Source organism: Eubalaena glacialis, chromosome 13, assembly GCF_028564815.1.
Source record: "Eubalaena glacialis isolate mEubGla1 chromosome 13, mEubGla1.1.hap2.+ XY, whole genome shotgun sequence".
NCBI classification, from domain to species: domain Eukaryota; kingdom Metazoa; phylum Chordata; class Mammalia; order Artiodactyla; family Balaenidae; genus Eubalaena; species Eubalaena glacialis.
The window spans coordinates 41,198,768-41,342,946 of NC_083728.1; the positions used below are offsets into that span (position 1 = coordinate 41,198,768).

The following is a 144,179-nucleotide window of genomic DNA, read 5'->3' on the forward strand; positions in this document are numbered from 1 at the left end:
AGGTTAGCCTTGAGTGATTCAATGTGAGAGGGGACCACACAAGAGCATGACTATTAGGAGACAAGGATCAGTGGACCATCTTAGAGGCTGGCTACCACACTCAGCCAGCAGTGAGTGTTTCTTGGTAAATTGTAAGGATTGAGAAAAGGAAGCAGAGAACAGATTTTCCCAAGAGGAATTTAGTCACACTGTTTCCAGAGCCTGAGCATAGAGTTACCCAGTGGTCTCCAAAAGAAGGTTCATATCTCATTTGTTCCTTGATCTTTCCGCCAATATTCAAGATGCTGGAACTCTTCCTGCTTACTAGCTTTCCCCACACAAAACATATTTAACACATAAGTGAAGGAAACTTTAGAAATTTAGACCTTCAATGGTTCTGAACCTTAATCACAAAATAGAATGATCTGGAGATCTTGAAAGAAAGAAAGAAAAAGAGAGAAAGAAAGAGAGAAAGAGAGAAAGAAAGAAAGAAAGAAAGAAAGAAAGAAAGAAAGAAAGAAAGAAAGAAAGAAAGAAAGAAAGAAAGAAAGAAAGAAAGAAAGAAAGAAAGAAAGAGAAAGAAAGAAAGAAAGAAAGAAAGAAAGAAAGAAAGAAAGAAAGAAAGAAAGAAAGAAAGAAAGAAAGAAAGAAAGAAAGAAAGAAAAAGAAAGAAAGAAAGAGAAAGAACGGAAGGAAGGAAGAAAGGAAGGAAGAAAGGAAGCAAGGAAGGAAGGAAGGAAGAAAGGAGGGAGGGAGGGAGGAAAGAAGGAAGGAAGGAAACAAAAACTGATACCTAGGTCCCACTAGAGATTCTAATGTTATTGGTCTGGGTGCAGTCCCCAAAGCAGACATTCTTATAGCTTCCCAGTGATTCTAGCATGCAGCAAAAGTTGAAAACCACCAAATAGAGGAAGATCCTTCTGAATGTTCTCTCTCATGATGTCTCTCCTCCCTTAATCTCTCCATCCTGCTCTCACAACCATTATTTTAAAACTCAGGCTCCTTGTTTCTCAACCCAATCCCTGAAAAGAACTCACCTCTTCCCACAAAAGTTGGGAGAATGTCTTAGTCCCTTTCAGGGTCTGCTTCATGCCATTAAACCCAAGATGATGGCCCTTACACACCCCTAAAGGGTAGGAATGGGCTCTAGTCTCAGGACCAGGGGAGGAAGGAGAATGTGTGAATCCACTTCCAGCTCTTGACTGTGGATGCCTGCCATTGATTTCCTCACTAATTACCTAAGATGAAAGCACACGTTGTCAAAGGGAAAATTAGTATTTACCAGAAACAACACAGTCTAATCGACCATGAAAAAACTAGTTCCTTCTATGAACGTGACCTTGATTCTGCTGCTTGTGAAAATAAATAATTAATTAACCTCAGCACGATGGTGTTAATGGCACATCTGACCCCTTCAAGATGTGGCTTATGTTACAAAAGCCTCCACGATAGTAGAGAAGGACTCCGGTGCTACCAGTGCTACCATGATGATTTTAGTCTCTCTGTCTCTCCTCCTATAGGAAGGAGAGGCATGTCTCACTTTACCACATCATCAAGCAAACTCCATATGTTTACCTCCATAGATAGTTACAGGGGAAAAAAGCAGCTCTATATCTCAGCAAGTCTGAAATTTTAGCATGCATATGAATTACCTGGGGATCTTGTTAAACTGCAATTCTGAATCTATGTGGGGACTGAAATTCTGCACTTACTTCTAACAAGTTCCTAGGAGATGTGGATGTTGACAGTTTACGGCCACATAATGAGTATCAGGGATGTAGATATTACAGAAAAATAAGAGTAATGACTGCAAAGCATTTTCATCTCTCCCTTTGATCTCATGCTTCTCTGAAGGACTAAAATAGTTTTCTCTCACGTTTATTTTTTATGGGCATATTCTATAATATTCAGAGAATTCTATTATTCTTATATTTTCAATTTCATCTGCTTTTGTTATGGAAAAAAGTCTTCTAAACATCTTGCATTATACGATTATAGATCATTTTGTGAAAGAAGAACTGATAGGAAACAAATTTGTATCATATAAAACTTACTCTGTTTCTAACAAGCATCACTATACTTATTGCTGCAGTTACCCATACCAACCACAAGTCCTTTCTCTTTACTCTTCAAGAAGGAAAAAAAAGTCCCACAAAATATAATTAAATCTACTTTACCACCCAGACTAAATATTGCACAAATATGTGTTCTCTTAGAATTGTTATCATAAAACACACAGGACATAATACTTACAATACCAAAATGACTCATGCCCGGTGGTATTGTGGTTACATGTTAGTCGGAAGTTCATTGAGCTGTAATTTTTTTTTTTCTATTTTTACTTTATCCTATTAGCCAATCTACTATTCAGGTCTTTAGGGGGAAAAAATATATTTATTGGAAACATAGTACTTCTTAACTTTGGGAGAAAAAAATCTCTATGTAGTCTAATTAGCTATGGTCACTTAGAAGAATTATCCTCATTGTTCTACTATTTCTTTGACAAATGAACCCTTGGCCATTCCGATGTGTTATCTTCAATGATAAAGTTGATTAAAAGGTCTTCTTCACCTTCTATAAAATAATGCCAGTTCAAGGTTAAAATTACTAACATGCTTCGAATAGTCATTTCCCTGGGTTAATAACAAGAGAGTGAATAAGATTATGGCTCCCTTTTGTCTTTAATAATTATAGAGAAAATGTCCACTGTAAAAAGAAAGAATAAAATATTGAAAACAACTCAAAGGACAAAGAATGTGTCTTTGTAATCCTGGCTACTCACTACAATCAAGCTCAGTTTTTAAAAATCTTACTTTTATCACAAAATTCTTTTAACTGTATAAAGGGTACTAAGTATGACTCAGTATCAAATGAATTCTACTGTTATTGAAACTATTATTTTAGCCTTACTCCAACCTCTTTCCAATGAATATTTCTTTAATTGATTCACATTTGGGCACAAAGAGAAAATTTACCCCCAAATAGCTATAAAGGTAGTTTGGTGTATATTATATCATTCTGGAAGTAAAAAAGAATGTTTACTTGCATCCATGGTATCAACCAGTCTAATTATACAGTATTTCTGAACTCTGCCTAGGCCAGAAAGAATAAATGCACAAGATGACATTGCAACTTGGAAGCCCAACATTCACAATAGCTGACTCCTTCAGAGGAGTCATCCTCACCACAATCTTTACCTTGGAAACTACATCTGAAGTGGCTGGATCAATCCCTTCAAACAGCATTTGTTGAAATCTTAGTCTAACTCCATGGTAACCATAGCAATGTTTATTTCGTTACTAACTTTCATAATGAACATAAAGAACTTTGGGCATACATATTTGGCAGCAATAATAAAATTGTCTAACTCTGGTGACTGTTGTTCTGTCGGCTCCTGGGAGACCACAGTGAAATATAAAGACCAAGTAACTATGTCCTCGATTAGACTCCATAATTAAACTACTCTACAATCACATCATTTCCATTTACTTAGAATTTAGAAGATGTGCATTCCTGTCCTGCTTCATTACTGACCAATTGTTTGAATAAGACAGTCAATCTAACTGAGGATTACCTTGTTTATCTATAAAACAAGAAGTGGTTTATTAAGATATCTCTGAAGTGCCGTTCATCAATAACAATACAAATTATTAGTCTAATTCTATTCTATAAGTGAAACAAGAAGTTGACCTAAACACTGAAGCTTCTCGGAAAATTTCAGCCACTAAATCTAAATCACTATTTAAGCACCTGGCTACCCATCCCAGACAAAGGAGTATACTATAGCCTACAAAAGTAGCAGACTGATAATAAGCCAACAAATATTCACTGAAAAGCCACTAGAGACAAAGTGCTAAGTAAAGCTGATTAGTATTGGAGCCTTATTGAGAACCAACTATGGGGCAAGTGGGTGGTGGTCTTCCCTGTACCTGGGAATATAATTAAAGCAAAGCCCTCAAGTAACAATCAAAATAGAGATAGTCAGAGTCCTCTTAAAGAGGTAGAAGAGCCCTCCATCTGGATAGTAACCAGATGGACAGTGTTAGCATACTTGAAAAAGAAATGTGTCTGAACAGCATGGGTCAGCCTTAGAAGTTCAAACGTATAACCTTGAGAAACTGTCTCTAGGACAATTCAGATCTACAAGCACCCTTTAAGAGGTTTTCAAGAGAAACAACAAGTACCTACTGTATAGCATGGAGAACTATATACAATATCTTATAATAACCTATAATCAAAAAGAATCTGAAAAAGAAGAGATATACACATATATAGAGAGATACAACTGAATCACTTTCCTGTACATCTGAAACTAACACAACATTGCAAATCAACTATACTTCAATAAAAAGAGTATACTATAAAATTAGTAGTGTTTGCCTTACTTAAAAAAAAAAAAAAGAGAGGTCCTCAAGAATAGAAGAGATATAACTCTCGGGCTAAGTTGTAACCAGCATTTAGTTCTTCCAACTACTTCCTCTTTCACTATAGCCATGTCCACTAAACTACCTTTTGACTTCTTCCCACATATCTGTCACTGTTAGACATGAAAAATTTGGTCCCAGAATGAAGGTAATATGTTTTTCTGACTGGGATTGAAAACTCCTGCTGTATTGATAAACCCCATTTTCTGAGCTTCTTAAAACATTGGCGGGAGGAGGGGGGCACCTATAACGCATTCCTTAGGCTAACGACAGACTTTCCCAAGGAACACCACCCACCACAACCAGGTTTCTTTCCCCTCAGACTTTACTGCATGGATTCTTTCTCTCTGTCCTCCTTATTCTTATCCTCTTCCTTCTCCTCCAACAAAGATAATGGACGGACGTGGGTCTGAGTTTTAAGAATGGTTGAGATTAGACAGAGGTTAGGAGAGGGAATTTCAAAGAGAGGAGTGATCAAATTGGGTTGGGGGATTAAGTCCACCAGTCTAGCCAGTTTAAAGAGGAACAGTAATGCCAGGTAAGATGAGACTAGAAACTGAAGCTGGATCCAGATCAGGAAGATTTCCGAAAGGCATTAAGACATCTGGTCCTATGGAGTTGACTATGAGAGTTTTCAGGGTTCCTTGAAAGATAGTAACATAAATAAAAGTTGAATATTAAGAAGGTTGTACATGCTATATATATAATCATACATGAAGTAGTCACACTATAAACTATATTTAACAAGAAAGTATATGGTTGGTACTTTGAACTTCAAAGATCACACATTTATCATCAGTACATGGAGGTAAGACCCTTGGAGGGAAATGACTAACTCACAAAGAGACAACTGGTGAGGAGGAGTGTGGACCTGTCCATGAGTAATGGAAGGAGGAAGGAAAAGAAAGAATGGAGATGTCTCTAATTCATCTGCTACCTTTCCTCAGGGTAGAGTTCACCTTCCAAATGACCAGCAAATCAACACTGGCAGCCGCACAGCCACCAGAGAATATTCAAGAAACTACTGGGACTAGAGGACTTTGAAACACATGCATCTGGGTTTCAGTGTTATTCCAAAGAAATGTCTGTAGCCTGCCCCCCCCCACACCTCCCTCTATGAGGAATGGTAAGTAGGGTGACACACTGCAAGAAGGGACAACTGGAAACACCAGCTGAATCATACCATCTGGTGGGGAATTTTCTGCTATCATGGAACATGAGAGATGCTTAATAATCATTCCAGCTTCCAAAAGTAGCTTTTTTTTTTTTTTTTTACAGGAAGGTACAATAGCCTCAGAATTCCTGTTTAGAGAGAAGTGTGTCTGTGAGAGTGTGAAACAAAGGAAACTTGTGTGAGCATATGTGTGTGTGTTCAAAGCAGAGAATGAACACACAATCACCTAGCTTTCTGGTGTGATGAATTCTCCTGAGTTGAATGTTTCGGTGATGCAGTTTGGCACTGGAGCCTTTTTCTGAGTTGAGACTCCCTCCCTCTCTTTTTGCTTCAGCTCAGTGTTTTGCTTGAATCTGAGTCATAAGCTCCTTAAGCTGGCAGGAAGTGGATAGTCGGGCTGGCAGCTCCCTCTCCCCCAAAGAGAGGGAGTGTCTTGGCTGACACCTAAGCAACCTTTTTCATCCCAGACTCAGTAATAGAACCAATGAACATTAGCAGAACAGAAGGCTGGGCTACACTCACAGAGTAGTAGAAAAGAGAAAGCATCCTGGAGAAATCCATTAGCTCAAGCTATGGTTTTAAAAAAGAATAGTTTATGGAATTACCTCAATCGCTCACCAAGCCCTTTGAATATTTTGTTTATTCCCCCAAGCTGGTCTGTGGAGACTCTAACCAGGCCCTGACCTGACCCCACAGGTCTTTCTTCTCCATCAAGCTCCTCATTGACTCTTCCACCAGAAATCTCCATCCTTCCTTCTATTTCTCCTAAACCACAGCTAAGCTCACACTCTCAGGGTTGGTCCTCACTCATGGACAAAGCAATAAGTTGTAATCTGAAGGAATCAAGGAAAGGCCTATTTCCTGCTTAATTCTACTGGAATTCCCTCTTTACTGAGTGAGGAAGAATATGAATGGGGTCAGAGAGGGAAGAAACATGGAGACAGCATCAGTCATCATTGACACCGCTGACTCCAATGCATTGTCAAAGTAGCTCCAGCAGGGATCAAGGGCATGAGCACAGAGGGAATCAGATTTGGGGGAAGCAGAAAAACTGGGAAGAAAAGTTTGGAATAAGAAGGTTGTCCAATGATTACTATAATGTGGGTGACCCTGTGTGCTGGAATTCAGAAGAAGGGAGGGTAGTGGTCTGAACACCTGGGTGGAGAAAACCTGCCAAAAGAGCTTCAGGGTGTTGAAAAGTAATGGCAGAATGTTGGAAACAAACTTTACCACCTTTATAGCTTTTCCTTCAATCAGCATGATTGCTTCAGTTTAGGACTGAGCCTTAGCAGGCTTTCTGCCTGTAGACCCCAACAGAAAATGTCTGTCTTGACCCACAGAGTTCCAACATTCCATGTGCCCCTTTCCCAACTCCCTCTGTGTCCCTCAAAACCTCCCACCATCATTTGTCTTTCTCTGACTTCCATTCACCTCATCTTCAGCCTCCTCAAACCTTACTTCTGACATGTGGCAAGACTCCCAGACCCAGGCCTCTGGCCTGTTCCTACCTGATGTTCCTCTGTTTCTTCCTGTCTGCACCATTGCCTGATGCCTTCTGATTGCTCAGACCAGAGCTCCGCACTCAGCTGTCAGTCACGTACTTTGACCTCCAGAAGGCAGTCTTCTACCATCCAACTTAAGGAAAGAAAAACAAAACAGAAAAACAACAACAAAAATCTCTAAAATATTTGAAATAGGTTCTGTTTGGAAAGTTAAAACTGGTGAATGCTGAGTGTGTAAAATATCTCCCACTGTCCTAGAGAGAACTTTGTAAAGCAGCTATATTTCCTATATTACAAATATATGCAATTTTGTTATGAATTGGGCTCTTTCTTTTCAGACACTAGCTCTCTGTTTATTTCAGATATGAGTAGCTACACAGCTGCTCGTCAGCTCAATATTTGCAGCATATTAGTTATGAGAGATAACTGAATTATGAACATAAATAATGTCTTCATACTGCCCCACCTGTATGTGTAAAGGGTCTTGGAAAATAACCTCCATACCTAGTAGAAAATGACTTTCAGGACCAAATTTTCCTAGAAGAGGGCACACTCATGACCAATGGGCTCAAGTAAGTTCATTTTTCCCTTTCCAGTTGGTTCCAATGAGATGTGCCCTTCAGTCTTTCCCTCTGTCCATTCTGAACATCTGAATGCCAACCTTCCTGCAGACAGATCTACCCTAGAGTAACAAACCAAACAAAAGAACTCATGGTTCAGTATGTGAGCATTATAGACCTTATCTGACAGCTTTGGTTTAGGAATCTAAAGGGGTGGAAGCAATCAATCACGCAGCAAACAACTTATTAAGAAAATTTGGAAATAAGGAAATAGAAGATAGTTCAAGAAAACTTCATTCATTCAGAGAGTTGTGAAGTATGACTTACAGAAGAAAGAGATAGATGAGACCCTCCTGAGACTCTAGATTCTTATAATTCTGCCTCCGAGATGGGTCACGTGAAGCAGAATTAAATATTTTCTAAAGTCCCATAATTATGGGAACTATGACATAGTCCCAATTAAACCGTGAGGACTCAATGTTTTCTGAAGTCCTATAATACACTATTCTATGTTATCTCTCTGAATTCAGGCTAAGAAAATAGTCAAATGGACACAGTTCATGCAAAAATAAGAACTCTCAAATAACCTGAATTCTTTATTTGCATTTTTTAAAATTCCTTGAAGAAGACAGTCTCCAGTAATATTTTAAGAAAAGAACTCATTTTCTGCTCTCATCCACTGACTTAAATGGAGGCCACCAAGGCACTTTCTTCAAAAGAGCAAGAGCATATTCCCCTCTGAACCTCCGTACATTCAATCCCTCTTCCCCCGTTCACTGCTTCATCATGTTAATATAATAGTTGATTGATTGATTTTTGCTAATCCTTTCCCTCCTCCTCTCAGCATTCAGGTCCTGGTCCTCCTGTCACGCTCTGGTCCTCCATCACAAATGCCAGAAGGACTGTTCAGACCCTCCTAAGACGGCAGAACTGAAGGAGCCAGAGTCCTGTTCAGCACGCATGTGAGAGACCGAACGTGACTTAGCGGAATGGTTCTTATCCATTACATGATGGCTTATGTGTGCTCTTAAGTAGATATCAGATGAAGCACATATAGTGCATGCCAAAGCCTCTTCCAGATAGAAGTCCTAAACGTTGATGAATTACTGTGACCAGTTGTACATCGAAGCAGACTATAGAACATTTGATGAAAATTAATTCACTAGAGCTATATGTATCAGTGTGTGTGTTTCTCATGCATATATATTCCTTTCCCCTCCAGTACTATGTCCTTTTAATACCTTGACTTTCTGCTCTGTCTCCCCTAGTCCGATTATCTACCAAGCTCTTCCTGGGTTCTCCCTCCATGCCTCTTTCAAGGCAGTAAACTTGGGACAATCACAGTACTCACCACACTTGTTTTCTGTCTCTCAGGTATCACTGTCCTGCATTGCCTGATGACTAATGTCTTAAAAACTCATCTTTTCATATTTTTGGTCTTATTCTTGTTGTTATTATTTCAGTAAACAGGCAAATAAAATTATTCCCTTTTAGCCAGAAGGAGAGGTCCCACCAGCTATAAATTAAACAGAAACTCAGACTGCATTTGGTGAATTAAATTACTAAAGATCCACAGCTTCAGACTCATAATGTCTCTTCTGCCACAAAAACCAGATCTCAAAAAAGATCCAGTATACCTCATTATGCTTTGTACTTTCAAAACACTGTACGATCTCTCTCAGGGTATTTTAGGTTCCCTAGGGCTGCTATAACAAGTTATCATAAACATGATGTCTTAGAAGAACAGAAATTTTTTCTCTCACAGTTCTGGAGGCTAGAATTTCAAAATCAAGGTGTCAATTTGTAATTATCTTGAGAGCTAAAATACAGTCACATTTTATTTTAACTCACAGTACCTAGCTTTGTACTTTGCTCCTAAAATAAGCTCTATAGTGTTTATATAAAGTTTAATTTAATTGTAATGGCCAAAAGGCTTTTTTATGATGGTAATTTTAGGCACTGGTCTTAAATGTAAGGATTCCTAAAAATAGTGCCAGCTATGCAATTCCAATATACTTATAAGTGACACCTGGCTCAGGAACAAACAGTATTTTTTCCACTTGCGCAGAAGTTACTAAAATGTCAAAGTGGAAAAATTTCACTATTTTATATTCCACAGAGAAAGAAAAAAATGCCCTGTATAAAACTATCCTCTAATGCTAAGTAGTATCAATTATACAACTCTGACTTCATAGCTAATTAAAATGTGAAAGATATATGTCTTAGAATCAAATATATACAGTGTGAGTGTGTGATTTATATGTGAGTAAATGTAAACAAACTTATGTTCAAGAGATTCTTCATGGTAGCGGTCTTGCAAATTACCATTTAACTTGTCCAGAAAACTTCCCCAGCTACCTACACTTTGAGATTTGCCCATTTCCTAACTCCTCTGCACCCACACACCCAGCCACATTACAGCTCACTTGCTTAATGTAGTTTGACCAATCAGATTTGAAATTTAAAACAGAAGTATCAGAGGCTGAGAATCTTTGTAGCCAAGTCACATTAACAGCAATCCTCTGACATATGGTGCTGGGAAGTCTCGTAACCTTCCTTTAGTCTACCCTTTCCAAAGATTTAGGGGTTTAATCCTGCTTCAGTTCCGCAAAATACCCCAGCATCCTTCCAGTAAATTCTTTTTTGTGGCTTAACTCAACTGGAATTTATTTTTGTGGCCTGAAACCAAAAGAACCTTAACTAATGCAATACCCTAAGTACATTTTTGGAAAGATATACAAGAAATTAACACTAATTATCTCTGAAAAATGAATGGGAGTGAGGATCCTGAAGGTACAGAGGGGAACTTCCATTATCACCTTATGACACTGTACAATTGAATGTTGTGTCATTCTGGTTTGCTTTAGTTGGATTTAGGACGTTCATTTTCACACGATGAGCATGTGTTACTTGCAGACTTTTTTTCAACTAGATTTCTTTTCTTTCCTTTCTTTTTTAATTGTCATATTTGAAAAGGAATAATAAAAGAGTGTTCTAATTTTTCATGGCTTACTTTTATCCCTATTCTATTGGAGCCCCTCACTTCAGGGATGTACAAACTGAGCCCGGGATAGGTATGACCCAGTCAACCATTTCACAGCAATTAGAACCAGGAGGTTAGGGAATTCCCTGGTTGTCCAGTGGTTAGGACTCTGTGCTTCCACTGCAGGGTGCCCGGGTTCCATCCCTGGTTGGGGAACTGAGATCCAGCAAGCCCTGGCCACAAAACAAACAAACAAACAAAGAAACCCAGGATGTTATTGTTTCAGACTTGCCCAGAGTTATTCTTATCTTGTCATAGGGTGAATAACGATTTTATTTTTGGAAGTGGTCAATATTAATTGATCAAACATCTTCCTGTTAAGCTGCTTTAAGTTCTTTCCTTCTACTTAATACTCCAAATTGACTCAGATTGAGATTCCTTCTGGTTAATAATCTCTTTTAAAATGAACATCAAGCTTAGATGGGTTGGTTATTGATCATTTCACACTTAAATGTGAATTGTCTTAATCAGGTTAAATTTATCAAGACATTTGGGTAAAATCACTTTCACTGAATTCGCTGGGAGTTCTGATGGGACTGTGATAAATTTAGAACATTGGAAGTTACATAAGGATCCTCTTCTTGCTCCCTCCTCCATCTTCCCTCACTACTACTGCTTTTTAAAAGAAATTAATATTGTCAGAAAAATCTCACCCCCTAGAGAGGAAATTACCATGAGTCAATGCAAATGGACCAAATTAGCCATCTGTGGAAATAACCCATCCTGGGAGGTGACCTGTAAATGCTTGTTGGTGGGAGTGAAGGGATTCCAGTCCTGAGATGGATCAGGAAACCCAGACTGGTGTGTGATAATTATAAAGCAGAAGACAGCAGTTGCATTTTACCTTGCTTAGGATGATGTCATGGTGCTTTCGCAGTTGATTTACAAATAAGAATCAGAGAGTAGGAATGTGTCAGTGTTTGTCCAGAATTACCTTGAAAATCAGAACACCTCCCAGCGTCACTGATTCTTCAGGAGCGATCACAGTACTTAGACATGTGGCAGGTGTTTCCTAGAGTGCTAACCTGCAGGGACACAGGCACAAAGAGAGAGAGAGAAAAGAGAGAGGAAAGGAAACGTGGAGCAAGGGGCGGGGAGAGAAAACGAAAGGATCAGAGGTAAAAAAAAAAGTGGCAGAAAGAAGTATGTCAGGCGATTGCCTTCTCCAAAAACAAACAAACGAATCCACTTTGTCCACTCAAAGTGTTAGAATGTTTGGGGGTAAGGGCAGGTTGAATTCTGATCCTCTCCCCCCAGGTCCACCGTCACAGCATTTTAACTGATTTTCCTGATACAACTTTACATTGTTTCAGAGTGAGATCTGCAATGCTAAAGTTATTATTTCTTAATATAATCTTAATATAGGTTTAGTCCTGCTTAAAATTCAGGATTAGTCTTCTGCCTCCTTTAGCATAATGTGGTTTATCAATTCCTTCTGCCTTTTCTGTCTCAGGGGTCTCACCTCCAGCCACACCACTCCCCAGTCCTGGATTTTTTTATCAATACTTGCACTTCCCATAAATATGCCTTGCTTTTTCACACCCATGAGCCTTTTTGCATTCTGTCCCCTCCAGGTAGAATGGAAAGCCTGCCTCTCGACCCCCAAACATCACACCTCTTTTTCTTGCTGGTGAGCTTTTCAACCAGTGAGATTCTGCTCAAACAACCTTTCTTCCAGTAGTGCCCAGAATGTTCACTAAGATTCTACTGGCTTTTATCAAATGAACTATAGTTATCTGAGTCTACCCTCTCCTCCCTCTAAATATTGAGCTCCTAAAAAACAGACACCTTCTTCTGTTCATCTGTGTATAACAGTCTCTAATATATGCTCATACTAGACTCTCAAAAATACTTGAATTAGTAAGTGAAGGAATAAAAACTCTTGTCAGGGAAAATTATCCAAGACTTGGAAATGTATTTTTTAAAGATTACATTCTGTAGGGGTGACTGCTAATTTGTTGAAAATGATAAGAAATATGAATGATTACTGCTCACAAAATCACAAATGAATTATATAAGTTCCAGTAAGCCAAATTCTCATGTGGACATGTTTTAACATCTTACTGGTTCCCTCATTTATTGAGTTAAACAGAATCTTTTACATGCACTCATTTTATATTTGCCTGAGTCATGATTTTACCTTTTTGAAAATTATGCTTTGACACTATAACTGAATATCTTTATTTACTGTGTCTGCACATGAACTACCAAATAGTTTAGTGTAGGTTGAGTATGTGTTAATAGAATATAGAGAATGTTTTCTATTGAACAGCCTAATACAATAATTGCAAGGTAATATGAAAGTGAAATTACTATACTTGTTAAAATAATAATACTAAATGAAAACATCAACAGAATAATACAACAGAGGCCTTTAAAGCAGATGATAGGGGCTTCCCTGGTGGCACAGTGGTTGAGAATCTGCCTGCCAATGCAGGGGACACAGGTTCGAGCCCTGGTCTGGGAGGATCCCGCATGCCACGGAGCAACTGGGCCCGTGAGCCACAATCGCTGAGCCTGCGCTCCACAACAGGAGGGACCACGATAGTGGGAGGCCCGTGCACCGCGATGAAGAGTGGCCCCCGCTTGCCGCAACTAGAGAAAGCCCTCTCACAGAAACAGCCAAAAATAAATTAATTAATTAATTAAATTTAAAAAAAAAAAGCAGATGATAGCCTGGTCTATATACATATTAATATACACATATTCATATACATATGTTAAAATGTCACCAATATATTGTAGCCAACATGTTTTCCATACAGTAATTCTCAGTTTGTAGGTTTCTTTATCACAAGTATGTATCACACTCTATTAAAAATGTGGTCATAAGGGCACAATGTTAACTGTGTTGCTTAATCATTATTACTCACCCTTGCCTGTTATTTGCTTTTCCATCATTCTCCCTAACTAAAGCATATGTATCATTCCCCCACAGACATGGTCCCACTTATTCAAGTAGAAATAGGAGTGTTTCTCCATAAAGGCAGCTGAGCAGATCACATTAAGCAAAAGTTCCAAAGCTAATGGCCCATTAGTCATAGTCAACTGATGATCCACCGAAATGACTGACCAGGTAACTGGGTCAACTAGCTCAAGGGAATAATTTATGAAGCCAAGGAAGCATTTCATTGGGTCATCAAGGAGCCCTTCCTCACCCCATCCCCAAACACATAACCAGAAGACGTGTGCATTTGGTAGGGCTGACTACATCATTCCCTAAAATGGGAACAGCTCTCACTTTCCCAAAGGCAAGTACCCCAGCTTCAGTCTCCAACTACAAACACAAGATGTGGTACCAAGAGCCTTGCAGTGTGAATTTCTCATGGAGATATGCACACTTGAAAGGAATAGGAGGAGTACACCCTCTTCCTAAGACTGAAGTTCAGATTCCTTCTAAGAAAAGATCATTATAATGTCTCCAGTCTACTTCTCAGGTTTAAAAAAAAAAAAAAAACGCACCACATCACTTCTTAAGATATATATTACATATGATTAGAACTTTATTCTATTTTTCTCCCTCTCTTAGCTAGCATTCCTCAGGAGTGGAAAAAAGAAATCAAAGGCATTCCCACACAAAAGTCCACATTGAAGTATGTTTAAGTGTCAGATTAAAACTAACAAAAGACAGGAAACAGGGAGTTAAGACCTTTCTCAGTCCTGAACTCACCCTATTGTGCCTAGGTACCAAGGGGTCAGGAAAGAACGCTTAGGTTCAGAATTAGCCACTTCTGTTTCCTTTCACTGCTGAGATATTAAACTTCAAAAAATATTAAATGAACAAGAAATCCCCAAGCGCCCATAACCCATACAGGGTGGTAATCTGTGCCTATCTCTAGCTTTGAAAGGCATGTTTCAACCTTATACATTTTCAAAATTAGAAAAACATCTGCTCCCTTTGGTAAATCCCCTTTCCTACATATCTGTTTTCTGGCAGTTCTGAGTCCTTTCACTTTCATGAAAGAAAGAAAGAAAAGAAAGAAAGAAAGAAGGAAAGAAAGAAAGAAAGAGAGAAAGAAAGAAAGAAAGAAAGAAAGAAAGAAAGAAAGAAAGAAAGAAAGAAAGAAAGAAAGAAAGAAAGAAAGAAAGAAAGAAAGAAAGAAAGAAAAAGAAAGAAAGAAAGAAAGAAAAAGGAAGGAAGGAAGGAAGAGAGAAGGAAAGGAAGGAAGGGAGAAAGAGAGAGGAGAGAAGGAGAGAAAGAAAGAAAGAAAGAAAGAGAGAAAGAAAGAAAGAAAGGAAGGAAGAAAGAAAGAAAGAAAAGATGCCAAGAGTAGGAAAAAGCAGGGATTTCTTATCAGATAATGACCACAACTTATTTATTTTTAGTTTTCTTACATTGGATCTCAATTTTCTAATCTAGGATGACCTCCAATGCCAGGTATGATTCTGATTTTTCCTGGTAATACATCCTATAGTAGTAATTTTTAAATGTCTCCAGTTTAACTGTGGGGGATGGGGGTGTACCACCTCTTCTGCAAAAATAGACTTCTCTTGGAGACTGTCACATCTTTGCCTGAAGTTCCCTCACCCCAGTGCTTGAATAGACACTACTCAGTTATTCGGAACTGGGAATGCATTCTGTGTTTTGTATAATGATAAAACATAGTTAGCCTTCCATGATCTCTAATATTGCTGAAGAAATTGGGGGGTTATTAATACATGCACAAGCACACGTGTAACAACAAGCATACTTGGGGAGAGATGGTCAGGGTTCTAACGTCTCAGGGTCCTGAGACTCTTCTCCTTGGGTGCTCTTCATGCTCCTTGAGATAGATGTTCAAGCAGATCTGTCTCTCCAGGAATGAGAAACAGGGTTCATGTTAGTGCAAATCTCTCAGGTGAATTTGCAGAGCAAGCCTGCACCTTCCGCCCAAGAGGGCCCAGGACCGGTTTTCCTTTCCCACCACTTCTATAAATTTGTCTCCTTTTTCAACCCCCAGAAGAAGTGAGAAAATTGCCAATCTTCCTTTGGCCAAGAATCACAAAGCCTTTCTTTACATCTAACAACAATAGGAGTAATGTGGGGTGAAAACGGCACACATCGGAATATTCACAGAGTTTAAATAAGAAAGAAGGTAGTGTCCTGTCTTTCTCACTGGGGTCAAAGTTGAAAATTGTCCCCTGCTTTCTGGTGAACACCTCTCCTGCCCCTCTCTCCACATGCAAACACACACCTTTCATTTTCACTTAAATCTTACAAGAGAGACGCACAGGCATTGAGGAAAATGTCATGCATTAGTCGTTCAAAGAAATAGATTGGGACTTTCAGACCGTGAGAAAGTCCACAAAAAGAAAACAGTTAAAGGTACAAAGGATGATCATGTAGTTTACCATCCAAACTGGTTCAATTTTGAGAGTGAAAAGGGGCAGGACAAATGCTAAACTGAACTGAGCACTAAGACAAGAGACGTAAAGTGGGACAATCCCAGGCAAAGGTGGATGTGGGGTTTCCCTAAAGCAAAAGTGACAAAGGTGTCTGTAGTCATTTTCAGGCTTTTGTACTTAGAGAAGCGGTGAGGAGCCAGAGGGTCTTAAGCTAGACAATGCCTGGCTGAACTGAGCTTTATAAAGTGCCTACCGAATTTAGATGCAGGACGGATTTGAGGAGCCCCAAGGAAACAGGTACACATTTAAGTTATCACTCTAGACCTTTGAGAGGTAATGGAAGCTTAAAACTGGCTGATATCAGTGGGATAAATGTGAGATATTATTGATGTGAAATGAATAGACTTCTGCAACTTATCTGAAGTGGGAAATCTCACATAGGGTGAACCAGAGGTATTTTTCTGGATACCTGAGTGATGCTGTTAGCAGTATTTTGGGGGAAACTAAGGCCAAAAGGTTAAGTAATGTGTGCAAGTTCATCAACTAATAACAATATGGCCTTCAGGTCTACCCTTTAGTAAAGATTTCAATGTGATAAAAGCCAAAAAGGGGATATGCACAGGAAATTCTGAGATCATAGGAATTGCCTCTATTTTTGCAAGCTGTGGTAAGACGCTGGACTACAAATCTGAAGATGTGCCATTGAGTCCTGCTCAATCAAGCTCTAGCTTTATTACCTTGGCAAATACCCTTCTTCTGGGCTGGGCTCTTTTAAGCATCTGGAGGCACTGGCAGGCCGGCTACTCTGGGAAGGCCTCAGCTAGAACAGCTGTTCTCTGCTTCGTGTTATCTTCCACCCTCCACCTGGCTGTCTCAGACTTTTGTAGATGGCAGTAGCAGGGTTTTGAGAGAATGTGGAGCACACAGGTCTCCACCACATTCTGTTGACCAAAACAAGTCATAAGGCCAGCCCTGATGCAAAGGGAGGAGCAGAGAATTGGAGCCATTACTGCACTAAATCTATCATCCAAACATAGAGTATGAGGTTTAAGGCCTGGGATTGTGAGATTGTTTGTAACTCCTATATAGGAAGCCATCCCTAAATTTATTTGTAGCTAAATGTTTGCTCTGTTTAATTCACAGAGCTGTTGAAAGAACCTGCTGTTTCTGATTCCACAGTAACTTAAAGGAGAGGATTTGGGGGGCACAAAGAAACAAATACTATACCACAAACTGAGCTGCTGCTGGTATAATTAGATCTTTGGGTGCACACTTGCAGGGCAAGATTTTCACCCATCTCTGGGGACTTTGGAAGGAGAGAAGGAAGGAAACCAATTGACAGAAGAGCTTCAGATCCCAGCTGATGTTTGAAAACTGAGTTAACACAGAGCAGTCCTTATCCTTGCCGTCCAATAATGACCACTTATCATTTCCGGGGAGCATGTGCTACTTCAGTCATCTGGTTGGGAGAGTACTTATCTTTACCTGGAAGGAAAGCTTCCCACCTGATCAATGTAGGACCTCCCAGAACAAGCTTAAGCAAAGTATCCCCACCTAGAATTTGTGAGGTGATGTTTTACAAAGGAACATTATTGACCTTGATCAAGGCAGGACTAGACAGCAGTGTGTCCACTGTCTCAAAAAACCAATGAGCACTTCATCCCTGATATGTGATCTGTCAGAGACTGGCTAGTTGCTCATCAAAGTGTTTCCTCTTCCTGGGCACACAAACAAAATACATGGGACTGGTTCTTGCCAATGGAATGTGAAGGGAAGACATCCCCTTTGGTGGAATGTAGGGGTCAACAAACTATAGCTTACAGGCCAAATTTGGCTTGCCACCTGTCTTTGGAACTCATCCACCTCCATTCATTTACATACTGTCTATGGCTGTTTTCACATTGTAACAGCAGAATTGAGTAGTTGTAATAGGGGATATGTGTCTCTCAGAACCTAAAATATGTACTATCTGTCCCTTTATAGAAAAAGGATGCCAACCTTTGGTTTAAGGCATCTTAAAGTTGAGTGCCTATTCCACTCTCTCTTCTCCTTGTTTGCTGTCTAGAAGTTATCAAGATGATTTTGAAGCCATGATTGCACTTTGCAGAGACTCATCATGAAAAAATGTGTGTCCCTGAATGACTGTATGGAACTGAGGCCTATGTCCAGACAACCAGCCCACCCCCACTCCTTTGAGACCCACACTGGATTATGAGATGGGTAAAAAATTTAAAAATTAGTATGTTAAGATACTGTAACCAGGGGCTTATTTGTTACAGCGTTGAACACTACTTACCTTGGTTAATATAAATGGCAAAAAAATAGTACAAACATGATATTACAAATTTGAGTAACTGCAGCACAGAAAAATTAAGACATTGGTACAAGGCCTATATCAAAGCTTGGAAGAGACAAGAGTGGTTACCATTTCCCCCCATATTGCGATGAGATGAATTGGCAGAAAACCACTGGAGACCGATTCTAGTACCAATCTTAAGGTCTTCCTCAGGTAACATGACTTGAGGAAAATTGGAGTGTCAAGCCCAAAAGAGTATTTCCCTTCTGGCTTGTCACTAATGCCTGCCTGATTTTTTGTTGTTGTTGTTATTATTATTAAAGGCTGCCTCATTTTTGTTTCAGTGCAAACATTCCAGAAAAGAATACGTCAAAAATCATCAGTTAGGGCTTCCTTGGTGGCACAGTGGTTGAGAATCTGCCTGCCAATGCAGGGGAGACGGGTTCAAGCCCTGGTCTGGGAAGATCCCACATGCCGCGGAGCAACCGGGCCCGTGAGCCACAGCTACTGAGCCTGCGCGTCTGGAGCCTGTGCTCCGCAACAAGAGAGGCCGCGATAGTGAGAGGCCCGCGCACCGCGATGAAGAGTGGCCCCCGCTTGCCGCAACTAGAGAGAGCCCTCGCACAGAAACGAAGACCCAACACAGCCAAAAATAAATTAAAAAAAAAAAAAAATCATCAGTTACTCCATATTAAGAAGGACATTATTATACCCTTTAAAAAAGAAAACTAGATAAACAAGCCAGAAGTATATTTTTATGATCTCAGAGACAATTAGAATCCTAGATACCTGGAAGAGAGGACTATAAAAAGAAATGTAGGTACTTCTTGGAAAAATGGAAAGCCGCATAACTTTGCCCCCTTTGCTGGGTAAGGTGCAGCTCTGGACTCTGATATAATCTAAACAGGTCTCAGAAACCTCAATTGCCTTGAACTCAGAGGCCAAACTGTATTCCTGTCCACGGCATCCTTGTCCTTCACCTACCTTTTCACCTTCTCTTCACCAGGAGTCATTTCCTCTGGTAATTCTTCCCTGGCCACTCCCCATGTGTCCTTCTTTTGTCTTCTGCAACCCCTGAAATTAATAAATGCCTCAGGAAAGCATTAATTACACTTCAAGTATCATTTTAAACACCTATCTCTCCTGCTAGATGTCAGCCTGGGGCCACTCCCTGGTATAATTTCTGAGATATAGAATATGCTCAATTAATATTTGTTGAATTAATGGGAAACTGTTCCCTAGCACAGTGAGTTTCCAAATCTGTTTAAGAATTAAAATCACTTGGGGAACACATAAACATATGTATTCTCAGACCTATTGAATCAGAGTATCCAGGAGTAAGACCATGAAACTGTATTTTTCACAAGGTGATTGTGGGGCATTGATTTCCATGCTCCAGTCCTTCTAACCAGGAAATCTTCCAATCCCAGGAAACTAGTCGAGCTGTAGTACGTTCTTTCGGTGGTTCTGCCAGGGCCTCAGACCATGGAAGTGAGTTGGAGAACATCATTCATGCATTCATTCCTTTAGTCACAGTTATTGAGGGTGCCCTATGTGTCAACACTAGTCTAGGCTTTGGGGATACTGTAGGGAATAGAACAGATAAGGATCCCTGCCCTCATAGAGTTTATATTCTAGGAAATTAGGGGGTGATGATAAGCATGATATGTAAGTACAGATTGTAATATGTTTCTAATAAGTGTTGAAAAAAATTAAACCAGGAAAGGAATAGGAAGTGGTTATAGAGGAGTTCAATTTTAAATAGCATTACCAGGGAAGACCACAGTGAGAAGGTGACACTGAGTAAAGATCTGAAGGACAAGAGATTAAGAATGGTATCTGGGCAAGGAGTTTTCAAGGAAAAGAGGAAGTGAACAGACCCCAAGGCAGGAGCATTCCTGTCAGGTTTGAGAAACAGGCAGGAGGCAATGGGTGAGTGAGAGGGTAAGTGACACAAAACAGGGTCCCAGAGGTTAGAAAGGGCCACATCACTTTGCAGGTCACTGTAAGGTGTTTGCCCCTCCTCTATGGGTGATGGGAGCCATGCATGGATGATGGGTGATGGAGTCTGGGCAAAGGTCTCCTCCTCCATGGGTGAGGGGGTTCTAGGCAAAGGTCTGACTTGCCTTTTAATAGCCCCACTATGGCTACTGTGCTGAGATTATACTGAAGTAGGGACAAGAGTTGAAACAGGGAAACCTGTTAGAAAACTGATGTCCTAATTCACACAAGAGATGATGGTGGGTCAGGCCAGGGTGTATGTAGTAAGGGAGGTGGTGAGATGGAGGCAGATTCTGAACATACTTTAAAGGTAGAGTCAACAGGATTTGCTTGTAGATCAGGTGTAGGGTAAGAAAGAGGGAGTCAAGAGCGACTCCAAAGTTTGAAGCTGAGAACTGAAATGATGACTTTGTGATTTCACCAAGACAGAGAAGACAGGAAATTAAGCAGATGGGGGATGGATATCAGAAGCTCAGTTTTGGCTCTGTTAAGCTGAAACACCAAAATGGAGATCTAAATGAGGTTAGAGGTCATTATTAACCAATACATTTCTTCCTCACCGATCTCTCTGGCTTGGGCCTCCAATGCCCTAATCCGAACCTCTATTTTCTAAGAAAAGGGATAATTACATATGTGGGTAAAATTGTTTTGTGAAACCATAAAGTACTGTAAGGTGTAAGTTATTACAGTTTATACGTGGAAACTCCAGGAAGATGCCATCAGCCCCAACAAGGGCCTTTTATTTGGCCTTTGGAAAAGCAGGCTTTAGGAAGCACGCAAGAGTCCATAGCCCCTCAGGGTTGTGGGGCCAGAGAAGTACAAGCTGGGTTATTTGCAAGCAAATACAGTGCCTTTTCTGGAAACCTTCACAGTTAGTTAAACTTTTGGAAAATTAAACACCCACCATTAAATCATAACCTAAGGGGACCTGAAGTAGCAACTAACCATCCACCCCCACCTCTTCTTATGTACAGCTAGAGGCAATATAAGTTCAATCAAGAATATCTGAAACCCATGGATTTCCTTTCTAAAGAAACATAGTCCATTCTTTCAATCCATCTCCCACTTCCATCCCATCTTGCAACCACCAGCTCTGCCCTTGCCCCCACCCATCAAATCTTGGTAGAAACAGCTGTCACCACAAAAGTCATAGCTGGGCCAAGGCAGCCAGCTGGCTCTGTGATTCACAAACAAATTAACCTTGGGATTTTATTTTGAGCAAAGGGGCTTCCTATCCTATGTTCTTAGTGGCCATCCATATTTTTGCTCTTGGATAAACAAACACCAACTCAAATGTCACACAAAGCTGAGCCATATTGTGGTTTTTCAGGGCCACTACCCACTACTGCTTTTTAAAAAATATTCATCTTAATCAAAAGCTTTTGTCTCCTGACAACTTTTCCGGTGACCAGTTTAAATGATCTGATCCATGCCCGGGGTTTCATTTCTCAAAGGCAGAGGAGTGTGAACATCATTTTTCCATTAACAATTTAGCAATCAGTTCTCAAAGTGAAGGCGTAGAATTAACAGATGACGTCATATGATATTTACAAGTTTTAGGAAATCAGCAAATGCATGTGTTGCAGCACAGCACCATCTACTGACCAGATAGGGAAAGAACATAGGAGAGAGAAAAAGAAAAGAAGAGACAGGGGCACAGAAAGGGGGTGAGAAAGAATGAGAAGGCTAGAGAGGAAGGGAAAAGGGGAAAGAAGAAGAAGAGAAAGAGGAAGAAAAGTAAGGGAAGAGATGGGAAAGAAGAAAAAGGACTTTGGATTTCTGCTAATCCACTAATGCAAATCCTCATTCCATATGTACAGAAACTGACCTCAGAAAGTTTAGCTGAATTCACCAAGGGTGTAAAAGACTCTCAGGTTGTCTGTTTATAAGAAAAATCATTTTCACATCTTCAAGTTTTAAAAAATAATTAGCTTGGTGTGGTATTGGCAAATGAATACATATATAACTCAAAGGAATAGAATAAAGAATCCAGAAGTAAACTCACACATTGAGTCTATTATTTTTCTACAAAGGTGCAAAGACAATTCAATGGAGAAATGATAGTCTTTTCAACAAATTGTGCTGAAACAATTATACAAAACATGTGCAACCTCAACCCATACCTAGCACCTTATATAAAAATTAACTAAATATGGATTATAAGTCTAAATAAAACATTTTCAAATGTTAGACTAACCTTTCATACCCAGAATTTAACCCAGGTATAAAAGGCCAGTTAAACATTTGATAATCATCTAGTGTAATACATCACATCAACAGACTAAAAAAGAAAAGCTACACCATCATATCAATAGATATAGGAAAAGCATTTATAAAATCCAACACTCTTTTATGATAAAAAAAAAAAAACTCTCAGTAAACTAGGAATAGAGGGGAACTTCCTCAACTTGATAAAGAATATCTACAAAAACCTACAGCTAACATCATACTTGATGGTGACAAAGCAGAAAGCTTTTCCACTATGGCCAAGAACAAGTTAAGGATGTCCTCTCTCACCACTCATTTTCAACATCATACTGGGAGTTCTAACTAATGTAATAATATAAGAAAAGGAAACAAAAAACTATACAGATTGGGAAAAAAGAAATAAAACATTGTTTGTAGATGAAATGATCATCTATGTAGAAAATCTTAAGGAATCAATAAAAAACTTCTGGAACTAATAAGCAAAAATGGCAAGACTGAAGGATACAAGGTTAATATACAAAAGTCAACTACTTTTCTACATACCATCAGAAGTAGAATTTGAAATTAAAAACACAATGCCATTTACATTAGCACCTCAAAAATGAAATACTTAGGTAAAAATATAACAAAATATGTACAAGTCTACATGAAGAAAATTATAAAACTCTGATGAACAAAATCAAAGTAGAACTGAATAAATGGAGAGACATTCCATGTTCATGGGTAGGAAGACTCCGTATTTTCACAATGTCCGTTCTTCCAAACTTGATCTACAGATTTAATTCAATTGCAATCCAAATGCCAGCAAGTTGACTTTATAGATATTGACAAACTGATTCTAAAGTCTATATGGAGAGGCAAAAGACTCAGAATAGCCAACATAATATTGAAGGAGAACTAAGTTGGAGGATTGACACTACGAGACTTCAAAATTACTATAAAGTAACAATAATTAAGACAGCATGGTGTTGGTGAAAGAACAGAGAAATAGATCAATGGAACAAAATAGAAAGCCCAAAAATAGACTCACAAATATAGTTGACTGATCTTTGACAAAGGTGCAAAGCAATACTGAACTTCGATATTAAAATTTTTTTTTAAAAATCTAGAAACAACTCTTACACCCTTTACAAAAATTAACTCATAATGAACCACAGACATAAATATAAAAAGCAGAGCTATGGGGCTTCCCTGGTGGCGCAGTGGTTGAGAATCCGCCTGCCAGTGCAGGGAACACGGGTTCCATCCCTGGTCCGGGAAGATCCCACATGCGGCGGAGCAACTAAGCTCGTGCGCCACCACTACTGAGCCTGTGCTCTAGAGCCCGTGAGCCACAACTACTGAGCCCACATGCTGCAACTACTGAAGCCCACGCGCCTAGAGCCCATGCTCTGCAGCAAGAGAAGCCCGCGCACTGCAATGAAGAGTAGCCCCTGCTTGCCGCAATTAGAGAAAGCCCGCGCGCAGCAACACAGACCCAACACAGCCAAAATAAATAAATAAAATAAATTAATTAATTTAAAAAAAAAAGGCAGAGCTATGAAATTCTGAAAAGATAATGTAGGAGAAAAATCTAAATGACTTTGGGAATGGTGATGACTTTTTAGATAAAATATCAAAGGCACAATCCATGGAAGAAGTGATTACTAAGTTAGGCTTCCTTAAAATTAAAAACATCTGACTTCCAAAAGACAATGTCCAGAAAATGAGAAGACAAGTTATGGATTGAGAAAACATATTTGCAAAAGACACATCTGATAAAGAATTCTTATCCAAAATATACAAAGAGTCTTCGAATTCAACTATAAGAAAATTAACAACCAAATAAATAAATAAATAAGAAGAACATGAACAACTATATTAAAAAGTGGGCCAAATACCTTAACAGATGCCTCACCAAAGAAGAATACATATGGCAAAAGGCATATGAAAAGATGGTCCACACCACATGTCACCACAGAAAAACAAATTAAAACAACAAGATACCACTACATACCTAATAGAATGCCAAAATCTGAAACCCGGATGACACCATATGCTGACAAAGATGTGAAGCAACAGGAACTCTCATTCATTGATGGTGGGAAAGAAAAATGGTACAGCCATTTTGGAAGATATCTTAACAGATTTTTATAAAAGAAAATAAACATATTCTTACCATATGATACAGCCATCATGTTCCTTGGTATTAACACAAAGAAGTTGATAAAATTTATGTCCACTCAAAGCCTTGTACATGGAAGTTTATAGCAGCTTTATTCTTAAGTGCCAAAACTTGAAAGCAACCAAAATGTCGTTCAGAAGGTGAATGAATAAATAAACTGGGGTACATCCAGACAATTGGATTTTACTTAGTACTAAAAAGAAATCATCAAGTAAGCCATCAAAAGACATGGAAGAACTTTAATGTACATTACTAGGTGAAAGGAGCCAATCTGAAAAGGCTACATACTGTGTGATTCCAACTATGTGGCGTTATGGAAAAGGAAAAACTATGCCGACAGTAAAAGATCAGTGGTTGCCAAGGGATTAGGTGTGGAGGATGAATAGGTGAGCAGAAAGGATTTTTAGGGCAGTAAAAACACTCTGTATGGTACCATAGTGATGGATACATGTCATTATACATTTGTCAAAGCCCACAGACTATACAACACCAAGGGTGAACCATAATGTAAACTATGGACTTTGGATGATTATGATGTGTCAGTGTAGGTTCATCAGTTATAACAAATGAACCACTCTAGTGGGGATGTTGATAGTTGGGGAGGCTATGCATGTGTTGGGCATGGGGTATATGGGGTATCTCTGTGCCTTCCTATTAACTTTGGTATGAACCTAAAAGTTCTCTGAAAATTAAGTCTTTTAAAAATACTAGAAGAAAAATCTTACATAATTATTCACAACACGGGATAGCACTGGGGGAGAAAAACAATGAAGGAACTACTGATTTACCTAATAACATGTATGAATCTCAAATGCATTATGTTAAGTGAAATAAGCCAGTCTCAAAGGACTACCTACTGCATTATTTCATTTAGTGGCATTCTGGAATAGTGAAAACTCTATGGCCAGAAAATATATCTGTGGTTGCTGGGGTAGGAAGAGAGAGTGACTACGAAGGGCATAGAGGAATTTAGGGGGTGAAGAAATTATTTTATATATTGATTGAGCTGATGATTACACTACTGTACTTATTTGTCAAAGCTCTCAGAACTGTAAAATAGAAAGAGTGGATTTTACTGTATGTAAATGATACCTTAATAAAAATGTAAAAAGTAATTAACCTTAGTCTAATATGTAACTTATATTGAAAAAAAAAGATGGAATTAAAAGTATTTTCTACTCTCATACATTATTTGTTTAAACTCATTAATTTATTCTTAAAAGAAAGCACTTGCTAAATAAAAACTAATCCTGGCTCCTGTCTAAAATACCTTACATTTAAAAATAATAGAATATGAATTAGTAAGTTTTTAGTGTAACATGAACAGTTACATCATCTACTTTTAATGATCTAAATGTATTATAGAGAGTGGATTATACTGGCATTTAATGCAATCTTTGACTACACTTTTAACCTGAATGTTTTTCCTTCAGAAATTCTTTCTGGTAGCTTACATTATACAAAGAAATCACTACATAGTTCTGAAAGCTGTCCCTTTCTTTTCAAGCTCCAGATTATATCTTATCAGCCTTCCTGGAGTTGTATTTTTGTTCTTACAACCCAGGTGACTTCTCAGCCCCAAAGAGAAGAGTTCAAAGATAACCATCTATAGGCAGAACATTTATTGTATTGGATTTATGCTGCCAAAAGTAAGGGTCAACCAAAGGAGGAAGGGGAGGAGGGAGAAAAAACACTAAAACTCTCACAACATCGAAGGCCATTTTGCCAAACTAATATTCACTTCATCAGTGGTTTGATCACTGCTCTTTGGATGTTTCGTCCACTTACATGATTTTGGGGCTATACAAAATTTATTTATGTAACAATTATTTCTCGTAGGTCTGATAACAATTATTTCTTGTAGGTGCCAGAAACAAACTTGGGATATGGTAGCCAACAGAAAGACAAAGGACCTGTGCTAAGACAGGTCACCATCTTTGGGAGGATGTAGATGCATTAAGTCAGAAATGATGGCACAGTAGGATCAGAGTTGTCATGGAATCTGAGGAGTACAGGGGAAGAAGGCAAATGCCTCAAAGCAGGGGTCCAAACCAGGGAGGCATAGTTAGTAATGAAAAAAATTATGAGGTCAGGAACATTAACCTATTTGACAACTATTAACCAGGTGGATTGGGGAACATAAGCAGTAAGAGGAGACAATCACAGCAAAGCTCTAAAGGCTTACAAGTCTATAACTTTATATAATCATGTAATTAAAGTTTTACCACATGAAAAAATATGCTTAGAAAATATAAAGACTCAATAAAACTGTAAAAAAAACACAAACTTCTCCTTAATTGATTTGTAGATATCTAATTGAAGTAACCCAACTGATGCTAAGTGGAAACAGAGGGAGCAAATCTAATCTAGAGAAAATTCCATCCCCAAATAATATCATTAATTTGTCTTTAATTGGGGAAAACATTTTGGCATTAGGGTGGCTTATGCTAGACGACCAAATTCTCATAGAACATTCTCAGTTGCATAAAAAAGCAAAGTGTATTAGTCAGCCTAACCCTTTCTAGTTCTGAAACTCTGTGCACTTGGAGGTAGACTGTGACCAGACTGATTTCTGATAGATTTCATTTTAGAAATAGGTAGTAATCTCTTAATTTTTATGCATTTCCTGCAACACAAATGTCTTGCACATTTACTTTTACTATTTCTTTGCATAGAAGCTTATCATTCATAGAGAAAATGTTCATTCAATCCAACAAATCTTTATGTGGTGCCCACAATATGTCGTGACCGAGAATCCTCATTTGTATTATGCACTTGAGTTCACATCGGTCATATATGTCTGAAAATACACATAAAATTACTTAACCAGTAGCTTAAATGCTTAGGTAAGCTCTCCCTCAAACCTCAAAACCAACAGTAAAATGAGGGCTAACATGTCACAAACCTAGCCATATTTTTGATCTGTACCATTTTTTAGTATAGAGTTTCAATAAACATTATTGTTTTAGCATGCCATAAATTCACTTCTCTATAGCTTAAAAAGCTTGGTCATAGTTTTATCGTTCTCAGTTTTAGTGAATTTGTCCATACTCAACCATCAGTCTTTACTCTCCCAAAATATTCATAATAAATAATTCAGAAATAGCACTCCCTTAGTTTTCCTGGATTTTTCCCTCTTCTTTATTTTAGGTCTCATTCTATCCCCATTATCCAAAGAGCATTCTGATGTTTAATTGTGGTGGTAACTTAGCAAAAGGTAATAATTTTGAAGGGGGCCATGATAGTTGAAACTTAAGACCAAACAGCAACCTGGCTGACTTTTTTATATATATATATATTGGAGCATAGTTGATTAACAACGTTGTGTTAGTTTCAGGTATACAGCAAAAGTGATTCAGTTATACATATACATGTATCTATTCTTTTCAAATTCTTTTCCCATTTAGGTTATTACAGAATATTGAGCAGAGTTCCCTGTGCTACACAGTAGGTCCTTGATGGTTACCTATTTTATACAGCAGTGTTTACATATCAATTTAGAAAGAGTTAAGAATAACCAAGAAGCCAGCACCTCAATGGTTTTCTCAATGAACTGAGCAATGGCGGATAGAAGAATGCTCTTCGTCACATACCCCTATAATAGTCTGCGAGATACTTTTTCAGCTATTTAGCTGGAAAATATTTCTTTGAATCCCCGTTTCTCCTAAGCAGTGATACAAGGTGTACTGTCTAAGACATGCTTTCATGTGGATACAGTATTGCTGCAGGCAGAAGGAAGCACTCCTATAATAAATCCTCTGGGTGGGACTGCTTTATAAGGGTCTTGAAAAGCGGAGAAAAACAAGCAAAGAACCAACTGTGAAATTTGAGGCCATTGTCACCGAAAACACACGGAGTTAAAAGCACACACCTGCCCAAGGTATGCTTGGTAAATCGACCAACTTCTCACTCACCCTTTTTTATTTTTAGAACCAAGAGAGGAACACAAGAAAAAAAAGTCTCTCTTTTATTTTTTAACCCAAGAAAGGAAAAAAGTGAATTTTGCATATTATTTGCTATTACTTTTGGGCAGTCATTATTAACTCTTAGAAGTTAAATCAAAAGAAATACAGGATTCCATCAATCTTGGGCAGTGCTGGAGAATATTCAGTCTGTCTTCACCTCGTACATGCGATGCACTTTCAGAATTAGATGTCACAGCATCATCGGAAGCAACATGTTGAAGGAAACTGACAAAGGGTAATTGCTTATTGTCCCCTACCCACATGGTATCTGCAGATATTTTGTTCAAATTCCCTCTGTTAATGTCTAACACATGGGTTGGTACCTGATTTCATTCAAGTGTTAGTACTCTCCTCATAAAATCTGCTTGTAAGTCTTCACTAGTGCTGAACCTACATGCCATAACCCTGAAGTCTCACTACAACTAAGAGCTTTATGTGGAGGATGAGATAAATACCTTACTTGAAATTCCAGTCCTCAATCTCACATCTAAAATAATCTCTACCAACACCTAGTTATTCCTTAGAGAACTGGTTATAGGAAGTGGCTGCTGTAGGGGACACAGCTGAGCTCCATCCAGAGGCCCTTGAATTCCCTATGCCTTGTCTATGCGCCCATCCACAAGCTTTGGTGTGCCTTGATTCCTACAGTCTGCACCTGTGACTTCCTTCAGAAGGCTGACCTTGGACTACTGGAGCCACTTTGCTGCCCCGAGAGCCAGAAGTACCTGGGAATTTGCATCTTCCAATGGTGTCCAGCCAGCCCAGTTTGCTGGATACTGAAGTATTTCCCAAGATGTGGGATTTTCAGAGCTAAAAGCAGGACAGTCCCAGGCAAGCTGAAATGGTTGGTCACCCAAAACACCCCATCACCACTAGCGGGCAGTCCTTAGTTAATATTCTGACTAATGCAGGAGTATGAAAGCCCAATTCCCTTGTCTCAAGTTGGGACAAACATTCAGATACAATTATGTTCCAGAGCTCCTTGCAAGATACAGCTGAGGCTAAAATTTCCCTTACTTGGCATCTTCCCTTCTGTATCTTGTCTTCCCTCTGTCACTTCCCCATGTCTCCTAGAAGCACTTCCTTCATAAATCATTTGTACCCCATCCTCATCTCAGTGAAGCACTTCTGGATATCCCCACTGAAGTCACCTGCCTTTCTGTGAGTGTGAGAAAATCACAGGATGTATCTGTTGTTGAAATCCACAAGGCGGTCACAAATTTGACTTCAGCCAAATTTTTGAGCTTCTTCTCCTTAATTAAAATTGATAATAGAATTATGAGCAGGTGGAAAGCTTAGCTTATCTTGGTGAGTTTCCTTTTCTTGTTTCCACAACTGTGGTCAACTTGAAAGTGGTAAAGATGGCAGAAATGGCAGCAGAGGATAAAGGTGGCTCTGATGGGCAAAGAAACAGTTAAAAGGAGAGAGACAGAATTTAAATAATCAACTCCAATTGATTAATTTGATTATTTATTATTTAATGGGGCTCAAGGGGCATTTTTTCTGAAATAAAACTAAAACCTCTAGCACATTGTAAGAAAATAATTTTCTCTACTAGGATATTAGTAGAGTTACGTAATTCTATCATTTATGTATACTTACAGATATTTTTCTGAAACTGTAACTCAATAAAATATTAACCTGGCCTGGCACTGTCTTTTTTTGTGTTTAAAAGCTCTTGGTCTCTGACCTGCTCTTTCTTTGAACCACTGAAGTTACTATACGATGAGGAGCAATTTGCAATAATTTACCCCAAAAAAATAAATAAATAAAAAAGAATAATAAGGTAGCTCTATATCCTGTGTGTTTGATTTAAGGAAAAGCGTTTCCCTTTCAGGAGCCTATGAATGGACAAGGTTCAAACAAAGTGCGGGGCGCTAATGAACAGACTCTGTTTTCCTGTGCCGGGCCCCTGAACAGAATGACTTCATTCAGGGCTACTGCTCGTGCATGGAAAGTGCTGGTAAAAAATCCCACAGAGTTCAGACGACCTTTTCCTAACTTTCGTTTTTTTTTCCCCTGTTTGTCTTTCGGGTCTAAGCCAGGGATAACATAAATATTCATCAGCTGATATTTGCAGTAGCTGTGAAGTTATGAATGAGGCCATGCGGCTTCCCTCTTGTCCCATCTACAGAATGGCAGCTTCTCCACTCAGCTTCCAGCCAAAGGACACTTTCCGAAATCCCCAAAGTGTACTAGTAGGCTTTTCAAATTCAGTCTTTTTTTTTTTTTTTTTTTTTCTTTAATGCTCAAAGCAGAAAGGCTGTCTGCTTAATATTTACCCTGGGATTATAGAAGAAGAAAAAGAAAAACACTACTTTGCCAAGTTTTAAACTTTCAGATGCCTTGACATAACAGGCAAATGTGTTAATAGCTCAAAATATTGGTGGCATATATCAATGGTTATGATGGTTGCAAGTTTTCTTTTTATATTAAATGCCAGACAGGTAGCTCAGGCATTTATTGTGTGACGAACAGGGAAAATAATCACAGCTTTGATCTGTTTCTGTTGCTTTGTTAGTCACCTGGGCAGGTGTTGGAGAGAGATGTTGGAAAACACTTTTGAATAAGACAACTTCAAATAGGTCCTTGATGTTGAGACATAAAAATATAAAACCTATGCCTGTCATACAGCCCAGAATGGAGCTGATCTTCTTGTAATCCAGATTTCCCACAAATCAGCCCTTTAGAATCTGGATTTTTTTTTTTTTTTAATTTTCCAGGGCCTCTCACTCAAAAAAAACCTAAGTAGAAAGAGAGTTGTAAATGGGAACAAGAGACTGTGCGATAGCAAAGAGCCAATTGAAGAATCAATCCCCAATGGCTAATAAACATAAGTAAAACATGTTTTTATAGGTATAGGATAAATGATGTTGATGTTCAATATTATCTTTTTGATTTTGCTTACCAGAGTGTTTTATTAAAAACCCAACATTTGGTCTGTCCTTGTCTCTGTAGAAATGTTCCCTACATGTATGAGTTAGCTGGGTAAGTCTAGGACATGAGGATCATTTTTAAGAAGTATTACTCCAAGAGCCATACTTGGAAGAATCTACTTGGGAATGTACTGTATTTCTGAATGTTAAATAACAATTGCAGATCAAAATCTCCTACCATCACTGTTCTGTAGGTTTCCAGGTTCAGCCATCTAGGATAAGATGACATTCTTGACAGTGGAAATAATTGTCTAAACCACAAAACCATAGAGATGGAAGACAGAAGAGCAGGAACTCAGGTGTTCCAATAAGGACCAGATCCCCGCCTGGCAAGAAATCTGACTGGAACAGATGTTCATGGCTGGATTCCCATCTCCATCTTCATCCTGGAGTCCAGCATTGCCAGGACTAGAATGGGAGCCAGAGGCAAGTGCACAACTGTATTCTCCCTGGCTTCAGCCCTCACCAGAATAAGACCTGATGAAGAGCTATTGGAGAGAATCAAAGGCAATGACCTTCTGCAGGAAAAACTAGACAGTAGACAGGAACGATGGATTGTCATACATGAGCAGAGACATTTGGGAGGCCAGATGAGTTAGAGCAGGTAAGAAAGCATTTCTTCTCCCTCTCATCCTTTCCCAGCACTGAGCAGTCTGAAGTAGCAGAAGGGACAATTAGATGTTGATCCCTCTCTATGAAACTCTTTTTCAAAGCACATTAGATTGCAATGTCAGAAAGAATTCCAATTAGAAATTTGTTACTCTTGTCTTATCACAGAAGAAAATACCCTTATTCAACAATAGCCTGTAAAATCTTGTGTACAAGTGACTCTATATTTTGATCTTGGGCACAAGCAACCAGAGATATTTGCTCGATTATTTTTCTTTGGTTTTAAAGGACTATTTACATGTTAAAGGCTACTTCCTGAGTTCTAGCTTTTCTTTCTTCTCCCTGGCCTCTCCAGGAACACTGCATTTTCCCCACCAATACCTCATCTGTTTAAGTACATACTTAGAATTTTCAACAGTACAAGACAATTTCAGGTTAGTCAAGGCACATCAAAGTGCCTTCATCAGTCCATATTGTTTCATCAGAGTGGCCCATGTAATTTATATTGCAAATTGGGAGAATTTGGGAGTAAATGGGGGCATTTACACTGGGAGAATGAATATAAAACTGGGACTGCTGTGGGCAAACAAGAGCATATAATCACCCTATACATGGTGACTTCTGGTTGCTTCTCTCTACTTTTAGCTTCAGTTTCCACTTTTGTTCTCTGGATAATGATTTGTTTTCCTATTAGGAGATTTATTGTCACTTTATTTGGCTGCTATACCAAATTATCACTGGTATACCTTACTCAACCTACATCCTATTGAAGTTGCTTTGGGAGATGTCATCTTCCTTCTTTCTTTCTGTTGATGGTTTTAATGATTTCTAAAGCATATCCCTTAAACAACTGTGCACCTGTCTGTATGTAGGACGAGTACTATCCCAAGAAAAATAAGATTAGATTGCTGATTTCTTTTGTTTCTGAGAGATTACTTGGTGGATACTGGATAGCCAACTGTTGGTTCTCTACACTGAAGTACCCTCAGCTCCTAATAGTAGGATAGAGATAATTAATGTACAAAGGGGCATCAGACTACTTCCATGGGCTCAGTGTCCACGGATGTTAGAGAAGAGCACCTTGGAGGAACAGCAACTTCAACACAATGGTTTTGGCTTAAGGGCTTCATGATGCCCGCTGATTTCCAGCTCCTCTATGGTGAATTCCTTTTACTCTTGGGTGATCGTGATGAGCCACTGTACCTCTTTTGCTTCGTAAAGTTCCTTCAGTATGCAATGTGGAAAATAAAATTGCACCACTTCAAAGCTCATAATTTTTTGAAGTAATAATTACCTGAAGTCTACAGATGCTATTTAAATGGATGAGGAGTATTCTGACAAGAATTTGCATTAAACAAGTTTTTTTTTTAATTTCTTACCATTAAAGTCTGATTTATTTTGTTATTAAAACTTTATCAATTATCTCCAGTTCTGCCACTATTAGTTGACTGGACTTGGGTAAGTCATAACCTTCTTGGTCTGTTTCCTAAACTAAAGATGAAAAAGTTGGATTTTTAGCATTTCTTACATTGCATTCCATAGAACTTTAGTTCCATATTATATTAATTGTAGACATACATGAAGTATTTATGGAAAATACCTGATTTAACAAAGGTAAGTAGATTTCTTTAATATAAGATTTGAGATACATTAATAAGCAGATGTGTCTTATCAAACCACAAGACAACTTTAAATTACTATGATTAATTTATGCACTTCAATAATAAAGCAATCAAGAAGTAAAATTTGCAAGAATGAACACACTAGCCTTGGAATAACATGTTAAACTTCCATCAAACATTCTGTGGTCTGAAACTGACAGTATGTTTCTGGATCACTGATGTGTGGTCAAGCAAAGAAAGTAAGACACAACTCACAGTGGGATTCAAGGCAATTCCCTGGCCAGTTTCAAATTTCCCAGTTGCCAAGTGATGCTGTACCCTTCAGGTGTTATAAGATTAAGGTCAAAGAACTCATACGTTTCCTAAGTTTCTTTTTTAGTAAAAATATCTCCAGAAAACATTAGTTAATTTGTAAGGAGGCCCACAAAATAGCATACAAAAAAAATATAGAATGCCAAGTTAAATTTGAATATCAGATAAAGAACACTTTTTTTTAGGATAAGTATGTCCCAAATGTATGGGGTATACTTATAGTAACAACAACAACAACAACAAATGCATTTGTTGTTTCTACAGGGAACACCTATTGTTTTGTTAGCCACCAAAATTCCTGAAAATTTCTTACTCTGGAAGCAGCAGCACTCTTTCCCTTCCCTCTTTTCCACACTGCCATATTTAGGATTCACAGTAGCCCCATATTCATATTGTACCTTTTCTCCCTTACCGTGTTCAGTTGATCAAGGGGTGCACAAGTTAGCATTCTGCTTTCCAATAATCTTGAACTGGAGCTGGAACATGAATTCTTGGTGGCAGAGCCAGGGGATGTGAATCCAAGGGGCTGCCGGTAGCCATGTTACCTATCAAGATGAAGTTGCCCATCTGCAGTGAGAAAGTAGTAAAGCCAACATTCTGGGAGAACCAAAGGGAGAAAAAAGCAAAACAAGTCCTTGGAACTTTTAAATCCCTGGAACCAAGTTTCCTAAGTCTCAACTGCATTCATATTCTTCCTGAGGCTTGGCGGTTCAACGCTTCCTGTGATTTAGTGAGATACTTAAAAACCCCTCCTATTGCTTGACTTAATTCAAATTGTGTTTCTTTCCAACAAAGCGTCATGAGCTATAAAATCTCAATGGGACATTGTTTAGGACACTTAAGCAAAAATTAATTTTCTCAGAAGGGCTAAAGAAATATTAATTACCATTTTTAGGGATGAACTATTGTGTAATTGAGATGTGGCATACCCACAACACCCAACTTGTGTGGCCAAGACCAATTATGCAGGGAGTGGATCATAGGGCTTGCCCATAGTACACATGTGATTTGGCCACATGGTCTAAATTATTCCAAGCAACTCTAAAATTCTATGACTTGGTGACATTTCAACAATTTCTCTTACTCAACTTGGTAGTTATTTGCTACAAAAACATAATCAAAGAAACAGCGCTGTTTACAAATAGCCAAGACATGGAAGCAACCTAAATGTCCATCGACAGATGAATGGATAATGAAGATGTGGTACTTATATACCATGGAATATTACTCAGCCATTAAAAGGAATGAAATAATGCCATTTGCAGCAACATGGATGGACCTGTAGATTATCATACTAAGTGAAGTAAGTCAGACAAAGACAAATATCATATGATATCACTTATATGCTGAATCTAAAAAAAAAAAAAAGATACAAATGAACTTACAAAACAAAAACAGACTCACATTCTTAGAGAACAAACTTATGGTTACAGGGGGAAGTGTGGGGGGAGGGATAGACTGGGAGTTTGGGATTGACAAGTAAACACAGTTATATTATTTATTTATTTATTTATTTATTTATTTTAGGATCTTTTTATTTTTTATTTATTTATTTTTTAGAAATTCCATGTAATCTCTGAAACATTTATATTAACATATTTCCATACAAATAACCCAAAGAAAGTTTAGTATTAGTTGTTTTTTCGTTTGTTTCTTTGTTTGTTTATACTGCAGGTTCTTATTAGTCATCAATTTTATACACATCAGTGTATACATGTCAATCCCAATCGCCCAATTCAGCACACCACCATCCCCACCCCATCGCAGTTTTCCCCCGTTGGTGTCCATACGTTTGTTCTTTACATCTGTGTCTCAACTTCTGCCCTGCAAACCGGTTCATCTGTACCATTTTTCTAGGTTCCACATACATGCGTTAATATACGATATTTGTTTTTCTCTTTCTGACTTACTTCACTCTGTATGACAGTCTCCAGATCCATCCACGTCTCAACAAATGACTCAATTTCGTTCCTTTTTATGGCTGAGTAATATTCTATTGTATATATGTACCACTTTTTCTTTATCCATTCATCTGTCGATGGGCATTTAGGTTGCTTCCATGACCTGGCTATTGTCAATCGTGCTGCAATGAACATTGGGGTGCATGTGTCTTTTTGAATTATGGTTTTCCCTGGGTATATGCCCAGTAGTGGGATTGCTGGATCATATGGTAATTCTATTTTTAGTTTTTTAAGGAACCTCCATACTGTTCTCCATAGTGGCTGTATCAATTTACATTCCCACCAAAAGTATAAGAGGGTTCCCTTTTCTCCACACTCTCTCCAGCATTTGTTGTTTGTAGATTTTCTGATGATGCCCATTCTAACTGGTGTGAGGTGATACTTCATTGTAGTTTTGAATTATATTTCTCTAATAATTAGTGATGCTGAGCAGCTTTTCATGGGCTTCTCGCCCATCTGTATGTCTTCTTTGGAGAAATGTCTATTTAGGTCTTCTGCCCATTTTTGAATTAGGGTGTTTGTTTCTTTAATATTGAGCTGCATGAGCTGTGTATATATTTTGGAGATTAATCCTTTGTCCATTGATTTGTTTGTAAATATTTTCTCCCATTCTGAGGGTTGTCTTTTCGTCTTGTTTATGGTTTCCTTTGCTGTGCAAAAGCTTTGAAGTTTCATTAGGTTCCATTTGTTTATTTTTATTTTTATTTCCATTACTCTAGGAGGTGGATCAAAAAAGATCTTGCTGTGATTTATGTCAGAGAGTGTTCTTCCTATGTTTTCCTCTAAGAGTTTTATAGTGTCAAGTCGTACATTTAGGTCTTGAATCCATTTTGAGTTTATTTTTGCGTATGGTGTTAGGGAGTGCTCTAATTTCATTCTTTTACATGTAGTTGTCCAGTTTTCCCAGCACCACTTATTGAAGAGAGTGTATTTTCTCCATTGTATATCCTTGTCTCCTTTGTCATAGATTAGTTGACCATAGGAGTGTGGGTTTATCTCTGGGCTTTCTATCCTGTTCCATTGATCTATGTTTCTGTTTTTGTGCCAGTACCACATTGTCTTGATTACTGTAGCTTTGTAGTATAGTCTGAAGTCAGGGAGTCTATTCCTCCAGCTCCGTTTTCTTCCCTCAAGACTGCTTTGGCTATTCAGGGTCTTTTGTCTCTCCATACAAATTTTAAGATGATTTGTTCTAGCTCCATAAAAAATGCCATTGGTAATTTGATAGGGATTGCACTGAATCTGTAGATTGCTTTGGGGAGTATAGTCATTTTCACAGTATTCATTCTTCCACTCCAAGAACATGGTATATCTCTCTCTCCATTGGCATCCTCTTTAATTTCTTTCATCTGTGTCTTATAATTTTCTGCATACAGGTCTTTTGTCTCCCTAGGTAGGTTTATTCCTAGGTATTTTATTCTTTTTGTTGCAATGGTAAATGGGAGTGTTTCCATACATTCTCTTTCAGATTTTTCATCATTAGTGTATAGGAATGCAAGAGATTTCTGTGCATTAATTTTGTATCCTGCAACTTTACCAAATTCATTGATTAGCTCTAGTAGTTTTCTGGTGTCATTTTTAGGACACTCTATGTATAGTATCATGTCATCTGCAAACAGGGACAGTTTTACTTCTTCTTTTCCAATTTGTATTCCTTTTATTTCTTTTTTTCTCTGATTGCCATGGCTAGGACTTCCAAAACTATGTTGAATAATAGTGGTGAGAGTGGACATCCTTGTCTTGTTCTTGACCTTAGAGGAAATGGTTTCAGTTTTTCACCATTGAGAATGATGTTTGCTGTGGGTTTGTCATATATGGCCTTTATTATGTTGAGGTAGGTTCCCTCTATGCCCACTTTCTGGAGAGCTTTTATCATAAGTGGGTGATGAATTTTGTCAAAAGCTTTTTCTGCATCTATTGAGATGATCATACGGTTTTTATTCTTCAATTTGTTAATATGGTGTATCACGTTGATTGATTTGCATATATTGAAGAATCCTTGCATCCACTGGATCGTGGTGTATGATTCTTTTAATGTGTTGTTGGACTCTATTTGCTAGTATTTTGTTGAAGATTTTTGCATCTATATTCATCAGTGATATTGGTCTGTAATTTTCTTTTTTTGTAGTATCTTTGTCTGGTTTTGGTATCAGGGTGATGGTGGCCTCATAGAATGAGTTTGGGAGTCTTACTTCCTCTGCAATTTTTGGGAAGAGTTTGGGAAGGATGGGTGATAGCTCTTCTCTAAATGTTTGATAGAATTCACCAGTGAAGCCATCTGTCCTGGACTTCTGTTTGTTGGAAGATTTTTAATCACAGTTTCAATTTCATTACTTGTGATTGGTCTGTTCATATTTTCTGTTTCTTCCTGGTTCAGTCTTGGAAGGTTAAACTTTTCTAAGAATTTGTCCATTTCTTCCAGGTTGTCCATTTTATTGGCATAGAGTTGCTTGTAGTAGTCTCTTAGGATGCTTTGTATTTTTGTGGTGTCTGTTGTAACTTCTCCTTTCTCATTTCTAATTTTATTGATTTGAGTCCTCTCCCTCTTTTTCTTGATGAGTCTGGCTAATGGTTTATCAATTTTGTTTATCTTCTCAAAGAACCAGCTTTTAGTTTTATTGATCTTTGCTATTGTTTTCTTTGTTTCTGTTTCATTTATTTCTGCTCTGATCTTTATGATTTCTTTCCTTCTGCTAACTTTGGGTTTTGTTTGTTCTTCTTTCTCTAGTTCCTTTAGGTGTAAGGTTAGATTGTTTACGTGAAATTTTTCTTGTTTCTTGAGGTAGGCTTGTATAGCTATAAACTTCCCTCTTAAAACTGCTTTTGCTGCATCCCATAGGTTTTGGATCGTCGTGTTTTCATTGTCATTTGTCTCTAGGTACTTTTTGATTTCCTCTTTGATTTCTTCAGTGATCTCTTGGTTATTTACTAACGTATTGCTTAACCTCCATGTGTTTGTGTTTTTTACTTTTTTTTCCCTGTAATTCATTTCTAATCTCATAGCATTGTGGTCAGAAAAGATGCTTGATATGATTTCAATTTTCTTAAATTTACTGAGGCTCGTTTTGTGAACCAAGATGTGATCTATCCTGGAGAATGTTCCGTGCACACTTGAGAAGAAAGTATAATCTGCTGTTTTTGGATGGAATGTGCTATAAATATCAATTAAATCTATCTGGTCTATTGTGTCATTTAAAGCTTCTGTTTCCTTATTTATTTTCATTTTAGATGATCTGTCCATTGGTGTAAGTGAGGTGTTAAAGTCCCCACTATTATTGTGTTACTGTCGATTTCCTTTTTTACAGCTGTTAGCAGTTGCCTTATGTATTGAGGTGCTCCTATGTTGGGTGCATATATATTTATAATTGTTATATCTTCTTCTTGGATTGATCCCTTAATCATTATGTAGTGTCCTTCTTTATCTCTTGTAACAGTCTTTATTTTAACGTCTATTTTATCTGATATGAGTATAGCTAATCCAGCTTTCTTTCGATTTCCATTTGCATGGAATATCTTTTTCCATCCCCTCACTTTCAGTCTGTATGTGTCCCTAGGTTTGAAGTGGGTCTCTTGTAGACAGCATATATATGTGTCTTGTTTTTGTATCCATTCAGCAAGCCTGTGTCTTTTGGTTGGAGCATTTAATCCATTCACATTTAAGGTAATTATCGATATGTATGTTCCTATGACCATTTTCTTAATTGTTTTGGGTTTGTTTTTGTAGCTCCTTTTCTTCTCTTGTGTTTCCCACTTAGAGAAATTCCTTTAGCATTTGTTGTAGAGCTGGTTTGGTGGTGCTGAATTCTCTTAGCTTTTGCTTGCCTATAAAGCTTTTGATTTCCCCATCAAATCTGAATGAGATCCTTGCCGGGTAGAGTAATATTTGTTGTAGGTTCCTCCCTTTCATCACTTTAAGTATATCCTGCCACTCCCTTCTGGCTTGTAGAGTTTCTGCTGAGAAATCAGCTCTTAACCTTATGGGAGTTCCCTCATATGTTATTTGTCATTTTCCCCTTGTTGCTTTCAATAATTTTTCTTTGTCTTTAATTTTTGCCAATTTGATTACTATGTGTCTCGGCATGTTTCTCCTTGGGTTTATCCTGCCTGGAACTCACTGCGCTTCCTGGACTTGGGTGGCTATTTCCTTTACCATGTTAGGGAAGTTTTCGACTATAATCTCTTCAAATATTTTCTCGGATCCTTTCTCTCTCTCTTCTCCTTCTTGGACTCCTATAATGTGAATGTTGTTGCGTTTAATGCTGTCCCAGAGGTCTCTTAGGCTGTCTTCAATTGTTTTCATTCTTTTTTCTTTAGTCTGTTCTACAGCAGTGAATTCCACCATTCTGTCTTCCAGGTCACTTATCCATTCTTCTGCCTCAGTTATTCTGGATCATCTTCACTATCATTATTCTGAATTCTTTTTCTGGAAGGTTGCCTATCTCCTCTTCAGTTAGTTGTTTTTCTGGGGTTTTATCTTTTTCCTTCATCTGGTATATAGCCCTCTGCCTTTTCATCTTGTCTATCTTTCTGTGAATGTGGTTTTTGTTCCACAGGCTGCAGGATTGTAATTCTTCTTGCTTCTGCTGTCTGCCCTCTGGTGGATGAGGCTATCTAAGAGGCTTGATGGGAGGGACTGGTGGTGGGTAGAGCTGACTGTTGGTCTGGTGGGCAGAGCTCAGTTAAACTTTAATCCACTTGACTGTTGATGGGTGGGGCTGTGTTCCCTCCCTGTTGGTTGTTTAGCCTGAGGCAACCCAACACTGGAGCTTACCTGGGCTCTTTGATTGGGCTAACAACAGACTCTGGGATGGCTCACACCAAGGAGTACTTCCCAGAACTTCCACTGCCAGTGTCCTTGTCCCCACAGTGAGCCATAGCCCCCCACCCCCACCTCCGCAGGAGACCCTCCAACACCAGCAGGTAGGTCTGGTTCAGTCTCCCATGGGGTCACTGCTCCTTCCCCTGGGTCCCAATGCACACACTACTTTGTGTGTGTCCTCCAAGATTGGAGTCTCTGTTTCTCCCAGTCCTGTCGAAGTCCTGCAATCAATTCCCACTAGGCTTCAAAATCTGATTCTCTAGGAATTCCTCCTCCCATTGCTGGACCCCCAGGTTGGGAAGCCTGACATGGGGCTCAGAACCTTCACTCCAGTGGGTGGACTTCTGTGGTATAAGTGTTCACCAGTCTGTGAGTCACCCACCCACCAGTTATGGGATTTGATTTTACTGTGATTTTGCCCTCCTACCATCTCATTGTGGCTTCTCCTTTGTCTTTGGATGTGGGGTATCTTTTTTGGTGGGTTTCAGTGTCTTCCTGTCAAGGATTGTCCAGCAGCTAGTTGTGATTCTGGTGTTCTCACAAGAGGGAGTGAGAGCACATCCTTCTACTCCACCATCTTGGTTCCTCCTCAGCTATATTTAAAATAGATAACCAATAATGGCCTACTGTATAGCACAGGGAACTCTGCTCAATATTCTGTAATAACCCAAATGAAAAAAGAATTCAAAAAAGAATAAATACATGTATATGTATAATCGAATCACTTTGCTGTACACCTGAAATGAACACAAAATTGTTAATCAACTATACTCCAATATAAAATAAAAATTAAAAAATATTGATAACCAAGGCCTATTTTATAGTTTCTATAATTAATCATATTAAAATAAACTTTGTAACTCACAAAAAAGAAATTTTTATATGACAAAATCTATCCATGAGAAAATTATACTTCTTAATATTTTAATAATTCCCCTTTTCATTTCTGTTTTGAAAATCAAACCATTTCACAATAGCAATTTATGATCATAAAATACTCACGTATAAAATCAGTGTTCTCAAAAGACCCCGAATTGTCAAAGCAATCTTGAGAAATAAAAACGGAGCTGGAGGAATCAGGCTCCTGGACTTCAGACTATACTACAAAGCTACAGTAATCAAGACAGTACGGTACTGGCACAAAAACAGAAATATAGATCAATGGAACAAGATAGGAAGCCCAGAGATAAACCCATACATATATGGTCACCTTATCTTTGATAAAGGAGGCAAGAATATACAATGGAGAAAAGACAGCCTCTTCAATAAGTGGTGCTGGGAATATTGGACAGCTCCATGTAAAAGAATGAAATTAGAACACTCCCTAACACCATACACAAAAATAAACTCAAAATGTATTAAAAACCTAAATGTAAGGCCAGACACTATAAAACTCTTAGAGGAAAACATAGACAGAACACTCTATGACATACATCACAGCAAGATCCTTTTTGATCCACCTTCAAGATAAATAGAAATAAAAACAAAAATAAACAAAAGGGACCTAATGAAACTTAAAAGCGTTTGCACAGCAAAGGAAACCATAAACAAGACAACCCTCAGAATGGGAGAGAATATTTGCAAATGAAGCAACTGACAAAGGATTAATGACATGGACTTATATATACTACCAAATGTAAAATAGATAGCTAGTGGGAAGCAGCCACATAGCACAGGGAGATCAGCTCGGTGCTTTGTGACCACCTAGAGAGGTGGGATAGGTAGGGTGGGAGGGAAAAGCAAGAGGGAAGAGATATGGGGGTATATGTATATGTATAGCTGATTCACTTTGTTGTAAAGCAGAAATTAACACACCATTGTAAAGCAATGATACTCCAATAAAGATGTTAAAAAAATAAAAAATAAATAAAAATTTTAAAAATCAGTGTTCTTAGAATTTTCCAACAGATATTGTGATTTAAAATTTTTTTAATGGAATGTTTTAAGTATTTGCTATATTTTGATGTCAAGCATAGAATGTTAGAATTGATTCTTAAAATTTTCTATAATATCCCTGACAAATTTTCATCAACTAATTTAACAAATATTTATTGAATCACTACAATTTTTCATGTAAGGTGCTGGTAATACAGCAAAAAACAAGAGAGATTCTTTGCCTTCATGGACATGACAATCCAGCTTCTAGCTCTCTGCCCTCATAATTTGTCCTTAATGGTGTTTGTTTTGTTCTTAGGACAAGATGATGTAAGTTTACCCATATATTTACTTAACAGCTTGTAAGAAAGTAAAAGTCATCACTTGTCAACTTTAAGACTGTGGTACATTCTAGGAGCATGATTGGATTTCCAGACATCTTTACCGTGTTGTGCGCTCTCCCATGAGTGTACTCAGAATGGCCAGAGCTGGAAGCAATGCTACATGAGTAGATGGAACACAGTTGAGGGAGGCTTTCTGTTGTTCTTGACACTACATTTCTCTTAACATACTAAAGGACTGATAAGCATTACAGTTGGTGATAATAGAACTCTGCCCTCTCTGAGATATTCAAAGCACCAAACAGCAGTGCAGGAAGCAGTGTGCCATGACAGAAAGAGGTCTCTGTCCAGAGCCCAAAGATCTGGATGGCATACCTTTCTCCAATATCCATCTTGGCATGACCACAATGCACAGAGAAATATCTAATGGCTTTGAGGCATCCTCTAGGAAATTAGAGGCTATGTCCACAAAAGTGTCACTCCCCTATTCCTTTGCACTCTCCACATGAAACTGGTAAAATTTTTAAAGACCAGTGTATTGTTTTAGTAACCGATGTGTTACTATGTGATAGCTGGTGACAAACGTAATTATTCATTACTGAGCTGCTTCAGTAGTGCAGACAAGGGCTGATTATGAGCATTTTCCAATAGGGTCTGATATTTCTCAGTTTCATTATTAACCCTTCGTTTGGTGGAAGCAAAACTAAAATGAATCTAGACTAGGAAATCACCTTGGCTCTTACACCGGATTGGAATACTTAGAATACCTAATTTATGTTTTGTTTCTGAATGAGTGACAAAAACTCCAAAAGGTCAGCAGTCCATGAAATAAACTGAAATGGATAGGAAAAGATGGATTCTTGCAAGATGTGAGTCTTATCTATCATCTCTCATTTCCTTCTATTGGGAAAGGTAAAAAATTTGGAGGACCACATGAACCTTCATCATCAGGAAGATTTGGATTAGCAACAAAAATGGAAATTTTTATAAAAGTTATTACAGATGAAAATTTTTAATTAAGTCATCATATATCTTTTCAAATTAACTTTTTTTTAAACTTACCTGAAGCCTTTGAAGAACTTTGGAAGTACAAGTGTTAACAGAGAGGGTATTTAGTAGAGGGGGAAGAGTTTTTCTTTCTTGAACTCCTGGGAGGAGGCATCTCAGATGGGGAGGCATTTTGGGCATTAACCTCCTGTGCCCTCTTAACCACTCCCTTCCTGAGAAAGATCCAACAACTGTGGGGAGTGTCTTGCTTTCCAAAGACCTTTCTTTCTATGTTTATTTGCTTGCCCTTGCATCATTTTCTCCATCATTTGCCTGCCCAATAAAGGATGGACAAGAAATGGCAAAATAGTTGAAAGCCAATCAAATCATCTGGATAAATTGTTAACAGACCTGGAATAAGATTAGCCAAGAAGCATTTAGCTAAAATAAGGTTTGGGGGGAAATCTGTGGATTTCATTTAGATTGTGTTTACATGACAACAAAGCATCTGGTCAAGTTAGTGGAAAGTAGGCAAATTGTTTATGCAGTTGTGTAGACAAAACCACCAGTTGATCCAATGATTGCATTTTCAAATTTATGGATTCTGCCTTTCATATACACTTCCATGCCCATAATCATGAATATTTAACAGTTGCATAAATTAATTTTTTTCTTTTTTTGGGTAGATTAACAGTTTACTAAAGTCTCAATCTTCAAATATTTTTGTTGGTTTGTTTCATTGTTGCTTTTTTTTTCATAGCTATATGATTGGGAGTGTTGGAAACAGTGAATTTTAACTTTATTCAGTTAGTTTATTGAAGAATTGTTTAAAAGAGTTTCTTCCTGACTACTTTTTAGTGGATTCTTTTTTAAAAATCACTACTTAAGACAGAAATGTTCATGTCATAACACATATTATATTAAATTACTGTTATTCATAAATTCTCCAAAAAACTAGAGTCATATTGCTCATTAATATTTCAACTAGATAGCATGGTTATAACAACTAATATTCAAACCAAAAATATATTCTTGACTAGGGCAAAACTATTGTCTACTATTATTCAGAAACTTTTTAAAAATCTGAGAGGTGTGTTCATTAATATTAAAACCAGATAACATGGTATCAACAATAAAGGAAAATCTCAACCAAAAGTGTGTTCTTGACTTGGGCAATGCTACGTGTTCATTTGGTAAAGAAATCTGTGCTCCTGGATCAAAGACATGCCAAAGTTCCTTAGATAAAGGCTCCTTATTGGTGCCAGTTGGCTATTTAGGGTACAGGATTTTATCTACTCAAAAGGACATTATTTCACTTTGTCTAACAAACTTTGCTTATTCTTTTCAGATTTCCAAGATGTCATTCATTACACTACATGCCAAATATTTTTATTACAAGTATTTATATAATAGCTTATGCATGCATCATTTCTTAGTTTAAAAGAGCATCACTATTCATTAGTACATACTACTGAATAGTGATATGACTATTCCACCTAAAGGATGAAAATTTATGTTCAAGATTATTTTCTCACGATGTTGTGTTCAGTCCATGGCTAGTCTGAGCCATGAACTCAAGACTTCAGACAAAATTTCTGGGATCTTCCTAGTAAACCATAAATGAAAAGATTAACAAGAAACACAAACAAAAACCAAAGCTGCTTTAGATCAATATAGTATTTTTCCTCCAAATAATTGTAAACATTACTACATTTACTACTGTAATTAAAGTGCCTACAATACAGATAAGAGCTGCTATAACATTTTATTCTTTAAATTGGACTACATTGAAAAGACTTTATGTCACTTGCCCAGGGTAACCATGTAGCAAGGTTGGTCTTGAGTCTATTAAATAAAGTTTCTTCTTGGCCTAAGATTGTTCTGCATGTCTACATCTGTGTTACCCAGGACTATACCAAGTGGCCACATGCAACTACTTAAATTTAGAATAATTAGAATTAAATGAAGTGAAGCATTCAATACTGGGCATATTTCAAGTGCCCAAGAGCCATATGTAAGTAGTGGCTACAATATCAGATGGCACAGAAATACAACATTTTCATCATCACAAAACATTCCTGGGATAGTGCTGGTTTAGATAATAAGAATCGTTAAATGTTTGTTTTAACAGAACAAATGTCCCAAAATTTATAATAACCACTGATGTTACTATTGTTATAACATTGTTAGTAAGGCTAACATAGAAAATAGAGGACAATGTTAATAATATATAATAATTCATACAAGACATATGCTAGTTAATTTAGGACTTTTTTCATATTTAAATTAAAATTAAAGCAATGTGCTAAGCATAGTCCTGTTTTTAAATTGTGAGTCATGGGACATTTAGCATTACCTCAGCTGAAGGTGTTGAAATTCAGAGAGAAAGAAATCATTTTTCAGGCATCAGGTTTTTGTATTTGTTTTTGTTTTTTTGGTGGGTGGTACCAGCAAGGGGAGGAAAGCACGCCAGTCTGGATTTTGCCAGATGCCAGATGGCAATGCAAAATGTCTGCCAAATGCAAGTGTGACCCCAAAGTATTATACTCATCTCAGCTACCATTCAAATATAAAAGCATCAGGCCAATTTTCAAACATGCAGAAACTCAAGGAATACAGTTAATTTTGAAAATATAATTTACCAATGAAACCAAAGTTAAGAACCAGGGAATAGAGAAGCTCTGAAGACTATTGTAAGTACTAAACCTATTTCAATGAAAACTAATATTAAACAATTTTGGAAATTATTGTTACAGAGGAGGATGCTTTATACTTTGGTAGTAGACAAATGTTATGTTAAGAAAATTGGGAGAGAAAGGGAGAAAAAAGAAAAGAGACTAGGTGTAAGAGGTTAATTTCTTCATTTTTTATAAGTGATGAGTTAATTGATACTGTCTGAAATTGAAATATGTATATGCCAGAAATAACAAATTACTCCAACCTCTTAAGTTTTAAATAACTTTCAAAATGTAATGAACAAGAACTTATATGCTATATTTCTTTTTGTACGATCATTTACCTTAATTTTAAGAATTCCTTCAATTTCTCTTTCCCTTCTACTAAATTCAAGTAACACTAAATTGAATATTTTACTTAAATGTAACATTTATTGTGTAGTTCTATTTCAACAAAGCCATTTCTATCTATGTATCCAGCTGCTATTTATTATATATATATAGCAATGTCTGAAATGGTATTCATCTAATATAAATGATAATTATCTCTATGTGGTAAAATATGTGATTTTTTTTTTTTTACTCTGTTGAATTGCTTGAAATACTTAACATTTTCACAAAAAGTCAAATTTTTGATATAAGTAATATAAAAACAAAATACGTATTTGAACCTATCTCTCCTGATAATAATTATTATGAATAAGACTTTGAATCTCAACTTATAATTCACGATACATTCTCACATATTTCACCATGCTATGTTCTCATTTCACAGCTGAGAATCTGCGGGTGCTAAGGTTAAATAATGTTTCACATGGCTAGTTACTCAGATCTTCAGGATCCTAACCCAGTGCTTTGGGGTGGGTTGGCTTTCAACTTCATTTAGTGAAGTTGTTAATAAAGCTTTAATATATAATGAAAAGTATATTGCTATAAACTACTCCATCAATAAGAAGATCCCCATACTGTTAGACTCAGGAGTTTGACTATAATGGAAAACAAATCAGCTTTAAAGATAGATGATCTAACCAGAGGACACAGGTAGGAAACTGAGCCAGAGTCTTTTCCCCAATGAGGCTGAATCCAATGAACAAACAAAATCAAATTTATTGCTCGCTCGAATTCCAGCCCTTGTATTGACATTATTCAGGATAACACAATTTTTGGTTTTCAGAAGATCCTGGAAATTTTTCAGTTGAACCTATGCTCATTATCTAAAATGATATTCAGGAAAATATCAGTAGAAAAACAAACAGATAATTGGATAAAAATAAGCTTTCTTATTTCCCCCAAACAACTATTAGTGAGGAAAGAAGATACTGATTGCTCAAGTTAGATTTGGATAAGGACAGGAAATTACATCTTTTTAAATAGATAAGATTTCCCATCACACAAACATATAATAATACCTTTCTGTCATTTGTGTTAACATTTGTATTACCTAAAATAAACTCTCATCCTGATGTTCTTCTATAACTGGCATGTGACAGAGCACACATTGAAGCAAATATGAGTTCAGAAAGCATCCTCTATCTTTATGTTATAAGAAATCTTCAGTCTTTCCTAAACAGACAAACTTTATTTTGTTGCTATGCAATGGACATGCAATACAGTTCATCAGACAATAAATAAATTATGGATTTTACAATGAAAGATCTTTTCTCCTTATTTGAGAACAAGCCACCACTTCCTTTCATGCTATACTAATCCACCACAGCCCTCTAAAGCTGTTTCACAAATGTTAATGTTTTGGCAAGATAAACGAATGAATAACACAGCAATGACACAGATGCAGTTTGCAAACTGCAGGCTAAAAAGCATCCATACTACTTGATTTATTCTTACAGGCCTGGGATTCTGGGCTCCCCAAGCATGGTGAAGACAAGGAAGTTTATTTCACACTCACGTTCTTCCACATAGCAGAATATAAGCAAGCTTAAACAAAAGAGATTCTGATTAATTCTGTTAGCAGGCACCCATTACTGCTACCTATCTCAGGCATGATTCTGTGTAGGGGCATAAGAGTGATTTTAGCCATGAGGGAAAGATCTGTGAGGCCAAGATGTTACAAGAATTGAGAACCCATGCCTCATGCACCAGACATGGGCCAGGCCCATGTTTAACATGACCCGCTCCATGTTTAGATTGTTAAATATTTGCCAGCCTTAAAATCTTCACATAACAATGTTGATGTCTGGCTTTTCTTGAAAAATCAGAAAATAACACTGAACTTGCATTTTCGCTAAAATCAGTGGGAATCAGCTTCCAGCAGAAAAAATTGCAAACAACCCAAACATGTAACAATAGGAGAATGAATCAATAAATCATGGCATGTTCATGTATTGGATAAACAGAACTAATTACTGATATACTCAACAACATGAATGGACTTCACATACAAAACAAAAACAATAGTACATACTGTATGATCCCATATATGAAGTTCAAGAACAGCCAGAACTAACCAATGGCGATGGAAGTTAAGATAAGTTTACTTCTTGTAGAGGGGGTCATTTGGGGATGATGGAAAAGTTCCAAATCTTGATCTGGGTGCTGATGGTCACATGAGTGTATGCGTAAAATGTTTACACCTCTGACAAATTTGAGCACTTAACACACAACACTGTAAGTACTTTGTGCCTCTATAAGAAATAAATTTCAACAAGAAGAATCGATTGGCTGATGAAAAGGTGGCCTTTTTAGGTGGGGTGTCATCCATATGCAACAGCTGGCTCATTACATGATCTGCTTGGCAAATCGGAATTGATGTTTCTTGCTCTAGTCGAGACCGGTGGTCCTCAAAGTGTGTGCCTACAAGAGCGGTATCAGCCTCACCTGGGAGCATGTTCAAAATGCAGATTCCCAGGCCACACCCCAGACCTGCTGAATCAGAATCTATGAGTGTGGCCCCAGCAATCTGTTTTAACAAGCCCTCCAGCTGATTATAATACACTCTCCAGCTTGAGAAGCACTTCTTTAGGGCACCATATACATTAAACACACAAGAAAAGCAGACTTGGCCTATATTAAACTATCTGTTATCTATTATCCCCTCCCTCAACATATTTTAAGGAACTCAGGAACAGAAAAATCAGTTGTCTTCCTCAAAGAACTTCTTTCAAGTTCAAGCGAGAAAATCCCCAGCAATGGATGTGCAATAAACATGCCCCCGTTTTTGTCTCAGACATCAGACAGATTTGGCTTTAACGTTGTTACAACTGGACTGGAGACACTCTCAAAGCAATGTAAAAACAGCTTTATATCTTCCTGATTATGGAAACAACACACATCATGAAGCATTCAGTTGTATTATGACTCTGAAGAAAAAATGGATATCTACGTTCAAGGAGGTAGTGTGGATCTGGGGGTCATAAAATAGTCTAGAAATTCACAAATTAAGACCATTCATCACCATTCTCATAAGACTCACTTAAAATGCCATGAGAAGATCTCCATTTGCTGAGAAAGCTATCAAGTTTTTAGCAGCCACAAACTATAATGTAGCCAAAGTGGACATTCTTTGCAAACAGCAAAGGCACTTCTGAATCAGTTGGTGGGATCAAAGAAGTGCTTATTATAGACATATTAACTGATCAATATTAACTGGAAAAGCACAAAACAATTATGTGATATGACAGTCATATTCTTTCTTAGTATTTGGAGAAAATTTTAATTTCTTTTTATCAGATCAAATGATTCTTTTTTTAACTTTTATTTTTTATTTATTTTTTAAATTTTTATTTTATTTTATTTTTTTATTTTTTATTTTTTTGACTGTGCCATGCAGCATGTGGAATCTTAGTTCCCCAACCAGGGATCGAACCCGTGGCCCCTGCAGTGAAAGCATGGAATCTTAACCACTGGACCACCAGGGAAGTTGCTAAATGGTTCTTCTTTATCAGACCTAGATATAATTTCAAAAAGAAAGATATATGTTTGTGTCCATCATAGTATTTACAAATATCTTAGCATTTAAAGGAAAAGAGAGAAGGAGGGAAGAAAGGAGAAAGCGACAGACACAGAGAGAGAGACAAAGAGAGAGATCTGAGTATAATCAAACAGTATAATAAAACAACAAGACATAATATCATGGTCATATTTCAAGGTAGTGATTCTCTCAATTGTTTCATTCAGTACTTCACACTAAATGAACAACCAGAGAGATGGTGAAAAGACAATTTCAGACTCACTTTGGTTACCAAGTTTACCTATAATCTGTCAAATACCTGGTTGGAGAATAAATGTAAAATCACGTGACAAGGGCTTCCTGGACAGTCCGCCAATACAGTCACACAGGACTCCAGGCTCCAAAGGAGGTCTCAAGCGTAAGTTTAATGTTCTGTTGTTGGCTTGAAATTCTTAATAATCTTATCTTTGAGTTTGTGTTTTATAAGTAAAGGATGACGGGACCATGGAACACGTGCTGGGGCCTGGGAGTCTAGAATCACACATTATCCCACCCACTCCCCATCCTACCACCCTATCACCACCTCCCCACATTTCCTGAATGAGTCCTTGGCTGCTGGCTGAACCACTGGCCCAGTGGCAGTGCCGCCATCCACCCCCAGCAGGGTCCTGGGCACAGAGGAGTTGGGACAGATCACAGGGTGGTGTTCAAGCACCCGTGAGGATCCCCGTGCCCAAGGAAACATGACATTAAATAGCAAAGAAAAGAGACCTTGAAAGGTTAAGAGAAAAACCTTGAAAGAAAGGAAAAGGCCTTTTTCCTGCTTTTTTGAACAGGGGGCCCACATCTTCACTTGGCATGGCCCTCATAAAGCATGTAGCTGGCCCGGCACATGACTGTGAGTGGAAAGAAGCAAACGAGTAAAGAAGAGGAACTAGGAGGTATAAGAGAATGAATGGGTATTCACAGGGAACAGAGAGGTAGTTCGGGTTCAGAGATTAAAATGGTTGAATTCCACAGTTACAAATTGACCAGATATCTTCTTTTCAAAAAATGCTTTATTTCTCTCTGAATAAGAAGCAATCTATATCATAAAATACTCAGATATATTCTGATACTAAAGATGTGAATGGAAATCTACATTCAAAGAAGTAGAATAGCCCAAGGTGTTAAAAAGTATCTAGAAAAATCACAAATTACCACCAACTTATCCAAATTCTCTCAAATGCTATCTCCTTAGTGTTGTGAATTCAAATCTCCTGTTTCTCCAGGCACATCCAGCCTTCTGAACCTGCGCTTAGATTTTAAGAACACGGTTTTAGGGATATCCACACACAATGCAGGTTAATAAACAGGGAGATCATTATCTTTTTACCTCTGCACTAGCTACCTCCAATTTCACCCAAGGATATCTTTTGTTTTGTAGCACGTGAGGCTGCCAGGGGATGACGTTGTCTAAATCCATTTTCAATGTTTTCTTTTTAACAGTTAATATATTTCCAGGATGCAAGTCCATTTCTTTCTAAAAGGTTCCTAGGACACTCATTGAAAAGTCAAAAGCAATGAACTTAAAATAGCAAGGGATTTCTGTTTTGTTGGAGAAGAACGACACCCTTTGTATCGAAGTGGGGAATTACAGACTGTGGTCACCCTCTGCACAGTGTCTCTTTGTCAAGTAATACACACCAAAAAAAAAATAATACAGATGGGAAAATATTGTGCACTGTCAGATCTTGGAAACGGCCAAAAGATTTTTCCTCACCAATGTCTTGTCGATGACTTTCACATTCTGGCACCCTGAAAAAATAATGCATACATTTAATATGAAATGAATGCAATAATAATCAGGCAGGTAATCGTTTTCCCAAGGAATGTAAAACTTGACAAATGTAAGGTTTATGATTCAAGGTAGGCTTGCCAAATCTTATGTGGCATGAGACCATTTTTATTACCTAAACAGTCCTTAACACAAAATGACTGGCACATATTTTTATTAACACAAAGAGTATATTCTTTTCTGCCACATTTAATAGAGAGTCAGTGACTGAAAGCTCTCTTTTAGGATATGTCTGTAGCAAATTAAAATGCAGAGTGAGGATTCAGAGAATGGCGTTCTTCTCACTGATGCTGTGTCCACACAGCCTCAGCTCAGGAGTGTGTAGACCACTGATCTCCAGAATTCTATCTGTGGGGACAATCTGAGGGATACGAATCACAGAAAAGGAAACCCTCATTATTTTCAAAAGTGGGGGAGGAGATAATTGACTCAAGGTGATTCTTTGTATCTAGAGGTCCATTCTGAGTCAAATCCAGTCACCAGGAATAATAGTGATTGTTTACTTGTTCGTTCCTTCAGCAAATACTTATTATTTACGTGCTATGCACTGCTCTAGACACTGGGGATACTGCAGTAAAGATAACAAAGATCTCTGCCTCAGCGTTCTTACTTCCAGAGAGGAAACAGAAAATACGTAATGCGTGTAATTAAAAAATAAATTATGTGATAGATTATCTATAGAAGGTGTTAGGTGTTATGGAAAAATAATGAAATAGTAACAGGGAAAAAAACTGGAAGTTGAGTGGGTGAAGGACAGATTGCCATTTTAAATATGGTGGTCTGGATGGGACTCTGTGAGAAAGTAGGATGTAAGTGTGTCTTGAAGGACATGGGAGAGTTAGCCATGTAGATATCTGGGGAAAGAGCATCCAGGTAGGAGGTGTGGCCAAGGCCAAAACCCTAAGGCTGAAATATGTCTGACATGGTCAAGGATAATCAAGGAGGCAAATGTGGCCTGGGTGGAATAAGCAAGAGTGAGAGTGGGAGGAGCTGAAGTCAGAGAGGTGACAGAGGTCAACCACATAAGACCTCGTAGACCATCGTAAAGACTTCAGCATTTACTCTGAATAAATTGAGAGCCATTGGAGGGTTCTGATCAGAAGAGTGATATGACCTGAGTTCATGTTTAAAAGAATAGTCCTGATGCTGTGATCAGAATAGACTGGGACAGGGATGGAAGCAACGATAGACAGGCTGACCCAAAATTCCCTAGGAAAGAGAGACAACAATGGGAAGGATACACAGGAAGACCATCACAATATCCAAGATGAAGAAAGATCATGAAGGCTCCAGACAGGCTGGTGTCAGAGGAGGTGGTGAGTAGGTCTCTTACAGAAAGCACCTCTGTGAATGTGAGGGTATGAGAGAGAAAAGGAGTCAAGAGTGACTTAAGATTTTTTATCTGAGCAACTGAGACAATAGTATTAACATGAACTGAGACTGGAGAGTTGGCAGTTAGAGCAGGTTTAATGGGGAAAGTTGGCAGTTTAGTTTTGGACTGGTAGACTTTGAGGTGCCCCTTAGACATCCAGATGGAGCTGTTGACTAGCCAGTTAGATTTCTCATTCATGTGTTAAGAGAGGAGGAAGGGTTCGATGTAGTGTTCACCCTTAAGGTACTAATAAGACTCACCAAAATATCCCTGAGAAGACTGTCAAAGGCTAAGTGACCACTCCAGACAGCACACACTGTGGAGTTCCTCCGTCCAGAGGGCACTCTGCACTAGAGCTGTGAGTATGCAGCCAACGTTAAATTGAATTACACTCCAAATGATTCCATCCTCTTCCCCTTCAAATTCACTTCTCTCCACCAAGGAGCCTGGCCGAAAGACACCCAGAAGAAAAGAAGTTGTAAATGAGAGCACCAAGTCTTACCACTCAGAGCCATGGCCAACCAGAATTCTTCCTTCAGTATCTCAAGGACATCCTGAACGCCTTTCTCTCCCTAAGCAAATAGAAGACACAGATCTTTTGAGTAAGTCAGTCTGAATGGTTTCACAGATTTATTTCACAGTTGAGTCATCCTGTTTTATACATTTATTGCTTTGTCCTCCCATTACCTGCGAAGCCAAGCCCCAAATGATTGGTCTCCCCACAAACACAGCCTTGGCTCCCAGGGCCAGAGCTTTCAGAACGTCTGTCCCCTTCCGTACACCCCCATCCAGGAAGACTTCCACCTTCCCTTCCACAGCCTCCACAATTTCTGGCAGAACATCAATCTGTGGAGAGAAGAGGTCAGTAAAGTGATACTATGCATGCTGAATTGTTCTCCAATTCAACTTCCTCAGGCAACCAACCATCTGACTAGGGCTTAGAGTGAAAGAGGCTAGGTTTAGAATCAACAGTAAAACTATTCCCTCCTAAAATAAAAGAGGTGCAAATGCTAGTAACAAAAAACCAACTAAATTTGGAACTGAGTGATTTATTTTTCTATCCAAGTCCAAGGGTTTTATTCTATTCCTGGTATTCAAATTCAAATATCATGATCCAAAAAATATATAAACACAATTTAAAAGCACATAATGATCATAAAGATACAGAGCTGTTTTTTCATTAAACACATAAATATAAATGAATTATCTTGCTCATATAAATTATTCTGAACAGTATTTACTCATTGAAAAATCAGTTGTTAAAATTCATACTCAGATTGTGGTAGAAGCAATGGTATATAAAAATGCAGACACCACCAGTCACAGAAAATCTTAGTCTCTGATTTTCCCATCCAAAATATGGGAATATGTACAATAATATAGCAAATATATATAATAATATAGCAAACATCCAGCTATACATTAGAGAACTCTCCCTGAAAACATTTTTCATGCTTTTAAGGAAAATGACCACATGAACCTTGAAGATCCTCATCTTGATTGGCAATTGATGATAGGCTTATATCAGCACTAGAGAATATAAGATCCTCATTGAGGTCAATCTGGTAGATTGCACTATTGTTCTTAATTCTTCACACCACTCTGAACCCACTTTTTCCAAGGCCACTTGGCAGTTTTTCCTACTAAAAGAAACAGAGTGCACTTGCCACTCCTCGACAGTGGCCTTGGCCTTGCAACCTACTTTGGCCAATGACACTTGAGCAGAGGTGGCAGAACGCCATTTCTGGGCATAGGCCTTAAGAGACCTCATGCATTTCAATTTTCTCCTGCACCTTGCATGAGAGGAGAATCCCCCAGGCAGTGCTTCCCCTTTAGCTGAGACCCAGAGAAAATATTCAGCAAGCAGAGCTGTCACATCCAAGCCCAGCTGGACCTGAAACTTGGAGCACAGCCATCTAACCAGTACCAAATCTAGATCAGCAGGCCCCCAGTTGACACAAAGATTCATGGGAATAAAGACTCTGTTGATTTAAATCACTGAGTTTGGAATCTTTTGTCTTCTAGCTCATAAAGTTGGCTAATAGCCAATATTTTTAATAGCTAGTAACTGATACAATTGGCTACTTTGATGTGAATCTTTGCACTTGAGGGTGGAAACAATCCTCAAGGTGACCTGTAGATCAACATCTGTAGAAATTATCCACTTTCATCCCCAAGTATTTAAAATTAAGTCCATACATTCAAGTGCAGTTTTTCTAGAAATAATTGTGCTGAAATCACTCAAAAGCTTTCCCACTTCTCCCCTAAAATTTTAGAGGCTCAACTTAAAGAGAGTTTTGTGTAAAAGGTTGAAGACCAAACCTGACTACAGATTTGGAGGAAGTGAAGGCAACAGTTGGAGCAGGGCCCCTAAAACATTTGGCAGGTAGTGTGATTTTCCCCTTTTCCTTTTGGCTTTTCTGCCTGGCCAAACATGCTTTGGAGATCCATTTACATACATCCCTTTACCTATACATAGTCCTCTTTTTACAGTCAGGCAAGTTACATCAACATATAAATGCTACAATTTCCAAGTGATGATGCAAGCTATAATTAAGCATATTTCCCCATTTGAAACCAAAACCAAAGAAAAATATTAGCTAGCTTGGGTTCAATACACATTTTCACAGTCACGCAAATCAAGTCTGTTTAGGATATTTCCAATGCCCAAACTGGCCTAAAAAATAAACTAATAAGGATACTTAAAATGTGAATCCTGGGTTATAAAATGAAGTCCAGATTGGTGTTTCCTGTGTCCTTGGACAAGGATGTTCTATCCATAGCTGAGCATTTCTATCCTCCCTTTCTTCTTTCTGGAGCTGTAGTTTTACTGTGTATATATTATGCAGAATAATTCTGATCAGAGCAGATTAAATAAGTAAATGTAGTAGACAAATCCACTATTTTAAGACTGTTCTGTTTCCTTTTTTTTCAGCTTGCTACACATCTAAGAGACGATTCATTTCAGCTTTTCTTTCCTTAAAGGTTCTTTAGACAACTAATTTCAGGCTTATCTCCAGCACAGTTGATCTACAGGAAAATATGGTAAGATTCCAATGTACTACTACTCACTCATCCATCCATTCATTGATTTTTTTTTAACATCTTTATTGGAGTATAATTGCTTTACAGTGGTGTATTATTTTCTGCTTTATAATGAAGTGAATCAGCTATACATATACATATATCCCATTCATTGATTTATCGAACACTTTATTGATTACCTGGCAGATTCCAGACACTATGCCAGGCAGTTTAAGGAATCCAAAATGAATCCCACAGGGATCTGACTCCCAAAGAACCCCCCTCTTTCCTGTTCCTGCTCAAGGTACACACTTCCAGGTCCTCCCTGTCCCACAAAACTTCCACTCACAGAGGGCTTCCATCTTTCTACCTTCTTATAGCATCCAGTCCTATACTCTTGATTTCCAAACCAAAGCAGTTGAGCACAAACAAAAGCAGATAAAGCCAGAGGTGCTTTAGTTAACAGTGAAGGAGACAGATTCCAGGCCACTGCCCACAAGTCCTCCTCTGACTCTCTACCCATCATGCTTCACCAGGCAGCCCTGGCTGGGAGTGGGGGTGTGAGTTCTACTAAGCACGTTTAGAAAATCACTGGTCCATATAGGTCTGGCGATTGTTTGCAACTGTAAAAATGGCTACAACTATTTCCTTCCCTATCTCCATTTCCTTGCAATGTGACATTTCTGCTCCTCCCATCAAGAGGGAGAAATGGGGCCAGAAGAATCTATTTCCTCACCCCTTGAATCTGAACTAGGCTTGTGACCTGCTTTCACCAATAGAACAAGAGAGAAGTGACAGTGTGCCTGTTCTAAGCCTAGAGCTCAAGAGGTTTTGCATATTTCCACTTGCTCTCTAGGAAACCAGGCCACCTAATGTGCTAGATGTGAGACGATGCAGAGTCATCCCTGCTGATGTCATCCTACACTAGTCTGCCCAAGTAGACCCAGCAATTGACCACATACGCATATGAGTGAGCCCAGCCAGGACCAGAAAAACCTCCCAGTGGATATCAGCTCAAATTGCCAACACACAAAGTTGTGACATGAATAAATGGCTGTTGGATTTTAGCCAGTAAATTTCAGAGTGGTTTGTTACACAGCAAAAGCTAACTGATATATCAAGTGTTTCTCAAAGGTAGAATTTCATGAATCCCTTTCAGAAGGAAAAATGAAAGATCTCATAGAATATGCCCAAGGACTCAATTTTAGAAACACTGATTTAACAACCCAAAGTTTATTTTCTGAAAAGGTTTTACAGTTGAGAATTTTCACTAGAAAAGAATGTCATATATTTAAGTTTAAGGTAGTTTGGGTCCAGTTAGCATCAAAACAAAGATGAAAAAATGAAAAAAAAAAATTCTCATAGGGTTCAGACTCCAGAGAATCTGTCTTTAGACCCCAGTTTGAGATGTTCCAGTACTGTGGATTTTGGAAATCGATTTGATTCTGCCATATCATTCTCTAATTACTCCAAGACAAGTCTTGGCTACATTATTACCTTCAGGGTAAGGATCTTAACATGAACTTATTTTTAAACTCTTTGCTGTAGCAGGGGTCTGGCAGTGGTTCTTGGTAGCATTGCATTAAGATGGATCTAAGTCAAACTCCTGTTCTAGGACTCTTAGTGATAAGTATTTCTCCATACAAAGAAACTCTGTGATTTATAGAAATGTAGAAATCATATAATCCAGATGTTTTATTTTTGCAACCAACACAACATTATGAAGAAGCTCAGGTTGAAAAGTTTGAGCAACTTGCTCACTCAGCTCTCACTCCTCAGAGGAGGCAAGCCAAGGACTTGAACCCAAAACTCTGGGTTCATTTCAATGCTCTGCCAGTGAAATCATGTTGCCTCTTTGACTCTGACTTATGATGTCACAGAATGTATAGGACAGCAAGTCCTTCTGTGCATCTACTGAAAAGTTCTACACCACAGCATCCTCCAGGCCTTTTGCCACACGCCTCAAAACCACCACACTGAGAGAAAAACACCTTCACTATAACCTCAATCCTGTTTCACATTCCTCTCATTGTCATGCACCTTAAATTTTCTCTAAAGTAGGAGGCAAAACTCAAGCAAGCATCTCATCTCATGCACACATCATGCGAAGAGGAGGGTAATTGTTTTTCTTAAAATAGTCTCTGAGACCACAACTCAAAAAGCCCTTTTAGATAAGTTTCCATATCCCCTCAGCCAGAAGGAAATAAATCACACCATTTAGATATTTTTCCCTTAAAATCTAGTTAGATTTGATTTCAGTAGATTTAAATTTTATTTTTAGAAAACAAACTGAATTTGGCCTGCACACTAAGTCTACATCTTCATACAAAAGAGAGTCATAAATCAGCGGAAAAGCCTTGAATTGTGACCAACTTCTCCCTGCCCAAAGGAGCTCTTCACTCTCCACTGCAGGCAATGTTTAATATCACCTAAAAAGATGGTTCTTTATAAGTAATGCTGAATTGGAAAGAGCTGACAACTTTCAATTTTATGAAGTTGTTTTAATTTTAATTTTAATTATTGACTGCATGCAAAGACTTGATTCATTCCTATCATTAGCCCATTAGTGCTTCACGAAAAAGTCTGAGTGCAAATGCGTATACCCAATAGTCCCCTGTCATCATTCAATTTGCCCTAACCTACACAGCATCCATGGCTTTAGCTAAATCAGCCTGCCAGTTTAATGCAACAGTAATCCACTACTACTTTACTAAATTATTTGAATAAATTCAAATATTCATCCCAATTAAAGCCATCCCCTATTAACTATGACTAAATGGTTCTGACAAAAGGGGGAAATGCTTATGATGATCCAGATCAGAAATGATGGCCTAGGAAGTCCATCCACATTATTTTGTAGATACATATTTATTTAAATTTTGTTACATGATGCTAGCTTACTTTGCCTACGATAATTGAGATTATAGAACACTAAAGTTTAAAGGCACCAAAGAAGTAATCTAAATGATTTTTAAACTTTAAAAGGTGAAAAAGCTGAAATTCGGAGGGGTTATTGAGTCCTTCTGTTCCATAGCAGGTCAAGCCCTTCTCTCTTTCCTTGGTTCTCATAATTATGTGGGCCACCTCATTGACCTTCTTGCCCCCTGTAATGCTACAGTCCAATTTGTGATACTCGTTGCTGCTAACTCAGGGCTTTGCTATTGCATATTCGATGACTCATAATATTAAAGGACCTCCTCCCAGACCTCTCCGAGCACGTGTATTTCCCAGGACTCCCGACTCCCACCAGGTAATGCAAACAAAATGGATTCCTTGGTATTCCCCAAACACATCTCACTCTTTCCCATTCCACTTTTAGACTCACACTCGTAAAAACAGGGGTCCACATGGGAACAGAGCAGAGGTGAAAGACAACTGCAATCCCATTGCCTCATCTAAAAGAATCTTGGTCATGTTCCCACAAGTGGACAGCATGTCCTCTCCACCTACAGCTCCTGGCCCCCATTCTAGATCATGGATCCATGAAATCCACCCCTAGATATGTGTCTGCCTCCATGACTTTTGATCCATTTCTGGGCCCACCAATCCTGGATCTTAAAATCCACCGCTGGTTGGGCTCCTTGGCTCTTGGCCTTTTTGGAGCTAATTGCTCTCCTTTACAGTTTTAACTCCATCCCACATCATTCCAGCCAGTTTAGTTTACTTTTATATCTGGATTCTGGACTCTGATTTGCCTAGCACAGTGTGTACAGTGTATACAAAACATAGATTCACATTGGATCTCCTGGGTAGCTGTCAAAAATACTAGTGCCTCTGCCTCCCCTGGTCCTGCAAGATTCTGATGGATGGATCTAGGATGCAGCTTGGGAATTAGGAGTCGTTACAGTTTCCCAGGTGATTCCAATATGCAGCCAAGGTAGTTCACAGCTCCAACAGAGTAGCTTGTTTGCAGCAGACATCTCCTCACTTGGACCACAGGATTTCTACTTCCTTTCCCCACCTGCCCTCACTCTGCAGTTCTTCAACCCCCACCTCCAGGAAACTCATGGCATAATCTTTTCTTTCATACTCCAATTTATTATATACCTATTGGTATATTTATGAATACAGGAATAATCCCTGCCCACAAATGGCTGCGTATTTAACACAGGCTTTTATAAGTTTACAACTAAATAAACTGAATAATGATCTAATTTAGGTAGTTACTTGCCACTAAACTTAAAATCTGAGCTCTTACCTATACTCATACATATTTTACCTTGAGTGTTCACACAAAAATATATATACAATGAAAGGCAGTCATAGAGATAGCCAAAAGTGGGATAGAAATGAGAATTCCAGTTGAGGCATTTGCCAAAACTCACAGTGGCTGGCACCCCATCAAGCTGTCGACCCCCATGATTTGACACCAAGATCCCGTCCAAACCATGTTTAACTGCCTCCCTGGCATCATCACCTAGAAAGAGCAAGACAACCATTGTATGGAAAAGGCAACTTAATAAAGGCTTGAGTTTTGAGGCCAAAGCATCCCAGTCAAAGGGAGCCTGACCTCATATATACGTATCTTGCTTGGAAATTTTAACACAGAAATACACCCAAGGGTTAAATCTGGAATTATAGTGATGGCTTCTTTGGCCAAAAAAGGTTAACACTTAAAACAATTTAATGATGAAATAAAATTATCAATAGATAGCAAATTGACATGCAGTTAAAATGTATTTATCCTCAAAATTAAATACTCTTGCTAAGTAATTTTTTTATTAACAAGATATTATTTAGCATTTAATATAATTATTCCTTTACAATTTGGATAACATAAAAGAACATACAAGTAGCAAGCACTTTCAGTACAACAGGTGATGAACAAGTCTATTTCAAAAACATTCCTTAATATAAAGATATAACTTCAGTAATTATTTTAAGTAACAGTGTTCTATAATTAAATGTATTTTGCCCATTGAAATACACAAAAATGTAATATTAAAATTATATGCTACACCTCTAATCATGCTTCTAATCATGCTAAACCTCTAATCATGCTTCAAAATATATTGGTTTCTGAAAATATAGTTTTAAATAATAGATTAACATTTCCTTAAATCGGTTTCCAACTTTTTTATACTTTATATTTTAACTATTATTTTCAATAGTCTCCCAATAAAAAACATTTTCTAACAGAATTATGAAAATAACACTGGTTCTCCAATTTAACACTCAAAGATAGCCCAAGGTTATAGTGAAATCAGGTTTTGGAAACTTAAGCAGATAGATACAGAACATTGTATATATTTATAAATTCAGCAATGGAGATCAAGGGCAGACCTGACAAGAATAATAAAAAAAAGATTCACAAGAGAGTTTATAATTCTGATTGTTTGAAAGTTTTATGCTAAATCACCATCTTCCAAACTGTGTTTCATGGAATACTGCTTTTTAAATATTCCCATTTTTCAAAATAATGTTAGAAATATTTTTCTTCTAAAATTATAGGTACATGGAAATGTTAAACCCATGTGGTATAGACTGAATGTTTGTGTCCTTAAAAATTCACATGTTCGGGCATCCCTGGTAGCACAGTGGTTGAGAGTCTGCCTGCCGAGGCAGGGGACACGGGTTCGAGCCCTGGTCCGGGAAGATCCCACATGCCGCGGAGCAACCGGGCCCGTGAGCCACAACTACTGAGCCTGCGCGTCTGGAGCCTGTGCTCCACAACAAGAGAGGCCGCGATAGTGAGGGGCACATGCACCGTGATGAAGAGTGGCCCCTGCTTGCCACAACTAGAGAAAGCCCTAGCACAGAAACGAAGACCCAACACAGCCATAAATAAATAAATAAATAAATTTTAAAAAATAAAAAAAAATTAAAATTAAAAAAAAGTTAAAAAAAAAAAATTCACATGTTCTAGATTGGTCCAAGATAGCAGAGTAGAAGGATGTGCATTCACTCCCCTTTGCGAGAGCACCAGAATCACAACTAACTGCTGAACAATCATTGACAGGAAGACCCTGGAACTCACCAAAAAAGATACCCCACATACAAGGACAAAGGAGAAGCCACAACAAGATGGTAGGAAGGGTGCAATCACAATAAAATCAAATCCCATAACTTCTGGGTGGTTGACTCACAAACAGAAAAACAATTATACCATAGAAGTCCACCCACAGGAGTGAAGGTTCTGAGCCCCACGTCAGGCTACCCGACCATGGGAGGAGGAATTCCCAGAGAAACAGGCTTTGAAGTCTAGTGTGATTTGATGGCAGGACTTTGACAGGTCTGGGGGAAACAGAGACTCCACTCTTGGAGGGCACACACAAAGTAGTGTGCACATCAGGACACAGGGGGAAGGAGCACTGACCCCATAGGAGACTGAACCAGACCTACCTACTTGTGTTGGAGGGTCTCCTGCAGAGGCGGGGGGTGGCTGTGGCTCACTGTGGGGACAAGGACACTGGCAGCAGAAGTACTGGGAAGTACTCCTTGGTGTGAGCCCTCCCAGAGTCCACCATTAACCCCACCAAAGGGCCTGTAGGCTCCAGTGCTGGGTCATCTCAGACCGAACAACCAATGGGGGGAACTCAGCCCCACCCATCAGCAGACCAGCAGATTAAAGTTTTATTGAGCTCTGCCCACAAGAGCAACGCCCAGCTGAACCCACCACCAGTCCCTACCATCAGGAAGCTGGCACAAGCCACTTAGATAGCCTCATCCACTAGAGATCAGACAGCAGAAGCAAGAAGAACTACAATCCTGCAGCCTGTGGAACAAAAACCACATTTACAGAAAGACAGACAAAATGAAAAGGCAGAGGACTATGTACCACATGAAGGAACAAGATAAAACTCCAGAAAAAAAAACTAAACAAAGTGGAGATAGGCAACCTTCCAGAAAAAGAATTGAGAATAATGATAGTGAAGGTGATCCAAAACCTTGGAAAAAGAATGGAGGCAAAGATTCAGAAGATGCCAGAAATGTTTAACAAAGACCTAGAAGAATAAAAAAAACAAAGACCTACAAGAATTAAAGAACAAACAAACAGAGAGGAACAATACAATAACTGAAATGAAAAATACACTAGAAGGAATCAATAGCAGAATAACTGAGGCAGAAAAACGGATAAATGGTCTGGAAGACAGAATGGTGGAAATCACTACCATAGAACAGAATAAAGAAAAAAGAATGAAAAGAAATGAAGACAGCCTAAGAGACCTCTGGGACAGCATTAAACGAACCAACATTCACATTATAGGGGTCCCAGATGCAGAAGAGAGAGAGAAAGGACCCAAGAAAATATTTGAAGAGGTTGTAGTTGACAACTTCCCTAACATGGGAAAGGAAATAGTCACCCAAGTCCAGGAGGTGTAGAGGGTCCCAGGCAGGAAAAACCCAAGGAGAAACACACCGAGACACATAGTAATCAAATTGACAAAAATTAAAGACAAAGAAAAATTATTAAAGGCAACAAGTGAAAAACGACAAACAAAATACAAGGGAACTCCCATAAGGTTAACAGCTGATTTCTCAGCAGAAACTCTACAAGCCAGAAGGAAGTGGCACGATATATTTAAAGTGATGAAAGGGAAGAATCTACAACCTGCATTACTCTACCCAGCAAGGATCTCATTGCGATTCGACAGAAAAATCAAAAGCTTTACAGACAAGCAAAAGCTAAGAGAATTCAGCACCACAAACCCAGCTCTACAACAAAGGCTAAAGGAACTTCTCTAAGTGGGAAACACAGGAGAAGAAAAGGACCTACAAAAACAAACCCAAAACAATTAAGAAAATGGTAATAGGGACATACATATCGATAATTACTTAAAAGTGAATGGATTAAATGCTCCAACCAAAAGACACAGGCTTGCTGAATGGATACAAAAACAAGACACATATATATGCTGTCTACAAGAGACCCACTTCAGACCTAGGGACACATACAGACTGAAAGTGAGAGGATGGAAAAAGATATTCCATGTAAATGGAAATCAAAACAAAGCTGGAGTAACAATACTCACAACATATAAAATAGACTTTAAAATAAAGAATGATACAAAACACAAGGAAGGGCACTACATAATGATCAAGGGATCAATCCAAGAAGAAGATATAACAATTATAAATATATATGCACCCAACATAGGAGCACCACACTGCATAAGGCAACTGCTAACAACTATAAAAGAGGAAATCAGCAGTAACACAATAATAGTGGGGGACGTTAACACCTCACTTACACCAATGGACAGATCTTCCAGACAGAAAATTAATAAGGAAACACAGCTTTAAATGACACAATAGATCAGATAGATTTAATTGATATTTATAGGACGTACCATCTGAAAACTGCAAAATACACTTTCTTCTCAAATGCACATGGAACATTCTCCAGGATAGATCACATCTTGGGTCATAAATCAAGCCTTGGTAAATTTAAGAAAATTGAAATCATATCAAGCATCTTTTCTGACCACAACGCTATGAGATTACAAATAAATTACAGGTTAAAAAACGTAAAAAACACAAACACATGGAGGTTAAACAATACATTACTAAATAACCAATGGATCACTGAAGAAATCAAAGAGGAAATCAAAAAATACCTAGAGACAAATGACAATGAAAACAAGATGATTCAAACCTATGGGATACAGCAAAAGCAGTTCTAAGAGGGAAGTTTATAGCAATACAATCCTACCACAAGAAACAAGAAAAATCTCAAATAAACAATCAAACTTTACAGCTAAAGGAACTAGAGAAAGAAGAACAAGCAAAACCCAAAGTTATTAGAAGGAAAGAAATCACAAAGATCAGAGCAGAAATAAATGAAATAGAAACAAAGAAAATAGCAAAGATCAATAAAACTAAAAGCTGGTTCTTTGAGAAGATAAACAAAATTGATAAACCTTTAACAAGACTCAGCAAGAAAAAGAGGGAGAGGACTCAAATCAATAAAATTAGGAAAAGAAGTTACGACCAACACCACAGAAATACAAAGCATCATAAGAGACTACTGCAATCAACTCTATGCCAATAAAATGGACAACCTGGAAGAAATGGACAAATTCTTAGAAGGATATAACCTTCCAAGACTGAACCAGGAAGAAGTAGAAAATATGAACAGACCAATCACAAGTAATGAAATTGAAACTGTGATTAAAAATCTTCCAACAAACAAAAGTCCAGGACCAGATGGTTTCACAGGTGAATTCTTTCAAAATTTAGAGAAGAGCTAACACCCAGCCTTCTCAAACTCTTCCAAAAAATTACGGAGGGAGGACCCCTCCCAAATTCATTCTACGAGGCCACAATCACCCTGACACCAAAACCAGAGAAAGATAATACAAGAAAAGAAAATTACAGAGTAATATCACTGATGAATATAGATGAAAAAATCCTCAACAAAATAACAGCAAACAGAATCCAACAATACATTAAAAGGATCATACATCATGATCAAGTGGGATTTATTGCAGGAATGCAAGGATTCTTCAATATATGCAAATCAAACAATGTGATACACCATATTAACAAACTGAAGAATAAAAACCATATGATCATCTCAATAGATGCAGAAAAGCTTCTGACAAAATTCAACACCGATTTATGATAAAAACTCTCCAGAAAGTGCGCATAGAAGGAACCTACTTGAACATAATAAAGGCCATGTATGGCAAACCCACAGCAAACATCATTCTCAATGGTGAAGAACTGAAAGCATTTCCTCTAAGATCAGAAAAAAGACAAAGTTGTCCATTCTCACCACCATTATTCAACATAGTTCTGGAAGTCCTAGCCACGGCAATGAGAAAAGAAAAAGAAATAAAAGTAATCCAAATCAGAAAAGAAAAAGTAAAACTGTCACTGTTTGCAGATGACATGATACTATACATAGATAATCCTAAAGATGCCACCAGAAAACTACTAGAGCTAATCAATGAATTTGGTAAAGTTGCAGGATACAAAATTAATGCACAGAAATCTCTTGCATTCCTATACACTAACAACAAAAGATCAGAAAGAGAAATTAAGGAAACAATCCATTTCACCATTGCAACAAAAAGAATAAAATACCTAGGAATAAACCTACCTAAGGAGACAAAAGACCTGTATGCAGAAAACTGTAAGACACTGATGAAAGAAATTAAAGATGACACAAAAAGATGGAGAGATATACCATGTTCTTGGATTCGAAGACTCAATATTATGAAAATACTATACTACCCAAAGCAATCTACAGATTCAATGAAATCCTTATCAAACTACCAATGGCATTTTTCACAGAGCAAGAACAAAACATTTCACAATTTTTATGCAAACCCAAAAGACCCCGAAGAGCCAAAGCAATCTTGAGAAAGAAAAATGGAGCTGGAGGAATCAGGCTCCCAGACTTCAGACTATACTACAAAGCTACAGTAATCAAGACAGTATGGTATTGGCACAAAAAAAGAACTATAGATAAGTAGAACAGAATATAAAGCCCAGAGGTAAACCCACACACATATGGTCACCTTATCTTTGATAAAGGAGGCAAGAATATACAATGGAGAAGATACAGGTCTTCAATAAGTGATGCTGGGACAACTGGACAGCTACATGTAAAAGAATGAAATTAGAACAATCCAAAACACTGCACACAAAAATAAACTCAAAATGCATTAGAGACCTAAATTTAAGACCAGACACTTTAAAACTCTTAGAAGAAAACATAGGCAGAACACTGTATGACATATATCACAGCAAGATCCTTTTTGACCCACCTCCTAGAGTAATGGAAGTAAAAACAAAAAAAAAACCAAATAGGACCTAATGAAACTTAAAAGCTTTTGCACAGCAAAGGAAACCATAAACAAGATGAAAAGACAAAACTCAGAATGGGAGAAAATATTTGAAAACGAAGTGACTGACAAAGGATTAACCTCCAAAATATACAAACAGCTCATGCAGCTCAATATCAAAAAAACAAACAACCTAATCCAAAAATGGGCAGAAGACCTAAATAGACATTTCTCCAAAGAAGATATACAGATTGCCAACAAGCATATGAAAGGATGCTCAACATCACTAATCATTAGAGAAAAGCAAGTCAAAACTACAATGAGGTATCACATCACACCGGTTAGAATGGCCATCATCAAAAAATCTACAAACAATAAATGCTGGAGAGGTGTGGAGAAAAGGAAACCCTCTTGCACTGTTGATGGGAATGTAAATTGGTACAGCCACTATGGAGAACAGTATGGAGGTTCCTTAAAAAACTAAAAATAGAACTACCATACAACCCAGCAATCCCACTACTGGGCATATACCCTGAGAAAACCATAATTCAAAAAGAGTCATGTATCCCAATGTTCACTGCAGCACTATTTACAATAGTCGGGACATGGAAGCAACCTAAGTGTCCATCAACAGATGAATTGATAAAGAAGATGTGGCACATATATACAATGGAATATTACTCGGCCATAAAAGGAAACGAAAATGAGTTTTTTGTAGTGAGGTGGATGGACCTAGAATCTGTGATACAGAGTGAAGTAAGTCAGAAAGAGAAAAACAAATACCATATGCTAACACATATATATGGAATCTAAAAAAAAATTGTTCCTGATGAACCTAGGGGCAGGACAAGAATAAAGACTCAGATGTAGAGAATGGACTTGAGGACATGGGGAGGGGTAAGGGTAAGCTGGGACTAAGTGAGAGAGTGGCATGTACATATATACACTACCAAATGTAAAATAAGTAGCTAGTGGGAAGCAGCTGCATAGCACAGGGACATCAGCTTGGTGCTTTTTGTCCTCCTAGAGAGGTGGGATAGGGAGGGTGGGAGGGAGATGCAAGAGGGAGGAGATGTGGGGATATATGTTTATGTATAGCTGATTCAGTTTGTTATAAAGCAGAGACTAACACACCATTGTAAAGCAATGATACTCCAATAAATATGTTAAAAAAAAAAACCCAAAACAAAACAGATTGGAAGATATACCATGTTCTTGGATTGGAAGAATCAATATTGTGAAAATGACTATACTACCCAAAGCAATCTACAGATTCAATGAAATCCCTCTCAAATTACCAATGGCATTTTTTACAGAACTAGAACAAAAACTCTTAAAATTTGTATGGAGACACAAAAGACCCCAAATAGTCAAAGCAATCTTGAGGGGAAAAAACAGAGTTGGAGGAATCAGACTCCCTGAGTCCAAACTAAATTACAAAGCTACAGTCATCAAGACAATATGGTACTGGCACAAAAACTGAAATATAGATCAATGGAACAGGATGGAAAGCCCAGAGATAGACCCATGCACCTATGGTCAACTAATGTATGACAAAGGAGGCAAGGATATACGATGGAGAAAAGACAGTCTCTTCAATAAGTGGTGCTGGGAAAACTGGAGAGCCACATGTAAAAGGATGAACTTAGAACATTCCCTAACACCATACACAAAAATAAACTCAAAATTGATTAAAGACCTAAATATAAGGCCAGACACTATAAAACTCTTAGAGAAAAACATAGGGAAAACTCTCTTTGACATAAATCACAGCAAGATCTTTTTTGATCCACCTCCTAGAGTAATGGAAATAAAAACAGAGAAAAAAAAATGGAACCTAATGATACCTAAAAGTTTTTACACAGCAAAGGAAACTATAAACAAGGTGAAAAGACAACCCTCAGATTGGGAGAAAATATTTGCAAATGAATTAATGGACAAAGATTAATCTCCAAAATATACAAGCATTTCATGCAGCTCAATATTAAAAAAACAAACAACCCAATCCAAAAATGGGCAGAAGACCTAAATAGACATTTCTCCAAAGAAAACCTACAGATGGCCAAGAAGCACATTAAAAAGTGTTCAACATCACTAATTATTAGAGAAATGCATATCAAAAGTACAATGTGGTATCACCTCACACCAGTTAGAATGGGCATCATCAGAAAATCTACAAACAACAAATGCTGGAGAGGGTGTGGAGAGAAGGGAACCCTCTTGCACTGTTCATGGGAATGTAAATTGATATAACCACTATGGAGAACAGTATGGAGGTTCCTTAAAAAACTAAAAATAGAATTACCATATGACGCAGCAATCCCTCTACCGAGCATATACCTAGAGAAAACCATAATTCAAAAATCCACATGCACCCCAATGTTCATTGTAGCACTATTTACAATAGCCAGGTCATGGAAGCAACCTAAATGCCCATTGACAGACAAGTAGATAAAGAAGATGTGGTACGTATATACAATGGAATATTACTCAACCATAAAAAGGAACGAAATTGGATCATTTGTAGAGACGTGGATGGACCTAGAGACTGTCATACTGAGTGAAGTAAGTCAGAAAGAGAAAAACAAATATCGTATATTAACTCATATATGTGGAATCTAGAAAAATGGCACAGATGAACCGGTTTGCAAGGCAGAAATAGAGACACAGATGTAGGGAACAAACATATGGACACCAAGGGGTAAAGTGGCGGCAGGGGTGGGGGTGGTGATGGAATGAATTGGGAGATTGGGATTGACATATATATACTAATATGTATAAAATAGATAACTAATAAAAACCTGCTGTATAAAAATAAATACATAAAATAAAATTCAAAAAAAAATCACATGTTGAATCTTTAACCCCCAATGTTGTAGGATGTGCAGATGAATACTTTGAGAAGTAATTAGGGTTAGATGAGGTCCAGAAGGTAGGGCACTCATGATGGTATTTGTGCCCTTGTAAAAGACACCAGAGAGCTTGCTCTTCTCTCTCTCCGTGCACAAAGGGAAGAGGTCATGTTGGTACACAGTGGCAAGGCGGCCATCTGCGACTCAAGGGAAGAGCCTTCACAGAAACCAACCATGTTGGCAACCTAATCTCAGACTTCCAGCTTCCAGAATTTTGAGAAAATAAATTTCTTTTTTTTAAACAGTCTCTCAGGCAGCCTGAGCCAACTAAGACATCATGTCATCATGTTGTTATTATTATTATTATTACTATTAGAGACTATTATATATATGGAACATATACTATACTATATATATATACTATAAGGAATATATAGTATACATAAGTATATAAAGAATGTTATGACAAACCCTAAAATTCAATAAAATACAGTTGACCATTGAACAACAATGCAGGGGTTGGGGCACCGACCTCCACACAGTGAAAAATCCGTTTATAACTAACAGTCGGTCCTCCGCATATGCAGTTCCTCTGCATCTGTGGCTCCGCATCCACAGATTCAGCCAACCCGGGATAGCACAGTACTGTGGTACTTGCAACTGCAAAAATCCACTGAGCAGTTCAAACCTATGTTGTTCAGGGGTCAACTGTAGTATGAAAGGTCATCTAATATATGAATTGCCAGTGTTTACCAACTAACTGTTTTTGTATGCTATCTATCCACTTGTAAGCATACCTTGTGTTAGGCATTTTGTTACATACTAAATATATGATTGATATTCTACATTTATTTTTTATTAAATATAAAATCCAATGTTTCAATGTAACTCTTTTAATCCAAGCATGCATTATATCTTGTTGGCATCTCATTGGCAATTTCGGAGCCATTCATAAGGAAAAGACCCTGTAGCCTCAGGATTGAAAGATGACTTTTCCCCTCACTCCATTAGTTCATTAATATTTTATATTTTAATGTTGCTTCATATTTGGACCATATGTGTTTTATTACACAGCTTTCTTTCCCTGGATTTCTAATTACCTTTCCTTTTTTTCCCCCTCCATTTATCACGAGACTTTAGAGTATTCTCAATTTTTGAACCTCTCCATGATTCTATCTAACCTATTTAAATCCTCTTGTCTTCCCTCTGGAGTCTACCCCCTGGAGCCCTCTGCCTTCCTGTTCTATCCTGCTCTGGTTACTCTCAAGGCTTTACTCTTCATTCTATAGGAATTCTCCTACTTCTCTAGGTTGAGTCTATTTCTAGTCAAGTTTATGCTTTCATTTGGTAAGTGTTCTTATTTGTTTATAGTATATTCCTTTGTAACTTCCTGAAAAAGGATCCATGGGAGGTACACTTACAGAGCATTTGAATACCTTCTCTTTTGTTTGAATGATAATTGGATTAGGCATAATATTCTAGGTTGAAAAATTATTTTCCTTAGAACCTAAAAAAACATGACTCCATTGTCTTCCAGTGCCCATTATTGTTGACAAGAAATTTGAGGCCAGTTTGACTCCCATTACTTTGTAATTACCTGTTTTATGTTTGTTTTCTCTCCTTATACACATTTTCTCCTGAAATTTCATGAGATGTAATATGCTGCAACTTGTTTTCTCGTGTCTACTGATTTATGTCTACAGCATTCAGATAATGTCTCTCTTTAATAATTTCTTCCCTTCCTCTTTTTTTAAAATTTTTCTAGCTGAAACACTTATCAGTTGAATATTGGACATTTTAAAGCTTCTCCTTCATTTAATAATATTTTCTTTCTATTTGTCTTTTTGTTTTACATTTTGGGAAATGTCTTTGACTCTCTTCTTCAGTTAATCAATAATTTTATTTTTAATTCCAGAAATCATGTTTTTAATATTTGGGAGCTCTTTTTTATATTCTGATTTTCTTTTCATGGCCGACTTTTCTTATTTAGGCATATTTTCAACGTCTCTATCATTTGCAATTTTTAAAGTTCTTTTCTTATTTTATCTCTTTCCTCTGGGATCAGCTTTTCTGCAGATTTACCTTGGTCTTTTATGGTTTGGTGTTTCTGAAATGCCTTGTGATGCTAAATTTTTCACTTATATACAAAGAAGAAAGACTAGGGAGCTAATATAGGCTTCTGGAGCTGTTTCGCAAATCAATTTTATTCCTGCCAAGTCTTTGCCTAGAGAAGAAATTCTTGGAGCTCCATGTGGGACAAGACAAGGAAAGTCAACTGAGGGGCTACTGGACTGTGAACTTCAGTGACAGAATGAGGACAGTATCATGGCATGTTGTGAAGGTCATCCACCCACAGGTTGTCCCAGCACCCATTTATTTCATTAAAAAGGAGCAAGCTACTATGCCAAGTTGTCTATTATTGCACGAGGGGGAAAGGATTATTGGCTGGTACGTGAGCTTCACAAACAGAACTCCAATCAATCCCCTTGCTTTTCAGTTTCCACTTTTCATCCCCCATCTCTGTCACACTTACACACTAGACACCCAGAGCCCCCTGAGGCATCCCATGATATGACTTGCTCCTGCCTTCAGGGTTCCCACCAAGACTACCCGCAGAGGCAGTTTTCTTTTCATTTTCCTCCTGTCAACATGATCTCTTACATTTTGTTCCTTTCATAAATTTCTTGAGGTTTCTCTGCTGTTTGTGCCTCTCATTTTCCTTTGCTTTGTTGTCATAAGTGTTATGTATTTTTGGACTTCTATACTTTAATTTCAGTGGGGTCTTAGTTTTGATAAGAGTGTTTTGAACCAAAAGCCCAATATACCATCATTTAAAACATGTTTGGAAAATGGTTCTCTAAAGACACAGCCTTAATACAGTGCAGTCCAGTAGAACTTTACTGTGATGATAGAAATGTTCCAGATCTGTGTGGTTCCATAAAGTAGCACATGTAGCCATAGAGTAATGGAAGTGTGGCAGTGTAAGTGAGAAACTGGAATTTTACCTTTATTTAATTTTAATTAACTTGAATGGCCACACTTGGCTAGTGGCTGCCATATTGGCTAGCTCAGCTTTAATGTTTGCATGAGTTTACTACTCTGATAAAGAGATGTAGTGTGGTATTTTTCTAAAAGTCTAGATATAACCATAAGTAACCTTAATGAACAATGTAAAATGTATTTGGAATTGCCCTGGTTATCTAGTTGTGTATGCGATACCAAACATAAAATCAAAAGTTAAAAAATCAAAATATATGAACTATATATGAACCCCGTGATTGAAGATGTACGAAATCCTCCTATGTATATGCAGATACCTGCCACCATGTAGCTATAACCTGTGTTTTGAGATATTGAATACTGTCAATAAACTGATCCTACACAGTATGAAAAAGAGATTACACCTTAGGCTTAGTAATAAGACCACTTAGATTTGAATCCTGTATCTGCTACTTGCTTGCCATGTAAGTGGCAAGTTATTTAACTTTTTCTTGTGCGTCAGTGTACTAAATACAAAATGGGGATAAAGATTCACATAAGAGTGGTTTGTGGATTAAAGGAGTTGAATGAATGCTTCGAAAGTGCCTGACACATGTTGAGCACTCAGATGAATATGCACTATTATTATTATTATTATTATTTTCATCTGATGGTGCAGGGAGTGTTAACTAAGAAGATGAGTAGGTAGAAGAAGATTCATTTGCTTGATACTTTTGGCAAGTTTGTTTGAGTTTTGTTTATAATAATAAATTTTCATCCTAGCGAGGATTATGGTTATTATGAGCCTTTCATTTTGAAGTAAGTGCTACTTAAGTCATATTTTGTTGTCTTCTATCATTTCAAGTGGTTTTCTGTGTTCTTCCAGGCAGTGTTGGGAATGTAGGGAGAAATGACAGAGTGGTTTGCTCAGAAGATAGGATCATGAGTATCTAGAGAAAAAAGAAAGTAATCATTTAGGACCAGATACGGGCCCCTTTCACTACTTGCTTATGAAATCTTGTCCGTAGTTTTACATTTTATTTTAACCCAGAGAGAAAAATGTTTCCTTAATGAGAGAGTCAAAATGGTTTTAGCAAAATGTTGATGAATCTTTGATATTTTCATTAATCCCTAGAGTTTACTGGTATGCCATTCCACATTTGTTGATTTGCCAGTTAATACACTAATTGATCGACAAACACAATAGTCAATAGTGAATAGCACTATTTGCTATCTTATTGACACATTATTTCCATACTTAATCTAAAATACCAAAGTGAAATGTAAGTACTCAAGATTTACCCTCAAGCCCTTGGAGTTTCTGACCCAGGACTCTGTGCTGTCTCAACAGGAGTTTAGTAACTAAATCCTAGCTCCATGGCAGCAGCTTTGAACACAATCCAGGAACACTGAATATTCTTTGAAAATGTCTTTAAAAACTGTAGATAGGAAAATAATGAGTTAGAGAAGTTTCTGAGAGACCAAAAGCCACTACAGAAGTGAGACAGCCTAGTTTTAAATTTTTTTAATTAAAAAAAAACACAACTCTAAAAAGCATATGTCTGCTCAAATGCCATTTGTTAGCGTGAGTTCTGGCAAAGACCTAATCCTGCTTCAAGTACATGTTTGGAGTTTGTGCTAGTTTTCCAAAGTCAGAGTTTAACCACAGCAAGAGATTACATCTTGCAGTCCAATTTGCATTCATTAGAATGCAATTCTTAAAATGGTGATAAGGGGTGATGTTTCACTGAGATCTTCTCAGTTGCCCATGATTTCATGTTCCTACAAACATAATCTGTGTCTTTCTGGGAAAATGGAAATGAAAGAGGATAGATGACGCTCAGTCAGTCCATGTGACTTCTGGATGAAGATCTGTGAAATATTGACACCTGAATTTCCCACAACTGGCCTTGCCACCCCTGTCTCCCCTCCACCCAGATTGGGCATGTGTACCACCTGATGTAGCTGTTGTCATAGTGATGATTCTTGTTTGTTAATTAAATGAAATAAATAGTTACAGAGAAGCTAGACAATGTAAACTGTACATGTATAGATAAGTTATTTCCTTTCAAATGCCAAATGCCCTATCTCTCCTTCTCTTGCTTTTGTGCTCTCTCTAATTATAGACATTCATGTAGTTTTCACTGAGGATTTTACTTAACAAACATTTGGACTGTCTACTGGGTGCAAAACATAATGAAAATATGACAAGCAAGTCAATAATACATATGGATAAGAAGAAAAAAGAGAGGTGATGGTGGTGGTGGTGATCCTTGGTAAAATGACCACAGAATGAAGTTCTAGAAGCCAAAGTATTTTTCAACATAACACATGATAGTAAAGTCTAATTCAATAGATTCATGTCATATCCTAGAGGACAAAGTTGTAGAAAATTATATATACTGGGAATCCAAAATTGCAAAGTTGATTAAAAAATTAAATGACCGTGGTGTTTTTAAGCCAACTGCCCTGGGCCACTTCTGTGATGAGAGTGAATTAAATACTTGAAACAGCACTAATTTTGTAAAATAACTACACCCTCTCAGATTCCTCACTGCCATTACTGTAGGTCAGCCATAATCCTCTCTTTTCTGGGCAACAGCAGTTTCCTAAATAGCCTCCCTGACCACAGTTTTGCCACCTCCATTGAGAAGGTCCATTACACAAAGCATGATTTTTCTAAGATGCTAATCTGATGAGGTGGCTTCCCTGATCAATATTCTTAGTGGTCCTCAACAATCTTAAAGTCTACATTCTCTAATATGGCTTATATGTTTTAACATTGTTAACTTGTGACTGCTGTGTTTTGTCATGATTGAAGTCTGAAAAAGAGTCTTTTGACCTGATATCATGACAAAACTCAAGGATCACCTTTCATTCTGGAATGAAACCTTCCCTAACTCACTTTTATAATTGTCTAAACCCTATTTTCACCCTCACCCTTATACTGCATAGATTTCAATCTCAGCACCTGTTAACGTCTTATTGCACCCAAATTCTTGTTTTTATGTCTGTCTCCTACAAGAATGGGGTGTCCTTTTGGCCAAGGACCTCAAATTATTTTATTTTTTTTTATTTTAACACACAGTAAGCATGATAAATGTTTGTGAAATGAATGCGTGAGTGAATAATTGAATGGATGAATGAATAAATGGGGCAGATCTTCAGGTTAATACTTTAGTACCTACAGTTGAATATAGCTACAGGAAGTAGCACTAACAATCATGGACTACCATATGGATGCAAGCAAGGTCAGTGAAACTGTTGTTTAAAGGTGTCTGTAATATCAGGATATGCTCAATGAAGTATAATCCACAGAAATTTTGAACTAAGACAATGGTCAACAGGAAAGAATGTGACAATTTTGTTTTAAAATCACAGATTAAAACAGATCTGGATTTAAACATATCTCCACTACTTAAAAGCTTCATTAGGCCCATTCTTTTACTTGTATTAGCTTATTTTTGTGTACAGAATATTAAATAAAGTCGAGGGCATGCCTAGAATTTTATAAATAGGGGCTATGGGACTCATACATATTCAAGTAAAGCCTATGAAAAAGTTTTGATTCTATGTCGTTGTTAACCCTGAGATAAGTTAATAGAATCTCTCATCCCAGAGCCACTTACTTAAACATTTCCATTTAAAATAATATGTTTTGGGCAGTTATTCATATAACAGTACTTAAGAAATGTTTTCAAAGGCAAGAAAACATTTTTGTGGGTGAACATATTTACACTCCAAGTTATTATAGTCATTGGTACCTCCCTGTGGGATTTGCATACATGTGGATACTGGGGAAGTGGTCAAGTTCCTTAATACCTACAGCTTGATATTTGAGGATTTTAATGTTCTTGTCAGCCTTTCTTTAAAGGGAGGTGATGTGGGATTCACCACACTCAAAAAGTCAGTTCTAGTCATTGGTACTGGGAGGGAACAGGAGAAAAATAGAAAAGCCTCTTTAAACAGGTCTGGCTGTCATAATATCATCCTTGGGGCTTCTTGTTGTCTGAGAGCAGCTGTTGGCAGCTTTCAACCAAAGCAATGAACTCAAGACCTTCTACCTAGATTTTGCCAAGCTCTGTGATTTGATGACAGCTCCAAAATAAGGCAATGGCATCCCAATTCTTTAGAAAAGGTAACTTCTTAATTCATGAGAATCCTGTTCTCCTTCAGAATACTACCTAAGAAGGAGGAAATATTTACTCACTAACACCAAAAGGGAGAATTGAGAGATAAGATGTCTCTATTTCCATACTCATTTTTCCTGATTATTTTCCCTGAAAAAGTATTATGATCATATCCATAAAGAATCATAAAATCATGGTGAACTCAAGTAGAGAAATAAACAAACCTCTCAAAATGCCCTTTGCAACAATGGGCAGGGATGTCAGTCTTCTCAGCCATTTAATATCCTCCCAGCTGATAGATGGGTCTATTGCTTTAGCCACATATGCAGCAAGTCCACTGTTGTCTCCAAAATTTTCCTTGGGAGAAAATGCTAAATCATTGGTTTCAAAATTTTTCATTCTGAAATAAAGAATTACATAAAATGAGATATTTCCCAGAGTTAAAGATATCTTTACAATGACTCACTCAATGAAAAAAAAAGGGGGGGGGTTCCCTTTTCAAATCAATGGGCTGTTCACTCTTCAACCATCTACAGATTGATTGCATTTACATTTTCCATGTTTTGGTGCAGGATTCCAGGCTAACTGTGACAATCGAGTGGACTTAATTGGTCACTTAAAGTTTATTTTACATCTTAGGTTATTTACATAAATAAATCAGTTTAAAGGAGAAATGTTTGGCCAAGTTTAAATATCTCTACTTTTTTAAGCTGGTTTATGAATATAAACAATAAATTTGATGCTATTTTCAGCCAGCAATGCATACTAATCATAAAGATGAACACTCGCTTGGTGCATCACAATTTACAAAGGGCATTCATATAACCACAATTTTAAAAGCTTTTGGAAAATAAAATTGATACTCTATAATTCCTATTTTATGTAGAAAATAAAAACAGAGCTGCAGAATGAGATGCCCCCAAGTATAAAACTAGCTAAGGCAGCATTTGAGTTTCAAACTAGGTCTCTTGACTCCTAATTACATTTTCTTCACTCAGATCTCAATTGCATTCTGGCAATTGCATTTGACTTCAGAAATCTTTCAAAGTCCTTGTGGAAAATTCTAGAGGAGACTGGAACTGCAGTAACATGTGTTAACAACTTCTGTCTGTTGTCGCTGTAGACTCTTTTCCCTGTCCTACTATTAGCGTGGTGGTGGTGGTGGTGGGCATAGGGAGAATTGGGAAGTGTTTCCCAGCAAATGAGTTGTCAGCTCTTGCTTTTCCCTCCACCATTTAGTTGCTTTCTCTGAGGCTCTCTGCCTACTGACTCAGACTCCCCAATCTTCCAGACAATCCTGACCAAGACATGAGTTTTCCAATTATCAAGACTTTCCTTACTTTGCCTGTGATGTGATGGTTAGTTTTGTCAGCTTGACTGGGCTAAGGGATGCCTAGGTAACTGGGTAGAACATTATTTCTGGGTGTGTCTTTGAGATTAGCATTTAAATCAGTAGATTGAGGAAAGATGTGGGTGGGCATCTTCCAATCTGTTGAGGCCCCAAATAGAACAAAAAGGTGGAGGAAGGACAAATTCATTCTCTCAGTTTGAGCTGAGACGTCCATCATCTCCTGCTCTTGCACGTTGGAGCTATTGGTTGTCAAACCTTCTGGCTTGGACCAGGACTTACGCTATGGGCCCCCAGTTTTTGGGCCTTCACACTCAGACTGGGACTTATACCATTGGCTCCCTTGGTTCTCAGGTCTTCGGATTTGGACTTGAACTACTCTGGCTTTCCTGGGCCTCCAGCTTGTAGATAGTAGATTGTGGGATTTCTTGGCCTCCATAATTGTGTGAGCCAATCCCTCATACTAAATCTTTCTATAGATATAGATACAGATATATAGATATGGATATCCTATTGGTTCTGTTTCTCTGGAGAACCTGACTAATACATATGACTTTTTCTTGCTCTTGGAGCCTGAGTCACCATCTACGCAGAGGACACAACTTGTCAAGGGTGTTGGTATATAAATACCCCAGCTCCTTCACGCATAGGCAGACTAACTCTGAGAAGTATTCTACAAGATCTCCCAGAGTTTCCCAGCAGGGTTAAACTTTAGTTGCCCATAGCTGTAGCTGTCTTGAAAACATGCCCATTGTTCACTACCTCCCCTCCCTTGCACCTCTTCCCTACTCCTTTCATCTTCCAAAAGCACTGCTTGTACTAAAACAGTGCCTCTCACTCTGCTCCTAAAGGAACCCAAACTGAGACACACCCCATTGAATTGCTGCCTTCTCCTATGACTAATTTTGTTAACCCAGCTTAGAACAGTATTTTTCTAATTCACCTGTAAGACTCTGCTACTGGCTTACTCTATATCTGAAGTCTTTTCTCTTAGTCTAATATCCTGATATCTTGACTAGATTTTGGCAGTTCTCCAAGCTAGGGATAAAGTCTTTTCTGCGTGCACCTCTGACCACTAACTGGATTGATGGCCATCTGGATACACAATGGCACCATCCATGTGACTTACCTGCCCTACAGACCCAAATCCAATTACCTACTTCATTTCTCTAAAAGGCTGACTTTGAATGATGACAATAATCTGGACTCACCTTGTTCTTCTGTGCATTATAAATTACCATGCTAGCCAATGTCTTCTTTGCATAAAAGTACAGCTGTATCTCTCGCTTAGTCATAGGTTTTTATTCCCTTCCACTGGCTCTGCCACTGAACATAGAAAGGATCTTGGATCCAAGGCTATAACAATTTTTATATAAACTTAGAAGCACATAGGCACACTATTTTTAATTTTTTAAAGAGAATCATAAGACTTCAGGACTTCCCTGGCAGTCCCGTGGTTAAGACTCCATGCTTCCACTGCAGGGGGCATGGGTTCAATCCCTGGTTGGGAAATTAAGATCCTGCATGCTGTGCTGTGCAGCCAAAAAAAAAAAAGAGAGTGAATCATAAGACTTCAATACAAAATTAGGTTTAATGCTTTTAGTGTGCTTTCAGCTAAAATAGCTGGTTGTGTAGCTTGGGTGGCATCTATTATCATAAGGACATGAACATTCACATCCCAAGTAACTCTTTTCAACCACTGGCAAAGTTTTCTCAATAAGGATTGAATAGTTGGTCTAATAATTTCATTGACTCAGGTGGCCATTAAATATCACAGAAAATTCCAACTCCATGAGAATCATACTGGTATCCATCTATTTGCTGAGTTTTGGTTTGGATTTTAGCTGAAATACTTGGGATTTTTTTTTTTAAATTAATTTATTTATTTTTATTAATTAATTTATATTTATTTATTTTTGGCTGTGTTGGGTCTTCGTTTTTTTTTTGTGCGAGGGCTTTCTCTAGTTGTGGCAAGCGGGGTCCACTCTTCATCGCGGCGCGCGGGCCTCTCACTGTCGCGGCCTCTCTTGTTGCGGAGCACAGGCTCCAGACGCGCAGGCTCAGTAGTTGTGGCTCACGGGCCCAGTTGCCCCACGGCATGTGGGATCTTCCCAGACCAGGGCTCGAACCCATGTCCCCTGCACTAGCAGGCAGATTCTCAACCACTGCGCCACCAGGGAAGCCCGGGATTTTTTTTTTTTAATCAAACCACTTAGGGTTGTACATTTTATCACAGACTTTGGCCTTCTGTGGTCATCCTAACTTTAATTAAGCTAACCTTCTGATCAATAAACATACCCTTACTATGGAGACCTATCCATTACTTAGAAATGATATTAAGTGATATTAAATGCTAAACTTCTAAATAATATTGTTAATAAGAAAAAGGTGCAGTCTGTCTATCCCATAGCAAAACCAGGGAGGAAAAAAAAAAGAATAATATCTGTATGTGTATATTCTCTGCATAGCACCCCACCCCCATCCCAAACAAGCTACAGTGTTTCAGCAGGGGTGGGGTGAAAGGGTGAAATGGATAGGAAAAAACAGAAACATGGATAAAATTATATAAATAACTGTTGTTATTCTTGGATGGTGACATGCAGATCAACACTTGAATGAATGTTGCCTTACAGAATTTTCAGGGCACAATGAAGCCTTGTTGTTACTCTAAAACGTTGTTCAAAGCCAGAAGCCAAGAAAAAGTTTTCAGATATCTTGACAGAGACCCACGATGGAGTGTTTTACCCATGGCTCTGAAGGAAACCTCCATGAATGCTATTTTTATTAGAATTATGACATATACACAGAAAGACACTTAAAGCGGCTTCTGATAACCAAAGTACTCCATTTCATAAGGAAGGAAAAGGGCAACATCAAAATAATAACATGATTACTTGGGACTTAATTCTCCAAATCCCAATCTGTTTAATGACCCAAAGGCAAGGGATAGGATTTCTTCTTTGTAAGAGACTCATTGTGCCTTGAATGGCCCCCAAATATGCTTTTTAATCTAATATAAAAATGATTTTAGTTTTTAGTAAGTTAGTATTATAAAAAGGTAACAACTACTAAAGAAAGTTAACTTTGTTAAATAACCAATTATAACATTGATAAAGATGACTATTACTGAGAAATATACAATATTTTGCATTATAAGTATTGATAATGTGACATTAAAGATAAAGCCATATGTCTCCACTGTGGGAAACAAACTATAAAATAACAAATGGTATAACACACGGTATCAACACAATATGAGAGAGAGACATTCATAATACATTATAGAAATTGGTGCATGGAACACTAGCGTTTAATTCTGTGGTTAGGAAAACATCTCTATTGATTGCGTAGCCCTGCTAATTTCTTCTTCAGTGTGTCTGGGCAGTTGGAAGAAAGGTTCAGGGCAAGGATTTTAAGTATGAGCCCAAACCCTCATTCAACTTCTTACTGGTCTTGTTTTATTGGGTAAATCTCTTATGATTTAGCACATTTTTATTGACTGATTCAACATTACTTATTTAGCACCTACTATGTGCCAGTGTTTTAGTAAAATGGTCAAAAATGCCTGGTCACCTAGGGTTGATATTCTAGCAAGGGAGACAGAAACTAAACAAGGAACATAATAAGTAATTTATGGAGCATGTTAGAATATAAGTGCTATACAAAATAAAGAAAAAAGAAGAGCAGAATAAGAGGAATGCGATCTGGTAGATGCTTAACTTGAAAGATTAAATATGGTAAACATGGCCTCAATGAGAAGATACCTTGTAGACGAAATTGGCAGATCTGTGCTATTGTAGTTGTTTCCTGTTGCTGCTATAACACACACACACCTAGAGGCTTTAAAGTGACACAAATTTATTATATTACAGTTCTGGAGGTCAGAAGTCCAAAATGTATCTCATTGGACTAAACTCAAGGTGTCAATAGGGCTGTTTTCCTTCCAGAAGCTGTAGGGGAGAATCCGTTTCCTTTCCTTGTCTAGCTTCTAGAAACCACCTACAGTCCCTGATTCCCGATGCTATCACTCATATCTCTGTTTCTCTCAACGCATCTCCTTCTCTGACTCTGACCCTCCTGCTTTGCTCTTATAAGAATGCTTTTCATTACTGTGATAATCCAGAATAATTATCCCATCTTGAGGTCCTTAACTTAATCACATCTGCAAAGTCCATTTTGCCATGTAAAGTATTAATAACATATTCACAGGTTCCAGGGATCAAAACATGGACATCTTTGGGAGGTCATTATTCTGTTTAATATTATGTGAATTATACTGTGAATGTTTTCCTAACCAAATAATTTAGAGGCTGTTGGGTCATGTACAAAGTCCTCCTTCAAATCCTTTTCTCCCCTCCACCTCCACAACCCAAGATCCCCACACATATTGTGTCTCTATTCTGATCTCTACTGCTTATTTTTTATTTTTGTTTCCCAACATAAAGACATGTAGAGTCTTCTCCAGGATAGATCATATCGTGGGTCACAAATCAAGCCTTGGTAAATTTTAAAAAATTGAAATCGTATCAAGTATCTTTTCCGACCACAACGCTATGCGACTAGATATCAATTACAGGAAAAGATCTGTAAAAAATACAAACACATGGAGGCTACACAATACACTACTTAATAACGAAGTGATCACTGAAGAAATCAAAGGGGAAATCAAAAAATACCTAGAAACAAATGACAATGGAGACACGATGATCCAGAACCTATGGGATGCAGCAAAAGCAGTTCTAAGAGGGAAGTTTATAGCAATACAAGCCTACATCAAGAAACAGGAAACATCTCGAATAAACAACCTAACCTTGCACCTAAAGCAATTAGAGAAAGAAGAACAAAAAAACCCCAAAGCTAGCAGAAGGAAAGAAATCATAAAGATCAGATCAGAAATAAATGAAAAAGAAATGAAGGAAACAATAGCAAAATTCAACGAAACTAAAAGCTGGTTCTTTGAGAAGATAAACAAAATTGATAAACCATTAGCCAGACTCATCAAGAGAAAAAGGGAGAAGACTCAAATTAATAGAATTAGAAATGAAAAAGGAGAAGTAACCACTGACACTGCAGAAATACAAACGATCATGAGAGATTACTATAAGCAACTCTATGCCAATAAAATGGACAACCTGGAAGAAATGGACAGATTCTTAGAAATGCACAACCTGCCGAGACTGAACCAGGAAGAAATAGAAAATATGAACAGACCAATCACAAGCACTGAAATTGAAACTGTGATTAAAAATCTTCCAACACACAAAAGCCCAGGACCAGATGGCTTCACAGGCGAATTCTATCAAACATTTAGAGAAGAGCTAACACCTATCCTTCTCAAACTCTTCCAAAATATTGCAGAGGGAGGAACACTCCCCAGCTCATTCTACGAGGCCACCATCACCCTGATACCAAAACCAGGCAAAGATGTCACAAAGAAAGAAAACTACAGGCCAATATCACTGATGAACATAGATGCAAAAATCCTCAACAAAATACTAGCAAACAGAATCCAACTGCACATTAAAAGGATTATACACCATGATCAAGTGGGGTTTATTCCAGGAATGCAAGGATTCTTCAATATACGCAAATTAATCAACGTGATACATCATATTAACAAATTGAAGGAGAAAAACCATATGATCATCTCAATAGATGCAGAGAAAGCTTTCGACAAAATTCAACACCCATTTATGATAAAAGTCCTGCAGAAAGTAGGCATAGAGGGAAATTTCCTCAACATAATAAAGGCCGTATATGACAAACCCACAGCCAACATTGTCCTCAATGGTGAAAAACTGAAACCATTTCCACTAAGATCAGGAACAAGACAAGGTTGCCCACTCTCACCACTATTATTCAACATAGTTTTGGAAGTGTTAGCCACAGCAATCAGAGAAGAAAAAGAAATAAAAGGAATCCAAATCGGAAAAGAAGAAGTAAAGCTGTCACTGTTTGCAGATGACATGATACTATACATAGAGAATCCAAAAGATGCTACCAGAAAACTACTAGAGCTAATCAATGAATTTGGTAAAGTAGCAGGATACAAAATTAATGCACAGAAATCTCTTGCACTCCTGTATACTAATGATGAAAAATCTGAAAGTGAAATTAAGAAAACACTCCCATTTACCATTGCAACAAAAAGAATAAAATATCTAGGAATAAACTTACCTAAGGAGACAAAAGATCTGTATGCAGAAAATTATAGGACACTGATGAAAGAAATTAAAGATGATACAAATAGATGGAGAGATATACCATGTTCTTGGATTGGAAGAATCAACATTGTGAAAATGACTCTGCTACCCAAAGCAATCTACAGAGTCAATGCAATCCCTATCAAACTACCACTGGCATTTTTCACAGAACTAGAACAAAAAATTTCACAATTTGTATGGAAACACAAAAGACCCCGAATAGCCAAAGCAATCTTGAGAATGAAAAATGGAGCTGGAGGAATCAGGCTCCCTGACTTCAGACTATATTACAAAGCTACAGTAATCAAGACAGTTTGGTACTGGCACAAAAACAGAAATATAGATCAATGGAACAGGATAGAAAGCCCAGAGATAAGCCCACGCACATATGGTCACCTTATCTTTGATAAAGGAGGCAAGCATATACAGTGGAGAAAAGACAGCCTCTTCAATAAGTGGTGCTGGGAAAATTGGACAGGTACATGTAAAAGTATGAAATTAGAACACTCCCTGACACCATACACAAAAATAAACTCAAAATGGATTAAAGACCTAAGTGTAAGGCCAGACACTATCAAACTCTTAGAGGAAAACATAGGCAGAACACTCTATGACATAAACCACAGCAAGATCCTTTTTGACTCAGGTCCTAGAGAAATGGAAATAAAAACACAAATAAACAAATGGGACCTAATGAAACTTAAAAGCTTTTGCACAGCAAAGGAAACCATAAACAAGACCAAAAGACAACCCTCAGAATGGGAGAAAATATTTGCAAATGAAGCAACTGACAAAGGATTAATCTCCAAGATTTACAAGCAGCTCATGCAGCTCAATAACAAAAAAACAAACAACCCAATCCAAAAATGGGCAGAAGACCTAAATAGACATTTCTCCAAAGAAGAGATACAGATTGCCAACAGACACATGAAAGAATGCTCAACATCATTAATCATTAGAGAAATGCAAATCAAAACTACAATGAGGTATCATCTCACACCGGTCAGAATGGCCATCATCAAAAAATCTAGAAACAATAAATGCTGGAGAGGGTGTGGAGAAAAGGGAACACTCTTGCACTGTTGGTGGGAATGTAAATTGATACAGCCACTATGGAGAACAGTATGGAGGTTCCTTAAAAAACTAAAAATAGAACTACCATACAACCCAGCAATCCCACTACTGGGCATATACCCTGAGAAAACAATAATTCAGAAAGAATCATGTACCAAAATATTCATTGCAGCTCTGTTTACAATAGCCAGGACATGGAAGCAACCTAGGTGTCCATCATCGGATGAATGGATAAAGAAGATGTGGCACATATATACAATGGAATATTACTCAGCCATATAAAGAAATGAAATGGAGGTGTTTGTAATGAGGTGGATGGAGTTAGAGTCTGTCATACAGAGTGAAGTAAGTCAGAAAGAGAAAAAGAAATACAGTATGCTAACACATACATATGGAATCTAAGGAAAAAAAGGTCATGAAGAACCTAGTGGCAAGATGGGAATAAAGACACAGACCTACTAAAGAATGGACTTGAGGATATGGGGAGGGGGAGGGGTGAGCTGTGACAGGGTGAGAGAGTGTCATGGACATATATACACTACCAAATGTAAAATAGATAGCTATTGGGAAGCAGCCGCATAGCACAGGGAGATCAGCTCGGTGCTTTGTGACCACCTAGAGGGGTGGGATAGGGAGGGTGGGAGGGAGGGAGATGCAAGAGGGAAGAGATATGCGAACATATGTATATGTATAACTGATTCACGTTGTTATAAAGCAGAAGCTAACACACCAATGTAAAGCAATTATACTTCAATAAAGATGTTTAAAAAAAAAAAAAAAAAAAAAAGACATGTAGAGTCACCCCTGATGTCAAAATGTAAAGGAAGTGAAGTTAGTCATGCACTGATTTGGGGAAAGAACTTTACGGGCAGAGGGAAGAGTCAATTCTGAGACTCTAAGGGGCAGGTGTGTTTGGCATGTTGAAAGAACCGTAGGAAAGCCAGAGGTTCTAGGAAGAGTGAATGAAGTTGAGGGTGCTGGGCAATGAGGTCAGAGAAGCAAGGGGGACACTCACTGGCCACTTTTATCCAGAGAGACCAGGGAAGATAGTGAAGTCTGATCTCTTTTTGTGGGCTGTGCTCTGGCTGTTGTGATGAATACATCATTTCAGGGTATAAGGAAGCATGTCCCTGGGCAAATCATCAAAAGGGTAGGTGTTATGATTTACCTTGATCTTAGTTGATGATTGGAAATTTCTTTTCTTTTAACTGCCTTGGTGCTGCACTGAAGAGCCAAATCTTAACCCGGGGTAAATGAGCCACCTCTGTGGGGCATGGAGATGGATGAAGGTCCCTGCCTCAGAGCCTCAGGAACCAGTCTGGTGAATTGGCTTCAATCCTCTCCTCTGCCGAGAGCAGATGAGAATTTGCTTTACTCCCCCTGAGTTTCGGGGACCTCTGGGCCACTTATAATGCACACATACGTGTGTTTTGCATATGGACCAAGCAGAGATTACCAAACTCCTGAACTCTGGCTGGTCCCAGACGCCAGGAGTCAGGTCCCGCCCCCTCCCCTCCAAGCAGAGGAAGCCGTGAGGGCTGGAAGGAGCCGCCGCTTTACAGACTCATTCTCCTCTGGATTTCCTGCCTCCCTTGCCTGCCAAACCTCATTCTGAACAGCCCGGCTTCACCTTCTATGAGTCAGGTCAGTTGAGGAAAGAAACCTGATTTCATATCAGGCTGTAACAGATGAGCTTTTTGGTAGCATGTGGCCTCCAGCGGAAGCCTGGGTCTCCCATCATGTGCTCTGCCTTCACTGCTGAATGTGGGCCCCAGGGTGCTGCCCCCCCGAAGCCCAAGGGGACAAACAGGGCCAGTGTACGCACTGGGGGCCAGGGCACCAGCAAGGGGTGTTTCCTGTGTTCCCCGTAGCCTGGATGTGTGGCTCATTATTTGATCATCTTCAGACGGGAGATGTGACAAGCTGGGGAGCCTTGGCCACTCCTGTGCACATCGACAGCTGAAAAGGGCCTTTGTCTCCCAGTCCCTCACGTCATCTGGGCAGGAGCCTGGGAGCAAAAAGGGGGAAAAAGCAAAGCAGCCTTCCCATTCCTGGCTAAATGGCCCTGGCACCCAGGAGCAAGAGATACCGGCCAGAATTAACACGTGTCATCCCCCATCTAAGCAGATACCGCTCTGAAACACTTTTTTGTTATCCAGAGCAAGAAACTGTTCCCTAAGCTTAAAGAAAACCTACTGTATTATTTATTATTGTTGTTGTTGCTAGTAGAAGTGGTAAGAGGAGGAGGAAAAGGAATAGTAAATTCCTTTCTAAATGGCCAAAGCGAAACAATGAGGAACACTTCCTGTCAGAAGCCTAAATACTGGGAAACTAATTATTTTAGAAAGGCAACCAAAATAGAGATATAATGTGATACAGATTTCATATTAAGGAAATTTGAAACCATCTACTTTCTGACGAATTTGGCAAGAAGTAGGAATATGTCAGGGACGTTTGTTTTTGTTTTTGTTCTCTTAGAAAGACAGGATGTTTGGGCAACTCAGTGTCTGGGATGCGTGGAGCGGGGTGATTGACAGCTGCCGGGTGAGCACTTTGTCATTGGGCCATTGACGGTATCCCATACAGAAATAATATCTTAAACCTACCTGGACGTGTCACGGAGATAACATCACACAGCTCATTTACATATGGTTTAACAGCAAGATTTTATGCACAGTAGCTTATACTTAAATAAGTATACGCACAGCAGAGCTATATGACAGTTATGTGACACTTACATAAGACTATGGACTTATGTGATGGATGAGAGACATCCCATTCTCTAATACATATGGAATTCCTGGCTTCCAACAATTTTATTGTCCTTATGTGGAATGCTGATTTGATTTTGAATCTTTTAGATTTTGGATCTTTTAAAAGGATTAACTTTATATGTAGACAAAATAAGCAACAGTCCGTGTGAAGTGAGGTCTAGGATTCCAAAGAAGGCATCCCTCATTTCCTGTACTCTGATGGATGCTTTGAAATCCCATCATCAAAACGTCCTGCATTAAAACTAAGATTTGGGTTCCTGGTCAAATAGTTTTAGCCCTATGAAAAACATAAGGACAGATTTTGGTGGGAACTGAGGGAAGGTAAAAATGAAGGGGAGGGGAGATCTGTAGCTTAAGGAGGTTGGTGGTCTTTCTCAGTAAACTCCATTGAGTTTCTAGTTTTAACTCAAGATGATTCTAATCTTTTACAGGGAAAAGGACAACAATTCCCTGCTGATGGATGGGCTCACAGTTTAGTTTTAGATTACTAGATACATTGTTTTTGCTAAGATGAATGAATGAGTAAATGGATGAAAGAATGAATGAACCAGTGAATAAGTTAATGAATCTTGATCCATGGGTGAACCACAACAAAAGAGGAATATTGCTGAAAGAAGAAGTAGTAGATGAAGGAACAAATGTGTGGCTTCTTTTGTCTCCATTCTTTTAGCTTTCTTCAATCTTCCTTGCCAGAGTTGTTCCAAATACAATAAAAATAAAATTAAAAGGGGGCTTTTTTATTTCAGCAGACAAAAAAATAGGGTATTAGGATCACAATAACAAGCTGTTGTTTAGGTTAAATTAAATATCTTCTGTCTATATGGCAATTCATCTTACTCAAAGCCCTTAATGCACTCTGAGACATAATTTTTTTTTACTTTTACAAGTATATGGCAATTCCTATCTCTGTTTTTATAGCTCAAGTACGTGACACCCATATAAGGGGTGTGATTTGCTGAGGATTATGTGGATATTTGACAATGGCACCATCTCTAGAACCCAGACCTTATCATCCCTAGACAAGATCCCAGTCAACCATACTTTGGGACCAACATTTTGTGAAGATCTAATTCCCCAGGGCACCCATGTAGAAACTGGAGAAAGTCTTTGGAGCTGAATCATGACAAGAGCAAAGAGAATTAGAAAACCAGCTCAGGGACCCAGTGATCAGAGACCCATGGTTACCTGAGTTGGGGTGGCAGTTTGAACCTGTTATGCACATCATCAAAGCGGTTGCCCAGGTAAGGTGTGTCCACCGTCACAAATATGGCCTTGTAGCCCATCCACTCAGCCCGCTGCACCAGCTGCTTGGTAACCTCACGGTCCTTGTAGATGTACAGCTGCAGCCAGCGAAGTGCCTCAGGACCAGCTTCTGCCACTTCTTCAATTGAGGAGGTGGCCCAGGAGCTCAGCATCATGCCCGTTCCCAGTGACCTGCAAGCTTAGGAAGAAAGGAGAAGATCAAGGTCAGTCTGGCATTTTCCCTACTCCAAAGTCTTCAAGTTGTGGTTCCAGGGGTAAAGCCATCTACAAGGGCAATTTGGAAATAAGAAGTTAAGTCTTTAAAAGTAAGAAATATGCATTCCTTTCCACACTCTGTGAACTGATCTTGAAGACAAAAATGACTCAAATAGCCAAAGATGTGCTATGTATTAGGATAAAAAAATTGGGAGCAACTTGAATCCCCAACTTTAGGGGATTAGATAACCTATAGTTCATAAATAAAATGAAATATACACACCCATGAAAAGTAATATTTTTGTGATGGTTAATTTTATGTGTCAGCTTGGCTAAGCAATCGTTCCCAGATATTTGCTCAAATATGTCCAGATGTTGCTGTGAAGATATTTTTTTAAAGGCGGTTAGCATTTAAATCAGTGGACTTTAAGTAAAGCAGATTACTCTCCATAACGTGAATGGGCCTCATCTAATAAGTTGAAGGCCTTAAGAAAAAGACTGACTGTTCTTGAGGAAGAGGGAATTCTGTCAGCAGACTGTCTCCAGACTCAACACCAGCTCAGCTCTTTCTGGGGTCTCTAACGTGCCAGCCATAGATTTTGGGCTTACCAGTCTGTACAATTGTATGAGTCAATTCCTTAAATCAATCTCTCTCTCTCACAATCCCTCTTTCATTTCACCCCTCTTCTTTTTCTGACTATGACAGTTACAAAAGAATGACATTGACAGACATAGACAGTTTTTCAAGGTATATTAAGAAAGCAGGGAATTCCCTGGCAGTCCAGTGGTTAGTACTCTGTGCTCTCACTGCTGGGGCCCGGGTTCAATCCCTGGTTGGGGAACTAAGATCCACATGGCACAGCCAAAAAAAAAAAAAAGAAAACAGAAGAAGAAGAAAGAAAGAAAGAAAAAGAAAGAAAAAAGCCTCCAAAATAACATATATAACATGATTTGTACAAATCTGATTATTGGTGTATGAACCTAAACAACTAATTGTTAATGATAGGTGGGAGAGTTTAATTTTTCTTCCTTTTTAACTTTTTAAATTTTATCTTTTAAGATTTTGTTAAAGGTACATCTACCATTTACGTTGTCTTTTAAAATTTTAAACAATTCATATGTTAGACATTTCAAACAGACATCAGTTATCTCACAATCTTTTAAACAAGATATCAAAAAATGAGCAAATAAATGAAAAATTAGATAAAATCATGTAACTTATTGTCTTAGAGAACGTGAAAGAACATGGGTGATAGGCTTTTTTCCAAAAAAAGGTAGTCAAATTGGGGTCAGCTTTAGTGCAGGAGAAACTGATAAAATGTTTGTATGCCAAATGCCAAACATGCCAAGAGATAAATAATAAATATATAAAACTGACTGTGTGACCCTGGGTCATTCGACCTACCTGTGTCCCTGCCATATATCAAATGTGAGTAAAAGTCATCCAAGTGACACTTACAGGGTGGTGATAAGAATCAAGTGACATGCTGTTTACAAAGCTACTCTGAGAGGTTAAAATGCTTTCATGCTTCTCGAACTTTAGCAGGCAACCAAATCCCCTGGAGTATTTGTGAAAACACAGGTTGTGAAAAACACCCCCAGAGTTTCGGATTCAGTCAGTCTGAGATGGGGCCCAAGAACTTGCCTTTCTAACAAGCTTCCAGGCGGTACTGATGCTGCCGGTCCCTGGACCACACTTTCACATTTAAATAGCATTGTCATTTGATAGTAAAACTCTAAGTTCACCTGGTAATAAAGTGGGTTTTGTTTTTGATAAATGCTACTTTTCCTATGTCATTGAAGGTGTTTTTCATCCCTATTTTTCAGGTCACAGGTCAGATCAAGAAGACTTCAGCTGGAGATTATATGATCTATGGGTAACTAATCCGTTTCCTCCAAGTGTTCGTTTGAGACTTTCTCTCTTAAGGACTCATGATTTGCAAAATATTGTCCCAAAAAACCACATTTTAAGTAAGTAATAATAAGTAGTAATATGTATGAACATCCTGAACCATAGTGTTATTTTCATTGAGTTGTAAATATGGAAAATAGTTCTAGGTCATCCAGTGCTGTTTGGAACAAACACCAGAGGACACTGATTGCTGGGATCAGAATCTCCTAACCATCAATTTACCACAAAGAAAATGTGTCCTGAAGAGGATGTGGCCTAAGTAAGGTCACAGAGAGATGGGCAGCTGAGTGGAACAAGAACCCAGCATGTCTGACCACTCCCGCAGGGCAATGATTTTCCTAGAATTCCAAGATGCCCAGAAGACTTCCCTGGTATCAAATATGGATAAATGTACTCCCCCAATCCTTCAGGACCATGACACCCAAGGGACACCCACAGTTTTCCATATGTCTGAGGGACAATACCATGGCCAGAGTTCTGTGAAAGCATGGAAATTTGGAAACCAGTGGGTAAGGCCTGCCATTGGTTTCCGGGTACAGACTGTGGCTGCACAAAGTGGTCCAGCTAAGAGGATTAGCAAAAGATAAGGCACCTTTTTGTAGTTTATGCAAAGGCGTCATGCAGGCAACAGCAGCTCTGCTAATAAGGATCAAAAATCCTCAAACAGATCTCCTTGAATTCATAAGAAATATCTACAGACATTCCACACAGATTGTTAAAATGCTACAAACCAATGCACCAATAATATTTACTTTATTTAAACTATCAAACTAGCAGGAGGCTTCAGCCTTAACAAGCATTTTGCCCATTTCCCTTGGGTAAGCATGTCTGGAGTAAGGTAAGGCCAGTCCGTGCCATCTGGTTCCTGAGTCTTCTGGCTTTGATACTAATGGTTCCTGATGTTATTGGTGCTTGAGGTTCATTTTCCAAGATTAAATCATACAGGACTGAAATTTTGAATCAGGGTCCCCCCAAATTCTAAGTTACCATTGTTTCCAGGTATAGGCATTCAATAAATATTTGGTAAATTAACAGGTTTACTCCAAGACAGTCTCCTGGATGCAGGGGGAATACCAGAGTCTGTGTTGACATATGATGAGTTGAGGCTAAGATGTTACTCCCAAGAGAGAACAGGAGCAAAACTGAGATGGTTCCATGTTTCTTGGAACATATATTACCAGTGTGCTATGATCCCCATTAGCTTGTGATTATTTGCTGTGATAAGGAAAAACATTACTCCAAATAGCCAAAGCAATCCTGAGAAAGAAAAACAGAGCTGGAGGAATCAGGCTCCCGGACTTCAGACTATACTACAAAGCTACAGTAATCAAGACATTATGGTACTGGCACAAAAACAGAAATATAGATCAATGGAACAGGATAGAAAGCTCAGAGATAAACCCATGCACATATGGTTACCTTATCTTTGACAAAGGAGGCAAGAATATACAATGGAGAAAAGACAGCCTCTTCAATAAGTGGTCCTGGGAAAACTGGACAGCTACATGTAAAAAATTGAAATTAGAATACTTCTTAACACCATAAACAAAAATAAACTCAAAATGCATTAAAGACCTAAATCTAAGGTCAGACACTATAAAACTCTTAGAGGAAAACATAGGCAGAACACTCTATGACATAAATCACAGCAAGACCCTTTTTGACCCACCTCTAAGAGAAACAGAAATAAAAACAAAAATAAACAAAAGGGACCTAATGAAACTTAAAAGCTTTTGCACAGTAAAGGAAACCATAAACAAGACAACCCTCAGAATGGGAGAAAATATTTGCAAATGAAGCAACTGACAAAGGATTAATCTCCAAAATGTACAAGCAGCTCATGCAGCTCAATATCAAAAAAACAAACAACCCAATCCAAAAATGGGCAGAAGACCTAAATAGACATTTCTCCAAATAAGATATACAGATTACCAACAAACACATGAAAGGATGCTCAACATCACTAATCATTAGAGAAATGCAAATCAAAACTACAATGAGGTATCACCTCACACCGGTCAGAATGGCCATCATCAAAAAATCTACAAACAATAAATGCTGGAGAGGGTGTGGAGAAAAGGGAACCCTCTTGCCCTGTTGGTGGGAATGTAAATTGATACAGCCACTATGGAGAACAGTATGGAGGTTCCTTAAAAAACTAAAAATGGAACTACTATACGACCCAGCAATCCCACTACTGGGCATATACTCTGAGAAAACCATAATTCAAAAAGAGTCATGTACCCCAATGTTCATTGCAGCACTATTTACAATAGCCAGGACATGGAAGCAACCTAAGTGTCCATCAACAGATGAATGGTTAAAGAAGATGTGGCACATATATACAATGGAATATTACTCAGCCATAAAAAGAAAGGAAATTGAGTTATTTGTAGTGAGGTGGATGGACCTAGAGTCTGTCATACAGAGTGAAGTCAGAGAGAGAAAAACAAATACCGTATGCTAACACATATATATGGAATCTAAAAAAATAAAGGTTCTGAAGAACCTAAGGGCAGGATAGGAATAAAGACGCAGATGAAGAGAATGGACTTGAGGACACGGGGAGGGGGAAAGGTAAGCTGGGACGAAGTGAGAGAGTGACATGGACATATATACACTACCAAATGTAAAACAGATAGCTAGTGGGAAGAAGCTGCATAGCACAGAGACATCAGCTCGGTGCTTTGTGACCACCTAGAGGGGTGGGATAGGGAGGGTGGGAGGGAGACGCCAGAGGGAGGGGATATGGGGATATATGTATACATATAGCTGATTCACTTTGTTATACAGCAGAAACTAACACAACATTGTAAAGCAACTATACTCCAATAAACATGTTAAAAAAAAGAAAAAACATTGATGAATTACATCCACTGTTTTCAACACAGTTTTATGTTAGAAGGAGATAAGGGAGCCTGGGATTTGCAAGGACCACTCACAGAGACAGTTGAAAATTTTCCTGCCTCCACTAAGGACAGATCTAAGCTTCCATTGGTACATACCAGCATGACAATTCAGCTTGTTAAAATATTGAAATACTTCCATTCCTGTTTGTAAATAACCATGGCTCCGAAGTAAATGACCCCTCTTCCTGAGTCCCTTCAATGTGACATCTCTCTTTTCTCTCACTAAGGAGTCTCTGGATTCCCCAAACCCCACACACCCACACAGCAATTTAAAGGCTGGTGCCTGGCAGGGCTGGGTACGTCCAGACCACCATTAGAGCACTAGAGAAAAACACCTGAGCATCTCTTGCAATTGGTCAAAGTCTTTGCTCTACTGGTTGCTAAATGTTTCAAATATCACCTTGGCCTCAGAGATAAACATGTGTCCTTCCAGCTCATATTGTTCTTTGGGGGGCAAAAATTACAAGCTTTTGAATTTTGTAAACTACCTAGCGTAGTCAGATTTTGTTGAGAAATTCTAATTCGAGTTATCCTAGTCTAGCGTCAAAAGCACAAAATTGTTGAAGTCCATTTTCTCTCCCTATTCATTTTCCACAATGAAACTCTCACCTGCTCTCAAAAGTAGCAACTGTCAGATTTCATTTTACAAAGGGCAGGGGTCAACTTTCATAGACCTCCATTCCCAAAATGTGGTGCAGCAACAGAGAACTCCAATGCATGTCGCCTTTTCCCAACTCCTGGCAAAATGGAGATCATTTCTGAGGTGATATTACTGTAAAGGCAAGGCCTGGCTCTTGCCCATGATGAGGGTCCCCAGTATTTATCCAAGTCTAAAAATCTTGGCTTTCATAATAGTGAAGGTATCCTAGAAACAACGTACCCAAGAGGCTACACCATTAAGTAAACATTGATCCCATATGAATTTCCTTACTTCCACAAGCTCTTTGTTTCTTTGTTTCATCGTCCCTAGGATATATCTTCAAGGATAGACACCTAAACTTTAAATGCTCTAGATATATTGAGACTTTGTTTATATTTGACATTTCTTTTTCTTCTTTATTTAGAGGCAACAGTAATACATTATGCCATTGCTATTAAAAAATGCATATCACTCACTCACTCACACACACACACACACACACACGCACACCACTAAAAGAGACACTAGTAAGGTTTTGGACCTTGAAACATCAAAGATAAACCCTATAAATGACCTATGTGATAACATCTATCTCTCAGAAAGACAAGATACAATGTATTGAGAGTCAGAAGGCCTGGGCTACAGTCCCAGCCTTGCCAACCATGAGGCACATTTCATCTGCAAAGTTTGTCTAATCACAGCTGCTGCCCTGCCCATTTCATAGTATTGTCAGATGGTCCACTGAGACAATGTTTGTGGATGTTTTCTGGTAAACTCTAAAGCTAAACAATTGTAAAGGGTTAAGTGAGAGAATGCCTAATACTATTTGGGAAAAGAAGTTCTAGATAGCTTTTTAAATTTTCAGAATTTTGCCGAGGACCTGGATTTCTCCTCATTATTCACAATCTTCTCAACACACAGCTTTCCTCTGCAATGGTTTTGATGCGTAAGACACCCATTTCTCCTTGCAAATATATGGTCAAATTCTCACTACCCGAAGCAAGAAAGCACTTAAGGGAGAGAGGAAACTTCTCCAGGCCAAGGAATTCTGGGCTAGGGCTGATAATTTCCATTAATACATTCCGAGGGTGTACATCTTTTTGGAAAGTCAGGGACAAAACAAAAGCAAATAATCTAGGAGGTGTAACAAAAACATGCATTTCCCCACTCCTCATGCCTACCCTTTATTTGCCTACAGATTTCCATGGAGAGAAGTGTGTAGTAAATCTATGCGGCTGTCAGCTTTTGCTAAGTCCAGCCATCAAGCAGTAATACCTAGAAGCAATGGTTTCAAATTCTCCCGACACTTTTTGGTTTCTCTCCTCTTTTATTTGCAATACAACTGCAAGTATAATGATATGGAAATAATGAGATCAGTAGCATTGTTTATTATCAGCTATAACCCCTCCCCCAACCCCAAAGTGTGCTATGGGCTAGTGGAAAATGTTGGTGCATTGTGTTTAACAGAATAAAAGTTATCCTCAGACCTATCCAAATGAAGTTTCTTATTAGAATTAAATCACATGCCCTAGGCTGGGGAAATGCTTCAGGGTTTGCAATAATCTGGCATGAGATCAAGTTAATTCTTCCTCCCCAGACCACCATTCAATAGAAATAACTCAGTTTCCTACACTATGAAACCTGTAATCAACTACCAAGGTTTACATCACTTCATATTAGATATGAATGCAGCCACCCTTGGGGTTGATGCAAATGCTAAACTCCGATGTTTAGCGATTTGGCTGGGCTAGAACAGGTAAATAGCTTTGCAAAGCAGCATGAGCTGGCAAAATCCTCCCTGTGGCTAAGGAATGCAATTGTACTTCTAAATTTTGCCATGGTTTCATTTTACATCAAGCCTAATGACAACATTTACTTCTAATCCAGGTAATCTGGATGTGAAGTAGAGAAGACAGGAAACCTACTGTGGCCTTAAGTTTTAGGGGATGCTAAGTCTGCCTGTCCCAGTTCTTTAATTGAAAACTGCTTTGTACACGTCTCTCTTGTGTATCTGAGGGTCTGCTTCGCAGTTCCTGCTCATTGCAGGCAGTCATCACGAAATCAGCACGCTCTCAGAAGGTCTTAGAGGCTCTTCGGATGGAAATGATATTCATGCTACACCCAAAACTGTTTCATCTTTGAGGATTTAAGTTATGCCTTTGGCTGGGAACCACCAGAAACTTTCATTCCAAGTCTTTGTCCAGTGCTTCTCAAGCTTCTACGTGCATAGGAATCACATGGGGATGTTGATAAAATTCAGATTCTGACCCAGTAAGTCTGGGACAGGACTTAGGTTCTATATTTCTAACAAGCTCCCGAGTGATGCTGATGCTTGTTTCATGGACTATACTTTAAGAAGAATGAAGTAGATATCTTCTTTCACAAGGACTCATGCAAGTTGATATATCTGATGGCCTGAGTAATGATAGGACCTTATAGGAAATAGGAGGGAGAAACTGACCAGTGGTGTTAGCGGGGGTAGCAGCTGGCTCCTGTCTTGTCAGTTGCCAGCCACATACTGCTGAATCTTTCTTCTCCATTGTTGTCCCTCTGGAGAGGGGCACAGGTACCTTTGAAACATTTTCTTGTGCGTTCATCTTTTGCTAGATTTAAAGTCAAGATTTTTTGCTAGATTTAAATTGCATTACAGTAACAACCTCTCAGCACACTTAACCATTATCAGACATATTTTATAACCTTGCTTATCCAGGATTTGCCTAGCTTCCTAGATTTCAAATTCAAGGCAAAAATAAGCAACAGAATAAAAATAAAATGACAGAAGATGAGGAAGAAGAAGGAGATGTTTCTCAAAGTTAAGAATGCACAATTTACCAATATAAAATAGCTTCCAAATGTTTAATGTCAGGACCAACAACCTTACACATACAAATAAGCTGCTGAATCATCAAATAAAACTAAAGTTCATCATGCTAGGCTTGACAAGGAAGAGAATTATAATACATTTGAGAATGATGTTTATTCACTACCACAAAAAAAAAAACAAACAACAACAGAGAAAATGTAAACTATTAGTTATCAATGGGAGTCAATGTCTGTTATTTGGAACATTAATTCATGTGGAATAAATCATATACCCAGATTAGAGCAGAGCAACTAAGCAATGTGCTACTTTGGGTACAAATTATTTCTTTGAAAATAACTCTCCTATATGGGAAAAGTGAGTTAAGCTTCCAAAATTATGTATTTAAAGGAAAGGGGGTAATATGATGAAAGGGCCCAAAGGGCTTTTTTTTGGTGCATTTGATTAAAAAGCTCCTGCAAAACTTGGTCACCAAAACAGCTGTGCTGAAAATTTTGTTGAGAAAACGCATTTTGTCCTCTGCACAGGAAGTCATTATGTAATGGGGAAAATATGCAATGACAAAGTACCAAGCAGTTGTGTGGTTCTAAACTCAGGGTCTGACACACTGAAGTGTTCTCATACTACAAGTGTACCCTACCAGCCAGTGAGTGGGTCAGCCTTTCTTTGCACAGGAACTATTATTACACAGGTTTGTTAAAGACACAATTAACATTATTGTCTTAATGTCTAAAGTTATCATTGAGATTACCCAGAAAAAGAATGTTCTGAAGTCAGTCATCTAAGGGAAGAACAAAAGTTCTACTATAATTATGAGTGAAATAATTAGAAATGGTCACACAAATATTCATGTAAAATTTAGAAAATTTAACCAATTTAAATACTGCCCCAAAAGGCCAAGAAACCAGTGTTTTCATGATGGTTCATTGTCTGAATTTGGAACAGTAACCTTGAGCAGTCATAATGTCACTACACCTCAAGAACTCTTTTTCATTGTATGGAAATATTTTCAAGGAACAGTTAGCCCAATGACATCTTAGCCCTCCCTTCCTTGCTCCTACTTTATCTCTGGGGCAGAATTCTGCAATAGACAAAAACATTAGCTTTACTATAATGATTCCCAGGTTATTATTCTGTCATTTTATTGAGTCATCAGGTCCTGTCATAACTGGCTGATGGCATGGAGATGACACCACAGTGAGATGCCTTTTAACGATGGTTTCAAGGAGTATCAGGTTTGCACGTGGTGACTTCAATCAACCTCTCTCAATTTAACAACCTCAGTATTGGAATATATATGTCAGCCTCTGACTTCTCACTGTCACATCTTTAATGTCATCAGGCACACTAATAATTTGAGAAGAAGCAATCTCATGCTCTCGAGAAAGCTGATCAATAGCTGAAATTCTGGAACAAAATACTAGAAATTATTTCACTTGATGTTGGTCTTTAAGATAGCTGGAGTCTAATTTTTTAATAGCTGTTTTGGATTAATGAAGTTTGTCTCATTGCAAAGTGATTTCAACACTGAATCTATCACTTTTTGAAAAAATTTATATATGAATTATACATTTATATATATGCATATATAAGATGTCCATAATCATTAATATTAATATATATTTATATGTATATATGCATGTGTATGTAGATGTAACATGAGTGTATGTACAGAAAGAGCCTGTCCACTGACTTTTGATTATTGAAAAAGAAGGTCCAGAACACAAAATTGAGATAAAAGAGTTTGAAAATAAAAGCAAGAAAAGGTATGAATTGATTTTTTTTACTACAGTGATGCAAAGAGATATTCCCTTCCAAATGTTTAACTAATGTAATTTGGACAAAGTTTTAGTGAACTATCCTTTCTCCTTTATTCCTCCGTACTTTTGTTTCTTCTCAGTAAAAGTGATAAAATAATGGATGAAGACAAATAACTGGGTCAAACTCTAGAGTGAAACAGATCAACAAACTTCATCTTAACCACTGACCAACACTAGACATTGGTCAAAGGTGTCCTTCTCCTCCACTGTCAACTGAGGAGAATGATAAATAATAATGATCTCACAGGTCTATTGTGAGGATTAATAATAGGGATGTAAAGTCCAAGCACCTGGTGCATAAAAGGCACTCACCTCAGAAAGAGTAAAATTTCATTTAAAGCAAATCTGGTGCTTTTCCTGGATTTAGATAAAATTAAGAATAATGGTGATATTTTCCTTGTAGGTATGCTGAAATGTATATCTACTTGATCACCTAGTACAACACATAAATATATCAATAAAGCTTTCAACAATACATCGTTTGGGTCTGGAGCAAAGGAAATGACAATTTTTCCTGCTGAATGGTCTTTCACTCAGTGTTAAGGTTGATCACTTAATCTCGGAAAATCCAGAAAATTCAACAGCTAAAGCTCTCGCCTACACACTAATTCAGTTCTTTGGGGTCTTTGTGTTACTCTGCAATCTGTTCCACCTGCACCTTAATAGGTGGCCAAGTCATAGCTGAGTCCCAAAACTTCACTTTGGAATGTTCTGGCTTTTTAGGCTCAAAAAGAAAGTGTTTAGATTTAATGGTTTTATGACCCATCAAATCCTGTGTGGTAGCCTCTAATTGCATCCAGGGGCAGGAATTTCTTTTTTAAATCTTTTTTTTTTTTTTTTTTGACAGTTTAATAAGAATTTACTAATATGCCGAGCATTCCTGGAATGCATTAGGTGGGTTTTAATTTTTCTCTATTTGAGGTCCCAGCACTCCCTCATGTGGCATCTGTCCACATAACAAGTCAGAAGCAAAAGGATAAGTAAATATTTAATCTCTTTTTTTCTCTTTCTTTTTGATTTCCCATGATTAAATGGAGCAAAAGAGCTAATGTGTACCTCCATGGAGAACAAAATAAAATTTTATTACAGCTACTGGGCATAAAACCAGAGAGATTTTCACCATAATGTCCTAAAAGCCTCAATGCTATAGTAAGCATTTTGTTAATTGGTTCTCTGAGAAATCAGAAATGTTCTACTTATTTTGCAAGATGGAAATTTAACCTAATGAGACCACCTCCCTTATGTGTTACTAGCATTTATGTTTATTATTGCTATTTTCTTCAATATGTTAAATATTTTGGAGAAATGATTCTGTATTCATCCCTGAGGCTTATGTGAAGGATAAAACTTAAAAAATCAAAAATCAGTCTAGTAGAGTTTCAAACGATATGCCATTATAAGTAGAGGCATTTATATGACTGCTTAAATATTATAATAATGGTCAATTATTAAAATGTTGACTAAATCATCCACTGCAATAAATCTCTTATTCATAAAACAATGCATAGCAAACTGCTCTCCACTGAGTGTTTTCTGGTTATTTTCCTTCCATCTTAAAAGAGTTTTAATTTTCATTTGTTTAAAATTCAAGCCCCTTTATTTATGCTCCTGAATTTTGCACAAGGCTTTTATTTCCTAATAAGTTTCATATTCTGTGGCTTATTCCATAGTCTCAAAACTAAAAGGATAAAACTGTAAAAACATAGAACAATAGTACGTATAGTACTATACGTATAGTACGTATTCCAAGACTATAGCATACAGCTTGCCTTAGGGGTCTTGCTGCAGTTAATGACATTTGGAAATATCAGTAACCGACCAGGGTATTATAGACAGAATTGTGTAAGTGATTAATAACATTGAGCAAGGTATTTAATCTCTCCAAGCCTCAGTTTCCACATGCACAGGAGTCGGAGAAAGATTCTCAGGGCTTTGGGCTCACACATTTTAAGACAGTGGTCAGGGAGAGCTGAGTTAATAAATTCAAATTGCCTGGCACACATTAATTGCTAAATAAATGTTCGCTATCATCATTTTCCACAAGACTTTGAAGTATCACTTTTAAAATTTATGTAAGCATTTATTAAACACCTATTTGTTTTCAGCAAGATCTAGAGATCAGTAATTATCTGATCGTTCTCTTCTATCCCAAGAATGCAGTTTTGAGAAATGAAAATCCAATGTAGGCGGGTGCTCACTCCACAGTCTATATCCTCCAGGGCTGGCATAGAGTAGAAAGTAAGGGAGAAGGGGGATTTCAGAAATGTCAGGAGGGGCAGTTCTTGACTTTGGTCCCTTTTTTTGTATTTGATGACATCTTAAAAGGGCACAAAACAATTTATTTATATGCTGAAAAAAATTGTAAAGATCATCTACTCCTGTTGGGAGTTTTATGTTTTTGTGTATTCTCTTTGTTTTTGTCTTAGCAGCAGAACTTTTTCTTTAAAGCGCTGTTCTTTTCAGTCCCAACAAGCAACACAAGTAGCTGCGTGCTCAGTGACACACTTAAATTCCTTGAGATCCTTGGAAACAACTCCAGCCTCCTTGGGACACCGGAAGTGAACCACTGATCTCATGTAAGCAGCTCACTTTATCAGTGAGGAAACATAATCCTAGAGAGTGAAAGTAGTTAGTGGTGAATTTCCACATAAATCAGATGCCCCAGCTGGACAGCCCAGGGGACAGTTGTAGCCCACAAAAGTATTTGCCTTGGCCCACACATTGTTGCTCCAAACAGTGTTTTAAAGAATTTTGATTTATTTGCCAACATTTAAAAACCAGGACATTGCACATAAAAATCAAGATTTCTGGCTTCTGTTAAAATTTTTGAAGATTTGGCAACCACCCCTCATCCTCACTCCCATGGGGCATCAGTTAGCTAGTGCCAAGGTGTGGCTGCCCTCCTTCAATGGAACCTGCAATCTAGGTTTGGTACCCTCTCCACCACTGAGCCTGCATTATTGTTTTCTTAACTTCATCCCTCCTTGGAAATTTACATTACCAGCCTGGCCCTTAAAGTCATTTTTTGAGGTTCCTGCATAAAGCTTAAAACAAAAACATCTTTAACAAAGTAAAAAGAGCAATTTTTTACTCCCACTAAGATATTATAAACGGAGTATACTTTTCTGAAAGTGAGGTTTTTTTTTTGTTGTTGTTGTTTTTAAATGGAATGAGTTTTTTTGTTTTGTTTTGTTTTTTTTAATTTTATTTATTTATTTATTTATTTATGGCTGTGTTGGGTCTTCGTTTCTGTGCGAGGGCTTTCTCTAGTTGCGGCAAGTGGGGGCCACTCTTCATCGCGGTGAGCGGGCCTCTCACTATCGCAGCCTCTCTTGTTGCGGAGCACAGGCTCCAGACGCGCAGGCTCAGTAATTGTGGCTCACGGGCGTAGTCACTCAGCGGCATGTGGGATCTTCCGAGACCAGGGCACGAACCCGTGTCGCCTGTATTGGCAGGCAGATTCTCAACCACTGCGCCAGCATGAAAGTGAGTTTTTAATGTATGGGAGAGAAATATTTTAGGGACTTGGAATCTCAGGGGCAAATAAAAATTGAGCCCCATTTTGGGAAGCTTTTCCTAGTATTTATCTCATGTGACCCTCACAAGAGCCTCTAGAGGTAATATCTCTCATTTAACTAGGGTTGCCGGCTGTAGCAAATAAACATAGGATACCCAGTTACAAATGATTTGGTTTTTATCTGAAATGCAACTATAACTAGTTCTCTGTATTTTATTTGGCAACCCTATACTCGTTGCCATTTAGAAAATGAAGAAAGAGTAGCTCCGTTGGTCACTCTACGACCACACAGTCATGTAAAGAAGAAAGCTCTGTTTTTGGGCTTAGTTCAAAACAGGGACGTGTCCTACAGTGGTGAGGAGAAAAGCCAAAGGACCCCTGAAGCAAGGCTCTGTGAAGAAGTCTAGAGAATCAGCTGGGAAGGCAAGACCGTGGTACCGTGGCAACTTCCAGAACTTTCTAGATGCTCATTCTAATTATTCAGGCCAGACCATTCCCTGGGGATTTGATTTCACCTACTCTTACTGACCAGGCTAACAGGAACACTTTCTCCAGAGATGGCTTCTAACTAACCCGTATCCTCTGAACGTGGCCCCAATTTCTCCTTCTAGCTAGGGACCAAGACCCTGGAAAAAAGAAAACTTGATTAGGGGCCAGATAATTAGGAGGGTGGGAAAAAAATCCTCCACAACAACATCCATAGATCTCACAGTCTCCCCAAGGATCAGGCTAGCTTGAGAGAGTTTCCATATTTGGAAATGATAGAGTAAATCAAATATCAGCTGCATAATTCCATGTTGATTTTCTGAGTTTTGAGAAAGGAAAGCAATGTCTACCAAATGCGTAGGTTCCTCCACTCTTCCGAATATTTGCCTGTGGCTGTACAAATATTCAGTTAGTCATTGTCTTGGTTTGCATTCTTCCGGAAGCTGACAATGAGACAATGCTCTGAGCCTGAGTCTTTTATTTGGGAATGATGGCAAGGTGAGCTGACGGAGTAGGAAAGTGAAAGAAGGATGGGAGGCAGCCAATGAAGGGTGTGCTAATGGACAGGTAACTTCTGAAGGCAACTGGGGCTCAGTCTTATTAGGGAAACCCTGGGTGATGGGATTAGAAGATGCTTCAGTTACCCTGATCAAAGAGAGCTGAGGTATTTATCCACCAGCCAGAGGGGTGCCCTTCCACTCACCTGCTTCCAACCACCACTCCCATTCATCAGCTCCTGTTGCCAGAGAAAATGTTAGGCAAAGAGTTGCAGGTTCTGATAGAAATGCGAAGTAATAAGGGAATATATCCTGGGCACCAATAGCATCTGTTCCAGGCACACATTCTTTCCTTCCAAGTAACCTATCCATCCCACCACCAAAATGTACCAGCCAAGGAATACTCTTTGTTATGAGCTGATCACAACCTGTTTGGGGGATTAATCTTAATATTAAAAAGACCATCAATCCATAGACAGTAATTGGAAGGTCGAAGAAAACCTTAAGAATGTTGAAATCCTTGAAGGATGATTCTACCACAAATCTGGAATATAAACAGTCATGTCACTGCCCTGACAGGAATGTGTTCAGGATCTTGGCTTCTCCAAGCTAGGTGTGTATAACCTTCCGTTGCCAGTTCCTCTGTGTCCTCAGTGTCACCACATCCTCTCTGTTCTGCCTGTTCTACCTTATGCTAATGCCTATCAAGTATTTCAGTCTCCTGCACTCCCCCGGGGGGGTCTGCTCTGCATGCACCTTAAGTGACAAATTAATTACTTTTAGGGAATGTGATTTACAGATAAATGGGCTTCCCCTCGTGATACTTATGGGATTTTCTGGAAATTAAAAGCAGCACAAGGCAGTTAAGAGCCCAGACTCTGGAGCCAGACTGCCTAGGTCTGAATCCCATCTCCATCATTTATGAGCTGTGTGACCCTGGGCATCTGCCATGTGCCTCTGTTTCTCCTGTATAAAATGGGCTTAATAATAGTACCTACTTCTTTGGGCTGTTCAGAGGATGTGATGTTTTAATACTTGTAATGTGCTTAGAAAAGTGCCTGGAACATGGTAATCATTTTATAAATAAATAAATCTAAAGGGATAAGACTCCAATAGGCATTTAATAATGTTTCATGGTTAGTGCTAGAAGGAAATAATGTTAGATAAAATAGTCCTGCCTAGGCTGTCAAATTATAGTTTCTAAGTAAACTTTCTTCTCATTTTTCTTTCCACCCCCCGCCCCAGCAAAAGTAAGGAGCAGTGACCTTGGAACCATCAGAAGTGATTTGGAGAATAAGTCCTATCAATTACTTAACTTAATGAAAACCTGCTTTCTATGGAACTAGCTCTTTGCCCATAAAATGGGGACAGTGACACCTGTCAAATAGCAAATAAAATGATATATGTAAAAATACTTTACAGGCTCCAGGGCGTTTTACCAAGTGAGCTTTGCTTATTGCCTTCTTCACTTCCTTTCATTCACTTCCACTCTCTCCATGGTTCCTTCTCCAGTTTTCTCTCTTCTTTTAAATTTAGCTTTTATTGGTCTCTTCTTGCAAAATAATTCAAAAAAAAGTGTATACATATGGACCAAAAATAAGAAGACTATAGAGTCAGGAATAGTCCCATCACTCATAAATAAAAATTTGTAAAATGTGGTCTACGTTCTTGGTCTTCAAAAATAAATATATTATATGACCTTATTATTGTTTGTAACTGCTTTTTAAAAATTATTATATTGTAACATATTCCCATGCCACTCAACTCTTTCTATAATATGATTTTTAAATGTTTATCCCATATTTATGCATCCTATTTTTTTGCAACCAATCTCCAAATACGGGACATTCGAGTGTTTTTCCTGACTTTTTTCTTATTAAAAATAACAGGCATGAAAATCCCTGCAAAGATGTCATTCTTCAAAATCATAATTATTTCCTTGGCATTCCTAGAAGAGAATTCATAGCATCACTTGGAATTCATATTTTCAAAGCTTTGATACACAGTGCCAAATTATTTTCTAAAAAGATTATTCTATTTTTCACTCTTCCTACCAGTATTTGAAAATGCACATTTTCAACATGCGTATAACCTAATCACCCTATCTAATCTTAAAATAATAATTTGATATTCAGAAAATAAAATTATCCATAATTTTATATTTGATAATTATGGATGGGATAAAAATTGAATACTTTTCATACATTTATTTGTTATTTTTATGCCTCCATGTGTGAATGTCTTATTTGTCTTTTTTCAATTACATCTTTTCCTCCATTTTTGGGTTATATGTTATTTTATTATTCAAATAAAAGAGCTCTTTACACAGGAAGGACATTAACGCTTTGCAGTCTCATTTTTCAATTCTTTTTAGTTGGCCATTTGTTTTAAATTTTTATAGATATTTGAGAGTGTGGAAATTTCCATTTTTGTGTGTGTGCTGATTTGTTTGCTTTTGTTTCACTGGTTGTTGTCTATAACATTCTTGGAAAGTCCTCTCTTATCCTAACTTTAAATAGACTGATACATTTCCCTTTTTTCCCTTCTCCTTCTCCATATTTCAGGATTACTGTAGACAAATGGCTGGGGCCACACTTATCTGTGTGTGGTCCTAGAATTAAAGGGACTCCAGACTCTGACCTAAGTCTCTCTAGCACAACCTCACTGTATCATGCTGAGAGTCTAGGCAGTATTTTGTGGAAGACATTTCAAGGAGGGAAGTGAATCCACAAGATCCTTAATTCTTAAAATTAAAATGTTTTAAAATAGTATTTAGTTCCTGCTCTTTGGTCCTGAATTTTCTGCCTTGCTCAGCATCAAAAAAAAAAAAAAAAAAAAAAATCAGGTAGACTTCATTACCAACTTTTATATGTGTTTCTGAAGCAGAATGTGGGGAGATTTATCACTGCACATATCCTTTCAAACGTTCATAGTTGCTAGGGGACTGGGAAGTTAATAAATTAGCCCTAATTAGGAATTTCTGCATATCATATTTGAATTTCTCATCATTTCCTCCCAAGGCAGTTGGAAATGCTCTACTGGGAATATAACCTATCAGTAAATGAATCATGGTCCAAAACCATGGCAGAAAACACAACCAACCAAGTCACTGAATTTGCTCTTTGATGGTGAGAATCATGTGGTTTGGGGGAAGCAGCAAGGGCTTTGAAATTAGGTAGCCATGAAGTTGAGTCCATCTCTGTACTGCCTAGCTGTGTGACCATGGGTGAGGCCATTTCTCAGACCTCGATATTTTGAGTTATTGATATTAATACTCATAATACAACTAAAAGTCATTGAGCCACTACTCTGTGCCAGGCACTGTTTTAGATACTTCATATATGTGAACTCAGTTAATCCTCACAGTAACCCAAGAAGGTAGGTACTATTTTTATCTCCATTTTACAGCTGATAAAACTGAGTATCTTGCTAGAGTCGTACAGCTAGAAGGTAGAAGAGCAGGACGTGCAAGAACAGGCATTCTGATGCCAGTCAATGAGCTTAACTTTTGTGAGTATAAAGACATCCAGGGAAGTGTTTGCTTGATGCATACAGAGAAGGGAGTCGCTAAATGTTAGCCCATTTCTGTCCCTTTGAGTGAGAACCTTGTTCCTACCTCGCACAGTTGCAAGCTCCCCATCTACGTGAGCCATGCACTGCATGGCAGTAGCCCCAACGCAGATTGGCATGCTGACTCTCTGCCCTAAAACAGAAGTCGACAGGTCTATTTCAGCAACGTTCCGGAGCATTCGTGGATAAAGCTTCCACCTAGAATTTTTGAAAAAAAAAAAAAGTTTTTAGAATTTCAAAAGCATAACCAAAGCTTTGATATTACATTTGAGTTAGAAAGAGAAAATATTCTTCAATTTTTCCCAAGCAAAGTCCATTACAAAGCTCAAGGAAATGCGGTAAATGTTAATGGTTGTTCAGATGGAAAGTTAACAATAAGATGAATAATAAACTTCTCAAGCCATTGTTCTTAGTAAGGTATAATGAACACTTTATAGAATTAACCCATTTGAGTGTACAGTTTTTTGCCCTTTGAGAAATGCATGAAGTTGTGTAACCAGACAATCAAGATCTAGAACAGTTCAGTCATCCTGAAAATTTGCCCCATTTCCTTTTATAGTGAAACTCTCCCCCATCCAATCTCCTAACAACCACTGATCATTTTTTTTGTCCCTATTGTTTTACTTTGCAAGAATATCATACAAATGGAATTATATATAGTCGACCCTTGAACAAGGCGGGGGGCAGGGTGGGGGATGAGGGTCAGCCCTTTGCCCAGTGGAAAATCTGGGTATAACTTTACAGTCGGACCCTCCAGATCTCCAGTTTCACATTCACGGATTCAAGCAACCATGGATCGTGTAGCACCTATTCAGTGAAAGAAATCTGTGTATAAGTGCACCTGCTCAGTTCAAACCCACTTTCAAAGGTCAGCTCTAGTATGTGGACTTTTGAGTCTGGCTTCTTTCACTTAGCCTAATGCTTCTGAGATTCACCCATATTGCTGCATGCATCAATAATTGTTCTCTTTGGTTGATGACTAGTATTCCATTGTAAGAAGGTAGCACAGTTTGTTTATCCGTTCTCAAGATAAGAGACATTCGGAATCTTTCAACTTGGGGTGATTATAAATAATGCCACTATAAACATTCACTTAAAGGTTTTTGTGTGAATATAGCTTTCATTTCACTTCTTCCAAGCCATTTTCAAGATGGTATAGAATGGCATGGAGGTTAGATTAGAGTTTAAGACGATATCCTATGTCAACTTCATCAGTTTTGTTTTTTGTTTTTTCTTTTTCTTACAGACTGTAGCTTCAGGAAACTACTTTTAAAATTTGATGTGGTTTCTTCAAAATCCTTGATCTGAATTCAGTATCCGTTGAAGTATGATGATAAGGGAAGTTTTTATTTTAGTTTAATTGAGTATTTTCATCAACAATGTTATTTGGCAAAGACTGGAGTTTTAGGCTTGAATTTTGGACCCCTGAACATTATCTTAAATTACTTTTTCTGTAATACTTTTGTGTAGCAATGAAAGTTACTAACAAACAAAGAATCAAACTAGTAAATTTTACAGGAAAACTAGTTCTCTTTTCTCTCAGCAAAATTTGTATCTCCTATTTGTTCAGGATTATTTTCTCCTCATTAGTAACTGATTAAAACTGAAAAAAAATACAGCCCCATTTCTAATGAGCACTAAGGCAATAAACGTGTGAGTACACACACATACATACCTAACTAGCACTCACCTTTCAGGACCTAGATTTAACTCTGCTTCTGGATAGATCAAGATTTTTTATTAATACAGTGAAGTGTGATTTAGTAAGGGAGTCACCAAAATAAATCGAACCTCCCAAGTCTTAATTGAAGCCTACTTCCTGTAGCAGAAGAAGAAATTCTGTCTTCGTGTTGCCTTGAGGAATAGCTAAGGGTCTGTAATATAACCCTTCCTCACATAATAAAGTAAAAACATCCAGCCCTTGCAAGCATAATAAAGAAGTTTAACTGTGATTTCTCTGCAATTCCTTTGAACATCATAATTGTCATGATTTTCTGTCACACCACATGCTCTGCTGCTGGAAGTCTTTTCTTCTCGACTGACCCTCACAGCATAATTCTTTGATCTCCATTCTGATGGGGGAGAGGCAGAAGCCTTGAAGAGAGTTTTTTACTACCAATCATCTCTAAGTGTATTATTAGAACGAGAGAAAAAGATTTAATAGCAGCCGTTAGCACGCTGGCCTTGGAAGGCATTAATATTTACTTAGAGCTGAGGAAACAATGAAAGCTTTTATGAAGCGTACACACAGAGCTGCGGGGCATCAGCCGTGTGTGTGTGTGTGTGTGTGTGTGTGTGTGTGTGTGTGTGTGTGTGGCAGAAAGAACATTTTCAAATATCCAGTTCCCCTTTTTAAGGCAAGGCAAAACCCTTCCATCTCCAGGCAGTAGCTTTAGGCTTGTCCACGAGGTGGCGCAGTCACTTAAATAACTGTTCTTGCTTCCCACACACGTTATTTCCCGCCGTGAGAATGGCATTACAGACGCTCGTCAACCAATGCACAAAATGCAATTCCTAGGCCAAATTAGATGAGATCAATGGAGTGGGAAATGTAGGTTCTCTAGAAAGTCCTCCATATTTTGAAATTTTCCAAAGAGCAATTACAACTAACCTTGTCAGGTAATTCCAGTAGCTCTCCAAGCCCCACCCAATCCCATCCCCCAATTTAAGTGATTTTTTTTCCCACAGTCTTATATAAAACAGTAGCTGACTCTAACCTTGGACTCTGCTCTTATGGGACCTCCACTTTGGAAAAAGTTATGAAGATTGACAAAAGAATCGAGTCAACTGAATAATAAACCTCCTTCATAGGTTTCCTGAGTTAAAATAAGTGGGGCAAAAGTTGGGATCCATTTTGTTAGGGAAACCACTGACTGAAACAGTCTGCCCTGGCCAGGCCCAATAGTAAACACTTGCATGAGTTTTATTAAGCAGGAGGTCCTGGTAAGGAACGCGAAACTAACAAGCCACCACCAACCAGAAGAATTCAGGGAAAGTCGAAAAGAGAGGAGACTCCAGTGATATGTCCTACCAACTTTCCAGAATCCTCCTCACTGGAATCCATCTTGTCTGAGCGATGCGTGTGCCACCAGGAAGGACCCTGAGTCAGAATGATTGGCCAGAGACAACCCAGAAACTAATTCCATCACCATAAAACCCAAGACTGCGAGCCATGTGGCAGAAAAGTCCTCCTGGTTTCCTTTACCCTGCTGCTCTCCGTCCGGGCGCCCCTTCCCAATAAAGTCTCTTGCTTTGTTAGCATGATTGTCTCCTCAGACAATTCTTTTCCAAGTGTTAGACAAGAGCCCACTCTCGGGCCCTGGAAGGGGTACCCCTTCCTGCAACATTTTCACATCCAACAAGGACCTTGATTTTAATTTATCATAAATCAGGTGATACGCACAGTCCTCAAGAGGAGGTTCACTGATGACAGAAGACACCTGTTCATCACCCAGCTTTGAAGTCCTGTGCTGTTATTGAATCCCACCAACTCAACACACTGAATTAATAAGTCTGGTAAGATGATCATATTGCATCTTAATTTCTCCACACTAATTATTCTAAGCATTAAAAACACATAAAATATATGTATAAACCTACAGAATGTGTGTATATATGTATATAAAATATACCACAGTATTTGTAATCATACTTTTTAACCATTCATTTGTAATATCGAGAGATCTTTAAAAAATTTAACTGAATTATTATCAACCTCTGAGGCACCCTGGTAAAGGAAGAAGGAGGGCAGGAATTTAAGTCTGAAGAAAACACAGCATGGTAAACATATTCAAATAGTCAAGCCATTTTTGGAAAGGCTCCATGTGTAGTTAAGTTTCAGAAGGCCTGTGAATCTCCTGAAATGGTATGTGTATGTGTGTGTGTGTGTGTGTGTGTGTGTGTGTGTGTGTATGCTTGTCAACACTTCTCTGGATAAAGAAGCCACAGCTTTGAGGTCCAAAGTGGGGAGGGGGAGTGGTTTGCAGGGAAGAGGGGGAAGAAAAAGAGGCGTGGAGGGAGGAGGAGGAGAAAGAGGAGCTGAGGGTGGAGCTGGGATAGAGATCTCTTAGCATGTGACTCTTCAGAAAACAAGAGACAATTAGCTGCTTTTCATAATGCAAGAGAAAAAACAGCTTACTTACCTGTTGTGCAAATGAGCTGAATGATTCTGTGACATTTACACCTATGAGAAGAACACTGACAGTGCCACTGGTAAGTGTAGATTGCTTCTCAAATATTAAAGAGAGGGAATGATTTCACTTTTACCATCTGTTATTTGAAAGAAAACCACACAATTTTCCGGGTCGCTAAGTGATCCGCGAGGGACGAGGAGAGCTTCTTTTTCTAATATTACAGGACTTCTAAATACCCAAATCAGAGAATTATATTCCACCAATGATAATTTCACAAGAAGCCACAAAATATGTGCAGATCACGGTTTAGAAAGATACCCTGAGTTAATGTGTGAGAGAAACAAAGTACTGTTCTTTTGAAAATTAACTCCAATCAAGTCAGGCCCCACAAAACCTAGCAAGCTGACGTTTTTCTCTGTTCCTGTTATAATTGCAATAGGAAACTGTTCTTCTGGGTGGTTCTATCTATTTGACTTTATTTGTCCTTTTTTATGTGGGGAGTGGACACAGTAGTATTAGAGCCCCAAGTCTTAGCCAGAAATATCTCCAAGCAACCATTTAGTCACATAAGTGGCCCGTGTCCCCAGAACTCCAAATCGTGGTTGTCAGAGCTGGGTACAGAGATAAAAGGTGTCATTGTGAATGACCATTTGCTACACTTGTGGCATGGGGAGGGGTATAAATGTCATAACTGTCTTTAAAATACTCTGTCATTGTGTCACAAGGGGTTATCTGAAGTTTGTTTATTTTGCCATCTTCATTTGAATCAGAATGAGAGGTTTCAGACTGATTGCCTTCATCCCATCAAGCCAAAGCTACCACCACCTCGGCAGAACATCTATTTTTAGTCCCGTGTGATCAGCTTGATGACACAGGGTGAGGACTGAAAGGTCACCCAGCAAGTTACACAGCAAAAGAGGAACTGGGATGTTAGATAGGCAATGTGTGCTGCAATTAAAACTCCTCAGGTGGTTGATAATTATCCTCTCTCCTCCAGAGAAAGTTGATTAATACATTTCTCCCTTCTTTAAAGCTGAACAAAATTGAATGATCAAGGTTCATGGAGAAGGTGGCATTGAAACCTCATTCTCATTATCTGTGTCTTCACCCTAAATTACTCAGTACTTAGGCTGAGTAAGCTGAGAATACTCACTGCAGAACCATGTAATTCACAGAAGTTGTGAGGTACTTTTCCAGTCCACATCTTGGAAGTCACCACAGTCTTCTGTGTCTCACCAGGTTTCTAGAATTTCTAGGGTTGAAGAGGTGTTCTGTCTTCTTTGCTACACCCCTTTGCTTCCTCTTAAAGGCCTCCAATGGGCCAATTGTTTTGGGTCCAGTTTGCATCAATTCAACCCATCAGCACTATGGAGGCCCAAGGTCAATGTGCATCCACTGGAATGTAAGCTCCTGTGGACAAGAACTTTCTTCATCTGGCTTACTGCTCTATCCTCAGCATGTAGTACTGAATCGAGCCCATTGAGAGTCTTAATGTGTGAGGTAATTAATCAACTAGCATGGGGTGAAGGGCGGTAAGTGGTGAGGAAGGCTGTGTATAAGTGGAGTAGGTGGTCACCTGAGCATTGTGCCCCGAGGAATGCTGAGGGACACCAACTCCATCATCCTGTCAAGGCCCTGAAATTTCCTTCATTAAAATTACCTATTTGGGTTCAAGTGTTGCTTTCAGGAGACTACTAATAGGCAAACCACATCACCTGGTAAACAGAGTTGAGATGGGCCCAAGAAGGGGCATCTTCCAAGAGCAGAAAATGTTGAAGGGACCCCAAAATATTACATAACAGTTGGAAAAAATCATGCAGAATTTTAAGCCACTCCACTCTTTGCCAACTTTTCCCTTCCCATGGCTCCCCCAGCATTTATTAAATCTCACTTGTGTCCCAGAAAAGATCTGAGACAAAGTCAAGGCTTGAAGGAGTTTTGGGAAGCCCCCCACCCCCTTTCACCCCACTCTCAGGCTCCTGCACTGATTTGCAGATGAATCGGTGCTGCTTGCCAGGAACCACCTTGGTTAGAATGATTTCATTTCTCCTAACTTACACATAGAAAAATGATTTTGAGTGATTTTGCTCTAGGCTAAAGAAGAAATGAGGAAGGCAGGCAGATTCTTTCCCCTGGATACTCTTTGCCTGTTTTCTTTAATTTTTCATCCTCCATGAGTGCCCGCAACATTCTCTGGCTTCACTAAAAGCCATAATATAAGATGAATGATCCCCAAAGACTATAGTATATGGAGGGCTCGCCTCCTCTGCTCCAGCAAATAAACCACTTCCTAATTGCTGAGAGAAAAAGGGGTTTTCCTCCTTTAAAGTTATTTTGTTTCTTGTTTTTATTACAAATAGAAAACATAAACCGTGACAGCTACCATCTTGGGCTTTGAAATATGAAAGTCAAGGGAAAACTAATTTGGGAAGAGAGATGAAGCACTTTGAAGGAGAGATGAAACAGCAAAGTTGAAAGAGTAATGCTATATGGACAAACTGCAATCTAAGGTGAAAATTTAGACAATGTTCATCAAAATGAATGATAATGGAAAGCCAGCAGGATGGGAACATTTGAGGCAACCATCCGATCTAGTTTGACCAGATAAGACGGCTATCTTGTGTTTAATATTAATGGTTCCCTACACCATAAAATAGACCATCACTGTCATACTCAGAGAAAAAGAAAATGGAGTCATCAGAATTTATCACCATTTTTATACACAGTTAAGTGTATAAAAATGTATGTATCCACATAATTCCAAGTGAGGAAACTTAGGGTTAGCTTTTTTCAAGATTCCCAGGCTTGGAATATGTTCAAACAAGTTTAAAGTCCAACATTTCTCACAGCCCTATGAATTTCACTTCTCTACTAAGCATACTATCTAGACAAATAATTCCATACCATCAACATTAAAGCCGAAATATCTTGTTTTAATAGAATGCCTTTGTGTAATTTTTAAATATGATTTTAAAAAATTCTTACCTGGAAAATGCTGCAATATTATCAGCCAAGGTTTCCTGATCATTTGCCCCAGATTTATAATAGTCATATATAGACTTTGGAAGTATGGATTTAGCATGTTGTTCATAATCACTGATGCAAACAAGCCGGGTGAACATTTTCCTGTTGCGAACCCTGGGATGTTTTTCTTTTTTTTCCCTGTGTTGCTTTCTACATCCTGACAATTCTGTTATTTGTCAATTATTAATAGACTTTTTCCAAAGTTCAGATTTAGTTCTCTGTTGTGTACATTAAGAGAGTAAACATATGCTTAGACTTTGAAATTTTATTTTCAGCTGTCTGCCAAAGAACAGGTAGTACACCTAAGCCACAAGAAGTTGGGTTGGGGAGGCAACAGGAGGGGATTAGGTGTTTGTCACATTAAAAAGGCAGAAGAATGAGTAAAAATTAAAAACCTAGAGAAGTACTTGCCTAAAGCCGCTCTTGGCTCAGTTCTGCCTAAGGCTGCTTCTTCCCCGGGGCATGTGACTTTGCTACCTAACGGGTACTGGAATGGGCTGCCCACTCATTTTCATTCCATATTTGGATCATGCACATATATGAAAAAGAGCTTATGAAATGAATGGGGCATCTGTTACTGGAAGGGGGACCCCTTCCAGGGCCCGAGAGTGGACCCTTGTCTAACACTTGGAAATGAATTGTCTGAGGAGACACACATACTGACAAAGCAAAAGACTTTATTGGGAAGGGGCGCCCAGACGGAAAGCAGCAGGGTGAGGGAACCCAGGAGAACTGCTCTGCCACGTGGCTTGCAGTATCGTTTTATGATAATGATAATCTTGTTAGCTTTCCAGATAGTCTCTGGCCAGTCATCTTGCTTGTACCCATATTTGGTCTGACTCAGCATCCTTCTTAACTCTCCTCTTGCCTTCTTGGCTCGCACCTCTCAGCCAAGATGGATTCCAGTGCAAGGTTTCTGGGAGTTTGGCAGAACATATTATGGGCTGGCGTCTCCTCCTTCCTTTTGGCCCCTCTCGAATTCTCCTGGTTAGTGTTCGGCAACAGCACTGTGTTCCTTATCAGGACCTCCTGTTGAGACAACTCATGCAAGCCATTTATCATCATGCCTGGCCAAGGCAGGCGGTTTCAGTCCGTGGTTCCCTAACACATCCAGTAAATGCAGGGTGTCTACACAATATGAAACTCAGCCGATTATAAACATTTGGCTTTAACAAGGAACATTAAGGCCAAATTTACAGTTAATTCTTAGAATCTTATCTTGCTCTGGAGAGGATGCAAGCAAGTGCCAGTCCAAAAGACCACGTGATCTCAATCCAAATTTCACTCAGTCATGGAATGAACACCTGGGGAAAATTCGTATTAGTAAGAAATGACTCAAAGCAATGGCTTTGACATCAGTTAGACCTGGTTTTCAATCTGGGAGCCCCCACTTAAAGCTGCTCACGTGCTGTCCAGCAGCTGAATTCCAACTGCCTACACCTCTATGAGAATGCTCTTTTAAATTTGGAGCCTGCTTTTCCATCCACATGGCATGCTAAAGTGCTATGGAATCAATGCCCCCTGGAATAATCCTCCACCGAGGGCTTAGTAGAATTGGTATATAAATACCAAATCCCTCACTCCTCTGGGTTGACTCGTAGGTGGGTGTTCTACAGTGCAGGCTTCAGTTGCCCGCAAGTGTTAGTAGGCTGCTAAGCCACCATGTGTCGGCTGCCTTCCCTTCCAATCTCACTCCCCTACCCTTTAATTTAATCAAAGAGCTTTACGCTGTTAGGATTAGCATTGAATTATAGATAGGTTTATTCCTAAAGTTCACAAATGCTTACTTTTTGCTTCAGTGTAGTGATAACTAAATTGACCCTAAAAATACTATTGGAATGTGAAATTCTGTTAATATGTTAAGGGAGTTCTAAAAGAAATAACTCCATCGCACAGTTAACAAAATCATTATGAAAATTGATCTGAGATCTTACTTGCTGCAAGAACTGATTCAAAAGTTGCATATTAAAGCAAGACCTTTTATTTACATATTCATTTATTTGCAACTTCGACACTTATTAAAACTTTTAGCACCTTGCAATTAAAGTAATTTTGATGCAGAGGCAATTTAGCATTCTAGAATGAACCTTAAACAGGCCAAGTGCTTGAGAAACTAAAGGAGGTAAGGGCCAGTGCTTCCCAAAGGGTGGCCCTGGACCAGCAGTGTCAGCCTCACCTGGAAACTTTTGTTAGAAATGCAAGTTCTCAGGCCCCACCCCTGTCCTGCTGAATCAGAAACTCTACAGCCTTTTGTGCTGTAACAAGCTTTCCAGGTGACTCTGATGTACAGTATGGTTTGAGAACCACTGCTCTGGCTCGACTGAGAGTAAAGGAGGATTTATTTTAAGAAGCTTGAATTAAAAGAAAAAATTCCACTCTCATCTGTACTAATGCAGCCGACAGCTGATTTGGTGTACAAACCATCTTTGAGGATAAACTAAATATGGTCCCCACATCGTTTCATGAACCTCTTGGTGGAGAGAACTAAAAGAAGTGGGTGGAGTTTAGAACCGCTTCTGTTAATTTGTGATAATTACGTTGTTTAAATATCTCACATTTTTTCAGAGACAGTACATTCTGTAAAACTCCGCTCTAGGCCTCTGTGAAGTGAGAAGCTGAGGACAAAACAGGACAAGTTCAGGCTTTGTTCAAGCTGCTAAAGGTTGCACTTGCCCACCGCCGCCGACTGCCCAATTTGGGAATCAGGATGGTAAATGGTCAGGAGATGGCCTCTGCTGCTGGATTTGAGCTAAAAGATAGAGGGGTTTTTTGCTTTTTTATTTTTTTTTTACACTGGACTTTCTTTATTCATGTCAACCCTTCTTAACATCCCAATAAAGTGTTGAACAGAATAATGCCTCGCTGTCTCCGCAGCTCTTGGGTATTTTCCAAACCATGGGGAACTCTCCTCTTGCCTTCATCACAAGGAAAACTCAAGCATGAGCTCTAAGAGAACTCCACATCCTCAGTTGGATCTTCCCTCACTTGTCTCAAGATGTGATGGAGACTATTGCTTGAAGGATGTCTTATTTCCTGCTTTTAGCCTTTGGTAGAATCTTAGTCATCTTCACTGTTCTAAGCACTAGAAGGGGCTAGAAGGGGCTGTTCACAATGTCACAAACACCAATACCTAGCGAGACACCAGGCCATCCAGGATAGCTGAAGGGATTGCCTCTTACAAGGGTAAAAAATATTTCATTGTAAGTTTGTTAGCCGGAAACTGGGTTTGCCTCTTGTTGGGTGTTGAGACAATAGACAAAATCAAGCCAACGATCAGGAGAAGGAAGGATTTATTATTACTTGGAGAAAGTAAGGAAGGATTTATTATTACTTGCAGAAAGTAAGGGAGGATTTATTATTACTTGCGGAAAGTAACGAGGTCTTTCCCAAAGCAGTGTCTCCCCTAACAGCAAAATTGGGGAAGGCTTTTTTTTTGGAATTTTATTTTATTTACTTTTTTATACAGAAAGTTCTTATTAGTTATCCATTTTATACATATTGGTGTATATATGTCAATCCCAATCTCCCAAAACTTGGGGAAGTTTTAAGCAAAGGGTAAATGCATATTCATCAAAGAGCTGGAGCAGAGGAGAATTCAGCATGGAATTAGGGCAAAGGTCGACAGAGTCCAAGTTTTAGTTGATTGAAGTTAGGAGGGTCAACTTCATCATTCCATCCTCCACCGGGGTGGGGGGTGGGGGGTGGGGCTTCGTTCCTACAGAACTCAAAGATACATTATTATGTATATCCCTTGAGGAGGAACTAGGACTCTGCTTTATCACTGCACTATTGTTTGACTGTCTTTTCTCTGTTCCTGAATTCCTTTGTTCCCTTGAGATCATTAATTACCGAGACCTTTTCAAGGGCAAGCATTGCAGCCAGGCTTAGATCACTAAATGGCTCAGGCCAAAATGGCTTCTTTAATGTCAGAAAAAGAGAAGCCAAATATGGTCTTTTCCTCTGGGGACCCTCCTACCCTATCTGCCTACAGTTTTACTTTGCATTTTCCTGATTATTAATGAGTTTGATAATCTTTTTTATGTTTGTTTAATTGGCTTTTTATGTTTTCCAACTTGTGAAATGCTTGCTCATGTCTTTGGTGAATTTTTATATTAGATTTGTTGTTGTTGATAGTTAGAATTTCTTTATATACTTTGGATACATCTTTTGTGGTTATACATATATAAGGTACATTTTTACTAAGTTCTTGACGTTTTTCACACACACAAAATGCCAGTGTCAGTCTCAAAGCTGCCTGATTGAGGGCATGTGGTTAGATAGTCCCCATTTTCTTTCTCTTCCTTCCTTCCTCCTTTTCTTTCTCCCTCTCCCCCTCCTTCTCTTTGACTTCATCTTTAACTTCATTTTCTTTCTCTTCTTTTTCTTCTTCTTCTTCCTCCCCCTCATTCTCTTACTTTTGTTCCTCTTTTATCCCCCTCCTTATTCTAATTAGAGAGTCAAGTTCTAAATGGGCAAGTTGCCTCTAGCCAGGTGAATTTTTTTTTTTCTGGCTCATCCACTAAATGTGTTGCCCTTTGAGGTCCTGGCTTTGAGCTGCGATGAAAGCATCCACAACTGTTATGAGCTTCTGGAAAGGTTCCCTCTTTCATTCGTGCAAAAAGGCAGGACTTTGCAAGCAGTCTCTGGCAGTGGTCTGAAGATGGAGATGAGGTGCAAAGAATTTTCTTGTGCTTCTCCACTACACTGGTTAACATCTTTTTGAGTATCCACATTGAAAGTGATATGGTTTATCTTCTGTTCCCCAAGGTCCATGAAGCAATTAAAATAGAAATCCAATTCAAGGGTTCAGCACATGCCCTTGGAGGAAAAGTGGCTCTGCTTACCTTTCTGGGCTCTTGCTCTCATTCAACTTTGGTCTGTTTATTCCTTACTATTTTATGAAGATGCCAATGCCTTGTGCACTGTGCTAGTCATTATTGCTCTTCAGCAAATAGATCTCTTGTCTTCCAGGCTCATCCTAGGATTGCATGTCCTGATTTACATGTGGTATGGTAGGGTCATAAGACCTGTTGGCCAAAGAGTCATGGGTGGAAGTGTAGTGTGTCAATTCTGGGATAGAGAATTTAATTGGAACTGAAACCCTCTGGGCCTGTTGTTTCCTCTGCCATGATAACTAACAGTATTGATACCAGACAGGGCCCTGTGGGGCTCCTGGGCACAAAGGCTTTCTGTGTCCCCCCTTTCTTTGATTACAGGAAATAGCTTTCATTCGGCCTCCGTGACCTTCCCTGAGTTCCAAGGGGCAGATTCAAGCAGTTGTTAATTCGGGAAGGGAGGGGATGCAAGACAAGGGAGAAACAAACAGTCAAGAGAAACAATAGTACAGCCTTGGGGCAAGGTCCTTGTTCCCCATCAAAGGATATACACAACAATATCTTTGAGCAGTTTTGCAGATACTGAAACCCCCTCCAGGTGGGAAAAGTTAACGATTAACAATGGTATGCTGCCCACAAGCAAGTAGACCCCAGACAAGTTGGAACCTGAAGGTTGATGATGCTGACTCCTACTTACCTCACCACCAACCCATCAGAAGAATGTCCATGAGTGGATCACACCCTCTTTGAACCATTACTGTAAAACTTCTCACTATCCTCTCCAAGTGGGGACACATCGTTTTTTGAGGCAGGAGGTCGCTGTGTCACCCTTTGCCTGGCAAAGTAATAAAGGTATCCTTTTCTACTTCACCCCAAACTCTGTTTCCAAGATTCAATTCGGCACTGGTGTACAGAGAAGCTGAGCTTTCGGCATCAATTTTCCAAATAGTGGCTGCTCCAGCAGCCTGAGTTCCCAAATGTGGGCATCATGGAGCACAGCCTCTAGCCAGTACAAAATGGTTATGGAGTGTGAGCAAGAATAAACTTCTGTTGTTTTAAGACACTGACATTTTGAAGTGTTTTACTACTGCAGTACACCCTCACTGACTTAAAAAATAGTATTAGAGAAAGAGTAACAAAAAAGAAAAAATGTTGGGTATTTGGTTAGGGGGTGAGTAGTAGGAAAACTATTAAAGTTAAGCAGGATTAAAATTCATGTCATGCAGTGGCAAAACCATTATTATTCATATCACTAGCAATAACTTGGAAGGCAGATCACATACTTAATGAACCCCTTAAGGGAAAGAGTTGGAAAGCAAATATATAGCAAGTGTTGGCTACTATTTAGCTGCGTTGGGTGCATTACTACAAGAAAAAATAAACAAGCTCACAAAGACTTGGCTGATTTATACACAGGGAAAAAAAAAGATTCCCCCAAAAGAGAGTCCAGAAATGTGGAGATTTGAAAGGCTTGAAGATGCTACTTGTTCCCAAACCCTGTCAATAAAATAAAAAATTTAAAAGATGTTTGGGTGATAAAGGTCTTTTCAACCTCAGTTCTGTGCAAGGATCAAATCTAGGGCACATCCCTCACACTCCTTATTAACACAACTGAATGAAGTAAGCCATCTCAGAGCAAGACCCAGATAAGAATATGATGCTCAAGGGCTTCCCTGGTGGCGCAGTGGTTGAGAATCTTCCTGCCAATGCAGGGGACACGGGTTTGAGCCCTGGTCTGGGAAGATCCCACATGCCTCGGAGCAACTAGGCCCGTGAGCCACAACTACTGAGCCTGCGCGTCTGGAGCTTGTGCTCCGCAACAAGAGAGGCCGCGACAGTGAGAGGCCCGCGCACCGTGATGAAGAGTGGCCCCCGCTTGCCGCAACTAGAGAAAGCCCTCGCACAGAAACGAAGACCCAACACAGGCAAAAATAAACTAATAAATTAATTAATTTAAAAAAAAAAAGAATATGATGCTCAATAAATCCTTTCAACAGGACAGCGTGACAGGGAAAAGAGTAAAAAGGAGTGGCTGAGATATCCAAGTTATGACCCAGTCCTGCATCATCCCAAATTTAGTGACACAGAGCAAGATCTGTTTTGATATGCTCACAGATTCAGTACATCAGGAATCTGGACAAGGCAAACAGGGATGGCTTTATGCTCTTCCATGATGTGTTACCTCAGATGATAGGACATGAATATATGGGAGCTAGGATCATCTAGGGGCTAATCACTCACATATCTGGCACCTTGGCTGGGATGTCTCAAAGGCTAGAGTCAGCTGGGACAGTCAATCAGAGAACCTACAACATGAAGCTTCTTCACGTAACTAGGATTTCTTCACAGCAAGGTAGCTCAGGTGATTGAACTTCGTACATGATGGTTTAGCACTCAAAGAGTGAATGTTCTAGAAAACAATGCATAAGCTACATGGCTCTTTACAACCCAGACTCAGAAGTCACATAGCACCACTTCCTCTGCTTTTGGTCAAAGCCATCTCAAATTCAAAGGAAAGGAGACACAGACTTCAACTCTTTTTTTTTCTTTTTTAATGGACCTACAATTATATTTCAGGTGTACAAGATAGTGATTCAATATATTTTTCTTTTTAACATCACTGACAGTTATTTATTTATTTATTTAAATTGAAGCAGAGTTGGCATACAAAATTGGTTTCGGGTGTATAACATAGTGGTTCCACATTTATGTACATTATGAAATGATCTCCATAATAAGTCCAGTAACCATCTGTCACAATACAGCTATTACAATATTATTGATTGTATTCCCTATACTGTACATTACATTGCCATGACTTATTTATTGTATGGCTGAAAGTTTGTACCTTTTAAGTCTCCTTTACTTATTTTGTCCATTTCCCTACCCCCCTTCCCTTTAGCACCACCAGTTTTTCTATATCTATGAGTCTGTCTCTGTTTTCTTCTGTTGGTATATGTGTTTGTTTTTTTAGATTCCACAAATAAGTGAAATCATGTAGTAGTTGTCCTTCTGTCTGACTTATTTCACTTAGCATAATACCTTCTAGATCTATTTATGTTGTCCCAAAGGCAAGATTCCATTCATTTTTTTAATGACTGAGTAGTATTCCATGGTGTGTTTGTACACACACACACCACATCTTCCTTCCTTATGAATCCATTGATGGGCACTTAGGTTGCTTCCGTACCTTGGCTATTGTAAGTCATGCTGCAATGAACATAGAGGTGCATACATCTTTTTGAATTAGCATTTTCATTCTCTTTGGATAAATACCCAGCTGTGGAATTGCTGGACCTTCTGGTAGTTCTATTTTAACTTTTTTGAGGAACCGCCATATTGTTTTCTATAGTGGCTGTAGCAATCTGCATTCCTACCAACAGTGCACAAGTGTTCCCTTTTCTCCATATCCTCATCAACACTTATTATTTGTTGTCTTTTTGATAACAGGCATTCTGACAGGTGTGAGGTGGTATCTCATTGTGATTTTGATTTGCATTTCCCCATGATTAGTGATGTTGAGCATCTTTTCATGTGCCTGTTGGCCATCTGCATGTCCTCTTTGGAAAAATGTCCATCCAGGTCCTCTGCCTATTTTTCAATCAGATTTTTTTGGATATTGAGTTATATGAGTTCCTTGTATATTTTTGGATATCAATGCCTTATTAGATATGTGATTTGCAAATATTTTCTCCCATTCAGTAGGTTGCCATTTTGTTTTGTCAATGGTTTCCTTCACTGTGCAAAAGCTTTTTAGTTTGATGTGTTCCCATCTGTTTATTTTTCTTTTGTTTTTCTTGCCTGAGGAGACATAACCAAAAAAATTGCTAAGACTGATGTCAGAGAGCTTACTTCCCATGTTTCCTTCTAGCAGTTTAATGGTTTTAAGCTTACATTTAAGTCTTCAATCCATTTTGAGTTCATTGTTTTATTTTATTATCATTTTTTTTTGGCTGCCTTGGGTCTTAGTTGCGGAACGCAGTATCTTCATTGAGGTATGTGGAATCTTTCATTGCAGCGCATGGGCTTCTCTCTAGTTGTGGCGTGCAGGTTTTCTCTTTCTAATTGTGGCACACAGGCTCCAGGGCATGGGAGCTCTGTAGTTGTGGCACGTGGGATCCAGAGTGTGTGGGCTCTGAAGTTTTGTGGCACACAGGCTCTCTCGTTGAGGCGTGTGAGCTCAGTAGTTGTGGCATGTGGGCTTAGTTGCCCTGGGGTGTGTAGGATCTTGGTTCCCCGGCCAGGGATCAAATCCATGTCTCCTGCATTGGAAGGCAGATTCTTTACCACTGTACCACCAGGGAAGTCCCTGGGTTCATTTTTTTATATATGGTATAAGACAGAGACTCAAACTTATTTTTTTGTTGTTGTTGTTCATGGCTATATTTTCTTTTTTGAAAAACATCTTTATTGGAGTATAATTGCTTTACACTGTTGTGCTAGTTTCTGCTGTATAACAAAGTGAATCAGTTATATGCATACATATATCTCCATATCCCTTCCCTCTTGCACCTGCCTCCCACCCTCCCTATCCTACCCATCTAGGTGGTCACAGAGCACCAATCTGATCTCCCTGTGCTATGCGGCTGCTTCCCACTAGCTATCTATTTTACATATGGTAATGTATATATGTAAATGCTACACTTTCACTTCATCCCAGCTTATCCTTTCACATCCCCGTGTCCTCAAGTCCATTCTCTACCTCTGCGTCTTTATTCCAATCCTGACCCTAGGTTCATCAGAACCATTTTTCTTTTTTAGATTCCATATATATGTGTTAGCATACAGTATTTATTTTTCTCTTTCTGACTTACTTCATTCTGTATGACAGACTCTAGGTCTACTCACCTCAAAACAAATAGGCCAATTTCGTTTCTTTTTATGGCCGAGTAATATTCCATAGTATATATGTGCCACATCTTCTTTCCCATTCATCTGTTGATGGACACTTTAGACACTTCCAAGTCCTGGCTATTGTAAATAGTGCTGCAATAAATATTGTGGTACATGTCTCTTTTTGAATTATGGTTTCCTCAGGGTATATGCCCAGTAGTGGGATTGCTGGGTTGTATGGTAGTTCTATTTTTAGTACTTAAGGAACCTCCATATTGTTCTCCATGGTGGCTGCATCAATTTACATTCCCACCAACAGTACAAGAGGGTTCCCTTTTCTCAACACCCTCTCCAGCATTTATTGTTTGCAGATATTTTGATGATGGCCATTCTGACCGGTGTGAGGTGATACCTCATTGTAGTTTTGATTTGCATTTCTCTAATGATTAGTGATGTTGAGCATCCTTTCATGTGTTTGTTGGCAATCTGTATGTCTTCTTTGGAGGAATGTCTATTTAGGTCTTCTGCCCATTTTTGGATTGAGTTGTTTGTTTTTTTAATATTGAGCTGCATGAGCTGCTTGTAAATTTTGGAGATTAATCCTTTCTCAGTTGCTTCATTAGCAAATATTTTCTCCCATTGTGAGGATTGTCTTTTTGTCTTGTTTATGGTTTCCTTTGCTGTGCAAAAGCTTTTACATTTCATTAGGTACCATTTGTTTATATTTCTATTTCTCTAGGAGGTGGGTCAAAATGGATCTTGCTGTGATTTATGTCATAAAGTGTTCCGCCTATGTTTTTCTCTAAGAGTTTTATAGGGTCTGGCCTTACATTTAGGTCTTTAATCCATTTTGTGTTTATTTTTGTGTATGGTGTTAAGTGTTCTAACTTCACTCTTTTACATTTAGCTGTCCAGTTTTCCCAGCACCACTTATTGAAGAGGCTGTCTTTTCTCCATTGTATATTCTTGCCTCCTTTGTCAAAGATAAGGTGACCATATATTAGTGGGTTTATCTCTGGGCTTTCTATCCTGTTCGATTGATCTAAATTTCTGTTTTTGTACCAATACCATACTGTCTTGATTACTGTAGCTTTGTAGTATAGTCTGAAGTCAGGGAGCCTGATTCCTCCATCCCCGTTTTTCTTTCTCAAGTTTACTTTGGCTACTCGGAGTCATTTGTGTTTCCATGAAATTTGTAAAATTTTTTGTTCTAGTTCTGTGAAAAATGCCATTGGGAGCTTGATAGGGATTGCATTGAATCTGCAGATTGCTTTGGGTAGTATAGTCATTTTCAAAATGTTGATTTGTCCAATCCAAGAACATGGTATATCTCTCCATCTGTTTGTATCATCTTTAATTTCATTCTTCAGTGTCTTACAGTTTTCTGCATACAGGTCTTTTGTCTCCTTAGGTAGGTTTATTCCTAGGTATTTTATTCTTTTTGTTGCAATGGTGAATGGGATTATTTCCTTAATTTCTCTTTCAGATTTGTCATCATTAGTGTATAGGAATGCAAGAGATTTCTGTGCATTAATTTTGTATTCTGCTAATTTACAAAATTCATTGATTAGCTCTAGTAGTTTTCTGGTGGCATCTTTAGGATTATCTATGTATAGAATCATGTCATCTGCAAACAGTGACAGTTTTACTTCTTCTTTTCCTATTTGGATTCCTTTTATTTCTTTTTCTTCTCTGATTGCTGTGGGTAAAACTTCCAAAACTAGGTTGAATAATAGCGGTAAGAGTGGGCAACCTTGACTTGTTCTTGATCTTAGAGGAAATGGTTTCAGTTTTCACCATTGAGAATGACGTTGGCTGTCAGTTTGTCATCTATGGCCTTTATTATGTTGAGGTAGGTTCCCTCTATGCCCACTTTCTGGAGAGTTTTTATCATAAATGGGTGTTGAATTTTGTCAAAAGTTTTTTCTGCATCTATTGAGATTATTATATGGTTTTTATCCTTCAATTGTTAATATGGGGTATCACATTGATTGATTTGCGTATATTGAAGAATCCTTGCATTCCTGGGATAAACTTCACTTCACCATGGTGTATGATCCTTTTAATGTGCTGTTAGATTCTGTTTGCTAGTATTTTGTTGAGGATTTTTGCATGTATGTTCATCAGTGATATTGGTATATAGTTTTCATTTGTTGTGATATCTTTGTCTGGTTTTGGTATCAGGGTGATCATGACCTCATAGAATGAATTTAGGAGTGTTCCTCCCTCTGCTAGATTTTGGAAGAGTTTGAGAAGGACAGGTGTTAGCTCTTCTCTAAATATTTGGTAGAATTCACCTGTGAAGCCATCTGGTCCTAGGCTTTTGTTTGTTGGAAGATTTTTAATTACAGTTTCAATTTCAGTGCTTGTGATTGGTCTGTTCATTTTTTCTTTTTCTTCCTGGTTCAGTCTTGGAAGTTTGTACTTTTCTAAGAATTTGTCTATTTCTTCCAGGTTGTCCATTTTACTGGCATATAGTTGCTTGTAATAGTCTCTCATGATCCTTTGAATTTCTGCAGTGTCAGTTGTTACTTCCCATTTTTCATTTCTAATTCTGTTGATTTGAGTCTTCTCCCTCTTTTTCTTGATGAGTCTGGCTAATGGTTTATCAATTTTGTTTATCTTCTCAAAGAACCAGCTTTTAGTTTTATTGATCTTTGCTATTTTTTCCTTTATTTCTTTTTCATTTTTTTCTGATCTGATCTTTATGATTTCTTTCTTTCTGCTAACTTTGGGGGTTTTTTGTTCTTCTTTCTGTAATTGCTTTAGGTGTAAGGTTAGGTTGTTTATTTGAGATATTTCTTGTTTCTGGAGGTAGGATTGTATTGCTATAAACTTCCCTCTTAGAACTGCTTTTGCTACATCCCATTGGTTTTGGGCTGTCGTGTTTTCATTGTCATTTGCCTCTAGGTATTTTTTGATTTCCTCTTTGATTTCTTCAGTGATCTCTTGGCTATTTAGTAGCGTATTGTTTAGCCTCCATGTGTTTGTATTTCTTACAGTTTTTTCCTGTAATTGATATCTAGTCTAATAGCGTTGTGGTCAGAAAAGATACTTGATATGATTTCAATTTTGTTAAATTTACTGAGGTTTGACTTGTGATGCAAGATATCCTGGAGAATGTTCTATGAGCACTTGAGAAGAAGGTATTCTGTTGTTTTTGGATGGAATGTCCTATAAATATCAATTAAGTCTATCTGATCTAGTGAGTCTTTTAATGCTTGTGTTTCCTTATTTCTTTTCATTTTGGATTATCTGTCCATTGGTGAAAGTGGGGTGTTAAAGTCCCATACTGTGATTGTGTTACTGTCAATTTCCGCTTTTATGGCTGTTAGCATTTGCCTTATGTATTGAGATGCTCCTATGTTGGGTGCATAAATATTTACAGTTGTTCTGTCTTCTTCTTGGTTTGATCCCTTGATCATTATATAGTGTCCTTCTTTGTCTCTTGTAATAGCCTTTATTTGAAAGTCTACTTTATCTGATATGAGTATTGCTACTCCAGCTTTCTTTTGATTTCCATTTGGATGGCATATCTTTTTCCATCCCCTCACTTTCAGTCTGTATGTGTCCCTAGGTCTGAAGTGGGTCTCTTGTAGACAGCATATATATGGGTCTTGTTTTCATGTCCATTCAGCCAATCTATGTCTTTTGGTTGGAGCATTTATTCCATTTACCTTTAAGGTAATTATTTATAGGTATGTTCCTATTACCATTTTCTTAATTGTTTTGGGTTTGTTATTGTAGGTCTTTTCCTTCTCTTGTGTTTCCTGCCTAGAGAATTTCCTTTAGCATTTGTTGTAAAGATGGTTTGGTGGTGCTGAATTCTCTTAATCTTTGCTTGTCTGTAAAGATTTTAATTTCTCCATCGAATCTGAATGAGATCCTTGCTGAGTAGAGTAATCTTGGTTGTGGTTTTTCCCTTTCATAACTTTAACTATGTCTTGCCACTCCCCTCTGGCTTGCAGAGTTTCTGCTGAAAGATCAGCTGTTAACCTTATGGCGTTTCCCTTGTATGTTATTTTTTGCTTTTCCCTTGCTGCTTTTAATATTTTTTCTTTGTATTATTTTTTGATAGTTTGATTAATATGTGTCTTGGCATGTTTCTCCTTGGATTTATCCTGTATGGGACTCTCTATTCTTCTTAGAGTTGACTATTTCCTTTCCCATGTTAGTGAAGTTTTCAACTATAATCAGTTCAAATATTTTCTCAGACCCTTTCTTTTTCTCTTCTTCTTCTGGGTCCCCTGTAATTTGAATGTTGGTGCGTTTAATGTTTTCCCAGTGGTGTCTGAGACTGTCCTCAACTCTGTTCATTCTTTTTTCTTTATTCTGCTGTTTGGCAGATATTTCCACTATTTTGTTTTCCAGGTCACTTATCCGTTCTTCTGCCTCAGTTATTCTGCTATTGATTCCTTCTAGAGTATTTTTAATTTCATTTACTGTGTTGTTCATCATTGTTTGTTTGCTCTTTAATTCTTCTAGGACTTTGTAAAACGTTTCTCATATTTCCTCCATTCTATTTCTGAGATTTTGGATCATCTTTATTATCATTACTCTCAATTTTTTTTCAGGTATACTGCCTATTTCCTCTTCATTTTTTTTTTTGGTCTGGTGGGTTTTTACCTTACTCCTTCATCTGCTGCATATTCCTCTGTTTTCTCATTTTGTTTAACTTACTGTGTTTGGGGTCTCCTTTTTACAGGCTGCAGGTTCGTAGTTCCTGTTTTTTTGTGTGTGTCTGCCCCCAGTAGGTGAGGTTGGTTCAGTGGCTTGTGTAGGTCTCCTTGTGGAGAGGACAGGTGCCTGTGGTCTGGTGGGTGGGGCTGTATCTTGTCCTTCTGCTGGGCAGAGCCATATCCAGTGGTGTGTTTTGGAGCGTCTGTGAGCTTAGTATGACTTTAGGCAGCCTCTCTGATAATGGGTGGGGTTGTGTTCCTGTCTTGCTAGTTGTTTGTCATGGGGCATCTTGCACTGGAGCTTGCTGGCCGTTGGGTGGAGCTGGGTCTTAGTGTTGAGAGCTCTTGCCGATTGATATTACGTGGGACTGGGAGGTTTCTGGTGGTCCAATGTCCTGGACTCAGCCCTCCTATCTCGGAGGCTCAAGCCTAACAGCCAGCCGGAGTACCAAGACCCTGCCAGCCACTCAGCTCAGAAGAAAAGGAAGAGAGATTTATGTCATAGAGTGTTCTATCTATGTTTTCCTCTAAGAGTTTTACAGTGTCTGGCCTTACATTTAGGTCTTTAATCCATTTTGAGTTTACTTTTAAGTATGGTGTTAAGTGTTCTAATTTCATTCTTTTACATGCAGCTGTCCAGTTTTCCCAGCACCACTTATTGAAGAGGCTGTGTTTTCTCCACTGTATATTCTTGCGTCTTTTGTTGTAGATTAATTGACCATATAAGTGTGGATTCGTTTTGGGCTGTCTATTGTATTCCATTGATCTATGGGTCTGTTTTTGTGCCAGTACCATACTGTTTTGATGACTGTAGCTTTGTAGTATGGTTTGATTTCAGGAAGCATGATGCCTTCAGATATGTTCTTCTTTCTCAAGATTGTTTTGGCTATAAGGAGTCTTTAGTGTTTCCATACAGATTGTAGAATTATTTGTTCTAATTCTGAAAAAAATGCCAGTGGTATTTTGATAGGAATTTCATTGAATCTGTAAATTGCCTTGGGTAGTATGGTCATTTTAGCAATATTAATTCTTCCAATCCATGAAAACAGGATATTGTTCCATCTGTTTGTGTCATCTTCAATTTCTTTCATCAGTGTTTTATAGTTTTCTGAGTACAGGTTTTTTACCCCCTTAGTTAGATTTATTCCTAGGTATTTTATTCTTTTTTTTTTGATGTGATTGTAAATGGGATTGTTTTCTTAATTTCTCTTACTGACAGTTCGTTTTTAGTGTACAGCAATAGATTTAATCTATATTAATTTTTATTGTGCAACTTTACCAAATTCACTGATGAGCTCTAGTATTTTGCTGATGGCATCTTTAGGATTTTCTATGTATAGTGTCATGTCATCTGCAAACATGACTTCCTTTCCAATGTGGATTTCTTCTATTTCTTTTTCTTGTCTGATTGTGGGTAGGACTTCCAATACCATGCTGAATAAAAAAGTGGTGAGAGTAGACATGCTTGTTTTTTTCCTGATCTTAGAGGAAAGGCTACAGCTGAGTATGATATTAGATATGAGCTTTTCATATACAACTTTTATTATGTTAAGTTATATTCCTTCTATACCCAGTTTGCTGAGAGTTTTTATCATAAATGGAGGTTGGATTTTGTCAAAAGCTCTTTCCACATTTATTGAGATGATCATATGATTTTTATTCTTCAATTTGTTAATGTGGTGTATCACGTTGATTGATTTTTAAATATTGAACCATCCACCTTGCATCCCTGGGATAAGTCTATGGTGTATGATCCTTTTAATGTGTTGTTGAATTCGGTTTACTAGTATTTTCAGGTTTTATGCATCTATGTTTGTCAGTGATATTGCCCTATAATTTTCTTTTTTGTGTGATATCTTTGTCTGATTTTGGTATCAGGGTGATACTGGTCTCATAGAATGAATTTGGAAGCATTTCTTCCTCTTCAATTTTTTGGAAAGATTTGAAAAGGAAAGGTGTTAACTCTCCTGTAAATGTTCGGTAGAATTTACTTGTGAAGCCATCTGGTCCTAGACTTTTGTTTGTTGAGAGTTGTTTATTACTGATTCAATATCATTACTGGTAATTGGTCTTTTCATATTTTGCATTTCTTCCTAATACAGTTTTGGGAAATTGAATGTTTCTAGGACTTTATCCATTTCCTCTGCATTGTCCATTTTATTGGCATATAATTTTTGTAGTAATTTTTTATGATTTTTTTATTTCTGTGTTGTTCGTGAGTTTTCCTTTTTCATTTCTGATTTTATTTATTTGGATAATCTGTCTTTTTTTTTTTCCTTGATGATTCTAGCTAAAGGTTTATAAATTTTGTTTATCTTTTCAAAGAACCAGCTCTTAGTTTCATTGATGTTTTCTAATATTTTAGCCTATTTCATAATTTCTGCTTTGATCTTTATTGTTTCTTTCCTCCTACTAAATTTGGGTTTGTTTGTCTTTTTTTAGTTACTTTAGGCACAGGTTTAGGTTATTTATTTGAGATTTTTCTTGTTTCCTGAGGTAGGCTTGTATCACTACAAACTTTCCTCTTAGAACTGTTTTTGCCATGTCCCATAGATTTTTGAATTGTTGTGGTTTCCATTTTCATTTGCCAATAGATACACTTTTCATTTCCTTTTTTATTTCTTCAGTGACCCATTGGTTGTTTAGTAGCATACTGTTTAACTTCCACGTGTTTTTGTTTTTTGCAGACTTTTTCTTATAGTTGATTTCTAGTCTCACAGCACTGTGGTCAGAAATGAGGCTTGATATGATTTCAATCTTCCTAAATTTATTGAGATTTGTTTTGTGGCCTAGCATGTGATCTATTCTGGAGAATGTTTCTTGTGTGCTTGAAAATAATGTGTATTCTGCTGCTTTAGAATGAAATTTTATAAATATATTCCATCTGATCTAATGTTTCATTTAAGGCCAGGGTTCCCTTATTGATTTTTCTGTCTGGATTATTGGTCCATTGATGTAAGTAGGATGTTCAAATCCCCTACTATGATTGTGTTACTATCAATTTCTCCCTTTATGTTTGTCAATATTTGCTGTCGGTATTTATGTGCTTCTATGTTTGGGGCATATATATTTTAAATGGTTATATCTTCTTATTGGATTGATCCCTTTATCATTATGTAATGTCCTTCTTTGTCTCTTGTTACAGTCTTTGTTTTAAAGTCCATTTTGTCTGATATAAGTATTGCTACTCCACTTTTCTTTACATTTTCATTTGCATGTAATACCTTTTTCCATCTCCTTACTTTCAGTCTGTGTATGTTTTTAGACTGATTTGACTCTCTTGTAGGCAGTTTTATTTTTTAATCCATTCAGCCACTCTATGTCTTTTGATGGGAGTATTTAGGCCATTAACATTTAAAGTAATTATTGATAGATATGTACTTTTTGCCATTTTGTCAATTGTTTTCAGGTTGTTTTGCAGTTCTTTATTGTTCCTTTCTTCATCATTTGCTCTTTTCCCTTGTCATTTAATGACTATCTTTAGTGTTATATTTGGATTCCTCTCTTTTTTGTGTTTGTACCTATTATAGAATTTTGGTTTGTGGTTTCCATGAGGTTTATATATAGCAATATATATATATATTTAGGTTGATGATCTCTTAGGCTCAAACACATTCTAACAACCATGCATTTTTACTCCCCCACCAACATTTAATATTTTTGACATCATATTTCACATCTTTTTGTTTTGTGTATTCCTTAACTACTTATGGTTGATATAGAAGATTTTAATTCTTTTGTCTTTTAACCTTTCTACTAGCTTTATAAATGGTTGATCTACTACCATTACTACCAGTGAGAGGTTTTCATTCATAACTTTCACACGTCTAGTTGTGGTCTTTTCTTCTCCACTTAGAGAAGTTCCTTTTATATTCCTTTTAAAGTTGGTTCAGTGATGCTGAACTCTTTTAACTTTTGCTTGTCTGTAAAACTCTTTATCTCTCATTCAAATCTGGGTTATAGTCTTGCTAAATAGAGTATTCTTGGTTGTAGAATTTTTCCTTCCATCAGTTAAAAAATATGACATTCCCTTCTGGTATGCAAAATTTCTGCTGAAAAATCAGCTCATGTTCTTATGGGAGTTCTCTTTTGCATAACTACTTGTTTTTCCCTTGCTGCTTTTAATATTCTCTCTTTAGCTTTAATTTTTGCCATTTTAATTGTAATGTGTCTTGATGTGGACCTCTTGAGTTCATCTTGTTTGGGATTCTCTGTGCTTCCTGGACCTGGATATCTGTTTCATTTCCCAGGTTGGGGAAGTTTTTAACTATTATTGCTTCAAATAAGTTCTCTGCCCCTTTCTTTCTCTTTTCTCCTTCTGGAACCTCTATAATGCAAATGTTAGTAGGCTTGATGTTGTCCCAAAGGTCTCTTAAACTGTCTTCATTTTTTAAAATTCTTTTTTCTGTTTAGCTTGGGTGATTTCACTATTCTGTCTTCCAGTTCACTGATCTGTTCCTTTGTATCATCTAATCTACTGTTGATTCCTTCTAGTGAATTTTTTATTTTAGCTATTGTATTCTTCAGCTCTGTTTGATTCTTATTTATATATTCTATCTCTGTGTTAAACTTCTCACTGTATTTATCCATTCTTCCCCTGAGTTCTTTCAGCATCTTTATGACCTTTACCTTGAACTCTTTTTGGGTACTTTGCTTAGTTCTGTGGTTTTATCTTCCTCTCTTTGGAACATATTCTTTTGTTACTTCATTTTGCCTAAGTCTCTGGCAGGGGGAGCATTGTACATATCAGGTAGATTGATTACATTTCTCAATCTTGGAGAAGTAGCTTTGTATAGGAGACATCATATGGGGCCCAGCAGCACACTCCCCTCTGGTCACCAGAGATATGTTTTCTAGGGGTGTCCCCTGTGTTGGCTGAGTGGGCCCTTCTCTTTAATGGGGCCAAATACTGTGGGTGCACTGGTTGGTGGTGCTGGACCCTGGTCTGGTTGACTGCCAGGCCCTGCCTTGTACAGAAACTGCTGACCACTGCTGGGCAAGGCTGGGTCCTGATGTGGCTGGCTGCATGGCCCAGGGGAACCTGGGGCTGGTGTCAGCCCACTAATGGGCAGGGCCTTGGCCTTGAAAGTCCTGGGCTGGTCCTGGCCTGCTGGTGGACAGTGCCAGTGCCAGTGGAGTTGGTTGTAGGGCCCAGGGGTGCTGGCCCACTTGTGGGGGCCAGGTCCTGGTGTGGCTGGCTACAGATGCTAGGGGAGCCCAGGACTGGTGCCAGCTGCTGGTGGGTGAAGCTATGAACCCACACAACTGGCTGCTTGGCCTAGGATGTCCCAGAGCTGATGCTGGTTCGCTGGTGGTTGGTGCCAGGTCCTGGCACTGCTGAGGTCCCCTTTCTTGAATGTGTAGTGCAAAACCAGAACTACCAACCACCATGGTCTGTACAGAGAGTGCTTCAGCAACATCTTCCACTGGTAATTTCAATACTAGTGTATTACCAAGTAGTATTTTCTAAATTGATATTAAATACAGGTACCACAGGAATCTTTCAAGTATTTGTCTCTTTCTTACCAAATTTTACACGTCAGGTTATAGGAAAAAGAAACAATGGTTAAATTTCATGTTGGTACCCTATGCTGCCAAAATGGTATGTTTTATGTGTTAAAAGAAAAACTTTACCCTTCACCTCTCACCTTCCCCATGGCCCTCCCCTCTAAACAGCCTTCTATGGAGGATGACTCAGCCGACAGGTCCATTCTTTGCCTTTCCCAACCTTTTCCCTCTTTCTTCCTGACATGCAGAAAGCTCCAGCAATTATAAGACAAGGATGGGAGTCAGAGCTAAAGATGGTGAGACAAAGAGACAAGCAGCCTGGGTCCTGAGGCTCACAGAACCACCTTATCAACTCCAAACCACCTGCCTCCCAACTTCTTTCATATAATGGAGCATAACACTTTATCTTATTTAAATTCTTTATATTTGGGGCATCTTTCACTAGCATCCAAACACAGTTCCTAATTGACCCAGACCTCAATTCATTGCAATGCCCAGGAAAGAATTTAATAAGGTAATAAGATATATAACATATTATATATACACATATACATACCTATGTTACATATGTACATACAATTTTTTATGTTTATACAGATAGATGAAATTGCAGTTATAATTAACTGAGAATTAAATGTAACTTAATGAAAAATCTATAGAATAGAGATAATTAGAATTCATTGAGATTAGTCTCAGTATAATTCCAGAAGCATTCATTAAAATATTACTTCCAGTTGTTTTGTTTTCTTCTTACAAATTTATTGGGATGAATATGGGGGTGTGTATGGGTGTGTGTGTTCTGTGATTTTGACACTGAACATTAAAAAAAATTTCCATTCGGAAATTCTGTTTTGGTTCTTATCAACTGAAATTTCCCAGTCTATTCAAACACTATCAATGAGGGCAGGACAGAAACTACAAGAATATTCATGGTGCCTAACTGTAGTTTCTGATGCCACAAGAGTAGAATGATTAATTCCTCTCCAGTTTCTTTATAATCTATCAATACTGTTTTTAAGCTATATGCCCCCAAACTGGAGGACCTCATAGTTTCTTAGATTGCAATCAGATAAAATATGTAATCAACGACTAAGCCAGTCACTCTGCTTATTGAAATCTCAACAGAAGAAAAGTTCTGCTCTGTATAAGAAAATACATAAAATACATATATTCTGGTCGTGAACACCAGCACCCCAGATAGACATTACCCCTCACTGCTGAGGCAGGTAGCACTAATGGGATTTTGGCCTGAGTGATGGCTCTTGCCTCTTAATGAACCCATCCAGCAGCTGTCAGGCTCAGAGAAAGGCTCTCAATCTATTAAATGAGACCTTTACTATCCCAGCTCTCTCCTCAATAATAAACAACAACAGAATGTTCCCAAGCTTATGTAGGTTATTATAAATTTACCTCCTGCCAATAACCTCATTATAATCGGGAAAACAAAGGCTGCTTTCAACTTCTGTGCAGCAACTGAGTGAAGTCTACCAGTCGGCTCATTCCAGAAAATAAAAGCAGATGATTTTTCAGGTGTTCAATTCTTTGCATCTCTGTTAAGCCCCAGCACCTTGAGTGAAAAGACAAATCAGAGTATTTTTTCATGGCTGTCCTTCTTTCTAAGCTAGAATGAGATAATGTGGTAATGAAACATTGTAGCCCTTTTCTTTTCTAAGCCATGATTTATCCACTGTGAATTAACTCCTAAAAATTAAATACACATGTGTTTAAAAAGCCTATTGTATGTAGGCCTTGTCTAACAGGGAGAAAATTACAAAAAAAATGATAGGAATTGTTGAAAAAAACATGGTGAATTCGCAGCAGAATGACAATTGGAAAAAAACTATCTTAACCTTCCCCACATCAAGTGGCTTTCAAAACTTGTCCCCTTTGAGATCTTAGATCACTTCTGAAAACAATAATAAATTAGCCTCTGATGCTTTTCCACAAGTCCTCAGCACATCCTCATCTACCTTTTTCTTCTCTTAGTATCCACATTCATCTCTTCAGTACAGTTAGAGAATATTGGGAACCAGGCCAGCTCTATAATTCTCAGCCCTTTTATCTTAATAGGATTTTCCAGAAATCATGTGGATATGGAGCATACAAATTAGTCTGCCCCTTCAGCTTTCAATACCAGGAAAGTGTCTGGTAATAAGATTTCAGTATTGACAGACATCTACATTTTCCAGAAAAGAGATGGCATCATTTTCAATGTGCAGGAAACAATTTTTCAAAGGATAGTCAAGTTCAAAAAACACAGGAAATATAAAATGATACACTTAAAATTATGGTCATGTGGGCAGGTTATTTATTTTGGGCCAATATTTCTCAGCAGAAATAAAATGTGTGTTTTTTTTCCCCAGTCTGAGTCATTACCTATTGCTCCAAAAATCAATATTTGATAACGTTAAATAATTCCTGCCCACAGAGGATATGTAAGCTCTCAAAATGTTTGGATAAATATAAAAGAGCAGTACCTGGAATTCAAGTTCAACTAATGAGACACATAATCTATTTTGTATCTGCCTTTTCTCATTTCCCGTGATTGGCACACGCACAGAAAGGCAGCAGATTCTAAAGTCATTTCCCAAAGTGGGTTCCATGGATCACTAGTAAATACTCCTTGATAGAAATATATATGGAAAAAATATTGCTTCAATGAAAAATTATGATTGTTTAGATGACAACCTTCCAGGTTATCTGATTATAGTATCTCACCATCATTGAACAATTTTACAACCATGTAGGTTGTAAACAACTGAAGGAAATGCAATATAATTCTTGACTATAGACAAGCAAATTCAGTCCTGTCCATAGGAAATCAATAGACTTCCCTCACCATCTTGTAGAAACACCAGTATTACTTCTGTTTGCACATTCATCTCATGCTCCTGATCTAGAAATATGTCTGTCAACGTTTTCTGTCTGGTTCTCTCACTGATTATGAGTTAAATGAAATTGTTAACGTATATTCATTTTTATATCTGTGTGAGAGTCATTTTACCCCTGTATAAAAATGATCTTTTAACATGTATATATATTTTTTAATAATACAAGTTTGGGGAAAGTTTGGGTACAGAGGACAGGCACTGAGCTGGGACTTGGTGGCCTGAGTCTTTTCTAGACTTCTATTAACAATAAGATGACTATTGCTCAACTCTGTATTACGGAAAATTTCAAGCAGATTCCAAAGCAGAAAGAACAGTAAAATGAGCTTCCCTCCATTTAACCATGAGCCAGCTTTTGCATTTGCCAACTCATGGACAAGCTTATTTCTTCTATCCTCTCGTGGGGTTATGTTGAAGTAAATTCTAGATATCATATCATTTTGCATATCTCTAAAAGATAAAGTCTCTTTTAAAAAAAATATAGCCACAATACCATTATCACACCTGAAATTGAACAAAAATTCCTTTAAATCATGAAATAATTCAGTTACTTTTCAAACTGTAATCTATTGACAAGTCATCTGCTGGCTCTGAACGGTACTTCTTTGGCAAAGAGAGGCCAAATACCTAAGACCTCATCCATCTCTGCTGCACTGTTTGAAAATATGTCTTTGGGGATACCTTGCTTTTATGCAGTGGCTACACTTCTGAAACACTGAGCTTGCTCTGAAATTTTAGAAACCAAACCCTTGTTCAAATGTGCCACAGTGAACTACTACTTTAAGAAAATGAGCAGTAAATAATTTTGACTGAGCGCCTCCCATTAATGTGTTCGTGTTTCTAGATTTTTAGGTGTCAGCTTTCCTAAGATGAGCTACTGCTTCACTATTGATGTACTTCAAGAAGTCCTATAAAATGACTATACCGCAAATGCACAAGCAATTACTGAAATAGGGTCTGAATGTTTCTACAATGTCATGAACATAAGAGACATTCATTTCAAATCTTTAGAGTTGCCTCTAACATACAAGCCATTAGGAAGCACTCTGGAATCAAGAGCTGGAATTGTCTTCACTGTTAATGGTTGGAAGCTCTCTTAGTTCAGGCTGCTATAACAAAATACCACAGATGGGTGGATTAAACAACAGAGTTTAATTTTTTCCCAGTTCTAGAGGTTGGGGATTCCAAGATCAAGGTGCCAGCTGCTTTGGTCCCTGGGGAGATTTCACTTCCTGGCTTTGAAATGACCACCTCTTTACTGTGTCCTCACACGAAAGAGAGAGAGAGAGGGAGAGAGAGGAACACGTTCTGATATCTCTTCATCTTATAAAGGCAACCAGACCTATCAGGTTGGTGCCCCACCCTTATGACTTCATTTAACTTTATCACATTACAGGCCTTATCTCCAGACACTTTGGGGGTTATGGCTTCAACATATGAGTTTTAGGGGGACACAATTGGTCCAGAACAATAGCTTAATCCAATAATTTTATCTTTCGTGTATCTTTCACCCAGGTGCTCAGGCCCAAACCTAGGAAACATTACTAATTCTTCTCTTTCCCTTTGACCTCCACATCCAATCCAGTAGCAATTCCTACTGGCTTAATACTAAATTATATACCAATTCTCCTCACTAGTCAACACCTTTATTTCAACCACTGTGGTCTAAGCCACCATCCTCATTCACTTGAACTGATGATGACAAGATGAACTTTAAAACAAGTCAGATCATGTTAGTCCTCTGCTTTCAACCCTCCAGTGACTTGCCATCACACTTTCAATAAAATCTGTACTTCTTACCAGGTGGCTTTCAAGGTGTTACTAATCTGCTCATCCTACCACACACACTCTGTGCTTCATCTCCAACAATTCTCCTCTTATTTTTGCTTGAAGATATCAGACTTATTCTAGCCCCAGAGACTTTATAATTGCTCTTTCTTCTCCAAGAAACTCTTATCTTCTAGATTTTTCTATAGCTGGATCCTTATTCAAAAAACTGTTCAAATGGCATCTTTTCAGAGAGGGTTCCCTTGACAGCCCTACTGCATCCTCCTTCCCTAACCCTGCCCCTTATCCTGCTTTATTTTCTTCACATCACTTATGAAAATCTGAAACTAAACTTTTTACCATTTTTTTTAAGAGTATTGGTGCCCCCCTACTAGAATGTAAACTATCTGAAATCACAGTTTCATCTCTCTTTTTCACGGTTGAATCTCCAGCATCCAGAACTGGACACTGGAGTGTGTCCTATAGGATGCTATGGTAGACTCAATAACTTCCCCCCTCATCCCTCAAGATGTCCACATTCTATTCTCTGGAACCTGTGAATATATTACCTTGAACAGCAAAGGGACTTTACAGATGTGGTTAAATTAAGGATCTTAAAATGGAGGAGACTATCCCAGATTATCCCAGTGGGGCCTAAATGTAATCACAAAGGTTTTTATGAGAGGTAAATAGGGGAGAAGGTTGTGCAAAAGTGAGGACAAAAGTAGAGATTGGAGTGATATGACCAGAAGCCTACCTTGTGCAAAAGTGAGGACAAAAGTAGAGATTGGAGTGATATGACCAGAAGCCAAAGAATGCTGGCAACTTCCTGAAGCTGGAAGAGGCAGGGAAACTGATTCTCCCCTGGAGCCTCCAGATGGAAACAAGCCCTGCACCTTGATTTTAGCCCCCTGAGACCCATCTTGAGCTTCTAATCTCTGGAACTGTAAGAGAACACATTGCATTGTTTTAAGCCCCTACATTTGTAGTAATTTGTTACAGCAGCAATAGGAGACTAATATAGATGGATTTAACAGATATTTGCTTAATGAATAAATTCCTTATAGAGGCAATATAATCAATGATTGAGAGCACAGCTATAAACTAAGACTTCTTGAATTCAAATCTAATCTGTTAGATTAATGAGATGGTATGTGCAAAGCACTCAATACAATCACTCAGTAAATGTCAGTGTGTTATTATTATTGTGGTTTTAGTCCAAAGATAAGTCCTAGTCTTATGTTCCTTAACCCATGGTTGTATACTAAAATCGCTTGAAGAGGTTTAAAATGCTCATGTTTATCTCCCAAAGACAGGGTCAGCTACATAATATACGGAGCCCCTTATTCATAAATTATTAAGAATTTCAAAATAGCAACAGCATAGCATTTAAACTGAGCTTTTAGCCCTTCTAAGTATGGGGCCCTGTACCACTGCACAAGCTGCATCCCCATGCAACCTACCTTGTGCAGAGGTTCTGAAAATTTATCTAGGGTGGTGTTCTGGTATCTGTAATATTTAAGTCAAGTTATTCTAGCATAAAGCCATAGTTGAGAACCTCTGATATAGTCCAAAATTATCATTTAATAAGTCAAAAATGCTGAGACCTATGTCCTGTGCTGGCTCTCCAGAGCATCACTAAAACAGCCTGTTGTTAAGACAAAGTTGAGTTCATTGCTCACTCTGGTAAGGCAGAGAGATGAGCACTACCTCAACACTCCAGAAACATCTCAGAGAGGGCGAGGCAAAATTGTGATATAGATTGAAATTTGCAAGTCTCCTTTAAGGTTTATGGTTTTTTAATTTTTGCTTGTTTTGTTTTTCTCACAAGTAAGGACAGGCTTGTTTAGGACTGGGTAAGAATCAGGAAACAATAGTTTAGAAGCAGTGAACACAGTAAGCGGAAAAGACTGGTAAACTACCATTTGATGCTTTCTGTTGAAGAGTATGCTGGGCCTTTTAGAAAGCTTCTGGAAATACCTTATTTAAAAGTTATCTGTAACTTTTAAAGTCCTGTGTAAGTGTTTCCAGGAATAGTAAAGTTAAATTGATGAAGACAATGGAATAATACAATAATGTTCATATAGGTAATAAGTTGTGCAGACAGTCTGGATTCTCCCCCAGAAATGTTAAGTGATTGGCACAGTATCACTCAAGTAGTGAGTGAGTCAGGCTAGTCACTAAAGTTTCTGATTCTGAAGATAGTGCTTATACCACCTCACAGGCTGCTTCTATAGAACCATGGGTTGTATAGCCATCTAATTAAAATCTCTCAGGTTACACTCAGAATTCTCACAAATCATATTTCAAAGACAGTATTCACAATAGGTATTAAACTTCCAGAAAATTGTAAGAGAGTAAAATATAATTGGATTTTATAACAGAAAAGTTCAAAGGATTACTTTTTCATCATTAAAAAGATAATAGTTTCAAATCCAAAAGTAAATTATGAGAACAAGTTTGAGGATTTTAAAATTGTTATGCCACATATGTAATATATCTGTGCATCTTAAGTTTGTTTCTGAAAATACTTCAGTTGGTTCAGGAATCAGATTTGAGAAGTCTTCACAAATTACTATTTCATGGCTGTTACTGTAAATTGAAACACATCTCAATCTTTCAGTCTAAGTGTTCTCCTTTTTTCAAATAATGCAGCAATGTATGTTTTAGAAACTTTTACAAGAAATCCCCATCTTTCTGGGTTCACTGAGTTACACCAAGAAAAGAAGTCTTTATTGAATTTTTCCTAAACTAGGTAAGTTGTTTTTCTGAAAAATAAGCCCATATTTTTGCAGACTTTTACAATAAATTCTATCTAATTTCCTATTGGCATTAGCTATTTTTCTAAAGAGAACTAATTAATGATGCTTTCTTTGATGAAGAGACTGTTTCCTTGGGTTGCCAATGGTGTAATGCTGAGAGGACCTGTATAACCCTCTGGAGACAGTTTTACATATAAAATTAAATTCCATACAGAAAAGCAAACAAACAAGCATCATCAGTCATTGCACACTCTTTTTTTTTTTTTATTTAAATTATTTTATTTTATTATTTTTTTTATTTTTTAACATCTTTATTAGAGTATAATTGCTTTACAATGGTGTGTCAGTTTCTGCTTTATAACAAGTGACTCAGTTACACATATACCTATGTCTCCATATCTCTTCCCTCTTACATCTCCCTCCCTCCCACCCTCCCTATCCCACCCCTCTAAGTGGTCACAAAGCACCAAGCTGATCTCCCTGTGCTATGTGGCTGCTTCCCACTAGCTATCTATGTTACGTTTGGTAGTGTATATATGTCCACGCCACTCTCTCACTTTGTCCCAGCTTACCCTTCCCCCTCCCCGTATCCTCAAGTCCATTCTCTAGTAGGTCTGCACCTTTATTCCCGTCTTGCCCCTAGGTTCTTCTGACCATTTTCTTTTCTTTTTTTTTTAGATTCCATATATATGTGTTAGCATACGGTATTTGTTTTTCTCTTTCTGACTTACTTCACTCTGTATGACAGTCTCTAGGTCCATCCCCCTCACTACAAATAACTCAGTTTTGTTCCTTTTTATGGCTGAGTAATATTCCATTGTATATATGTGCCACATCTTCTTTATCCATTCATCTGTTGATGGACACTTAGGTTGCTTCCATGTCCTGGCTATTGTAAATAGAGCTGCAATGAACATTTTGGTACATGACTCTTTTTGAATTATGGTTTTCTCAGGGTATATGCCCAGTAGTGGGATTGCTGGGTCATATGGTAGTTCTATTTTTAGTTTTTTAAGGAACCTCCATACTGTTCTCCAGAGTGGCTGTATCAATTTACATTCCCACCAACAGTGCAAGAGGGTTTTCTTTTCTCCACACCCTCTCCAGCA

General features: G+C 38.2%; 1 protein-coding gene across 1 annotated transcript; it reads right to left on the bottom strand.

Moving 5' to 3' along the window:
* Nucleotides 1-51,850: 51,850 nt before the first annotated feature.
* Nucleotides 51,851-115,896, bottom strand: HAO1 (hydroxyacid oxidase 1). Its single transcript, XM_061209112.1, has 8 exons — nt 115,760-115,896; nt 108,688-108,839; nt 90,197-90,452; nt 77,837-78,012; nt 61,244-61,335; nt 54,582-54,740; nt 54,397-54,466; nt 51,851-52,482 (listed from the first exon to the last, which is right to left on the bottom strand). The coding sequence occupies exons 1-8, from the start codon at nt 115,894-115,896 to the stop codon at nt 52,412-52,414; spliced, it is 1,113 nt and encodes a 370-aa protein (XP_061065095.1). The 3' UTR covers nt 51,851-52,411.
* Between the last annotated feature and the right edge of the window lie 28,283 nt (nt 115,897-144,179).

Bases quoted from the DNA above. Each gene is read 5' to 3' on its own strand.
- HAO1 (XM_061209112.1), bottom strand. From the start codon at position 115,896: ATGTTCACCCGGCTTGTTTGCATCAGTGATTATGAACAACATGCTAAA. The intron at 90,453-108,687 runs GTAGGAACAAGG...TTTCTTCCTAAG, and splicing joins GGAGCTTGCAACTGTGCGAG to CTTGCAGGTCACTGGGAACG. The intron at 78,013-90,196 runs GTAACCATGGGT...TCTTTATTTCAG, and splicing joins AAACTGCCACCCCAACTCAG to AATGAAAAATTTTGAAACCA.